Consider the following 140,206-nt stretch of genomic DNA (forward strand, 5'->3'; position numbering starts at 1 on the left):
ACGGGATGAACATTCTGCATTTCAGCGTGAGCTGTGCCCGGAGCAGAGCTGGGGGGCTGGCAGCGCCGCTGGCTCGGGTTTGGCAGGAGGACGTGCTGCTCCCTTCACCAAAACCACCACGGTTTGACCACCGGAGCAAGTCTGGGAAGGAAAGAGGCACATGGAGCTGACACCACGCCAAAGATGCGGGACGAAATACAAGCTCCAGGATGGTTTTAACGCTCTTCTCCTTTTTTCTAGAGAGAAGGTGTGATCACAGCCATATTTTAGCCCTAATTAAGCCAATCCCAACATATGCGGCGCCAAGCGAGTGACCGGTGAGGCAGGGCGGCGCGGCACACGCTGTTCCCCAGGAACAATGACATTCAGGATGGAGTGGGAAGCCCCCACGCTCGCACGGAGGCTGAAGCCGTGCGGCACAGACACCGCACGCCTGGCGGGGAGACAGCTGGGCCTCCTCCGGACTATTAAAAACCGAGGGGATGACTCAGCCTCCCCTCGAAGCGGCACGGGGAGGGCAAAACCGCGAGGCTCCTGCCCGCCGGCGGGCGATGTCCCCGTCCCCCCCGGGTCCTGGGGGGCTCCGCACAGCGTCCTGGGGTGCTGGTGCCCGCGGCGCGGGGATGCGCTTGGCAGGCAGCGCCTCGCCGACAGGCACTGCCGACTTGGCAAGGGCTGCTGCTTTCCAGACAAGAAGAGACACGAAGTTGTTGACACATTTCTTCCTGTTCCCATTCAAAACTACATTGCAAGCGGTGCTGCGAGAAAGTCACGTGCCGGATTTAACAGATTTCTTCCCAGAATGAGTCTTCAGCTCAGAAGGGTAGGACATGAGGGATTAAAAAATTAATACAAAATTCTGTTTGCCTGAGAGGACTGTCACAGCATGCTCAAAATAGGGTGCCAAATTCTTCACTGATTTCTGCCCTGTAGTAGCCTGAACTGCTGCCACTTGGAAAGCAAAAGACTTAAGTAGCGGTTTAGTTTATATAATTATTAATATGCACTCTACTGGGAAAGAATTACAAATAAAGTACAAGAAAATGTTGCCCATCTATCACAAGTGGGTGCCTTCAAGCTGCAGCGCTGCCCTCCGGGGCAGGGGAGCGCCGAGAGTTACCAAAACAGGGCGAAATCTAAAATGCCAGAAAAATCCACCAGGAAGCGGCGAGGCCAACATTTTAGCACTGAATATGAAATGACACAGAAGAGACATGTGAAAAAAACAAGAGTTTGGTTCTGGCAGTTTCTGACGCTGGGCGCTGCACATGGGACGTCGCCCTGTGCCGGCATGTTGGGGCATCTCGGGGCACGGGGCCAGCCTGTCCTGTCCCGGCCCATCCTGCCCTGTCCCCGCGGGACGGCGCTTGGCCCCGCAGCAGCCCCAGCTCACAGGGGGCTCACGGCCCCCAGCTGCAGCGATCGCCCTGGCAGAGATTTGGGGTTGGCAGGGCCCCAGGACGTGGCTCGGGCTGCAGGGAGGGAGCGCAGGGGAGCGGGTCACAGCCCTGCGGGGTCAGGCAGACGCGCGGCTGCTGGGGCACCAGGCACAGCCTCGCCTCACTTGTTGTGAAAAATCAGGGCTTTTGCCGGCATCTGTCGAGCAGGGAGAGAGATACATGTGTGAACTAGCAGCTGGATTAGGTTTTAGCTGTCCTGAAAGCAAACTGAAGACTGAATTCCTGAGAAAGAAAACAGATTGGGAAACAGAAGATTGCCCAATTTACCTACTGGTGAGTCAGAAAGCAGCAAACCTGGCACGCTCGCTCTGCGGCAGCGAGGGCTGCGTTTGAGGGGAGTACCCGAAGGCAGCCAGTAACGACCTGGGGGGGGGACAAAACGCCTCGCTGGCAGAGTATCTGCACGCCAGGCTCCGCACCGCGCTGAGCCGTGCTGCTGCCAAAGGCAGAGAGCTACGAGGGGGCTGAGCTCGGTTTGGTACCTGGGGCTGCAGCAGCCCTGGGCGAGTCTTCGCAGGGACCCGGGGCCAGAGGGCCATGGGGCTGCCCCAGCCAGCAGCATCCTCGCCCCATGGTCCCCGAGACACGGCCTGCCCTGGTGACACGGCCACTGTCCCCTCTGTGACGCTAACGAGAATTGAAACACCCCAATGTTTTCCTGGCCAGTTCTTGCAATGGTGGTAAACAACCTCCTTAAGCTTACGGGGTCGTTTAGTCACTGTCATTAACGTGTCTGTTACTGAGCGTGCAGAAGCTGGCCTCTGACAACAGGCCCGTGACCGTGTCTGCCAACACCTAGTTATATGAGGTTCCTCAAGAGAAAAATAATCTAAGCAGACTCGAGGGCATCATGTATGAAAGTTCAGTTACCGAAGCAGCACTGGACACAGAAGCTCCTTGAACCCGAGACAGGAGTAGGAGCCCCAGTGGCATTGCTCGAGCGTCACAGGCAAAGGCAGCGCAGCTTGGTGCTCGCCCTCATTTTTCTGTGATGTTTAAGGCTACTCACAGGCAGGGCCCCTGCTTAGGCAGCTCTTTGTGGGTGCCTAAACATGGGCCAGGCACAACCCTGAACTCAGCCTGTGTGGCTACGGACGGGCTTGTGCTCCCCGTGCTGGGCAGCGCGTGATCCCCGCAGCACGGGAGCGGAGAAACCGCGCCAGGGTCGGACTTTCTGCAGCTGAAATGATGGAGCTGCTTTGGTTTGTCTTTGCAAGTCCCCAGCTCTGTGATTTAACTCAAGGACAGAGCTGCTGATGCAGTTAAAAACCCTTTGGGTTCAGATTTTCTCTGTTCAGAGCCACTAAGAACTCCTGACCCTTCTCAGCGTGTAGTAGGTACAAGATGACAAACATCTTTTCAGCCAGTTTTGGTGAAGCCCCTAATGTACGCACTGACTCTCCCTGACATGCTCAAGGGATAAATTACCTCCTAAACTGCTTGGAGAAAGGCCAGCATTAAGTCAGCATCCTCAAGCCAAACTCCAGAATTTTCTGTAAAACTAGTGAAGATCAAAGTGATGCCCTACAAAATGCACCGGGTGCAGGCTGCGGGCCGGGGGGTTTCCAGGCGGCGGCTGGCGGGAAGGCTGCAGAGCTGCTCCCCAGCGCCCACCAGGAGGGCAAGAGAAAGCTTTGTGTTACGGACAGCACGAAATTAAAGAACAGAAAACAGCCTCAACCACACAGCGCCGACACGGGCATCGTCACCACCAGCGCGCGGCCTCTCCAGCCCTTCGGCTGCTTTATTCTGTGCCCAGGCTCGAGACTAAAGGTGAGCTGGACCACAGCTCTGCCGGGAGCACCGGGCCCCTGGAACGGGCTGCTCCAAGCTGCTCAAAAAGGTGAACAGACATAATTTAATTGCAGACTCAATTCCAGCTCCATTATAGCAACCACATCCCCAGGCACAGCGGAAGCGGCCGGTGGCGCTCAGGCGTGCGTTACCATCCCGGCTTCCCACGCTGCGCACGGGAATGCCAGCGGAACCAATAAACCCCCCAGTTTCCAGCGTGCCAGCCCCCCAGAAGGGCAGCGGCCGTCCCAGCTGTGGCAGCGAGGGCGCCAGATGCCTCTGGGGTGTGTGTATTTGTGTAACCCCCCCGCAGCCCCCCAGAGAGAACTGCCCCCCCCCGCTTTAACCCAGCAGCGGTGTCGGCGGCTCCGGCAGAGCCCTCTCAGCCGAATGCAAAGGGGCTTCCAAACCGAGGAGGGTTTTGCAAACAAACGGCAGCTTAACCAGGGCCGCAGCGTCACAGCGATGGAAACGGGGAAAGCTCTGTCCCCTGAGCAGCTTCGGCTGCAAGGCGGTTTGCGCCCAAGGAGCTGCCGGCCTCAGCGGACGCGGGGATCTCCTACCAACCGATTTGGTGTTACAGATAGAACAGGGGGACACAGCCCCAGGGTTTCACTGCGCGTCAGAGACACGCACCCTCCCAACAGCGTGGGGCTGCCGGAGAGAACCGACACAGTTAAAGCCACTAATACCCGGTATTGGGAGCAATGCCTACAGCAGTGAGTGGAGTGAGGAAGGAATGCTGACGGGTGCTCAGCTACCCCCAGAGCAATTTTATAGAGCAAGTTCGATTCTTGTTAATTCCCTCAAGCTCTCTTCCATAAGTTGCTCCTTTTCACTCTGTATCTGTGTGTCTATTTTAGGATGAAATTTTCAATTCAGCACAGATGTTCAGAACTGGGTTTCATGCAGCAACAATCTTTTCACATCGTTTTCCTTTTTGCAGTAGAAATTACTAACAGAGGAAGGAGCTGGAGCCAGCAGCAGCTGTTGGAGGCTGGGTAAAACAGCCCCCTGGATGCTTTTCCCCCCTCTGTTTATGGCTGCCCATGCCACAGGCCCAGTGGCCGCAGTCACAGGCCCCTTCACCATCAGGCGCCGGCATCTCCCACCTCCTTCCCATCCCAAACCCCGCGCTGGGTAACGCGCTGCGATCGCCGGCCTGGGAGCAGCCCATTCCTCGGGTGTGCCCCGTCATGTACCAGAGGGATGGAGCCACTTAGCACGTGCACTGATCGTGAAAATGGCATTTGAAACACGGGCGTTATTTCACCACCAGATGAGCTTTGCTGTGGGATGTGGGGTATGGCTGTGACAGCCCCGTGTGAAGCCCACGGTGCCGAATGCGGGGCACAGGTGGACCAGGCCACCCCAGGGCTGGGCCCCCCCTTGCCCAAGTGCCACAGAGCATCACTGGAACCATCCAAACCCGGTGCTCAGCCCCCGCCTGCCATGGCGATGGTGCTGGGGGGGGGACACAGCACGGGGGCCGCCGTGCCGCTGGGTGCTCGGCGTGACAACACAAACCCGCAGACCCCAGGGGGACGCACACCCCACGCAGGCTGTTGCCACACTTTGGCGGCAGAAATACCCCCTGAAACGAGGGGCAGCGCAGCGGCTCCCAGCACCTCACGCTGGTTTTCATCCACCACTACCGAGCGCACGCTAACTGAGCGCGCCTGTGCCAAGCCAGGCCCTTCCTCAGGCTGCTCGCTCAGGATTTCAGCGCACCCCAGGCTCCACCACGGCGTGTCCCACGCACGGGTGCCCAGGGAGCGCCTGGGGCCGGCGGCCACCGCTCCACGCCGAGCCACCCCAAAACTCACCCTGTGCTGGAACAGCCAGCGAGCGCCGGAGCGGCTCTGCCGCGGGACGGCGAAGCCATCGCTGCTCCCGGCTGCTCGGCAAGAGGCGGGTGCAGGAAGAGGAGGGAAGGGACAAGCAAAGCCCCTCCAAAGCTGCCTGGGCTCTGTGCCCAGACACAGCACCAAGTTGCGACCCGGGCAGGTCCACCTCAATTTGCCAAACACACACACAACCACTGAGAGACTCCGCACTCAAGCGAGCGCCCAGAGCAGCATTTTGTCTGTCATTAATGGCGAGACACGGTGCCAGCCCCGCGGTGAGCACGCTATCAGCCCGACACAGGACTCTGCTTTTAGCCTTACCAAGACAAGCAGCTCGGCTGAGACCTGCCCCCTCAGCGGAGGTCAGCTTGTCGCCACAGGAGTTTCCTCCGTGACACTGCACCCTGCTCATGCGAACAGTAAGATACACAGTTTGTTTTGTTTAAAGTGTGGTTTAAGGCTCTTAAAAACCAGCCGTACTTGAGAGGAAGGTTAGAGAGCAGCAGCTTCCACTACTGACCTTTTCCTGGACCAGAGGTTATGTGTTTAGAGGGGAAAACCGAGACGTGGGTGGAAAAGCCAATTAGCAACACTGCTTTGCAGAAGGGTTTGGTTTGTTTTCCTTAAGCAATGTTTGGCAACGTCCCTGCAGAGTGCCACGGCCAGGAGGCAGCCTCGGCTGCGCCAGCCCGGCTGCGAAGCTGCTCCCGGCCCACGCTGTGCTCCCCGCAGCCAGGACAGCCCGAGCACCACGTGCCCCGCGCACAGCCAGGGCTGGGTAACCAGCACAGCCAGGCGAGGATGGCTTGAGATTCACCCCAGCGCCGAAGGACGAGTGGAGACAAAACAGTTCCCTTCTAACTGGGTGTTTTCTCTGGTGCCGCTGCCGCTCTCCAGCACGAGCATCCCACCTCCTCCCCGGCCAAGCCCATCTGGGCATCTCACCAGCACCCCGCGGCTCAGCAGTTTTGTTCTCATCCCCCTGCACTCGGATACATCCCCCGTCCTTGGGAAGTGCCACGAGTGCCTCCCATCTTGTGCCTGAGGACACGTGAAAACCCACATTTGCTCTTTCCACCCCCAGAGCCGAGGGTCTGCACCGTGCCCGCGGCACCCCCAGCCCAGCCCTCACAGGGTGGCTGCCAGGGAGGGGCCCCGCTCCCGCCACCCCAGACCGTGCTCCGCTCTTTGCTCTCAGCAGAGGACAACCTGTCTTTTCCCATCCCATAATTGTCACTCTTCCTTTGCCACTATTTAACTGAACGTTTCCCCGCTGGGGCTGGGTAATTGCCAATCCGTGCCACCAGCAGCATGTTAAACTCCTGTGATGGGTAAAAGGCTCCAAACCGGCTATTCCCGGGTACCGAGGAGGCGTGTGCGAGGAAAGCCGTCGGGCCGTACCCTGCTGCGCTTCAGGGTGCTCAGGAGTAACTGCACTTTTATTTCCAGCGCATTCCTGAAATATCACTGTGATTCATTTCCTCCTGGGGTTTATTAGCACTGGGATAAGGCACCTTCTGACGTCTTCACCAACTCCCATGACAAACACAGCGCACAGACTCTCTGACCTGCTTTCAGCTTGTTCCTTAAGCCTGTATCAACGGGAAAAGCTTTTCCACGGCCTGGCCCCGGGGGGCTGCGGGCACTGGGGTCTCCGGCAGCACACGGCCCAGCTCCTGCACCAGACAGAGCTTTCACAGAAGCCCCACAAAGCACCATCGGGTCCTGTTGCTCTCACCAGCCATCCCACCCCCGCGGGGGCTTCCCTGCTCCACCAGCCAGCAACATACAGTGAGAAATAGCGGCTAAAGTAGCATCACATCAGCTGCTGCGGGGCCCTTCAGCCATGCCTTGCCAACACTCTGCACAGCCACAGGCTGGAAGCATTTGGAGCGGGTGCACCTATGCTGCAGGCAGGTCCCCCCCATGGGGAAGCCCCTCCACCTCGGGCAGGGCAGCTGCAGGAGGTCCATCTCCCTCTTAACACCTTAAAAGCAGCATCACAGACCCGTTACCATCCCACACTTTAATCACTCGCTCTCACGGCCACGACAGAGGCATAAACCCAAGGGGAACCCCACGGCACCCACCACCGCTCCGCACCATCACCCAGAAACGAGGCGAGTGGGGCTGGACCTTGGCCAGGCTCTGCAAGCACCAGGGCAAGGTCTGCCCCAGCACCGGGCTGTTCCCAAGTGCTTCCCCGAGCACCTCCCCCAGGGACCCCCAGCCGTGCCCACTCCAGCAACCAGCTCCTACCTGCACGCCCAGAGCTCCCCAGCCCATCCCGCTGCCTCCAGCCCGTGAGCCCCAGCTGAGCCCCCTTAATCCTGTCCCCACCTGCCCTCCCCGCCCGGAGGCCACTCAGCAACACCACCGGCACCTGCGAGATTCTCCAAACCTGCTTCTCTGCCAGCCTGGGGGCTGCGGGGGCTGACGCCCACCACGGGTCCCACGATGGGTCACTGAGGCCCACAGCCCAGCGCGAGGCAAGCAGTGCAATCGGCTCTGTTCAGGCAGGAAACTGTTAAATTAAAACTAATACACATGTGCAAAAAGACCATCAGAATTACTCTGTTTCGCTCCTCCTGACACCATTCCCTGCTCTCACAGACTCCCAGAACCATCCGGGTTGGAAAAGCCCTCGCAGCTCCTCCAGCCCAGCCATGACCCCCCCCCCTGACCGTTCCCAACTCCCCCAGATCCCTCAGCGCTGGCTCAGCCCGACTCTTCAACCCCTCCAGGGGTCCCGGGGACTCCCCCCTGCCCTGGGCAGCCCATTCCAACGCCCAACAGCCCCTTCTGCACAGAAATCCTTCCTAAGTAAGAAATAAATACAAATATTTCTGGAAATATTTAAACATATATTTAAATATATAAATAGAGATATATTTCTAATATATATTTAAAATATATAAATAAACATTTCTATGAAGAAATACTTCCTAGGTAAGAAATAAATATAAATATTTCTGGAAATATTAAAATATCTATATAAATAAATATTTATAATATAGGACCATATTATAAATATATAAATATTTATAATATAGGACTATATTGTATATTTGTACATATTTAAATAAGTATTTAAAATACATAAATAAGTATTTCTTTACAGAAATACTAAGTCCTAAGTAATAATTGGTAATACTAATTCCTAAGTAGGGAATACTCTCATCACAAACGGCACAAAGGCAACTCAAACTTCTGTTCAGGTTTGTGCTCCTCCTCCCCCAAGGGCTGAGAACCCTTCCCTCACTTCAGAAAGCCCCTCAGCTGCGGACACTCCTGGATCCCTTTGAACAAAACGTTTTTGTTTTGGCCCCGACAGGGGCGGCGGTGGCTGCTGCTCCCGCGCTGTGCCCCGGCTCTGGGTGCCCCGGCTCTGGGTGCCCCGGCTCTGGGTGCCCCGGGCTGGGTGCCCCGGCTCTGGGTGCCCCGGGCTGGGTGCCCCGGCTCTGGGTGCCCCGGCTCTGGGTGCCCGGGGCTGGGTGCCCCGGCTCTGGGTGTCCCGGCTCTGGGTGCCCCGGCTCTGGGTGCCCCGGGCTGGGTGCCCCGGCTCTGGGTGTCCCGGCTCTGGGTGCCCCGGCTCTGGGTGCCCCGGCTCTGGGTGCCCCGGCTCTGGGTGCCCCGGCTCTGGGTGTCCCGGCTCTGGGTGCCCCGGCTCTGGGTGCCCCGGCTCTGGGTGCCCCGGCTCTGGGTGCCCCGGCTCTGGGTGTCCCGGCTCTGGGTGCCCCGGCTCTGGGTGTCCCGGCTCTGGGTGCCCCGGCTCTGGGTGCCCCGGCTCTGGGTGTCCCGGCTCTGGGTGTCCCGGCTCTGGGTGCCCCGGCTCTGGGTGCCCCGGGCTGGGTGCCCCGGGCTGGGTGCCCCGGCTCTGGGCCGCGCAGGCACCGGCGCCGCTGTGGCTGTGGCTCCTTGTGGCTCCCCGCAGCATCCAGCGGTTTTATTCCTCTCGGCTCCCCAGCGAGAGCCCCAGCGCGGGCAGAGCGGCTGCTCAGCCCCCGGACAGACCGGCCCCGACCCCGAGCAGCCCCGTGAGCCGGGAACCGCCGGGGCCGCCCGCACCGCTTAGAGGAAAACGAACTCGTTATTCTCGCCGGCACACAGCATCCGTGCTGCCCGACACGATTTCTTCGCTCAGCAGCCGACTGCAACGGCAGGTGGAAACGCCGGGGTCACCGCAAGCGGCGGGGCGCACGCCGCGCAGGGGGGCCGGGGCGGGCCGGGGCGCCGAGCCCGACACGAGGAAATAAATAAATAAATAAATAAATAAACCCTCGGGGAGGCGGGGGCTCCCGGGGGGGCTCCCGGGCTCGCTGAGGGCTCAGCAGGCCCCCGAAATCCTCGCGGAAAACAAGCGCTGGGATGCGTTTCCTCCCCGACCGCAGCCCGAGGCTCCTCTGGCCGAGCTGCGTCCCGGAGGGTTTGCGGCGGGACCCGACGCCCGGGAACGGGCTCCCTCTAACGGCAGCTCTGCCGCGGCCCGGGCGGCGGCCGCGGGGCCCTTCCCCCGCACAGCCCCGCGCCTTCCCGGTGCCCTTCACCCGGGTTCAGCTCGGGTGTCGCCTGCGCCTGGCAGTCGTAAGACACAGCCCATGTCCTCGGCACACTACGCGCTGTGGGCGAAAACAGCGCGACACCGGCGCACTTTTCCCACAAACAAATGAAATCCCTTCAGTCAAACGCGCAGGTAAAATCAAAAACGCGTACAAGAGCAGGTGGTGCGGTTTTTTAACCCGATCTAGAAAAACGTAATGAAGAAAGAGAACTTTTATTAGGGCAATTTCACTTTATTTTTTCCATACAGCAAGGTCAACTATAGCAGTAATAATAAAATAAGCAGAAAAACAAATTGCAGCCCAGGACAGAGTACATAATTTGGAGCAACTACAAGCAAAAAGTAAGTCTGTGATTACATAATAGTAAAACCAAGCACATCTGTCCTTTCAGCAGATGAAAGTTGCGGGGTTGCAAATAAGTGCAACTTCATTAATTATTCAGTGTGAGTACTGGAGAGATCAGATACAGTAATGGCCTAATCACTTCTTCTTCCAGCTTTGGCATACATCATGACAAGGTTTCTTGAACGCTTTCCATTAAAACACTAAAATTTCCCAGGGCTTTTTTTTTTTTTTCACCTGCTAAAAGAACAGGACCACTACAGCAATAAAAAATAATCACATAACAACTACAGCTACGGTGTGCTGTTTGGTTTGCCTGTTCATGATTTAACTCTTTTGTGAAAGTCAGTATTTGTTTTGAAGAATCCTTTTTGTGAACAATAAACCACTGAAATTGTCAGAAACTGGTTTGAATAGCATATATCTTTAATATATTTTTTGATACTTTAAACATGCAGTAGTTTTTGAATAATGTACGGAATATTTGATCCATGGTTTCACCTTGATGGTCTGAAGTACCTGCTTTTTTTTTCTTTTTTTTTTCTGTTTTTTTCTTTTTTAATTAATGATTTTCAGGCAGATTTGAACCAGTGGAGCTTTTGTCAGTCATGAGATCTTGGAAGGATGGCATATCTTTCCAGCTGAAAAAATCCTGGCAAACTACAAGCTGTCCACAAAAAGCAAAGCAACTTTTTTGAAGGGGTATGGAGTGCTAACTCTGTGCCACTTTTGCAAGCAATTTTGTTCAGCCTGTCATTTTATTAGCCTTAACAAAACTCCTTGTAATTATAGACATTTTTATTCAAAATAAGATCTTACTATTATACAGGTTTCTCTCTTTTTTGACTATATACAGAAGTGCAAAAAGTCAACCTTCTCTCTATACGTTCCCACATGCTAAACTGCAGCATAATCAACCCTCAAGAGTTTGCACACACACACTATAATTCTTGTTACGTAAACTTTGAGTATTTGGATTATCAACAAAAAGTCCCTTGATCTATTGATTATGCAGCTTATTTATAACAAGGCCTGATATTCAGGGATTTCAAAAAATATTTAAACAATATTTTAACATTTGAAATGGATACAGTAGAAAATAAATTTTATTCTAATATCTAGGAACTAGATTTTCTCATAATAACTAATTACAAACAAAATAAATCATCAAAATATTACTCAATTGTCTGCCAGGATTGTTGCGATAGCAACAACTTAACTTCTTACTTAGCAATGATTATATAATTATAAGATATCCATATAAAAGATCTTTGTTCTTTTAATGAAAACTAGACAAGAACTAACAATGACTGACATTCTTACATTGTAATATTAAATCAGTAAAATATAAATCATTTAGTTAACAATAATACGAATACTCATATGACACTACATGTAAATTTAAAACTGAGTATGTTATGAAGAAAACTACTTTTTTTTTTTTGTATTTTGAAAAAGTCATCAGTAAACTCTAATAAAACAAAATTCTATAAACTGAAATGGTATTCAACTGGTAATAGAAAATGAAAACAATCTAATAAATGTAAGAAACAAAAACTACACTTTTAACAAGAAAAAAATAAGTAATATTCTATAATGTTAAGTAACTACAATAACATGTGAAGTCACCTATACTTTCTTAACACGATTGAAATTACATTGGTATGGGTTTTAACCCGTAATGTAATAATCTAAGGCTTTAATAGATGTACAGTACAATCAGTAAAATCAACACATCATTCTTATACTATAAAGCATCTCTCTCAAGCATAAAAACTCGCAGTAAACTTGGAAGTATGGAGAGTTCTACAACCGAACCCGCGCTTCTTCCACTCCACGCTACGCTACCAGTGACCTGGCCCCCACTTCAGCACTTTGCTGAACAGAGCAAAAATATCCTTTACTAGCTGCAACATCCAAACCACAAAAAGGAATTCCTTTGGATGAATCCATTCTTAAAACTTGAATGCACATCTATTTTTTTTTGTTTTTATTTCGTAAAGGCTTTCTAAGGCTATAAGCAGTTAATCTGAACAAAAAAATCACATATAAAACTCACCCAAGTATTTAACCCACCCAATTTCTACGCTAATTAACATGTCCGTTTTTCCATATTTTGGTTTGTCATGCATCTGGTGTCAGTGCTTCTTTCGTCTTTGTTTAGAGTCACCGTGTAAAGCGTGACTTTGATGAAGTGAAACCCATCTCTGCAAAACATTTATAGTCCTTTTGACTTTCGACAGAGGCTATAAATAGAAGCAAAAGAAGTTCCTCAAACATTTGTTACTGTGTCTCAGAAATGGCTTTTCCCTTTCATATATCGTTATACAGTAAAATATGCATAAATATTACACTACAATGCCTTAAAATAGTTTATATATATGTCCAGTAAGGGTTAATTTGTACGGCTAGAGTATCTTTCTTGTGCTGTCTACTGTTACTGTAAGGAATAGTTGGCCATTTCTGAGACAGCTTTGGTTTGAAACAGAATGGTGCCCTTTGACTGATTAGTACTAATAAAGTAAGTGAAAACGTGGTTCTGAAAATAACACTGCAGAAATAATACTCTAATCGGATGTACAGTCTATGGCACTTCATGAGAATCCTTAACAACATGGTACTTAAAGCCATTGATGTGCTTTAAAATATACACAGTTGTGGTTTTGCTTGGCACATTCATCTGTCAGATACCTCTCTTACCACTTCTTACAATCTATTACATTAAAAATATTACTCTTAAACAAAAATTACTGTGCATGCACGCTCTCATCTATAATGGCAATTTTAAATACAAGGTGCACCTTTGTTATTTGTAAACCTTGAAAGAAATAAACTTACTTTAAAAAATTATATCTTGGTCTACAGACGTACCAATACATAATAGATTTATGGTTACACCATTGTCTGTCTTTTCAAGGTGACGTACATGATTATGTAGGAAATAGACTACATATGCATATTCAAATCTATATGCATACTTCTGTGCCGGAAAAGATAGACAATGCTGTAGTTTTTAGACAATAAGATCACCTCAGCACAAATATCAATTAAATGTACAAAGTATATAGGCAACAGTGTGCAGTGGATTTCCAAGTTCTCGTTTCATCTCGTTAACATGCAATGTGTGATGTCTTACTGCTGAGGGAGTTTCCGAGTGTTGCTTGACGGTATATACATTATGGCTAATGAGCTTGTCCTCTTCTCAACCCAAACACACTGTCCGTTTCTCTTTAGTTATGATCTAGGAAGGAGAGAAGATCGAGCCTTTTCAACACAGCCGTTAAATTTTGCTTAGCCCTGCATCAGCCCAAGCTTTACACCTGCAACAGAGAAATCTGCCACCGAGCGCAGGGGAAGCCTGTGCCCCAGCCCCGGTGGGATCCCCCTCGGTGATGTTCCCCCCAGACACGTTCATTATGGCTGCCCAGAGAAGCTGTGGCTGCCCCCTCCCTGGGAGGGTTCAAGGCCAGGTTGGACGGGGCTTTGGGCAACCTGGGCTGGTGGGAGGTGGCCCTGCCCGGGGCAGGGGGTGGCACTGGGTGGGCTTTGAGGTCCCTTCCCACCCAAACCATTCCATGATTCTGTGGTTCACTTCACACCCGAGCTCTGCTGTGACACAAGCACACAGCACACCGGCCTCCCGCTCCTGCCGAGCCCCCCATGGTGGGATCAGAATCTGGGGGACGGTCTCCCCAACCCCAAAGCCCAGGCCCGAGGAGGCAGCTCCCCTCCAAGTGCTGCCCAGCAGCCCCGTGCCCCCCCTCTCTTCCCAGGCCCTGCTGCCCCTGAAACCTGGGAGCCCAACCACTGTTTCAGAGGCACCTCAACATCCTTAGAAATCTGGGCCCTCTGTTCCCAAGTCATTTTTCTTCCTCAGCTGCCCACCCAGTGTAGCTGCTTCTCCGGTCCCTGCTGCCTGTCACTGAAGAGATGCCCCTGGAGAGCGAGTCCTGCCCCACCCCGGGGCGGTCTCTGAACCGGGGAGGGCAGAGGGAAGCCTGGCAGCGAGTTCAGGCTGCAGGGAAGAGCCGTCCCACCTGAGCCACTCGAGCACTTTAACAGCCTTTATGCTCAGCGGAATAAGGAATAACTATTATTATAAACCCAGTATGGCAAATCAGTTAATCCTCCCTGTACGGAGTAATTCCGCTTTGGCAGGGCCACTGGGTAAGAACCACAGCAGAAATGAAGCACAAGGGAGAGAAAGGTGACACAAACCCCAGGCTATGCCAGGGGAGGTGACGTGCTGTGCAGGGTCTTAATGGCAACAGGCAATTTAGTGACAGGCTGGAAATGGCAGTTTACTCATGGGGAAAAAAAAATCAAGTTCAGGCACACAAACCCGGGTCTCGAGCTACGGGATAGAGGTTACAGCCCAAAAGCTGATGCAGGCCATCTGCCATCGCCACCGGCGCCTCGCCACAGCACCACCCACACCGGACAGTCCTGGGCACCCACTGCAGGCTGGCAACCCGCCGGCAAGGGCGTCAGGCTTCAGCTAGGCAGGTGACTAAACCTGTGTTCTCAGAGATGCTACCTTTCCAAACCTGGAGATCTAAAATCCGTTTTCTAAAGACAGCTTAACGTAACCGACTCCCCCCTAGACCTGCCCCTCGGCTCACGTCAGTGCTGGAGCCATCACCCTTTACAAACAGAAGGTGAAACTGGTTTTAGGCTCTCTGGTTTTGCTGTGTGGAGATGTACAAACTAATACCGACATCTGGTCCGACACGCTAGCTGGGGTGGTCACTAACTATGGGATCTCCACTCGGACAGGGATGGCACATCAGTGGGGTCAGAGCCTCTTCCCCCATATTAGTTTTCTTAGTAAGAAAATAAAAACATTCTGCCCCTGAAAAAGACTAATTATGCACACACAAACGTAAGAAAAACACAAGCAACAACACATTGGGAACTTACTGTTTGATGACAAAATGTCTACATCTGTGTAACATACTTGTGGCTAGTCAGATGTTCGGCAGATATTATGGGTATCTATAGGTAAAAAATTTAAACAATGAGTAACACGTGCAAGGAGCCAACCCAGAGACACAGCATTTTGCTATAGAACATGTTTGGAAAAGTGAGGATCAGCTGTGAGTTGGTGGATTTTATATTGTAACTATAAGTTAAAGTCAACTGGAGTGCTACAATAGCAACTTAAAACGGGAACACATTGTGTTAAGTACTACTTGGCAAATATAAATAAGTATTATTGGTTGTTTAGGAAATAAGAGAAGTTAAAATCTACCAAAGTCATGCAGTGCAGTAATTGAAAATAGCCCTTTTTGTTGGCCTACACAAAATTCTGTGCTTTCGGTGTATCATTTAAAATGATAAATTCTACAGCGGCCTTGTTTCAGTCTGATTTTGTGAAGTGTTCACTGCTTCCACCGTCTTGGTTTCTGAAAGTCAAACCTAAGATGCCCTGAGCTCGATTTTCACGGCTGGTGAAAATCCGCTGTCGGAGGAGCTGCCTGCTCTTCCCACGGCCGCTGCGGGCACCACAGCCGACCGGCCGCCAAGCCGAGACTCCCCGAAGCAGTGAAACAATTCTCAAAATGTTGGTCTGCGTAAACAGAATTTAGTACATGGCTCTCTTGAAGTGGCCCATCAATTCAGTTTCCCATTAAAAAAAAAAAAAGGAGGTATTAAAATCAGAGTAGATTACCAGCAGTACAAATGACAAACTTATATTGTGTGTCTGACCCATGGGTGAAGCCCTCGGTGTGCGGGAGCGAGCCCGAAGAGGCCTCGCAGGCCAGCACCCCCAGGAGGGCCAGCACCCCGAGGAGGGCCAGCACCCCCAGGAGGGCCAGTGCCAGGGTGGGCCAGCGCGGAGGAACCGCGAGTGGCCCCGCAGCACAGACAGCACCCCGCGTCCGGCTGGAGGGAGCCGGCAGATCGCCCACGTGCAGGGAGACGTGCTGGGGCATACGACACAAACCTGATTTGTGCAATCACAAAGGGCTGTTGCACTTGAAAAGACTCTTTTTCCTGATCTAAGGCCAACCTGTTAACCCGCACAAGAAAGGGAGTGGGGAGGATTCTTAACTAAATAATTTACGGGTCTTGGTGTCGGTTTTTCCACCCCTTGTGCCCTCTCCTCCCCTAGCAACTCCATACAACTCTACAACATTGCCAACTTGTACAGAAACGTGCTTCAAGCATAATGAAGCTTCTCATACCATTTTTTTCTACTGCTGCAGGACAGGCTGTTGCACCCAAGTGTGTAGAAGCATCAGGGATAGTGCTGTCGGAACATACCAAGGACCTTCAACACCAGTCAATGAAGATGAAGGGCCAGATCTTAAGACTTTTGGCATGCATGCACATTGCATCGTGTGGCATTAAATAATTCCAGCATTGCTCACATAGTATATACATATATTGGTCATATATGTATATATTGAGGTTTGGCTGCAGTACTGTACTAAGTGTGTTATGAGGCTCCAGGGAGGATATGCATGAAATGATCAGATTCTACAACAGAAAGTTTCCCCATTATCTATTTGGGAAAGCGCATGGTTATTTAGAGAGGATGATTTAAAAAAATAATAATGTTTTTCTGTGGCTTGGCTTGCCCTCACAACTGTCTGGGCTTATGGAGGATATAAAGACACACTTAAAGTAACTTATGGTGCAATAAATTACCGTATTAAGATACTCTGGGCATACAGGTGGTTGCTTGCTCAGGTGACACGTACGCAGAGGCAGCCCTACTGACAAACTAGCTTTTCAAAATACAAAGGAATTCTTATGTTCGTTTAAACCCGTGAGTGACATGGTCGTTCAGCAAACATTTCTCAAGAGCAGAAAGTGCTACCTGCTAAGCAGACTAACCTGAGTATTTATTTGGAATTGTAACATATCCAGGTCCCTTTTGAGACTCGGGAGGGTGCACACCTGCGTTATCACTGCAAGGGTGTAATTCTTGGAGGGAAGGCTGAAGGGCAGCAGCACCCACGCCGTGCTCAGGGGGGGCGGGTGGGCACCGGCACCGCTGCCCAGCCCCGGGCACAGCCCCCGCAGCTCCCCAGTGGGGCGGGAGCTCTGCAGGAGTTAGCTCTAACCACGCAGGGAGCTGACATTTATCTCCAGAATTCATTACACGTACAGAACCACACCTGCAAAATGCTGAAGAAAATGTTTCGTTCCCGTTTCTAAAAGGCACACGAGTGACTGCCGCGGAGTGGAGAGCATCGCCTGCACGTCCGGCCAGAGCTGAAGGCTTCATGGCACAGGCAATTCTAACTTCCTAGCAAATCTCAAAAAATATTTTTTTTGTTGTAAGAGGAACAAGAGGGTCTTTAAAAAGTGTTTACTGTTGCACTTACAGCCAGATGTACTACAGAAACCTGCATTTTTGACAACCCAGCTAGGTAAAGACACCAGCCACGCTCCGCTCTCAGGGGCAGCTCCAGCTGGCAGGTGTGGGGGCTGCAGCTCCTCTGGCCCATGGTACTCATCTCTAGAGCATCGTTTCTGCCTTTTCTGGGAGGACTTTTAATCACTTACTTAGCAAAACATTATTCTTCTATTCCTGAAACACATTCAACATGGCAACAACCGGGGCAGCTATTTACAACTAAACCCAGACTCTAATGGACATTTCCGTAACTGAAGTCTGTCTACGGCAACAAGTGATCGGCCATTTCCAAGCCGAAACAAAGGTTTAAAAGAAGCTTCTGTGTGGCCCATGCTCCAACGTTTTTGTTTTGCTCTTGGAAGAGGAGAGTCAGAACATGTTCAGACTGCTAAATTCAGACTTAAAACTGTGATCCTGCAACCCCTCTGCACAAGGTTTTACTGGCTTTCATTGGAGTTCTGCACTAAAAGGAACTGTCGGCTTCAAGGAAACAGAAATAAATAATGGGTTCCGTGTATTATCCCTTCCTCTATACACCTCTGAGAGCAGAAATAAGCAGCGTGGCCCATAAATGTTAAGACTGAGTCAGAAACTCTATTATCAATTATTTTTAGCATCAGAAATGGAACTGCAGCACCTTCTGAGCATGGATAAAGGCTTGTTAAACTGTGCTGCAGGTCTCAGAGAGAATGTGTAGGCCAACAAGAGGTAGAATCAAAACCCCCATGCTCATTAAAAGCACCAATTTCAAGTTGTCTGTAAGGAACAAAGCTGTAAATTAGCAAACCTGGTTGGCTGTGGCTGTTGCAGCGAAGGGAACACTTGTGGCAGATGTTGTTGCTGCAGACACAGTGGCTGGCGTAGCACCGTGCACCATGGGAACTTTCGGAAGGAAAATCATATAAGCAAACATACAGAAGAGTGTAGCAGTATGGGAACCAGAGCGACATGTGGTAGGAGAATTGAGCATGGTATTTATCACAGCAAAAAGCCCGAGACATCATTGCCAGCGCGTGACATGCAATCACAGTGCAAAGCAGGACAACATTCCAGGGAGAAAGAGGGGAGGGAAATGAAAGAGAAAAAAAGGGGAAAATGCTTGTTACCATCAAATCAAGAAAATTGACACAAACAAGCTTAACCATTTCAATACAAAAATCAACAGAAGAATTTTTAAATGCCCTTATATTTACAAATTTTTGTCTTTTAAAAATTCAATCCAAATATTTACTGCAAACAGAAATTAATCTTGTTGAAGGACAGTATACATCTATGTGGCTATGGTAAGATACAGTCTTTATTTAACACAAGATAGTTTCTAAACACTGGAACTCATAGTCCAATCAAAATCCACCAAGGAACAATGTGCAATTCAACAAAGTGCTATACAAAATTAACAACGTCTACGTGTCCATGTCAATTAAATAAAACAATCGCATTTAATTGACAGGTGTTAGTGCAGGAGGCTAAGGGAGATGGATTGGCACGAGAGCTATACGTTAAAATCTAGCAGTGGATTTTGAGGGTCCGTGAGCTGCACCACAGGTTTAAGATAATCAAGAAACAAAGCTGGCACCTACCAACACTTGTAGCGGGTGTCATGCACAATATTGAGCCTGCCCATCATGCATTGCAACAGGAAGGTGGATTTGGAAAGGGAAAAGAATTAAAACAACCCATCACACGTGTCATTAGAAATTTCATTTGAACAAAGAAGAAAAATTGTTATTATGGGAACAGTGGCATGTAACTGTCAGCACAATCAAACCATACAATAGCACAGTGATCCATCAGAACTCAGGGAAGGGGAAGGAGCTGACCCAACTGTGTGCTGGTGCACCCTGTTTGCCTTTCTGGCACTGTGGAATATTAGCACGGCTAGGAAAAGCTTCCTTAGCTTTATTTTAAAACTCTTTCAGTCTTAAATCTTTTTGCCTTTTGACACCTCTCCCCTCCCAGCCTCGTCAGCCGGGCCCTTCCCAGGCGGGCTGGGGCAGAGCGATGGCTTCACCTACGCTCCTTCACCAGCCACACCCGGTCTGCTCCCACATTTAGGTAACGTCTAGGCAAACCCGGGGCAATCTGGCACGCAGGACTTTATCTGCACGACCCCAGTGAGCTGCTGGTGGCGTGGAAGTGACCTGGCTGCCCTCCGCTCCGCCTGCTCAGCGCGCAGCCCAGCGGGGTGACCGCGCGGCTGCAGCCTCCCACACAGATCCGGCAGCACCCCAGAACACTTGTTCAGCATTTGCTTCTGCGTTAGGGGACGTATTTTAAGCTGCTGGTGTCTGGGCTCACAACCTGCAAATCTCTTTCAGCTACACAAAAATAATGACAGTGACAGCACCTGGGAATTTTGCCCTGCAACTAGAGAGCCAACAGCAGCGCGGTGTTTTTAGGAATATTATGGTATCATCTCTTAAATATCACTAAGCTGGTAATTCTGTTTGCTTTACAGAGCAAAATGCCTTCCACCAGGCTGAACTCAGAATCTTCTGGGTTTGCTTCCAATATGACAGATACATACATACGGATATTTCAGAATATCCATTTTTAATAAATGATTTACTTTTTTATTTAATGAGTAACATTTATGAACACCACTAATTATGCCTGACACAGCAGAAACTGAAATAAGCTGTGAAATCTGGGAACAGAGGTTGCAGTGAGATGGAAACACATTCTAGAAGGCTGGTGGCGGGAGCCACGGCAATGCTGCTCCCTTGACATTACGTGACCGTAACGGGGGACAGGAAATCGTTTCAGCCGGTGCCAAGCACTGTGGTGGCTTGCACAGCCTCAAGAGCATTTAACTAAGCGGGGACAAAGTCAGTCAGTGTAATTACTGCTGGGGACAAGGTTATTCTCTGTCATCACTGTATCTGTAACGCTACAAAGGAAAGGGCATAATCATGTTTCCTAATTACTCTTCTATTTCTGTGTCATGGAAGAGACTGAAAATATTCACACAGAAAGGTTAAAAGAAGGGCAGCTTTTCTGACTTCCCCACGTACACATCACGGCTGAAGCCAATGGGATCACTTGCAAGATTAAAAAATGGAGCAAAATTTGGCTATGAAGTACAAACAGTAAGTAAACCAGCTTTGTCAGTCCCTCTCATGGCATCGCTATGGTGCTGATGAGGTTACAGAGAAGAACCTCTGCGCTCTGTCTCTGTGCAGGCGTGCACTATTTATAAGGTTGCACATACTTCATTAGATGGGGAATATTATGTCACTCCATGCATAATTATGTCTACATGCTAAAGATGAGTTAAATATTCATAATGACTCTAAAATACCACTGTAAAGCTTTTCAGCTCAGAATTTGAGTCTGAGTTCTCATCATTACCATTACAACCAGTGCACACAGTTTTGAAAGGGAATTGAAGCAAATGAACATAAGGCAGAAATGAAAATACTAGCTAGGGTGCAATAACTTGCAAATATGAAGATATAATGCTGTATGACCCTCTTACCAGTAGTAAAAATCATTTTTGCTATGACCTTAATATTCATCCGGACTTCAGAAGCTTTGACTGACTAATGAGAATGCATGAATAATAAATGTGCAGTTTCCAATGTTCCCTAGCTTTTCAGCACAAGGCAGAATTTTAATTCAAGGATGTGCTCACTTAACTAGTCATAACTTTACAACCAGATTATTTCTAATTATTTTACAACCAGATTATTATTACAAAGGTATTTTTTATAAATATTCTAGGTTTACTGGCGGTTTTTGCATTTTTCTCTTCTCTCCTTCATAAGATTCCCCTCAGTCTATTTATTCTGCTCAATCTACTAAATCCTAATTAAAAGTATCACCACAGTCAGCACAAGCACTCCTGCCGAGGTGAACAGTGGTACCTGAGCTGCCCCTCCCTGACATTCTGGAGGAGAGCAGAGTTTTCACACAGACCCAGAAGCCCCGGGGAGGAAGGTGCTTACAGAGACACGGCTTTAGGGAAGCATCTGCGCGCTGGGCGCGTCCCCCCCACGGGCACAGGAGCTCCCCGGTGTTGGAGCTGCCGTAGCTCAATAAATCCGCGAGGTGTTAAGGGCAGAGGTGGCTGAAGCCTCTCCACGGCCGGTGCCGCGGCTCAGCTGCCCTGCTGCAGCTCTGCCCCTTGCAGGGGCATCAGGACAACAGCTCCTGGGGGCATCCTGCACCCCGAGCCCCTTCTTCGGAAGGATTACGCTGCCCAAAGACCGGCTGGTCACCCGCTGACAGGCACAGGCCGGGAACAGCTGAGGAGACAGCGACCCGCGGCACACGATGGTGACAAGCACCAGGGCAGGAATTTCACGTAGCTGCACGTAGGAGCTCTCTGTCCGCACGGACAGGCACCCCCCGGCCGGCTCATGGTTTCTGCGGCAGCGGTGGGCGCCGGTAACCGCCGCTCTGGGGTTCACAGCCCCGCAGCACAATGCTCGCCCGCACCTCGGGAGCTGGCAGCCAGGGCCAACGGACCAAAACAAGCCGGGAACAAGTCCTGCAGAGTCTCCTCCCTCGGCAGACTGACCCCACTGACTTCACCTAGCCAACACCACGAGTGCTCCCAGTTCTCTCTTGCAACAGCGTTTAGACTCCCCTGTCAGCCTGGGGACAGGTCCCAGCAGCCAGGGCTCGCAGGAGCCCTCAAGGGGGGAGCCCTGCGAAGAGGGAGCTTCACCCGAGAGCGGTGAGATGAGCTTCTCAGCACTTCATCGCTTAAAGTGCGCTGGAGTGCCAGTGTCCACCCCTGGCACCGACAATCCCTTCATCTGCTTTCACATGCCCTGGCATACAGGCAGCCAGAATTACCTTACAATTTAGAAGAGGTATCCAGGATTGTCTGGGACACGAGTGGAAAACTCTCCAGGGTGAAACATCAAGAGTGAAGCACCCTGCAGAGAGGAGGATGCTGCGAGCTCCAACGTGGGGGCACAGGCCGACCCCGTGGGGGCTCTGTGAGTGTCCTGCCCGCCAGACCTGCTGCGTTTTCCCACTCCACAGCTGAAGCAGCTGAGAACACGCCCCAGTAATTACACCTGGGGTGGCTGAACCTGAAAAATGTCACTTCATTTGGATGCCCCTGAATTATCCTGCCTCTGCTCCGTGGCAGTGCAGCTGAGGGCACCACGCTCTGCGCTCTCCCACTGGTCCTCTAGTCCCAGGTGGCTGTGCAGCAACGGGGCTGGCACTAGTTCATTTTAAGTGGGGAAAACTAAAAGGGCCAAAGTGGCAAATAAATTTTTCCAACTTTTGGAAAAGTACTGGATTACTGAAAAGCTCAAACTGCTGCTATCTGAAAAATATAAAAAAGAGAATCTGTTGTAGGTCATGCTAAAAAATCCTTTGCTTTCCTTGTTTAACATATGCTAAACTTCAGTGGTCAAGAAAGGTCAGACAAAGCATCAAGAGCCTCTGCACAAACTCCTGTAGGTCCCAGTACAGATGTGCCCGAGGAGGAGCCGAGTCAGGCTGTGTGCGAGTGCGGGTGTGAAAGCTCCCAGTCGGTGACAGAGGGCGAACCCGGGGTCTGGCACACGCAAACCATGACCCCTGCTTCTACGTTCAAAGGGCGTGACCCAAAGCAGCTCGAGTACCTCCAGGAACCATCCAGCCCCTCACTGATTTAATGGCAGCTGGGAGATTGTGCTTTACTAACTACCTCAGTTATGCTTTGCCAAAACAAATCTGTGGAATTGTTTAGTATCTACAGGAAGGACTGTGATTCCATAGGCATTTTTATATGGATTTTAGTATGAGGACCAGGGATCTGATTTAAAGCTTATTCTATCAGTCCTCCTATTGACTCCAACAAGCTTTGCAACACGGTTTTACCAAGATATTTCAGCGGCTGCAATGCCTTTTTGGGACTTAAGTAAGTTACTACAATGTATTACAACTAGCAACTGATTTCTGTGCCATTTACATTATACCTGTTGGTTGTATGCCAGATCAAGAAAGAATGGTAAAGGCATTATACCGAATTCCTGGGAACACACGTGCCAAAAATGTTTAGGATAAAGACTGACTAGCTGTATCTTCTTTCCTCCCCTCAACTCGTCTGCATTACTCACAGACTCCTTCCAATTTTCTGAGTACAGATCTACCAGACAGCCTCTGCATACCTCCCAGAACGACAGTACTGTTTTAAACTGGGTTCATATGTAAAAAACTAACTCAGCAGTGTTGATACAGGCATCAACTCACATGACATACTACATAGGAAATTTTTCATGAAGTGCTGTTTGTAGAACCAAAACAGATATTACGACTTGCAGTCCTATCGCTTGTCCTCTGAAGGGATTTTTGCTTAAGTTAATAGTGCAGGCACCAACTCTTCAGCAATTACACTAGGATGAGCGTAGATTTGATCACTCCTGTCTAAGAACAAGGGCACCATGGTGCTGCTTAGTTCAAAATCAGCCCTGAGGCTTCAGTGGTAGAGGCCTGGACCTTGATTTCTTGTGTAGGTTCCTGATTAGCCTATCTGCGAGACTGCCTGCCTGTGCCTTTTACGATCACTGCACCATAATTAAAATCAAAACCTTCAGTGTGTGACTCAGAACAACTGTTGCTAAGCACATGAAGGCAAAGGGGTCTTACAGCAAAGAGAAACAAATACGACAGCTTAAGAGATGCGTAAAGAAGAGAAGTTAATCGAGGGAAAGAGCGAGGAGAGAGAAGATTTCAAACTCTGATTTGGGATGACAGAGCATGACGCTGAGTTGTATGTTAGACCGGAAGAACACCCACCCAGCTTCCGAGCAGGAGAGAGAAGGCAGCCCCTGCTCTGCCCGTCCTCGCCCGGCTCCGCGGGGCGCAGGCTGAGGGAGCCTGCCCGCCCCCGGCCCCGCGCCCAGGCCTCTGTGCCTTTGCTGCCAGCAACAAACCGTTAGTTCCTAGTGGGCTTTTTCCAGAATTCCCCCTTCTCCCTCCCCAGAAAAAGGCAAACGAGAGGCACTTACCTGGTGGGAGAAAGGCTGTATGCTGCTGTAACTGCATGTTGGCAAGAGCTTGCTGGTACTGGAAAATACCAGTGTTAAAGACCGCAGTGGCACCATTGGTTTTTTCAAGCGCAGGCCTCTTTGGTAATGGGGGAAGTACAGCTTGAGGAATTCCCTGAATGGTGGATGGGTATAAAAATAAAGTCCAGTAAAAAAAAGAAAAGAGAAAAAAAAAAAAAAAGGGTGTGGGGTGTGGAGGAGGATATGGGAAGGAGGGAGAAGAAACGGAAAGAGAGAAAGGAAAAAAGAAAAATCAGTAGAAGGCAAAAAAACCAGGCAGCACCATGTTTATCCATGAGCAAGCAAGCAGCATAGCAGACTTAACTACCAAATAAAAGGCGAGGTCAAAGCTTTACGAGGGAGCACTACTTTAGGCTACACCATTACAGCGGCACAGGGGACGGGTCGGAGCCGTCCCTTCTAGGAACCGGCGTGAGCATTACGCTACTGTAAAGCTTCAGGGTTGGATCAGGAGCGAGGCTATGGGGTCGGGGAAGCAGCACTGCTAGCTCCATGAGGATCAACACGTAGAAGCGATGTTAATAGTCACCGTCCGGAGCGGGTGGCAGGGCCGCGGGCGCCAACCCACTCCCCGGGCCCCAGCGCCCGCCCGGGCATGCAGAGCGCGCCGCATGCCGGCACCCCGGGCCGCCTCCGCGCCGTGAAGCCATGCCAACGCACCCTGCGCCCGCCGCCGGCTGCCGGAACCCTCGCGGGGGGACGGGGAGGGCGGGGGGACGGGAGGGGAGGGGGCCGGCGGGGCGCGGGGGCCGCGGGGTCCCGCTCTGGAGCCCCGGCTTTGGGGGGCCTGGCCCAGCGCAGCCCGGCCCGGCCGCCCCCGCGCCCCGCGGGTGGGGTGGGAGGGTTGGGGGGAGGGAACCGGGGATGTTCCATTTCTACACGTTAACCCCAAACTCGACTCTACGATACAGCTACATGCCAAGCTAAAAGGTGAAAGGTCATAGTACCAGGTCAAAGGTTGCCTCGAGGGGTCGCTTCAGTGATTTGACAGCCGACTGAGTCTTAATTAGCAGGCAGCGAGCACATGATGGCAATGGCCAGTGGGGTCAAGCGCATTAACATAAACAGCAAGCAGAGGTGCATCATGGGGGCAGCAGTGCATTTGGGTAGGTGAGAAAAAACAAATAAAAACAAATCACCGGATGCCGTGTACAACGGTAACAAGACTAGGCATGCACGGGGGCCGGCGGGCGGCCCCGGGGCGGGCAGGGCAGGGCAGGGGCCCCCTCCCGCCCCGGCCCCCCCTGTCCCGCAGGAGGCACGGGGCGCTGGCGGCCCGGCAGGAGCGGGCGCGGGGCTCCCCTCACCGGCGGCCCGCGGCTCCCGCCTCGCCCCGCCGCCTCCCCGCCCCGCGGGGCTCTGCGGGGGGAGGTCGGGCTGCCACCACAGCCCCCTCCTGCCTCGGAAACCAGTCCCTGAGGAGTTCCAGATCAAAACCGCTGCGAGGTTTGCTCGAGCGCCTGCCCTCGGGCGGGGACGGGGAGCTGGGCTACGAGTAGCATGAACACAGTCAGATCGACTTCAGACTAAGTCTCTACAAACACAGACTTAATGGGAACTGAAATACGGGTTTATCTATCTGTGCAACTAGATAGATACACGTCTACCCACACACGAACACACAATAAACTATATATACATATATGCACACACACGTACCGACACGCACACACGGAGGCACACATATATGTACATATAGCTACTCTGTACATCAGCAGGCAAAATTAGTCAAACACCTTAACAGTCTGAGACTACTTAAGAGCAAATCTGGCACCACATGCTGAGAAAGCTCATTGCACCGTGTAGTGACCGGGGTCCCTGAGCACACACCCCCCCCTCCGGCGAGAACAGCTCCCGCATCAATCACTGCCTCTAACCAACACCTATTCCGGGGTTGTTCCCCACACTCACCATGGCAGCTGCAGTCGCTGCTGCCTGGGCAGCTGCAGCTTGGTTAACCTGGTACTGGGCAGCCTTGATCTTGGCTTGCAGGTGTGCGGGAGGGTGAAAATATTTGCACTTTTCCCGTGAGCATCTCCCTTTGATGTAATCCATGCAGACAGTGACCGTGTTGTCGTTGGTGTCGATCATGGCGCTATCGGCGGGGTGGGCGAACCGGCAGTCGTTCTCTCCCCGGTTGCAGTTGCCACGCTGGTACTCTCGACATACCTGTGACACCGGGACAAGGGAAGGCGTTTAGTTTGGGTGAGGGGTGCGGCGGGCACGGCTCGGAGAGGGGTCGGCATTTCCTGAGGTCTGTGGGAGCGCCGGGAGGAGGGTGCCCGGCCCCAGGCACAGGGGGACGCTGGGCTCGGCAACCTGGCAGCAGGGACCTGGCTTCTCAGAAGCCACTTCTGATGTCAAAGAGCACCCAAACCCCACCAGGATCAAGAGCCAAGCACACAGCTGGTTTTGTTTTGGCTTAGCCACCCACGGGGCTTTTTCTGTTTTGTGAAGAAAATCTCCGAGATCTCTGCAGGCACCACGGCGCAGGGACACGGTCGCTCCACCGCGCTCTGGCTGTGCCCCGACGCTCCACGCGTTCACTCCGGCGAGCGGCCGGAGCGGTGGGGAGGAGGAGAGCATGGGCACCCCCCAGCCACGCAACGAGCTGCACCCACGGCGTGTGCGGAGCCGCGCCGGCCCCCACGATCCAGGCGCCTGCCACGAGAGGGCAACCCAAAACCTGCGGCTGGCCCCGTGCAGCAGCAGACAGTGGCCCCCGGCAGGCAGAGCGGCTGGTCACCCGTCCCGCCGTGGCAGGGGAGGCTCAGGGAATCAGAAGTGGCGCAGAGCAGCTGCTGGGCTGGGGGCACCAGCCACGCGGGCACTAACTTCATCACCGGTGCGGCAAACACCGGCTCCCTCTTCTCAAAGCCTCTATTTAAAAAAACTAACGTGTGGTTTTTTCAGGGTCAGCTCTTCACAAACCTTAAACAAAAGCAGTGTTTGTCATTTTTGTCTTCCAAAGGCCATAGGAAACAGAAAGGGACGAAAGCAACCAAGTTTGTATAAAAATAAAACCACTTTAGTAGATGGAATTTCCTTTTAAAGGTGGGTGCCCATGAGCTTGGATCACCAGTATTTCCTCAAGGACCTTGGCTCTGATGCCTGCAACAAACCAAATTTGGTTGTTATTTGGTTTCCATCCATGCTAGAGCTCTAGCTGCTTTTTAACCCCTCTGCTGCTTCAAGTACCAGCTGCCCATCATCTAAGGCTTCTCAAATCACACCCCCGAAGGACAAGAGCAATGCCATTTGTGAACCTGCTCACAGGAAACACCCATTTGTCCAGGGTCATTCCAGCATGACCCTATTTATAGTCTTTTTCCATGCGGGGACAAGGGCTCCGGGTGTATTTGCAGCAGAGCCAAATGAGGCAGTTCAGGCACCTCCACTGCCCTCACTCATCCCCGTGGCCCCACCGCTCGCGGCTCGGTGCCTGCAGAACTGTTTCTGGGGCACACATGGCACAGACCGGGCAAATTCCTCAGCTGGAAAATAACCACTTGCCTTCCAGGTAATTCTGCAGCCAAATCCCTTCTCTGGTCTTGTCCCCACGCAGTGACACAGAATCACAGGATGGTTTGGGTGGGAGGGGACCTCAAAGCCCACCCAGTGCCACCCCCTGCCCCGGGCAGGGCCACCTTCCACCAGCCCGGGTTGCCCAAAGCCCCGTCCAACCTGGCCTTGAACCCTTCCAGGGAGGGGGCAGCCACAGCTGCTCTGGGCAGCCTGTGCCAGGGCCTCACCCCCCTCACAGGGGAGATTTTCATCCTTACAGCTAAGCCAAATCTGCCCTTTTTCAGTTGAAAACTGCGACCCCTAGTCCTATCACCACACAGACCACTCTGCCAGCTAGCGCGACGCAGGCAGTGACCAGGGGAGGAGGTGGCACCTGTTTAAGGCATCAAAACCCCCAAGTCTTCTGGCGTGCGCTGCGTGCTAGCTCCGACCCTGCTCGCAGCAGACCCCGCTCCCTTGGCCCCCTCACTCTGAGTGTGCCCCGAACAGAGCTGGCACGTCGCTGCTGCTCCGAAGCACTGCTGGGCTGCACAGCCCCACCGCCCGCGTCACCACTCGCCCTCCTGCATCGTCCAGGAATACTGTCTGGGTCACCAACCAGTGTCTTCTACCCAAACACAGGCCTCCCAAAGAGACAAAACTGGATAATTTCCTCAGATTATTTGTTTGCAGTCTAGATGTAAACTGAGGTCTTTTCCTCTGAAGATAAAGAAAAGGATGCAACCAATGTCAGTTGACTGTCTTTGCTCTCTGTCTTGTGTTGGTGATCCACTCCACACATAAGCAAGAACTACTCCATTAGTAACACAAAGATGATATATAGCAATTCATACATAAGTGTATATATAAAGTATCTATGTACAGAGAGAAGACGCATCCACAGATAAGCTGATTTTATCATAGTTAAAAACCAAAGAAGAACGACCAGAACACTGAAATAGTCAGGCAGATAGAGATAATCTTTGGCATGTCCAGAGGAAATTTTCCCCGCGCTGTCACGCAGTAGCTGAGATAAGGCAATGAATGGCTCTCAGTGCCCCTCAGGAGATCTCTGACCAGTGGTTTACAGCAGTCAGACTCTGGTCTGCATAGTGCTGCTCAGCAGCGTGACCAGCAACGGCTTTTCAACCACTGTGACGGCAACCAAGAACGTTTACAATTCTTGTTTATTTAAAAGCAAACATTGAAAATGGTGTTATTTTTTGCCATGGGCACACAGCAATATATCATTCCTCTGCTTGAGTGAAGAGAGGCACAGAAGCGTGGTATGTTGTCTGGTCTTTCAGATCTGGAGAGCTGTTGTTTAGCTATTTATTAATAGCCCTGTAATTAGTATCATAATTTTCAACTCAGCATGCTAAGAAACATAAACAAGAGAGGCACCTGTACGCCTCTAGCCTGTTTGCAAAACCACTGAGTGCTGCAGTTCCCTTAAACTTGTTCTAACTTTGGGCTGAGTTCATTCTGCTCGCCCTGCTGGGATTCCAGCTGCCCACCCAGTGCGGGGAACAACCGCCGTGTCACCTCGGCTATGGGAGCGCTGCCCCGCTGCCTGCCCCAGACCTGGGAGGTGTGGCTGGAGGGACACGGAGAGGAGCCGAGATCCTGCCCTCCACGAGCGGGTCACTCCTCCGGTCTCCTTCTCTGCATCGAGGGGAATTTATCAAATTGGGCATGTTGTTATCCAGTACCTTCTGAATGTTTAAAGAAACGGCACGAGTTGGTCAGATTTCCTGATTACCCAAGATCTGAAAATCTCCGAGAACTTCTAAGCTGCTTCTTTCTGGAAAAAAATGGTATATATGAAACAGTCAGGAAACAGCCGCTTGGTTGTGGTCACTCTTGACTCTTGAACACTTCTAATAGAAACTGATGGCATTCAAACCGAAACACATGAGTTTTAAATAAAATGGTTAGGCAACTCCTCTCTCTCTCACTTCCCTGTTGTCCTTGCTTCTCTTCTAGTTCACTGGAAGAGCCACACTTTTGTTCAAGACATTTCTGGCAGGAGAGGAGTGGGAGGAAAGCTGTAGGAAAAGCCCTAGCCCCTGAAGCTTCCACCCTCAGATCCAGGTTCCTTCCAGGAGTGGCTGAACACGCTGGACACCCAAACACCTGTGTGCTGTCTGTACAGGCACTGCCGTCCAAATACATACAAACCCAATCCAACCGCTAGTAAAGCCACCGACCTGATCTTACAAATAGTCCTATTAATTCAGGAGGCCAGGCACACTGCCTGACAGACCTGTGTTGTTTACCCGCTTCCCTTAAAATCCCAGGTATGTATCAAGAGCTTTTAGTTGTGGAACAGTCCCCCAGAACATGTGTGCTAACTTAATTAATGCCAGAGTACATCATTCTTGAAAGTAAGTATTTAAAATTCTAAGCAGAACAAATCATATTCCAAGATTAGACGCTAACATCACAGCGGTTATTTTTCTCAAGGACAGTTCATTCCAAGGGAGAGCGAGCTAAGCCTTATAAAGCTCTCTAATCATGTCATAACAAATGACAATACCGGCAGCAGTAAGCTCACTTAAAGAGCAGGTAGACACATGCTGCCTTCTCCGAGAGGCAACAACCAGACCATGTAAAAATCTTCCAAATCAGTTCTGCATTTCTGTAATCTATAAAGTACGTTCAGATGGTTTGGTGTTCACAAAAATTATGTGCTCATTTGGTACTTGTATAGTAAATTTGGATACTCCAGATTAAATGACCAATACGCTGGAAAGCACTAGCAAATTATCTTCTCACCTACATATTTCACTATTTAAACCGCATTTGCTGAAAGGAAAAAAGGAGAAGGAAAAGCCACCCCCTTCCCCAATAGATACTAATTTTGTAAGACAGCAGCGTGGTGTGGAATTGCAGTCGATGGGTCAACCTGGATGTGCTCCTGATCCCTGTCAAAATTAAAAGCAAAACCTAAACAGCTTAAAGGGTAGAAGAAGGTGGATCTACGTGTCACGACGGCCAGAGCAGAGCCAAGGGAAGGGCCCTGCAGGGAGGCAGGGCTGGGACAAGGATGAGAAGGGACAAGGAGGACCAGGACACCTCCTGGGAGCGGAGCCCACCCAGACAAAAGCAGTTACAGCAGAAAGGTGCTGGGTGCTGACGGGCTGGCCGAGAGCACGGCTGGGAAGCGCGTGCCCTGCCCCGGCTGGGAGGGCGGCCCCGCACCGCCAGCGTTCCCTGCTCCGCGGGGGCCGTGCCGAGCTGGTTCTCCGGGAGAGGGGACGGGAGAGACTCTCCTCGGAGCCTCAGCACTTGTCTTCAGGGGGTTCCAACCTAGCTATCATCTTCCTTTCCATACAAGTTCAAAGCAAACCCACTCGGCCTTTTTTTCAAAATTGTACTGATTTCAGATGGTTTTTTGCTGGCTTTTCCTAATTGATAAAAATGTTTTTTACTGCAGACTGTGCCCCTGGGTATTTTGTGCGAGTAACACTCTCACAACTCCCTCTCGCGCAGAGGAGGGTGGCTCAGCAGCGTATCACTTCTCTAAATAGCTACGTAAAGAGAATGCAAGCCTCTGCAGGACCAGACCCCGCGCACTGAAGTCCCAGATTTCACAAGCTCCCCGTGCGCTTTGGCCAGCACAAGCTCTGCCCTAGAGTCAGCACGTGAAGGGGTGCCCCCATGCAGCCCCCCCAGGGCTTCCCTGCCCACGGGCAGAGCTGGCGCTCGGGGCCTTCGGGTGCGCCCCGCTCCCCCTCACCAACAGAAAGGCTCTGACCCCCACACGCCCCCGCCACGCGCATGGAAGCACAACACCGCAGGCGACCTCGGCACTGCTCCCCGCCATCAGCATCCTCCTCTGGGTACTCGCTTCCGAATCTAGCGTGACTTGTTTATGAATTTGTCTGATTGAATTTTGGTTTTAATCCACCTCTGGCAGGTATCCATCATAAAATAGAGTCCTCAGAGAAAAAACATCCCTCGGTGATTCCAAACAGGCACCCGTGTGCCAGCTCTGGGCTCGGTGCGGCTGCCTCTCCTGTAACCTGAGCGTGCTTTGGGGAACGCTCTCCTCGGAGAAAACATGTCTAAAAAGGGAAATGATGTGATCCCGCAGAAGGGGAACCTGTGGTGATGTGAGCTCTGAGAATAGTGACAGCGGCAGCAGGAAACGCTCGCTGCCAGATGACCCTCCACACTCCTCCCAGCCCGCAGCCTTCCGAGCGGCAGCTCGTCAGCTAGAGACACAACTGGGAAAACGGAATTAATTTTCCTTGTAAGGTGAATTAATCCCCAGATGTGTGGGCAGAAAGAAAAACATTACAAGTACAGCTGGCTGTGTTTTAAAACAAGGGATCCTTCTTGCTCCTCCCGCTGCACTCCCTGAGGCCGGGGCCCATGCCCAAGAGCAGAACCAGCCATGCACCCCCGGCACGCCCTCCGCACGCAGAGATCTCGCAGCACCGGGCACCCCAAAGCCGCAGGGATGCTCCCGCTGCGCGCTGGCCGCGGGGCTGGGGGCCGGGGGCCGAGCAGGAGGGCTGAGGCTGCCGGCCGGGGCTGCGGCACAGCTCGGCTCCCCCCAGCGCCCAGCAGAGCTGCCGCGCAGCGCCGGATGGGGAAAGCAGCACCACGTGCAGGGAGAGCCGACACACCGCCATGTCCACCAGGGAAACGGGGGGACAGCGGATCACCCCGCCTGCTCAGCCTCTCCCATCACCACCTTCTAACCGCCGGACCCGAGCGGGGCTGCGAACACCCGCTCGAGGCCGCGCTCCAAGCGTCAGCAGCCGGCGGCACGGCACGGCAGTGGCTCGCTGCCCACGCTGCCGCAGCGCCGATAAGGTGCCGAAAACACTGTCAGGCCTTTCAGATAAGAAAGATTCAGGGCAAGGGAGAGTTACCAGCTCGAGAGCACCAACACTTGTCAGGGTTGTAGCGAGGCTGATAAGCCGGGCGCGGGAGCGCCGGCACCATCTGTGCGCAGCGACAGGAGGAGAGGCTGAGCGCCAGCTCCCACCCAGGCAGCCTGGCCCCTGCCCCTGGCCCGCTCCCGCTGCCCACGCACCCCTCAGCCGACACCCTCTGGGCACACACTGACACAGTTTCGAGGCGCTCTTGCTGCTGCCATGGTTGTTCCTAAAAGGGCTCCATATTTCTGTTTCTTTCTCCAACGGATTGTCAGCAGCAGAACCCCAAGCGCTAACTTACTGTATGATCACTCATCCTTACCGGTCACCCAGATACGACTCTATCAGCTGAAGTGAAACCTGAATTATTTTCTTTCTCAAGAAAAATATTTTATATCTTGGAGACATAATAAATAATACAACTCATGAGACTAAGTTACACATATTGGCTCCTACCTCCAGCCTGTCTGTCCTCATCAGCTTCTGGGCAGCGGCAGCGGCAGCGGCAGGAACCGGGACACCGGGGTTCCCTGTCACCAGCATGGGGGCGGTGGGCAGGATCTCCGCTGGGACCAGGCCCGGGGACACAGGCCCCAGGTAGGGGTTGAAGGCGGCTGATGCGTTGGTGGCTAAGCTCGGTGCGACAGAAAACATCGGCTGCAATCAGAGAAAAGAAGAACGGCACTTTAAATATTTATACTTGCTATGTCGTCAGCATAATAACTTTTTGGCTGTCACCTCGAAGCACGACGGCAGTGAGTTTCTGTTACTAGTGGGAAAGAAGCATTTGTCGTGTCTGTGGAAGAACACGAGAACACCCGCGCAAACGTCACACACGAGCGAGTCCGTGAGGGCAGGCGTCACCCGCCAGCCCCCCTGGTCCTCCTGCCCCAGCCTCCCCTGTGCCACCGCAGCTCTTGAGCAAACTCTCATCTGATCTGCCCTTGAGCAACGCCACCGTAACCTCACGGCCACAGGAGCAAGTCCACCGGGCACGTCCAAAACGTGTCTGAACACCCGCTCTTGGGGAAAAAGGCACCTGCATGAGAGCCCTGACAGACGGTCACACCACACTCAACTTCAGGCGCAGATAAAACACCTTTCTGACCCTGATGACAGCCAGCACTGGTTCAGAAATTACAGAGGATTAACACAGGAACAAAACCAGACAACCATAATCATTTATTTTTACAAAATTAAACAGGCTGTCCATGCAGATATTCAGAAAGAAATACACTGCATCAAGGATATGCTTTGTTTAGACTAAAACACTGAGCCAGAGAGAGAGTGAGCATGCAAATACCATTTTGTTTGTTTGTTTGCTTGTTTTAAAAAAAGAAAGAGTCAGATGCCCTTGTGGGCTTATCACATGTTGTGAAGATAATTGGATGTAGAAGAACAAATAATGCTGTAAGACCAAATGTGGAGCTGTTACACTGCAGTAAAGATTAAATAACTCCTTTGCCCCACTGAATGCAAAGGCACTGCGCGACCAGTGTAATTGCCAAATAAAATTAAGTCTGGAGTGTTTAGTATCTAAATAAAGCAGTTACTCAAGGCATTCAGATTTTTCTTCCAAACTATTTTTTAGAGGGAAAAACAACTACAAAGTTAACACGTCTCTTTTCTCTGTTTCATATCTATTTAAGCCAGACAGCATATAACCCCACATGTTTTTGTATTCCTGAGGAAATGACTGAACCTTTTGGAAGTGAGGAACAAGTCCATTTGAAACACTGGACAAAAACACATGCAGAGATTACTGAAGAAAAAAAGACTGAAAGTTGCTGAAAGTTGTGTAAATGGGAGTAATTTAACATCTCTGGTTTTTCATCCACGTGAATGAAGACCAGGAAGATTTTACAGGAAATAAAATATTACTCTTAAATACAGTACTAATTAACTGCACTTTTCATTACTGTGTTATCAGCTATGTAATAAAGAACATTAAAAATAAAACTACAAACCAGGCTGTTAGTGTGTAACTTAAGAGATAGCAATGTTTGATCTCAGCCCAATATACTCACTGTACAGTAAATAAAAGACTATCCCATTTATTTTCTGCTGAGATAATTTTGTACTAATATAAATATCCTGAGGCCTTTAGATCCCTGCAAAATACTAGCACATTTTGTCAAAGCCGCTTCATCCTATTCTGAAAGCGGATGTGCTGTACACATGTAACTGAGGAGACAAAAACCTGCCCTGCGGTGGTATTAGCCCAGGCTCTGAGCCGTGCTCCTGGGCAGCACACAGCAGGAGCAGGAGGCTGCCAGGGCACAAACCCCAACACTCCTGCACCCCAAAAAGATTCCTGGCAGCACGGAGGCCTCGGAGGACACGTGGCACAGCCTGGGGCTCGCAGGGACCGTCCCCAGCCACCCCAGCACTGCCCTGAGGGTCACCCCAAGCACACCCTGCCACCAGTGAGCATCAGCCCAGGCTCAGCCCAGGCTCCCCTGTAACTGCAAACTGGTCAGAACTGGGACCTCGATGCCACGCAGGAGGGACAGGTCAGCCTGAGCTGCTGGGCTCCTCTCTGCTGTTCACTGCCCACTTGTTTTCCAGCGAGCTTTCACTTCCCTGTCTCTAGAAGCAGAGGAAGTATTTCTCTATCACCAAGACCAAACCATACAACTACTGACTGGCCTTGCAGTTCGGGCCCTACCATGCTGTGCCTCATGCAGAACAGAAAAAAAAAATAAAATACACAGCTCCTGGAGATCAGCAGATCTACAGAGGTGAAGGAGGACACAGCCCTGGATGCAGCTCCCTGCTGCCAGATGCTCCCTAACCCATGTTGTCTCCTCTACTGAATAATTCTGCTCTAAAAACGCCTGTGCACCAGCAACGTGACCCTGAGCCGCAGGTCTGACCCCCGCGGGACTGCCTTTCCGGGGCACTGCTCGCTAACAGGCTCCATCGACTGGCAAGGAGGCACAGGGGCACCTTTGGAAACTGGTCTCTGCAACGCAGCGGGGCCACGGTTCCTCTCGGGACAGACAGACAGACTGACTGACAGGCGGGCTCTCTGCCAGTGCTCCAGCCCCAAAATATCAGCTGCCCACAGGGCAGGAGCTGGACCCATTGAACACATCTTTTCACAGTCACTGACCCAGCACCTGGACGCTGAGGGAAGCGCAGGTGGGTACCGCATCCACGGAGGGCCCGCAGCTGCTCCTGAACGACAAACACCCCGCAGGAAGGTCTGGGGCCTGGTTCTGCTGCAGGTTTGTACCCGCAGCGCCCAGCAGATCCCCTCTGTGGCACTGCCCACCCCACGAACGGCCCCGCGGCTCAGGCCTGAGCAGCACAGCAGCCTCGGGGCTCCCTGTGCTCCTGAGGAAGGCACCCCCAGGCTCCAGCCACCTTCACCATCCATCTCTGCTCTTCTGGTCTTGCATCTACAACTTCCCGCTTCTAATTAGTGCTTTTCATACAAAATGTGACTTGGAAAAGGCAAATCCAGGGTCTGACATTGCTATTGTGAAACAGCACAGCATCACCCACTGATGCCCGGGTACCAGCTGATGCCAACCAATGCCGTGGTCTAGCTGAGCCCAACTGCCCCACACTGGCTTAGAAGCAAGGAGGGCAGAGCTGACCTGAGCAGGCTGAGCTCTTCCTCAGGATCTCAGTGCTTGCAGGTAGCAGGACACACAGTCCCACTCACCATCTGAAATCAAGTGCCAGCTAAAGACAGATAGAAGAGTGGACTAGAAAGGGAAGATGGGAAAAGTCCATTACTTGCAACTAAGATAATTGAAATCTTTATCAAACAGAAATATGAGTGAAAGGATCCTACTGCTTTACTTACTAAATCAGAGTCTCTCATTAAGTTAGTTCACTTACTTTTATTAAAGCACAGGGTATTGATTTTTGTAAACCAAAACAAACTGACTGAAGCATCGCTAGATGGGATGATAAAAATCACTTGCTAGAACACCCTGAAATAACATCCATTTCAACTGGGCTAAAAAATGAAGTAATTTTAAGGCCAAATTAGTAGGATGAAATCCATTTGGAAACATTATTGCTGGGACAGCCACTGGGCCTTGCTGTGAATCCTCCTATTGAACGGAGCTGAATTCTGAAAATGCAGAGTCTGTGAGGTCTGAACTCAAGCGATGCACGCAGAAATGGCCCAGGCACGGGCAGGAGGTTTGTGCTGCACTTCAGAATATAATGACTTAAATTTTGCTCATTAGGGACAGTGGGAGTGTGGCATAAAGAAGAATTTAAATTTGATTTAAATGTTACCCTCACACTAGCCTCTCTTTATGTTAAAGAGGAACGTTAATCCAAAGGACTCCATTAGTATTTTTTTCATGTTTACCCAAATGTTGGTGTGTGCCTACACACTGCTTTGTATAAACCTGAGAGAGTATTTGGCTACAATTCATGAAACAAACAGACAAACAGGTTAACAGGGAAGAATATTTTAAGCAACGGTTCTTGCTGTTGGCTGCATTTTGATTTAAGCTTTCTCTTAGTCACAAATATGAATTTGCTGGCACTAATGCTGTACCACTGTACTCAAATCAGGAAATAAAAATAAAATTGTGGCCTGTGCACACGTCTGTTTTGAGCTGCTGAACTGAAAAATCCTTCTGAGGTGGCTCTGGAGTTACAGCACGTAAAATCCAGCCTGCCTGCGAGCCGCCGGGCTGCACAGACCCCCAGACCTGCTTGGGGTCCGAGCGCCACGCGGGAGCTGCGGCTGCGGGAGGGGAGCAGGGAGCTGTGGGGCGCAGCTCCGGGCCCCGAGGCCAGCACTGCCACTGCCTCAGCTCCTCGCCTTGCCTCCGTGCCACCGGGGATTTTATTTAAAGAAAAGCCAATCAAAAGGCAGAAAACAAAGTGCGGTATCTTGCTGTGCTAACAGGCACTGAAGTCAATTTACTGTGACAATCCGACCACAACGTTTTCTGCTTTTCTCCCCTACATACACTTTTTCTTGAAACAGCCGAGGCATAAAGCTCTGTGGGAGAGAAACAGTTGTATTAACTGAATCAAATAAGCTACAAAATATTTACTGGTATTCTGCAGACCCACAAAAGGTGGGGCCAAACAACCATTTGGACCAAGCACGAGAGTCCTTTCTGCTGAGATTACTTTTCCTAAGGATTCAGCTATATTTTGAAGAGTATTAACTGTCACTATGTTTTCTGAAATAAAAGCTGAAGAACTCATCTAACAGTGAATATAGCTTTCCTAATGGAAGATATCTAGAGGTAAATTAAACTCCCTAAATTCTACCCATGCCAGCAAGAAAGGAGTAAAAGAACTGTCAGAGAAGTGCGAATGCAGATATATTTATTTTATATATATTTTTCAACTTCTGTTCTCCTTTTCTGCCATTTTACCCATTGAAAGAGAGAGATTCAGCCAGGGAGCATTGTTTGCCTTTTTATGCAGAACGTATCAGCCATGCTCATACATTAAACAGCGCCAGTCTCACTCATACATTAATCAGTACCCTCTAATGTCTGAGCTAGAAATTTATATCAAAAGGGTTCTGAGCCAAATTTACCCAAAGGTCAGCTCAGCTCACCTCTCTGGATCTGGCACAGGGCATTCAGCTCCCAAATGCGTATGTGCACGGTGGGCTGGTGCCAATCCCTGTTACATTTGCCGAAACGGAGCAAGAAACTCAGCCACGGCATTCAACTCTGTGGAACGCGGTGCTGTGCCTGCTTACTACGGCACAGGAGGAACTGGTATGATGCAACACACGATCACACTTCACCACGACCAGATGAGAGGTTCTGACAGATTCTCCTTCTCTCACCCCTTGGCTTTCTGCAGAAAGTGTGATTATCTGTACTGCTTCCTGCCAAACCTGAGCTGTGGATCCTGCAGGTCTGGCTGACAGGAGCCATACATCACCCAGGGCAAGCTTTCTGCTCTGCCTGATGATGTGCTGTGAAAACCGAAGTCCAGTTCCAGCAAGTAATTCCCTGGGAAGCTTCCCCTGAGTGAACGGGAAACATCCAGTGGGAACCTTCTCAAACCCAGGAACTTCCTAGAGCGCAAGAAATTGCAAGGGAAACATCTATTTATAAAAATGCGATGGTAAAAGAGGTCATTCCCTTTCTTAATTTTAAGAAATATGTAGCAAAAAATGAATTACATTAACAAAAGATTAACCGGATTAATTAAATTAGCAGTATTACTGCAAGCAAGGGAGCATGAAGCAGTGTGAAGACATACAGACCAGCACTGATCGTGTTTGATTTCTCCAGCAGTTAGCGAGGTCTGGGGGCTTTTCCAGCGTGTGAGCCCCTGCTAACTCCTCCAGGCCCAAGTCCCTGTACTCACTGAGCCAAGCCCAGAAGCGCACGTACCACAGGCTGTAAGGGGGCTCCGGGCATCATGGCGTTGGCGAGCTGCATCTGCTGGGCCAGCATGGCCATATTCTTCTGCTGAATCAGGTTATTGCGTCCATTTATCTCCAGCTGCGTTTTTAAGTGCGGTGGCGGGTGAAGGTATTTGCAGTTTTCCCTTGAACATCGACCCTGAAGAAGAGAACCGGCACAACTGGGTTAGAAGCTGCAGGCGTCTCCTCGTTCCTCGCGTCATCGGCTAAAACAGAGACCTAGGAGGAACCCCCCAGCTGCTCCTCCAGGCCATCGGGCTGACCAGGGCAACCTGGCAGGCTGTATCAGCTGCTTGCTTTGGTTTTCTAAACTATGTATTTCTGCAGTATAACTCTAAACCCCACTCTTTCTTTTAAAAGTTTGCTGGAGGCAGCTTACACCAGTGGTTCCCAAAGCCCAGCCTGCCCATCCTCTTTGGACACACGTTTTTGCTCAGGGGAAGCTGCACCCACGGGGACTCGGCATGGCCCAGACCTGCCTCCGGGAAGCTGCAGAGCCCGAAAGCCAGCGAAAGGAACACGGTCTGGCTCCAGGGTGAGCCCATGAAGGCTCGAGGGCCACCCAGAAAATGCTGAAGGCTCAGTGGCACACGCAGCGCTGAGCGCACAGCAGGACGTGTGGCCCAAGTACTGTTAACGCCAGGAACCAGCACCAGCAGTTCTGCACTTTCACTGAGCTGGAGTACAGCCTCTTTGGAGGAAACCTCTCACGTATGATGCATTTTTACTGTAGTTGAGCAAAGCAAACAAGAAAATTGGGATTGACTCGTTACTGAATTTTTCATTAAATTCAGATGCGGTAAACAACAAATTTCATGCACTAATTTTATTTGGATGAAAGGGCATTCATCAATTTGACAACCATCCAGAGCAAGAAAGAATAAAAAGTAATTCTACGTATAACAATTCTAGATCCAGCCCCCACTGTACCTCCCCGTGACCAAGGGAACCAGCTCCACACGTACAACCACCCTCTTGGTGCACCCCCTCAGCACAGCCTCTTGCTCTGGGCGCCCCCACCCGTTGGGGTCCCAGCTGGGAGCGGGGTCCCAGGGCCATGGGCAGCTGGGTACGGTGGTCACTTCTGAAAACTAGCCCCAGGTCCCCCCAGCTGTGCCCCCGCTGTAAAAACCTCTAGAACATGAGGCCCAGGCAGAGCGATGGGCGCTGCGTGCGTGGCCGCCCAGACACACTGTGCAGCAGAGGAAGGTCGGGGAGGAGAACCCCCCCTTCTCATGAGCTGGGATTCGCATGCCAGGAGGCTCCAGGAAATGCAAATTCATTAATGGAGAAGTTTGACACACTAACTGCTCTTTAAAACTGTAACACTGGAGCCCGTACTTTCACTAAAGCGATGGTAACAATAAAAAAATCCCCAAACAACTAAAAAGAAAAATTGAATCCTTGTCTGGGAAAAAACAGATTCCTTAAATTACATTTTTTTTCCTTTACTCATTCATCTTTGAAATAAATCCAAACAGAAACAGTGACAAGGCGAAAGACAGCCTTAATTTATGTAAGAAACCTTTTTTATCGTGAAACGTTAATTCAATATAGTTTGACCTTATACTGCAATTTTGCTCAGAAATTCACGATGTATTCTTGTTATAAGATCTGCCAGAAGTCTAATTTGTGTGATGACTTTGGTCTCCCCTTAAGGCTGGGATAAACAGTTTGCTGGTGTCCCCCTCCCAACCCATCTCTCCTGCTGGCAGTCTGAAGTTCTTAAAACTCATTTTCACCATTATTCCACTGACATCTGAGCGATCCCTGCGCAGGAGACAGACCTGACGCACACACACACGCTCTGTGGGTCTCCTCAGGCTACACACCAAGACCACAGAAAGCCCTACGGGTGTGAGGACGGCTCCTGCGACCAACAGCAACGAAAGTTCACCTTCCCGAGCGCCCGTCCCCGATGCCCGCGCACGCTGCCCTGGCTGGAGCACACCTTCTGTCACACCACCCCGTCCAGCCCACGCAGCCACCGCCGCCGAGCCCGCGGCCGCCGCAGCCCCGCGGGAAGGCGCAGAGGAACGGTCCCCCCGGCTGCAGCCGCCGGCCTTCTGGGCCGTGGCAGGAGCCGGGGGGCTCCCCTGGGCCCTCTGCCCTCCCCCTCGGCAGCCCCGAGGACTGGGGGTGCCACGGGCCGTCCTCGGCAGAGCGGACACGCGGAAGGGAACGGCGAAGCCCCGCGAGCCAATCTCCCCAGCTCCGAATGCGACCCCGGCAGGGCCAGAGGATGCACAAAAGCCAGAAGCACAACTGTGCTACAGATAAGACGGGGGGAAAACATGTGCAGCCTGAGAAAATATTTTGACAGGGGAATGGAGTTTCCTACTGCAAATAAGGATCAGGATACCTCAGTAACAACCATTAACGATTCATAAAAAAAGACAAACTGATGGTGGCAACAGGAATTGGTGTTTACGGTGCACGAATTTTAGCCACTGTGCTTCTGAGAGTGTATTTCTATGTGTGTGTATGTACACATAGACATGTGAGCACATATATCCGTACCTATACGTGTATCTAGGCATGTGCAGGGTGCTGCTCCCCTCCAGCACCACCCGGCGTGGCTGCACCCGGCCGTGGCCGGGGGGACCCATGCCAGCACCCAGCACCAGGGCTGGGCCGGCGGGACCCCAGCGGGAGCTGTGCAGCCGCCCTCCGCCCGGGGACAGACACCCACCGCCCGGGACAGACACCCTCCGCCCGGGGACAGACACCCTCCGCCCGGGGACAGACACCCTCCGCCCGGGGACAGACACCCACTGCCCGGGGACAGACACCCTCCGTCTGGGACAGACACCCTCCATCCGGGGACAGACACCCTCCGTCCGGGGACAGACACCCACTGCCCGGGACATTCACCCACCGCCCCGCCATGCCCTCGGGCAGTGCCACCCTGACAACACAGGCCAGCCTTTAGGCCGTTTTACACAAATAAACCAACCTCATTTCAGCACCCCCCACCCCCCCGAAGCATTTTGCAGTGACATGACCTGGCAGGTAAAAGGCAAGCGCTTCCCAACAGCTTTATTTATGGCAATTTTTCTCTTGATACTAAAACCCATATTAACTGTTGCTACCACTAAGTAACACAGGGCAAAATTACACATTTACTAGCTGCCTGGAAGATGATATCTTACATTAGTGGAGTGTAAAAATCAGACTTAATTACTGCTAAATGAGTAACATGAAACTACAACATGTGTTGCTGGAATCAGAGAGGAGCAATTAACAAACCTGATTTCGAAAGGCAGATTAAAATCTATGTCCTTATTTCAGTGGTGGGGTTTAGGCTGCTCCAGACCGGATCCAAAGTCTGGCAGTACGTGTTGTACATCCCGAGCACTTAACGTACTTCGCAGACTCAAATGCTTCAAGGCCAGAAGAAACCACTCCAGTGACCTAAGGAGATGTCCTGGGGCTCCTGGGAAACAAGGAGCCCCCTCCGCTGCTTCCCCAGCAAGGTCATAATTTCCACTCGCTTAGCAGCTGATCTTTAAGACAGACAATTTACTCTGAGTTAAAGACTGAAAGAATATACCACGTTCCCAGCTAAACTGTGCTTATGCCTAGTTATCATCACCTGCTATCTGGAAGTTTACATCATGTTTGTATGCTGTCTTGGAGTCTAGTGCAGCATTTCAACCTTTCTGAATTTTCAGATTCTAGCAAATTGTCCAAAAGAAATGCAGACTTCTCTGACTGGGAACAGGGTTTCTTGTCTTTATAATATTCCATGGACCTTCAGAAACGGTCCACAGAGCGCCCAGGAATCAGAAACTGAAGGCTGAGAACCCTGTCAAAAGTCTCAAACAAGAATTCAGACTGCATTCATCTCCTTTACACTGCGAGCAAGGAGCTGCTTAATTACCTTTTCGCTAGAATCTGGTAACTTCAGCCAACAAAGTTTAAGCCAGATTTTCGTATCTCTGAACCTCTTCTGAATCCTTCGCTGTTTTTGCAGTCGTAAAAGAATGAATATGACAGGCAAGTAAACTTGCAGAAGTGGAAACTGAGCACGCTGGCAGCATCCTGAAATGCTGTACCAGCATGCTGGTAGGGTTTTACCAGAATCCTGCTAAAACTCATTAAAAACGCTCCTGAGGCCTGCTCTTCAGCCAGGCACGGACACGCTCCCCACCCGTGCCCCTGCTGCCACTAACCAGCACCCTCAGGGTAGCAGAGCCCGGAGCAGCGGCCCCGCGCGCTGCCGTCAGCCTCACGCGTGCCCGGCTGGCGAACGCGCCCGCAGAGCCGGGGGCAGGCGGGCGCCTCGGCCTCCTCCCAGCAGGAACGCCGGGGCGGGAGGAGGCGCGGGCTGCTCTCACATGATGTTTTTCTCCAGCCATCGTATCAACAAGGCTCAGGCAGAGCGCCCAGGCTGAAGGGAGCCGCCAGCCTGACCGTCATTCAATCAGGGCAGCAGGACGTCTGCAGTATTTCAAGCTGTCTAGCCCTGGCAAAAGTGGGCGGTGGGGTTTGGGACAGAGGAGCCGGTGGCACTCGCTCACCCAGGGACCTGTGTGGGGTCCCGGGAGGTGCCTCCACACCCGCCCAGTGCGAGTTGTGGGTCTGGCTCCTGTCAGGGCAGGGGCAGCAAGGGTGACGCCTCCTGCTCGGCCCCCAGCACCTCCCGTGCCCCTGTGAAATATCTACAGGTCACTGATCTGAGTGCATGGCAAGCACACGCTGACCTGGGGGGGAACTGTGGGGGGCCCAAGCCCAGCATCACCCCGGGGGCTCTGTCCATCTGTCCATCCCCACTGCCTGCTGGATCAGGCCCACCTCCCAGGACCTGCCTGATGTAAACACCATGCAACAGCGAGGGCTGGCAAGGGCAGCGCCAAAAGACATTTGTTTGCAAGCTGATCTACCTGTGCCTTGCCTTCTGCACTGCTCCTCCTCCCAGCAGCGTCTCCGAGAGCCCTTCTCACGCCTGCGTGCCACGCTCAGCGGCTGCAGCTTCCGCGCCCCGGGGCTGGCACGTGCTGCACCTCCACCCGAGAACACCCCGGGGTCCCCATCTGCCACCCGCCCCCCGCCACTCAGGGCTGAGTCCTGCACTCCCAGGGCACGGGCAGACTCGCCGCTGGCTCTGCCAGCAATGCTCCAGGGAGGCTGGGCTGGCATCCCAGCCAAAACCATGGCATCTGGGGAAGTGAAAATAAAAAGCCAAACTGGGAGCAGCTGCAAAGCCAGCAACTGCCCAAGAGCGGGAGCTGCCACTCTGCGTGAGGAGCCGGCGTGGGGTGGGCGACCCCGGAGGGCCAGGGACACCGGGATGCTATGTGGAGGCCATCAAACACGGCTTTTGGAGCCATGCACAGCTTCTAAGAAATAAAAAATAGATGCCAAAACATACCTTAAAAAAGTGGTTATTGCTAATCTCGAGTTTTTGTTCTAACCCACGCACCACGTGAATATGTGCAGGATTGTGGAAGAGGAAACATGCAAAACTCAGGCAAAAAAGAAACCACAGTCAATCCCGTCTTGGAAAAAAAACCCAAAAATTCTGCATTCTGAAAATACAGCATGAGTATTCTACAAAACTGGGATAATTTGACAAACATGTTGTATTTCAATGTTACACATAGATATTTAAAACTTCACACAGATGAGCGAGAAATGAATCCATTTCTGTGAGGTCACCACCATCATCTTCTCTACACCACCGTTTTCCCGTGAAGCGCACCCTGTTTTTCATATCCCACACTAAATGTTAGAAATACAACAGCAATTCTTGCTCTCTGAAAATAACTGCCTTCCAGAAAATTCCCTGACTGTATGTTTAATAATGAAAAAGTGTTCTTGGGATTCCCTTCTGAGATTACAAACTCCTTCACCCGCTGCAGTTACAGCTTAGATAATATGGGTACTAACAATTTTTACATTTTCCTGAGGGAATATTTAATGGAAATACCAGCAGACGTCGATAACTAATTAACAAGAAGATAATTTGAGCTGAGTGTGCTGCAGAGCCCTCCATGCAGCCACGCCGCTGCCCGGCAGAGAAGCGTGACCCCCCCGGCAGCCCCGGGGTGCTGTGACAGCCCCCACGCTTGCCACCGCCCCGGCCAAAACCCTCCGTGCCCGGCAAACGCTCTGTTCCCAGTAACGGAAGGTGTAACTGTCATCTGTACCCCTGGGGCATCCGGCTGGGTCCTGGGCTGCGAGGGGACCCGCGGCCGGGGGGAGCCTGCTTGCACAGCAGGAGAGGGCAGAGAGGTGACACCGCGTCCGCATTTCCGTCCGCAGGGTCAGCGGTGCGCAGACGGGCAGTGCTGGGTGCCTGCACCCTTGGAGAGGGGCCCCGCTGGCAGCAGAGCTGCTGTGGGAGCATCAGCAAACACCAGACTGGGCACAGCCGAGGCAGAAATGCAGAACTTTGAATGGACAGAGACTAAATGAAGATCACATTGCTGCTGTCGTCTGATAAACACTGGGGAGCGCACACTGAGCACAGCCATCCTGCCGGCGCTGGTTAAGGTTATCCTTCTGCAGCGGTAAAAACCCAGAGAAAACAGACCCAGCGAGCCGGTGTGCCACTGCCCCCGCTCCGGCACTGAGCCCTTCCTCCGGGCAGGGCGAGCCGCCTGCCTCCACACGGAGCTTTTCTTATGCTGCTGGCATTAGGCAGCACTGACCACCCTCCGCGGGTCTGAAGTAAATACGTCTGTATGGACTAGTTTCATAAATGCAGCTGGTCTGGGAAAGTCTTAAAACTAAGCTGCGCCAGCCTGCTGGGTCTGTTTATTTATGCTATTTTTATACCACTGCAGTAGCACAACCCCAGTCACTGAGCACTTCCACACCGCTCTGCGCGTGTTTATACAAGAACTACTGCTCGCAAAAGCAAACAGGGAAGCTGCTTGTTTTTCATCAAGCCCCCAACACCGGACCGTTAAAATATCACCCTAGAAGCCCAGGGGCAGAGGAGAACCGAGAGCACCAACGTGCCACTCGCTGCGTGTGGAGACGTTACTGGAATAAACCCTGGCTCTTCCCCCAGAGTCCTTGGAATAAGCCCCCTGCCCCTTCCCATGGCCGCCTGCGCTGTGGGCAGAGCTGCTGGCACGGCGCGAGGGGCAGCGCGGGGCTCTGCACCCCAGGGAGGGGGGCAACAGCACCGGCCACGGAGCCTGGGGGGCTTGCTCGCCCCGACCCGAGAGCCGAGACACTCACCTGCATCCCCGCAGCACTGCCCCGCCGGGAGAGCGGCCGCCCCCCCGACCCCCTTGGCTAACAGAGTCCACAAGAAGGGACCGTCACCTATCCACACAACCTAAGCACAGGACTGATGCATCCACCTTTTGACTGAAATTTTTAGCAGACGTTGCTGCTCGGGATGTCCTGGAGCCAAATTAATTCTCCGATTTAAAACTGTTGCTTAGCAACAGGGCTTGAGATGCAGAGAGGGAAGCGGGGTGCCCGTGCCGGCTGGGCAGGGTGGGCGCGAGGAGCTGCAGCCAGCGCCGGGCCCCCGCCTCGCTGGAGGGGGTGTGGGGGCACCTCATGGGCAACGGGTAAGAACAACCCCCCAGTGCCGCAGGGACACGCAAACTGCGGCCCAAACTCTCCTCTTGCTTATTCCAAAATAAAACCGAAGTGAGAGAAATACCAGTGGAGTAGCTCTGGGTTCTGAGCAGTTTCTCCTCAGGTGGTTTTGTGAAACACGTGATCCGCATGCAGCGCTGCTGTCGTCATCGCTCCCCTTAAATCAGCGAGACACACCAGAGGATGCCACGAACCCTGGTTTTACGCACAAAAGCCCCGAGCAGAAGCAGGCTGCAGTCACTGCTGACAGCCCTCGGCAGCTACCGCGGCCCTGAGCCACCTGCAACGTCACGGCGGACCCACCACAGCATTTCTGTGCCGTCAGTTACCGAGCTGCTTCTCAAGATCAGACCTATAACCCTCTAACATTTAACAGGGCTCCTCCTAAAACCAAAAGAAAAAGCTTCCCATGGCCAGCAGAGACTGCTCTGAGTGCTGCACATCCCAGCTGCACAAACACCGCCCTGCTACTACTTAACAATTATTAATGACTGATGTAATTAAGCCAACCACTTTTGGCTATTCTGAATGTGCCACGACACAGAAGGGCTGCAGCCGCCGCCGCCTCCGCTCAGCCGGGGGGCTCTGCCCCGGCGCAGCTGGTCCCCCCGTGCTGCGGGTCCCCGACCCGCCGGCACCCGCGTGAGCCAGCGCTGGCAAACCGGCAGCCACGCCAAACGGCACAGAGCGGCACAGCTGTAACAGATTAAATGGTTTTGATCCAAAACAAACATGCAAACACCTCCCTCTTTGAGGGAGTATAAATTCCTTCCGACAGCGGAGAGCGCGGTGTGCTAAAACCCAAGCAGGAAGATGGCTGTTATGTAAAATCCGAATATTGCCTGTAAATGGTAAAACTATTTATACTGATGCCCATGTGTTTTACGGGAAAACATTTAACTACACGTAAGCTACGGTTTGCTTTTTAAAAATAAACTGTTTGCACACGCTTTGTTGTAGTAGCTGGCCTGCCAAGCACACACTCAGACAAACTTTATAAAGAGTCACTGGACCTATTTTACTGACCCGAAGCACACAAACTGCCGTCCCGGTGAGTCAAGGGCTACGCTTGCGGCTCCGACGCCGGGCAGGGATCCAGAGGCAGGACCACGATCACTGAGGCAGTGCCCGACGTCGCTGCATGGCCCATTTGCAGACCCAGCCCAGCACACACCGGAGGAGAGTCGCTGCCCCTCGGCTCTGCCAGGTCCAGTGCTGCCCCGGCGCAGGGCCAACCGTCCCCCGTTGCTGTGGGACTGCAGGTGCCTCTCCCCAGCGCTGGTCCAACACCGTAACCTGGTTCAGTGCCAAACCCACCGGCTGGGAGCGATGCTCGCTAACAAACCCTCGGGCACTGTCCCTGCCCACAGGCCGACAGCCTGCCAAGGAGTTGGCCCGGGCTTGGAACCTCCCAAATAATTTTCACTTGTGACCAGACGCCTGCTGTTGGCAAATGCACGTCTTCTGAGGCAGGAGGGGAGGGCGCTGGCCCCATGAAGACCCCTCATATCTCTCCGGGCCTGGGCTGCAGCACGGGGATGCTGATGGCAGCACATGAGCTGGTGCTCGCACCCTCTGCAGACACACTTTTTCTCCTTAAGGTGAAGGCTGAAAATGAAATCAAGTTCTTTTTCAGGGGGAAACAGCCGTGATGGATTTCTTTTGTCCAAAACCGCACACTCCAGATGCATGAGGAGCTCAGTTTTCACTTCCCAAGGGCGGTCCAAGAGGGTGTGAGCATCTTTCACCCTGATGCAGCCCTGAGGTTCCTCGGGAGGCTGAGCTGGCCAAACCCGCCGCTCACTGAACACGTTGAGCTTCGTCGTGAGCCGCTCAGGAGCCATGTGAGCACAGGGACCAGACTGCCGCGGGAGGGGAGATCACACCCGTGAGCAGCGAGCGCTCCATCCCAGCGAGCGCACGGGCTTTCACGTGAGAAGTACACACGTATCCATCCCAGGATGGAAATACCCCATTTTATACTTGCACAAACCATCCTGAGGATCCATCCTTTAAACCAAATCTCTATTTTTTTCGATTAAGCTTTTCCAAATCTTATTAAAATCCAGGCCAACAGCCCTGTCACCAGTGCCCCCGATCCCTGTGCAGGCCCGGGCAGGGCTGGCCCTTGGCACACTCAGCTCTTGACTTCAAACCAGCGACTCTCCCAACCGCGGAGGGACGGGGGCACTCGGGGCTCCAGCCCAAAGTCCAGTTCAGCTGATCAAAACAGGAGCTGCCCTCAGCCTCGCTGGTCCGCACCTCCCGTCCCGTGGTGATGTTGCTCCGAGGGGACAACTCCGAGGGATGTAGCTGCAGTGTGGCTGCTCCTCTGCTGCTCCTCACAGCACTGGCACAACTGGCAAAGCCAACCAGCTCCAGAGCACCCGCAGAAGGGCAACTGCTGAGACAGGATAATCGATGCTTCATGCCGGAGTAAAAAAGAGGAAAGTCATCTGTGTATTTCTGGTTTTGTAAATGGTTTTCAGGCATAAGATGAGAATACACCACGGCATGGCAAAATGCAGCAGGCTCTTGTTTCTACGTGGAATAACCACATTCCTGGCACCACCGTGGTCGGGCTTCCCCGCGAGCAAGCACGCTGTCCCGGCTGCCTACGATGAACCCATAGAGGATCAGGAGACACAAATGCTCCCCCTTGAAATACCCATTTCCCCCTCGAGTGCAGCAAGCGACGCAGTGACAGGCGGAGTGCCGGAGGCTGCAGGTGCAGAGACCGGCAGTGATGGATGCGAGGGTTTATGTCTCCCCTCATTAGCAGCTTGAGCTGCCCTTCAGCCCTTATCTGTTTCCCCAGTTATCAGCGTCACGCTTTGACGTGCCCAAGCACACTTCTCTGGTCTGGAAAATCCTCCCTAAACATCCCGCTGAGCGACAGCCCAATTCCACCTCCCCGCCGGTCCCACCTCCTGCTTCCACTGGCCGTGCAGCTGAGAATGACACCGGCCCCGGATTTAGATACTAGCCCTCAAAAGAATTAAAGAAAGTTATGAGTAAGGCAGAACCCAACCAAGCACAGAGCTGCAGTGGTCGAGGTAAACCTCTCCCGCAGCCGCTGGGGTTGGTACAGCCACGCAGAAACCAGACGCCCACGGCAGAATCCCTGCTTGCAGAGGGAAATCAGCAGAAAATGTGCTAAGGGGTTGATTAAACAGCAGCTGATGAGAATAAATATCAACAACTGCTGATTTTCTATTAAACAATAATAAACGTGCTGAGCGGGATATCCCCGTTATCAAACACTGAGGCTGAGGAGTGTGGCACAGGGTGCACGGCCACAGCACCAAGTGACCCGCGAGAGGGGACACTCCACGCCGAGCCAGGGTTGTGGGGCACAGCCACCTGCACCCCCAGCCCCGGGCACCACAGCTGCCAGCCGGGGCAAACAACGTCCCCCTGCCCCCTCCTCACCCCAGTAACCCATCGGCCAAAACAACCGACATTAGTAAATTATGAGGTTTGTATTGCTTAAGGTAATCGCAAGCAGAAAAAAGAAACAACTGCAGGGAACCACAGGAAGGTGCCACTCACATGCCTGCTCCCCTTCCTAATAACTGCAGCAGTTTTGCTTCATTTATATTCCTACAAACTTCCATTTGTTTTTACATCTGTGTTATGTATCCAGTTAGATTACATTTCACCATTTAATAATAGTAATAGTAACAGTAGTAATAATAATAGTAATAATAATAATAATAATAACCAGGATGACTGCCTCAGCACTTACAGAAATCAACCTCTTCAAACTACCGGCGCATTCCAGACCACACATTTCTCTCTCATGTCACTGCCCCACACGAGCACGCCAGGAGGTGTCACAGGCACTGGTGGGAGCCAGGGTGGTGTCACTGCTGGAGTTCGGGCAGGCAGGAACAGAAAAATAAGCAATAAAAAAAATGTGTACCTCATCTCTCCCTCGTCATTTCACAACACTTACAAACCAGTGCCCGGCCCTCTGCCTGCTGATTTTTGGGAAGAGCCTCCAGCTGCCCCCAGCCCCCCGGGAGGTGCCGGACACTCACACACATTTTGCAGCACGGATGATGAAATAAAGCACAAGCAGCACCCAGCAGCCATGGCCCCACGCTGCCCAGCAGAGATTTCTGTCAGCACTGACATTAATGAAGTTCTCACAGAGAACACATTTTTAATGAATAGCAACAACAAAATTATAAAAATCATTGGGATAACTTTCCAGAGACTTCAGTTCAGCTTGAATTTGTCTCCCCATAAGGTTTTCTCCTGGACTGCAACAGCTGCCAAGTGTTAGCAAAGGAAAGCAGGAAATATTTTTAACAACAACAAAAGAACGCCCTGGGTTTTATTAGGTAGATGAAATATGCATTTATTCAGCCCTTAAATGCGAGCCTCGGGGAGTGGATTTGTAGCGGGGAGCGTGACACCACCAGGAGAGCAGAGGGACAAGGCGGCAGGCAGTGACACCGGCACGGGGAGGGCGCACACCCCGCGCCGCCGGCACCGACACCTTCCCCTGCTCCTGACCCGACCGCTCGCCTCTGCAAAGCCCCGGACCAGCCAGCTCACAGAGTCAACGAGACTCAGCGTACTTTTGCTTTTACTGGTCTTTGCCTTCCTCCATTTGCCAGTGGGCTTTAGCATTAACGTTCCTGCGGAGCAGGAGCTTCCCGGGCAGCCCCAGGGACCCCCGGGGGACCCCCCCATCCCCATCCCATCCCCATCCCATCCCATCCCATCCCCATCCCATCCCCATCCCCTCCCCATCCCCTCTCCATCCCATCCCCTCCCCATCCCCTCTCCATCCCCTCCCCATCCCATCCTCATCCCATCCCATCCCATCCCCTCCCCATCCCATCCCCACCCAGCTCTGCACAGTGCCTCAGCAAACCTGGTGCAAGGAAGTGCAGCTATTTCATTGCTGACTATAAACTTATTTATTAAACTTATTAAAGGGCCTGTAGTAGAAAGCAAGCGAATAATTTCTGCTTTTAAAGGAGTGTAAACACTGAGCAGATACACTGAGTACATGTGGGTAAGTTTCCAGGAATACCAATCAAAGCTCGGGCACGCTCTGGAACAGAGTTCAGCTTTGGCTGGGAGCTGTTTCAAGCTTGGTTTAAGCCTGTTGGTTCTCCAAGACCTCAATCCCAGGCCGTCCTGCCTCCCCCCACGCCCCTGGGGTGCAGGTGCCTGGCCAAAGCAGAGCCCCTCTTGGCCCAGAGCTGTCTCCCTCGGGGCTGGGGAGGAGGAGGGGGCCGGGGCAGCGTGCCTCCTCCCTGCCTCTGCCCCCTCACCCCTGGCTCAGGCGGCCGGGCGAGCCGGGGCTGCGGGACACGCTGCCTGCAGGCAGGTTCCCTCCAGCGTCAGGCTGCACCCTGGCCGCCAGGCCACGGGACCACCTCACCCCAGCTCTGATAAGCCCAGCTGGAACGTATACGCTGTGCGGCAGCTGTCGCAACGCATCGTTTTGATTTGTTCGGCTAAATGAAGTCATCAGTGGCTGAGCAGAATTATTTCCGAACACCTTTCACTGGTTTCTTTATCATGGATGTCTTTCTATGATTTTTATATTATTATATTTTATAATAATAGTCCTTTTTTCAGTTATTCCTGGTCACTTTGGGAGTGACCAAAATAGTACAAAACAAGTGTTTCCCAACTCAACCCCACAGACAGTGGCAGGGCCTAAGAGGAGCTGGTGGCACCATGGCTGCCGGGGACGCGGGCGCGTGCCCCCGCAGCAGCAGCCCCCACATCCCACCCCGGAGCACATCCCCCGGACAGCGTCGGCGATCCCTGCCCCTGGCAGGCACCTACCGTGCCTTGACAAAAGCAGAAATCTGACTCATTTGAATTTGCTAAGATGCTTTGTCTCACTTTTTTGGCATGATGTGATCTTGGTTATAATAATTCAATTGATTCAGCTACAAGTTTTATATTTTTTAATTACCTTTGTGCAACTTTTCATAGCCAGTGTAGCCATAAAACACACCGAAGTGACCACTTAATGACGTCTTTCTGTGTGTATCTTGTAGATAAAAGTCTCAAACCCCCTAATTTATCACTTTGGCTTACACCGCTAATGGCGCTTGTACGGGAAGAAACGCAGAGGAGCCGTCGCTGTACTGCCATGAAATTCAACAGGCTTAAAAAAAATAGTAAGAAAAAAGAAAATACGAGTAATCAGACTCCCAGCATGAAACCAGAAGGGAAGAAAAGCGTGCAGCGGTGAAACCCGCCCCGCTGTTCCCGAAGGCTGCGGGAGCTGCCCGGGCTGTGCAGGGAGGGCTCGGCACCCCGCCAGCCCCAGCTGGGGACACGGTGCCCCGGCCTCTGCCCCCGCCACCGCCCGGGCACCAGGGCACCTCCTGCTGCGGCCCAGGCAAGCCCTCGCCCCGCCGTCCCCCGCAGCTCAAACCGCACAACCCCGGCCCGGAGCGGAGGGAGGAAGGAGAGGAAGCGCAGAATGATCCCCAGCTCCAGGATCGGCGGCACGGGGCCGCCCAGGCCTGCAGCGCTCTCTGCACCCTCCTCCTGCGCAGCGCCCGCGCCCGGCGCCCGCCCGTGACGGGGCTGAGGCGGTGGCTGGGCAGCACCGACCCAGCCCGAACGCTTGCTGCACCACAGCTGCTGGCAAACGCATCGGTAGCTTAAGGAAATATTAATGTTTCTGATCCTTTATACAATTTGGGATTGATATTCACATTATTACAAATATTTGTATATCCACATGTGTCCATATATACACATTATATGTAGCTATTTATCAATATTTATATTTACACCTCCGCCACTCCCAAGTCACACAAACTCTGCAGACTGAGATAAACACCGGATTTCTGCCCAAGTGACCCTCCACCTGCCCCCCAGCCAGAGCAGGACTGCAGGACAAGAGGGAATTGCTTTTTTCCAGGCCTATACAGGCAAACCAAACGCCCTCCCCCAAGAGTGGCTTATCTCCCGGGGGTTGCACATGGTAACAACAGTACTAGAAACTACAAAACGTTTCTAGCAAGGACTTCAGAAACTGCTCTTCCTAAACTCCTAAAGCCATAAAATCCTGCTAGAACAACCTCTAGTAATCTGTGTGACCCTTACTCAAGCATATAACAACTAACATTTTAAGAGTAAAATAAATGACTTGATGTCAAGGTCAAGTAAAACACATGCAAGATTTAATCTATTTATCATTACAGCTTTGTGCAGCATCAACAAGCAAGTGGCTGCGAACAAAGCCGCAGGTACCCAGGATTACTTTTATCAACCTTTCTGCTCACAGGGTACAATCGCCCTACGCCTGACTCGGTCTGAACAACAGTCCCTTTGCCTCTGCACTCCCAAACTCAGCACTTCCAAGGAAATTATTAAAATGAGCAGTAAACTAAAGATCCATCGGGTTCCACTGCAACTGTTTAATGCATGTACTGCAGCATAATTAATATTTAATAACATTTTCAGGCTTCTGATTGGTTTTGGTGTGGTATGACAGAAAACGGGCAAGTTGTCAAAACGCTGCATCCAAACTGGTGGAACAAACAAAAAGGACACGGCCCTTGTTCAGCAGAGCTGCTGAAACGGGTCAGCGTTACTTACGGTAAATTTTAAAAGGGAATACCACAAGGCGGATGACACCACATATGTTATCACGGACTTTTTATGCAGTTGATGTATTTTAAAACTGTTTAGAAACCCGCCCTGGCTGTCTGCAGGGGTGTTTCCCTGAGTCCCAGCCCTGGCTCCGTGGCTGCCACCCAGGGCGACTGCTCTGTGCCTGCCCACACGCTGTCCCCTTGACTCAAGCATAGTCTTCTTATTAGATATCAAATGTAACGTTTAAGGTAGATACATGTAAAATACTAAAAAACCCCATATGTAACTATTTTCACTTGTTTCTGCAGCGCAGTGGCATTTTAAGTCTCTTCTACCTGGCGAGAAAGGGGAGGTGGTTGGCGTGGTGATCTAAATTGGATAATTAGCGTCCTCGCCCAAGTGTAAATATGCAGGAGAATTCTCCATTATAGGTGCTATACTTAAAACTGAATTGCTGCAGTTTAAAAATAAAACCTTGCTTTTGTGACTTTAAGGGAGAGACGCTGCCATCCCCTGCTGCTCGCACCTGCAGATGGAGAGTAAGCTGAGGCCAGACACGGCGAGCTCGAGCGCGCAGCGAGCGGGACACAGCGCTGGGGTGGCCCCGGCCATGCCGCTGCTCCAGAACAAGGAGCAGGAGGGGAGAGGGGGAAGGTCTCTCCTCTTCATACTAAATCCCTTACTTTCCCGAGGGGAAGGGCGCTTTTCCCTCCTTAAAGCTCCGAGGAGGCTTTAGGGCGTGGATAGCCCTCCTGTTAACAGATCACAGCTGCACACAGCCACGGCTCCTGCTGAGCGGGAGTGACGTGACAAACAATTCACAAGATATCCCCTGCAAAACCAAAAACACCCTTTAAAAAAAGATAGAAAATATTTTCAGACCACCTCACTTTAATTATACATGTGATTAATTCCCCTCTTTAAGCTCTGCATCTCGTTTCCAGCGCGGTGCTCCAACAGCTTTTGACAGCACTGTAGCTGCACTCACAGCTGTGCCTGCCTGCAATTCCACCGCTTCTGCAAAGAGCCTGTTTTTTAAAATAATAGTACTTCGAAGGCAGTCCCATACATAATGGGGAAGCAGCAGAAGCTGGGGAATCCTCGGCAATACTGCGGCACCTGGAGCTCCCCCCCCCCCGCCGCTGAAACGCAGCCCCAGTTTTTCACAGCACAAAATAGGCTGAGCGCTGTCAGCCTGTGGGGCTAATTTAAGACCAAAGCTAAAACCAGGAGCTGGTAACAGGCTGCCACAACACTCAACCGGGCACATTCGGAGAAGGGAAGGCTGCAGGCAGGCGCTCAGGCTGTAAGCATCACCACACTGCCCAGGGGAGCCAGCCTGAGAGCACCCGACAGGTACAGAAAGGCCCGTCCCCAGCCTCGCTCCCCTGCGCTGAAGGGATCTCACTGCGTTTGCTCGGATGGCCGAAACCCTCCCTGCTGTAAATCTCTTCTGTAGCATCCTACAACCACCAGACTTACTCTGAAAGCTCATCCTGCATTTACTCCCTTCAGAGAAGCGATTCCGATGAACTTTCACGCAGGATTACCCACTACAATGCAGGTCACTTTGGCCAGTGTAGCTCTGCAGTGCTGGTGTTTAACCCCTCCTAAAATCTCACGCTGGCTCCCTTGCAGGGTTGGGCCTTAAGCAAGTTGGCATACTGTATTAGACAGGTAGTGAAACTGGGGGGGGGGGTCTCATCAGCCTCCATCCTAATTAACAACTTGGCTGTTGAGGGATGAGGGCCCAGGTGAAGCGAGGACACAGGCTGCCAGCGCCGCGCAGCCTCTTCCACATTAGGTCATTGCTGAATAACAAAAAAATTAACGTCATATCAATAAATTGTTCTCTACTTTCCAACAGTAAGCGGCCCTGCTTTAGCAATATGAAGGTCAATTGCCGTCATTATTTTTTGTCTGGATTTTTACTGAAGAGAGGTTGATTTAAAAGCATTGGTGAACACTGGAAATCACTGCTGGAATCATAACCTGAAAATGCCAACACGTTGACGCACTTGGGGCTTTTTACTGACGTGGTTTACATAACAATCACACATTTCTCTACTTTTTCACCTTGCAAATGGAGTTTTTAGACCTTTTGTAGTGTTCTTTCTTGTTCTTAGCAAATACGGTATATTTCAACACCTTATTTTAAGTACAACTGGAATGAATTTGTCAGGTAAACAGTCAATTGAAAAATGACGACTGTGGATTGACTGAAGCAGTTTGTAAGTTCTACTGAAAATAACCTAACATCTGTTGGAAAAATAATTGATGAAGTACTATTCAAGTAAAGCTGAATGACACATTCCGATTGAAAGATGGAAAATTATTAATTTCAAAATGTCATTTGCCCTTGCAACATTAACTGCGCACAAGTGAAACAAAGCTTTCCCCGTCTGTATTCTGGGCGGTCACAGCGTCTGAGCAGAGCACCCCACTATTTGCTTTCTGGGGGTGAAACCCCCCACACCCTTTCCAGCGCAGCGGACAGTGCTGCTGCTCTCCCACCCACCCCACCCCGGTCCTGTCCGTGGGCCGGGCACCTCCATGCACCCTGGCCCGTCTGGGTGTCCGAGCCGTGCTGCCCTTCTCTGCTTTTGATTTCTCCTCCTGGCAAAGTCTGTCTCTCGACACAATTCTGTCCCCAGGCAAATCCAACCGTGGGATGTGCCTGCAGCAGCACTACCCTAACACGACCCGGGCTGCCTCACCGCCACATACCCTCTGCTTCCAGCTTGTGAAGTCAGAGGTGAACGGATCCAACAAAGGGTGAATTAGAGGCTGGAAATACCAGACCTGTGACCTCGACCCAAAACACAGGCGGCTCCAGGACCTGCTCCAACACAACTTTCATCACAGGACAGACCCACTGATTTGGGATTAATCAGAGGAGCCTGGGCAAGGCCAGCTCCCCTCCGGGGATGTTACCAGCCCCGAATGTTCCCCGAAGCCAGGGGAAGTGCAGGCTCTCAGTGCCTTGCAGGAGACAGCCAGTATCAGGCAGGACTTCCCTGTGTCACTCTTGCTGGTGTCCCTCTGCTGAAGGTACCCTACAGGCGAGTTTCAGCTGATTTTGGCATCTCAAAGCTGTGCTGAGAAATTATCTCACGTGACAGTCAAATGCTGAAAACTTGTACTTCAACTTTTAAACATCTAAACGTTCACTGCCACTACTAACAGGCAGGTGAGATCCCAGCGGGAGGAGCGGGGGTCCCCTGTGAGCAGGCGCTCGCGCAGAGGATGGAGGATACACCTGAGCACGCACCACCAGCAGAGAGCTAAACGACGCCTTCTCCCTGCCCACGGCTCAGTTTTGGGGGAGAGGAGCAGTTTCTGGGGAAGGGGAAAAGAGAGAACGTGAAATCTGCCAGGTATTGAGGTACTCACTAAAATGCAAAAATTATTTTCAGATAAATAAAACATTTCCCTGAAACCAAGGTCAATCAGTCAAATGGGAACTGTTCTGCAAATCAATACCAAAGCCTGGGGAAATTATTTCAAATGCATCCACTGAGCTCTGCTCCATCTGAACGTGGAAAGAAGACACTGAAGCTTCACCCACCAAACACCAAGCACCGGCTCTAACAATCTTTACACGAGTAACAAAGAGTGGGTTAGTGACACTATGGGGAGCAACTGCTATTTTTACCTGGAAAAGTGAACAGTTACTTTCAGAAGTGCTAAAAACTTTCTTCCCACATTTTGCAAAGGATAACAATTTTGAACCACCAGCATGAGAAATAATCCTGAATCCCTTTCAGTAATGCCACGCTGAAATCTCCGCTGAGCAACACGCTCTGCTGCTCTGCGCAGTTCTGTGAGAGCTGGCTGGCATTTTTAGTCAAACTAGAGAAAACAAACCCAGCACACTTCCCTTGCTGGGAAAACCCCCTAACTGCCCGGCGTGGCTGTCCACTGCGAGTGGCTGAAAGGAGGCACCCAGCAGTGACCTGATTTTCAGGAATGCAAACAGCTCTCCGGTCCCTAACCTCCACACGCACGAGGCATTTTACAGCACGGTTAACTTTCTTAGGTGGAAACATATTGCTTCAATAACATCCAAACCTTTCTACTTAATTACTGCCCGTAGCCTGTACTGCCAAAATAAACCGAGAGCAGCGGCCATGGATGGGGAGAGGTGTCAGGAGACCATGACAGAGGCGCTCTCAGGAATTACAGCAAATAACAGCACTTTTACAGCTGCGGGGACACCTCTGGGGCACGGAGCCGCTCGGGCAGAGGTGTGCGACAGCAGAGGACACCGAGTTCTGCCTTCAGCAACTGAAAACACTTCTGGCCCTTTTTGTACAGTTTGCTTATCCAGTAATCAAACTAGGGCCATTCAGTCTGCTCAGCAATAAAAAAGTGAGGGACTGAAAGAACACACGCAGCCACAGAAGAAAGGCCTCCGCAGGAGGGGTGGTTCCCATTTACCATATTTGCACCGGATTTCAAAACCAGCTTAGTCTAATGTCACTACACCACAAAACACGAAGCCTGGAGGTGTAATTTCCACAGGGCCTTCAGCTCTGAGGTACATGAGGATGCCGGGGCTGACGGACTACTCACATCCACCACAGCGGGCAAAAACTGGACATTGTGACCCTTTGAGTAATGGCGTGAGGCCCCATGAGCCCACCCGAGCTGGCCCACCAGTGCAGGGTGGCTCACAGGTTCCAGCAGTGACCGCTGGCTTTCGGTTCGCGATTGCCACCACCACGGTACTGCTGATGGGAGGTGTGCGGAGAACGGGACGGGTGCCACCAGCCTCACAAAGGCTGGCGGTGCCAGCCCGGCTCGCTGCTCCCCGGGGCCGGGCCTGAGTCCAGCAAGGCAGCGCAGGACAACGAAACGGCACGACGGAGACTGATCTTGTGGGGTTGTTTAAAAAGAGACACAAAAGAGAAAAGGGAAAGTTCACAATGCATAGAAAAGGAAGGAAAAACGCCTAGCACTTCCAGTAACAGGACACATCAGGCCCATGGACATCCCTCCTCCAGCCAGCATCACTGCTGAGACCCAGAGGACAAAACCACAGACGTACTTGCACAAAGCAGAAAATACTTTCCCTGTTCAACAAGAATTTTAGCAACTCACAAAAGCTGAACAGTTTCTGTTCTGAAAAAATACAAAAAATAATCAGGAAATCTTTAACAATTTTAAAGAAAAAATTCCAGCTGTTTTCCACAACAGGGAACTCAGTGAAGCCAATGGCTTCAGCTCTTGACAGCAGGGATTTCCAACGAAACACACTTTTAAAAACAACAGCCAGCAGCCCCCCTGCAGCCAGCACAGCCCTCCCGACACCGAGGGCAGGAACGAGCCCAGCGAGCAGCGGCTCAGGGCGCGGCCAGGCCCCCCGGCACACAGTCCTGCCGCCCGCAGCACGGCCACTCGCATGACCCCGGCCCTGGCACCCCCCTGCGCCCCACAGCCAGGCCCGGGCGGCCGGAGCCCACGGAAGCGCAGCGGGTACACGCACCCTGGCAGAACTGCGCCCCGTCACTCAGCTGCACCCCTGGGATGGGCGCGAGAGGAATCCAGAGCCGACAGTCCGCGTAGCCAACCAAGCCAAGAAGTGTCAGCATCTGATTATTATTTATCGCACTGATGGAGCTGGAGCTGACAGACTGCTGCAAGCAGAAGGGCACTAAACAAAGCGGTAATTAATGTGCAACCAGGCCCCAGCGCAGGCCAAGGCCAGCTGTCCGAGGGTCAGCGGGAAACGCGGCTCCTCGCATCTCACCACGCTGCCTGGGCTGCAATCAGACAACTGCAGGGCTTCCCGTAGCTTGACATCACTACGCTTAACAAGTTATCAATGGCGATGAAATTCTGCAAGAATTAATGAGAAGTTCAACAGGAAATTAAGGAAGGCAGCAACACCCACCTAGGAGCAAGGATGACACAGGGACCTCAAGCCTGGAAGCACCCCCAGGCCAGGAACAGCCCCTGAAGCCTGCAGTGCCACCCCCCAGGGCACGGCCGCCTCCCACACCCCTCCAGGTCAGCCCATCCCTTTGAAATTGTTCTTTTAAAGCTTAATTCTGCCTCTTTTTTAAGTGAAAATCAAAGAACTATCATTAAAAGAGAAAGATTAAGCTGAAAGAAAATTAGACTTGCATTTTTCCTTAGATGCACAGGACAGAACAAACACCGCTCTTGTTCCTCCCTACTGTATCACAATTACAATGGAAGTAAAACTGTAAAACTGCTAGCTTTGGCCCTTTATTTTTTGCACGTGGAGATGCACGTAAACACACTGCCTGAACTTTATACTCCAACAAACAGGGAAATCTTTCTCCTAGAGTTAAACTGATTCCTAGAAATCATAGGTAAGAACGAGTTTTCTGTAAAGGAACAGTAAATGCACTTCAAAAGGAAACAGGAAGGGCTGGCTACCTGGCACATAACTCCTGTGGACACCTCACAAAATAAAAGAAACTCAATAATTTAAAATTGCCCAGCTGCCACAGGGTAAGGCAGGGGATACTTTCTGCTGCTTTTCACAGCTCCTTCTTGCTCTCCTTGCTGGCTACTCGGTGTGGAAGGAAAGGAGGTGTTTGAGGAGCAGAAGATTTAGTGGAAAAGAGACATCACACCTGAAATCTGTCAGACAGCAGGTACCCAAAGGCAAAGGAGATGCAGTAAGTCGGGTTTTTAAGAGACCTGGAGGCCAGGTCTATGAAATGTGCCAGGAATAGCTGCTGACAGAAAGAGATGCCCTCAGGACAGGTAAGCAAAGCTCTGGAGAAGGATCAAAATCGGTGCCATTAGAGAAAAAAAGGAGAGGGAATAAAAAAGAAAATTGAACCAATTGATTTTGGTCGGTAAGACAAAAGAGTGTGAGGAAAAAGCACTGCAGAGAACACACCACAGGGCAAGCGAAGGAAAGGAGAGAGGGGAGGAGAAGGACTGGAGAGGAGGAGAACAAAAGGCTTGGCAAGAGGAAGCTGAGGCCGGGAACCTCTCCGCTCATTACCCCTGCTCCTGACCTTCAGCAGAGAGCAGAAGGCTCCTCCGGCTCTGGTGAAGGTCCAGATGTCGCCCGTAACGCGTGTCCCGGCGCCCGCCGAGCTGGGCGCTGCGGGGAACGCCGGGTCAGCGCCCGGCGGCCAGCGCCTGGGAGGGAGCCCAAGCCCGAGCCAGACACTCGCCACCGGGCACAGGCAGGCAGCTATTTATACAACTGCAAATGAACGACGAGGACTTGCACTGATGCCTTTTAGAGTCACAAAGAGGGGCTTCCTCCCACAGACACCTGACGGCTGCTCGGGCGGCCCCTTGGCCAACCCAGCCGGCCTGGCAACCAGCGTGGCACCCAGCAGGGCCCTTCCCCGGCCACGGGAGAGCGTGCCCACCGCAGGGGTGCATCTGTGCAAGTAAAACATCAAATCTAAATTACGGGCTCTGACACAAGTGCTGGTGGCATGCTCAGAACCTTGCCTGCTCTTGGAAAAAGCCCCTAGAAGTGAATAGGGAAAAACGACAGAAATGAGGAGTGCCCTGTTACACGGTCATTGCTCATCGCTGTAAAACCCGTGGAGCCTAACTGGGAATGGGTGCTGTTCCATGTAATTCAGTAATTGACAGAATTCAGCACATGCAAATTGAAACAATTAATATTATTTACAGTGGTACAGTGCCATCGAAAAAAAAAAGAAGAGATGCTCCTCCCCTCACAGCCAGGCCTGCTGTGGTCTGTGGGTGATGGGTGTTTTAATTCTACATAAGAGAAACTATTTTCCATTCTGTGCTCTATTTCATGCCCAATTTCTCCTGGGTACTCTTTGTTTTCTACCAGCTTTATCCCTATGCACTTTCAGAAAATGTTTCTCCGAAGGAAAGCAAAATTTTAAACTTGTCCAAAGAGAATGTATCGCCACAGCGTCCTGTGGCGCAGCCAGAGGAGCAGGCAGGGAGGCTGCACTCAGCCCCAACAACTTTGCAAACCGAGTTCTTTTCCTTCATTTAACGGTGCCAGCAGCATTTCAAGTATTATTAGTTTAAGAACTTAGGTATAGATTTCAGGTTTTTCATAAATCGGCTGATTTTCAGAAAGGCGAGTGCTTTGGATCCCTTGCAGGTTGTTGGAACGGCAGCGTAGCTAATGGTACCCTGGGCACAACCCCCCAGAACTGGCAGTGGCTCTGGGACCCGGCTCCCGCTGCTCGGAGCCGCAGCAGCATCGCCCCGCAGCCAGCAGCCCCTCCCGGGACACTGACAGCCCCCACACCCGCCTCAAGTTGTTTCTAAAGGGAAATGCCTCAAGTTGCTTCTAAACACTCAGGACGTCTGAGTAAGCCCTCGGTGGCAGAGCAAGACGAGGCCCTGAGTCAGTTACGTACGGCCACCCCTAATACACAAAAATAACTTGTTTACTCCTCCCAATGTGTTATTTTTACACCGCAGCTCCGGGTATCTGTGGCAGTTTGGTGCCGCTGGTCCCAGCAAAGGCACGGGGCGGGGGCCTGGCAGTGAGTTTGATTTCCAATCGTCTGGAGAAAAGCCTCTCTAAATCAAAACGTGCCCACAGTTTCCAACGAGGCAGAAACAATCCCTTCGTACACACGAGCAGCATTTATCAGCTCAGGATAGCTGAGCACCACTTAACAACGCCCACCCTGGCTGCACCCGTACTGCTGCTCAAAGGAAGAACCAGAGTGCAGCTCTCCCTTCTCCTGACTGGCCGTTGGTTCACTGTGCGTTCCTGGAGCAGCTGGTTAAAGCTCTTCTGGGGCTGGCTTCTCCACAAATACTGGTTTTGGAGGACACAAGCCCAGCTGAGCGAGAGCGAGCATCCACAAGGACTGCTCCTAACAAAGCGTGGCTGGCGAGAGGGACGTGGGAACAGCAGAGCCGGCGCGGGACAGCGGCAGAGGAAGCTGCTGGCAAGTAAATATTGCTCAACACGACACCAGTATTGGGGAAAAACTGACAGAGTGGAATAACAGGAAGCTTAGTCACTTCTGGACAAAAAAAGCAAAGCGATGAGAGGGGCGGGAGGGGGCTGAGCGGCAGGCCGAGCGGCTGGGCCGGGAGGGCGCGGCAAGCGGAGCTCCGCTCACGGGCAGGCAAGGCAGGCAAACCCTTCGGCTCCTCATCCCTGGGCGACTCCAGCTAATGACTCTGCTAAGGACTTAAGTTAAACTGTGACCTAGTTAAGCCACATCCCCAGCTTCTCCTCCACCTTGCTAAGCACGGAGAGCAGCAACTCCTCAGCTTGGGGGCAGGTAAGAAAATATTAGGGGAGGCCAAGGAGGGCTGAAGTACAGCAGTTAGAATTTAAGGACACATTTAACGTCGAGCAATTACTGTTATTGTTCGCACCCACCGCAGAACGGTGTCAGGAGGTGAGCCGAGCTCGACCGCCTCCGCTCGGGGCTCCCGCCGCCTTCCACAGCCAGCGGCCGCTCGCTCCCACGAGGAACGGCCACAGAGACGGCGCTGGAGGTGCCCAGCGCCCGCACCGGGGGGTGAGAACCGCGGCCGAGGGAAGGCCCTGGGCGGGCAGACCATGGACTGTCACCCCACAGCGGAACCCTGCACACGTCTGGCTGCTGTGCAGGATCTGCACATTCCTGGCAGCTCTCAAGCAATACGGTGTTCGTAGCATAAGGGTACTTTGCAGAAGCCTCAGAAGAGAGGAGAGCAGTTGAAAAGAAGATGAGATTTCCCTGATGTCAATCTTCCATGTTGAAAAGTACTCGTTACCCTTAAAATACGGTCTGTGCTGCTCACTGATGGAGGGGTAACAGCACTGGATGTAAAATACACGTAAAGTATGTGGATGTATATAAAGGGACTATGTTAGAAAAACACAAATCCCAAACGTCCCTACATCATCTGGAGGGGCATACACGGCAAGGGAGAAAGACAAATTTAAAATAATTAAGAGGCTAGATGAAGAAAGCAACCAAGCCATGCCAAAATGAAGACAAGCGTGATTAATCAAGTTTTTTCCCCGCTTAGGCAAATGAGGGAAGAAAAGGATGGAATGAATAAATGGTTCAGCAGCAGAAAAATTAAAAACCTTAACCAAGTTTACGGTTTAAGGATTACCACCGTGAAGATCTGTCTGTAAATAGATCAGATTTCAGTGGCAAAAAAAGAGAACCAGCTGATATGTTTGCTATCAGGTGGAAAAGGGAGAGTTAAACGTCTTTTAAAAAAGAACAAGTTTAAGCAAGCAAGGGGAGCAAAGGAAAAGTGGCGTGGGCAAATAAAGGCTGATACATCGGGTTTGTTTTACCTAGGAAGTGTGTGCTAAGGCACAATAAAAGCTTCCTCACCAAATAAACAACCTGCCAGTCCCTGCAGGCCAACCATGGCTGTGGCAAGATCAAGCAACGGGGCGTGCGCTGGAGCCTGGGCCAGTGAATCCCAGCGGCAGAGCAACACGGAGACCTGACACAAAGCACCGCTGCACTGTGCGCCTGCGGACACAGGTGCCGGGTTTATTGTAAAAGACCCAAAACCAAACACAAGCCTGAAGTGGTCTAACAGCGAGGTGGGAAAACAAAAGGAATGAGAGGAGGACCCCAAGAGTAGCTGGTGGGAAGGGAAGCGTTCGGCCAAGCACGTCAGGGACACAGCCCGCGTGTGGAGGTCACCGGGCAGCCAGCGCGTGGGCCGAGCCCGGCAGCGCCTTCCCAACCCTCACCCGCCGGACACGGCACGACGGGCACCACCGGCCCTCCGCAGACCAACGCACCGGGGGGGCTGCAGGCGCCCGCCTCTTCGGGTCTCGGGGTCACCCAGCAGCGCCGGGAAGCTCAGGCAGGGGCTCCATGGCCGGCGGCAGAGCCACGGAGGGGACGGAGCGGGATGGCTGAGCCAGGCCACAGCCACCAGCCCAGCCCGCTTCTGCCCGGCTCCGCAGGGGGTCACCCAATGCCACAAGCAAAGTTGTGCTGAATTTTTAATTTGCGGCGGCCGGCTGCGGCTTGCCTTCACCACGCACTAAAGAAAGAGCACAGGCACGGGCTCGGTCCAGCGTCCAGGCACCGTGCCCTCAGGCCAGCGTCCGGCTCCACCACTGACACGCCATGACATGATCCAATAATCGTTAACACGGGGAAACGGAAATGTTAATGAAAATTGAAAGTTTCAACCCCTACCGATGAAGAATTTCCTGCTCAAAGCTCTGTACTGCACCGCCTGAAGCGGGCGGAATGGCAGGACCCAGCTGCGAAGCTGGACTCCACAGGCCCTGTACTGGACACAGATTTTTATTTTTTTCATACAGCTCAGGAATAATTTCCTGCACTAAGTGCTTTCCAGGCCTCATAACACTGATATTGTAGATCAATATTTTACAAAGACAAAGCTGCATGACGGATGTGTGCACTAATTAAACCCTATCTAACAAGCAGCGCTGCCGTAATCACACACTCTGGATCCCTTTCAGCTTTTGCACCAGAGGTTTGGCCTTGCTCACTTTCTACATAAAACAAAATGACAATAAAACGACAGAACAAAAGACCCATTGTAAGTCAGAGTGTGCAAATACAGATAGTATCTGCGTTGTCCGTACCAGTGCAGTGCAAATATAATTAAGGTTATGAGAAAACATCACTTACTCACAGAGGCTCTCTATCTTCTCTATTAAAGCCCCTGCGTAGGTTTTACTTCTAAGAACGCAACTCTTTGTTAGAGCAAACACACAGCACAGATCTGTGCTGTCAGGACAAGCCTGAGAGTTCTGACACTCGAGGAGCTGGCACTCTGTAGGGCCCCAGACAGAGCTGGGACCACGCAGGGTGGAGTGGGCCGGGGGCTCTCGGCGCAGGCAGGGACGGTGCCGTCTGTCACAGCCCCCTGCCTCCCGCCAGCCCCGGGGGCAGGCTGCTCGCTGGCCAGGGTACAGCCCCGACACACGCGTGGCTCTCGTTGGAAAGGACCCAGGTAAAAGCCCGTGAGTGCTCAGAAACTGAGCTGCAGGATGAATATTCGGTCTCAAAGCCTTGAAAAGCCAAGCTCTGTCGAAGTCACATATTGGGGGAAAAACAGGCAGTGACAGCTCAGAAAAGCTTATGAAATATGTGACAATGATATCAGAGGAGCCGAGAGCACACAAACAGCAGAAATGTTTTTTCAGCATTTGTAAGGTCTTACAGAGCATCTGGGCACTGAAGGAATAAAGAGCTGAAGACTAATCTGCCCTCGCTGTTTTACTGGAGTTGTCAAACAGAGGAGGTCACTGGATGTGAACGGCTGGGAAACACAGATGGCAGGAGTTATTTTTTCCAAAGTGAAATAATCATGAAATAAGCCAAAATACCGCTCTGTGGTCAGAAGTCCCTTTAATTGCTTATTTTAACAGGGGCACTGACAATTGAAATGTCCTGTCACAAAACCAAACTGTGCAGACAGAGGCAGCAGCTTTGCCCGGGATGGCAGCTCAGCGCCCAGGTCCTGCCTGTGTCCTGGCTGCAGCCACGGACGGGGGTCCCCGCGCCCGGAGGAGGGTACAAAAACCCAAACACAGTGGTGAAAAGGGGGGAAACAATATTTGTTTTACAGAAGCAATCTTTCTGTAGGAAGTGGCATTTTTACTAATGACACGTTTAAGTAAGACATTTCAAGAGTTCCACTATCTTTCCTGTACACACCAAGAAAAAGAAAATAAAACGTCTGCAGATATTATCTGTGGTGCATATAAGCTCAAAAACATGCCTCAAAAACTGACCTGAAGACTTCAGCGCTCTCACTTGAAGTGTTCAGCCGCATAGCTGGTGGGAAATTAAAAATTTTCCATGTGTGGGAGCCAACTGAAGCGATGAAACAAAAAGTAACATTCAGAAGGAAGACCAGCGTATCATGATCTCACTTGAGAAGCACTTTTTCCCAAGTTCAGCATGTGTGAGGCAGAATCAAAGCCACAGCAAGGAGAGCATCGGCCTCGGGGCTGGGCTGGAGGGCTGAGTTACAGGTGTCTGCTCTTAAAAACCTGAATTCCCCTTTAATATATTTCACACAAATCCATGAGAGAGGGAGCAACTTGTTTCTAAGCATTAAAATGAAATAAAACCGCCATTAAATTCCCCTCTTTTCCCCGATTTTTTTTTTTTTTTTTTTTTTTACAGTGGGACCAGATTGACTCTAAAAGCAGTAAACCAAGAAAGAAGTGAAATAGCAAAAGAGAACTCTCTAGACTATAACCTCCCCCAATCAAACAAGTTCAAGCTGAAAGCTTTGCCCACTGCTACTGCCAAGCCCTCAAAGCCCCAGCAAGGGCCTTCACGGCCCCGCAGACGCGCGGCTGTCCCCGCGCTGCCCCCGCGGGTGGTGGCCAAGGACCACTGGGGAACACGGGGCCCAGCCCTCGGAGCACTCAGAGGGACACAGCAATGCCACCGCCACTGGAACCCCCCGCGTCCCTCAGCTCCCAAGGGCAAACACATCTTTTAAACAAAGTTAAGGAGCAGAAACGGTGTAATTTTTCAGGTGATCAAAACAGAATATAAGCAGTCCCTTAATAACATTTAAATTGCCATTTAAACAGAACAGAGGGACTAGAATAAAGTAGCTATGGATGGTACTGGTCAACTGACCTTTTGCCGTACTCCAGACAACAATAAAATTCAGCTTCCCAAATTTTAAAAATTAAATATGGGCGTATTTTTAGCAACTGCTATTTTCAGTTTGTTTAAGCACAAAGCAGAGTTTCTTAATGCACAAAAGGCCTTTCCAGCTGCCGAAGGCTCCTTTTTTACACACAAAACCAAAGTGAAGACACAAAATACAGCAGCCTGAAAAAAAACCTGGAGGAGCCACCTGGCACCAGTTGCTGCAGTCACTGGAATAATCCATAGCAAGGCCAAGAATTCCAGAGATATGGGGCAAAATTGCTGGTGTCCAAGGATGCCGCCCCGGCGACCCATGGCCACTTTATCTCCCTGCTGCAGACAGGGTCACGGGGTGTATCACGATGATCACAACTCTGCCGTCCCAAACTACCGAGCTCTTACTCCGAGGGAAATCCCCACTCGGGCCGCCGGCGAGTGCCAGCCCGCACCCTCCTGCCCAACGCCGCGCCGAGCAGCAGGGATACCTGGTATACATACAGCCCAAGGAAACCCACCACAGCCGGCCGTAATGTATCAGAGGACATAGAGAGAGACAGAAGAAAGTCTGACAGGAATGGGACGTTTCAGCTCCAGAGGCCTTCTGGATTCAGCAGCAGAGAAGGTGTAAAACCAAGAAAGTCATTCTGACAGTGTAAAGTTTAATTTTTAAAAACTGTCGTGTGAAATAAAACAGAATAATGCCAAGCTCAGCCATTTTTCAAAGCAATGCAGTTAAAAAGGGAGAAGACCATAAACAGAAATCAAAATCAAATTACTTTCAGGGTTTTCCCCCCCTTGAGTAACAGTAGGTGCATGTGATGGGCTGGGAGGTGAGACTGGCCTGACCCTGCGTCACCGCGGGGCGTGACTTGCAGCCCCGGGCAGGCTGGGCCACCGTGGCCACTGGAGCCTGTCCTGCTCACCACACACGGTGGCCACGGCTCCGGAGGGGGCGCACGGTGATGCGAGGCATCTGCCCCAGCCACGCACGACTGAGCGGGTACAAACCCTTCTCCCCATCAGCCTTCGGGAAGAAGGGGATGTCTTGTGGTGGGGTGTGAAAGGAAAACACTAAGCCTTAACTTTTGTGAATGTGTTCCTTGTCCTAAAATTTTTTTGTTCGTTTGTTTCAAATACTTCACTGTAAGTTCTATTTACAGACTTTGCCAATCTGAAGATGGATATCTTACAAAAATAATTAAACAGTTCATCTACTGCATTTCCTCCACTATACTAAGTCTTTAAGCTTTACCACTGAGAAAAAAATAGTCAGTGGGTGTCTAATCCTACTCAGGTCACTTGGTGTTTCCCTCATGTCTTTGGAGGGAACAAAACACTATCCTTACTCCAAAGCCCTGCTTCTGTTCAACGTAAGGAGAGAACCTCCCCTGCCTTTCACCCACAGGCTTGGGGGGAGCTCCCTTCTGGTTTCCTGCACGCTCGTCAACCGACGCCAAAGAGCAAACAAGTACAAAAGAATTCTGCAGAACAGCCTGACAGAAAAAACCATGCGTGATGTAGATAGATAGTAAAGTCAGAAGAAAGCAAGGCACTACGATTAGTAAAGCATGTAACAGCTGGAGTACCCCCTGCTGCTGCCTGCATTACGCCAACAGGCAGCACAGGTATTACCCACACCTACTGCTGCCACACGCGTGCGCCTGCTCCCACATACCGCGGGCCGTCTGCGAGCGACAACACCTCTCCGTGCCTGGGTGCCAAACGCTTTCATCAGAATCCAAACCCATCGCTGGAACCTCAGAGCGAATTTGATAACGGATCTACTTAAACTCGCGATCCTTTCAAGCACATTGGAAGCAGCCTGGATGCGAAGCCAGGCGCCCGGCACGCGAACCGCGAGGGCTGCGCTGGGTGAGCGGGGCCGGGAGGCACCTGCCAGCTCCATCCTCCTCGCAGGCAGCACTGGGAGCACTGGGAGCACCGGGGCACGCGCAGCTGCCCGGGGGAAAGGGAAACCGAGCATCTCCTGACACTGCTCCTGCTGTCGCCCAGGGCCTGCCCGCACCTCACGCTGCTGGGCCGGCAGCGAGCAGCCCCGACAAGCCCCCAAAAGCAGCACCTCCTGCCCCTCGCCTGACTTCAGTGAACCTTGCTTCGTGTTGTTTTCTGTCATCAACCTCCAGTGTTCTTATATAGACATATATATAACTTATATAGTATATACTGAGCATATATAAATAGTATACAGTGTGTATATACACATATACTTACAGCACAGAGTAAACACTTAGTTGAAAGCTTTGTAATGAGTAACTTTAAATTTCCACTTTAGCCATTTTTTCACTGTCTAACCACTTATTTACACATCTAAAATCACCAGAAACATCTAAGCAATAAATGGGTGACAAACACCGTGTAAAAACCTTTAACATTGTTACAGAGATTAAAAATATCTTCAGCTAATGGCCTGAAGCATTAAGAGGTGGCCTCTGCTCCCCTTCGTATTTCCAGCACCTTACTTCATTAAGCCAAATGTTAGAAGTTACAACGAGGCAAAATTAGGTGCACTTTCCTCCATATTCAAAAAGATCCATCAACAAGTATTAGCTTTCCCTTCTGATGTGTTTAAAATCACACCAGTAACCATGCTTGCAACTAGGTACAAAAAAACTGTCTTGCAAAGAGCTGGCAGAAACTGAGAACAAATGCATTTTGTCCGGGAATTTAAGAGTCTTTCTGTATGCCACATCCAACTGACACATTGCCCCGAACAGTCTAGTTCTTGACATCTCTTATGTTTTATGGTTTCTTTCTCCTCCCATTCTGTCTGCTCACACTTTTAAAACCCGACTCCTTTCTCCTTTGGCGTTGTTCAGGTGGTGTAACAGCATCTGACCTCCTCAAGCTCGTGCCTTTTTCTCTCTGATGTCTTTCCCTTTAATTTCTTTCTTCCTCATGCTTCGCCTTCTTTCCTAGTTAGAGATTTAATCACCTCCTTACACATATTATTTCTGTAAACTGGAGAACGCCCATGGTTGTCACCTCCTCTTCCCCTCTGACTACTTTCTTTTCTCACTTCCCTCTGAAGATCTCCATTTCTGTGCGTGCCAAACGTGCCCTCTCAGCGAGGGCCTGCACCATCTCCCCTCGGCCCAGCCCCGGGGTGAGGACGGGTGGCCAACCCCGGCCACCACTGGCCGTTCTCTGCCCAAGGCCTCAACCACGGTGCCACGGCCACAAGGAGCCTGGCGGCACGGGGGCCCGTTCCCCGGCAGCGCACGGAGCCCAGGGCCGCGCTTGTGGGACGGGGTGAAGCCGGGTAGCGCCAGCGCGGATTCAGCCCGGCACAGGGCAGGCCGGTGCTGAGCCCCGCGTGGGGAGGGGGCCGCGGTGACGCTCCCCTGGCCACGCCGGTGCCTTCTACGGTTTCAGCGAGGCGGCCGCGCTTCCTGCGATTCCTGCTGGCAGCTGCAGCTGGGCTCCCGCGCCCAGGGCCAACCGTCACGGCAGGAGCCCCGCCACGGACAAAACGGGGGGGCGAAGGCGTCTTGGGGGCAGGACCCGTCCCATCATGAGGAGGGGGTGCCCAGCACAGACCAGCCCCGTGCCCGGTGGAGAACAAACCTGCCGCTCCCTGCCGGAGCAGCCGCCCTTGGACGGCCGCGCCTTTCTGCCTCGATGGGGTGCCCCTGCCAAGGCGTGAAGGGAACACACAGGCAGGGGAAGGGGTGAGCTGAGCCAGCCAGCCCCACCGCGGCTCCTCCTCCTGTCCCCCAGCTCTCCTCCAAAACCCGAAACACGGGTGCGCTGTCTGTTTCCACTTACAGCTAAAAGCATTGTAAAAAACGAGGCAAAATGGCATTAACAACGTACCAGCTCCTTAGCTGCCTATGATAAGGCCATTTACATAAAAATGTTAGCACCGAAGTGTCTTTGTTCTTCCAGCCTTAAATTAAAACAAATGAACCAATCCCCTCCTTACAGAACTTCCTGCAAAAACATCTCTTTAGTGTACTAAAGCAATGAAAATAGACCTAAAAAACCGGGTTGAATTTCTTATATTTCAAATAGAAAGAGATTAAAAAAACCTTCTGATTTCAAGAAATACTTTAAAAAGGAAGGAGTAAGTGCAGTAGCTGCGTTCAAAATCATGCATACAGCAGCAAAACGGTACTCTTCCTCCTATACACAGCTGTACACATTTTTAAAGAAACTACTTGTAACACACTCTGTTCCTCTCAGTATTCGTGGCTCCCGTCCTGTCACCGTTCAGGTACTCGACAAACACTTCCCTGCGGGTTAGCCGGGAGTTAAGGGCGCTCCCCAGGCTCAGCCCCTCTCGCCAGAGTGTGGGCATTGCCCTGATGAACCCGTGTGAGGGGGGAAAACGAACCACCCTGCACCCATGCTTTGACCAGTCCCACACGGGGTCAGTAACACGATGATAGTTAAATGGATGTTAATTATAATTAACCACTTCATGGTGTATATCTGTTCCGGATCATCTGAGTATGAGACAGTTGAGTTTATACTGTTTCTACTCCTCCCTGCCCTTCTTTTTTCCTAAGTATAACACCAAGCCATCCATAGTTCAAATAGGAGATACAATACAAAAAAGCAGCCAGAAATTCTGGTGTTTTGAACCTTAACCAGCGCAAGTGGTACACCTCCTTAGCAAGAGCTGTTTACTTTGACATAAAGAAGCTGTACCAAACTGTAACTGCAGTGGATAATCAAAAAAAAAAAACCCCAAACCTCAAAACAAACCCAACAACTAGCACTTCAAGGAGGTTTTAAAACCAAATGAGAAATAATTCCCAAGTCAGTTTTTTCTGCATTTTTTACATCAGCATTTGAATTAATTATCTCCATGATTCAAAACTTTGAAAAGTAAAATGAGCAACACCGCACACAACTTGCACTTTGGAACACTCACCTCTATTCAGAGGAATCCGGCACATAAAAAACCTTAATCATTTACAGCTACATTAATTAATGCCCTTTAGCGGTCCCGACTATAGGGGCAGGCAGCTGTGGGCTCTGAGAAGGCCGGAGGGATTAGGGACGGCTCTCCCAGCCCCAGTGGCTACCAGCCTCCCCAGCCCCGCGCTGGCCCCCGAGCAGAGGGCTGCCAGGGCCTGCCCCACCGACACCGCACCGGGGAGGGCAGCGACACGGCCGCACCTTACCGGGACTCACTGTGACACCTCTGAAGAAGGCAGAGCACTTAAACCAACTCTGTGTACGATTTAAGCTTATTTCAGTCAATTTCCAGGCTTTAGGAAAGAAATGTTCCAGGAAAGCTTTAAACACAGTAATCCATGATCTAATAAACTGAACACAGTTGCCAAAAAGCTGGTATTTCTGCCTTCTCACAACGGCATTCCTACCTTTGCCAATTCATTTATTTTAATGATGCAAGTAGCTGTACCACAAACAAAAGTCAGCTGCATCTCACTGTGCAGGCATTTAAATTTTGGTTTATATATAATCACTGTGCCCTTCTCCCTCACAAATCTGTCTAGATATTTCTGAAAAATTATGCAAGCTATTTATGTGGCTGGTCTTACTTTCCAGTTTAGGTGATAGCACTCGTTCTTCTCTCGTTCGAGTCACTAGGAAAAGCACCGATTTAAAAAAGGAAGAATACTTGTCTCCCTTCGGTTCTACTGACGATGCTTCAGGCTGGGTCCTCTTGCCATGACAGCAAAGGGCCAGTTCCGTGTGCAGCATCTTACTGGGTTGCCACGGAAGTGTTTTTGAAGCCCGTTTACCTGGGCTGACTGAGGTCTGCCACAACTGCTCCCGAGAGCAAGGCAAGCCCTGGCCACCCTGGGAGCGGGGCTCGAGGTGGCAGCCGCAGCAGGGGCCAAGTCCAAGGCCAGAGGCCGGAGCACAGAGGGCTTGGGGAGCACAGAGGGCTTGGGGAGCACAGAGGGCTTGTGTCACCCAGGCCAGGTGACAGGTCCCACAGCCCAGGCTGCTGGCTCACTGGGGCACTGGGATCTGTCCTGCTCTCCCCCTCCCACTTTGTTTCAGGCCTCCAGTCACACCTTTTTCTACGTTTTGGAAAAGGTCCTTGCTCAGCACATCGATTTCCGTATATTGAACACATATTTTAGGTGACTTGTTGCCATTAGGCTTATTTAACAATTGCATCCAGGAAAGTTCATTTCTCACCAACGCGATCACATTTTTATATGCCTTTAGGTTTATTCTTCCTGAAGAGTTCAATAAGGTTCCTTGCAAATTGATCTCCTCAGCACAAACCCTGCTCCATAATATATTCCACACTCCCACAGGTGAGAGCGTGGAGATGGCACCCGTGTGCTCGCTGCTCCCTCTGCACAGTAATGAAAGTAACACCAGGAATGTTTTCTGAATACAAAACACAACTCGCAAAGAAGTTGTTACTATGAAGTTACCGGGGTAGAAAAAAAATTTCAAGACTTCTAAACACTTTTCCCAGCAATATTTTAAACTATTGTCCAATCCTACATTGATACCACCTTCGCCAGTACCGTTAGGGAAGTGCAGAGTTTTATTTTCAGTGCAATGAAAAGCTGAGTTGACTTTACTGTCTGCAGACTCTTTTAACTCGTGCTCTCCAGAGTTTATAACCCTTTCCAAAAAAGCCAGTTTTAACTGAAGCTGCATGGTGCTACTGTTCTAAAAATCCCTTCTTTCCTCCTGTTCAGTCCAACCACAGAAAAAGACCCAAATACTCAGTGCTGGTCACAGGGTGCTTACCCTTTTGCTGCGGGTGGATTTGTCAGGCTGCAGCTCCATGCACTCGCCTCTGTGCAACAAACGCTTGGCCAAGTGAGACATTCCCCTGCCCAACAAACCCCACCACAATCCCCCCAGTAGCAACTGGAAATATTTAAACTGCAAATCACTTTTTTGGCTATGAAACAGTTCCTCATGCTCCGCTATCAAAAAGAACTTTGCATTCTAAGGCACTTTACTTTGAAATAAAGCTGCCACGTATATCCACGTGTGTCCACCCATCCATCCATCACCCGCATGCTCTGTGCAAGGGCAGCATCTTACTCTGCTCCATAAAACACCAGGTGCAGCCTCAGCATTCAATAAACAACAGGAATAAATAACAACGTAATAAATACAGAGAACTGACTCCTCTGTTTCCTCTGAGGAGAATCTAGTTTGAGTGTGAAATCTTTAATCATTCAGTTTGCCCTACCAGGGTTTTTCCTAACTTGCCTGCATTTTTATTTGGTTAAATGCACAAATAAATCCGAGCTGTCTCTTAACTCACCTCCTTGCAGGGAAGATTTTACCAGGGTACCAGACAAGCAAGGATATGTTAACGCCAATGACCTTTTGAGCATGCCCTACCACCAGAAAGCTGAAGTACTGACAGAATTTACCATCAAAAGCTGGCTCTAAACCCCAATTCTAGCTGTACAACATGCTCCGAGCTGAGAGCTGCTGCACGCTGACAGCTGAATTCTGCCCAAAGAGCAGGACCAAGTGCTGAATTTGTTTTTCTCCAAGTATTTGCTTCACCATTGTTAGTTTATAGTGAGTCCTAAGGCCCCAGAAAACATTTCATTCTGTCTAGTGTTTTCAAAAGACTTCAGTTAAACGTGCGTACTCTTGTTCCGATATTAACAAACGAAGAAAAAATATGCACTGTTCTTGACGTTGGTATGCTAGCTACTACACACAGCTAAAAATGTGCCAGGGAAAGTGAAGTGAAAACCTCCCTGCGGGCCAGTCAAGGCTGGAGAGAGTTCCCTCAAAACAACCCATGCAGCCCCTCCCTCAGCCAGTACAGAAGACTAGCACCGAGATCACACAGTTTAGGCTGAATCCCCTCAGGATAAAAAAATTCACTTCTGCAATGGATTATCAGCTTGTGCTTGCAGAGTGTGACCACTGCTACAAATTCATCACAGAGCTCTGCTTGCTCACTTGCACACTTTTACACATGGTTATTCCTTCGATTTCTCTCCAGCACGTGTAAAGCCTGGACTGGCCAAATTTGTTGTAATTCACTTTTGCAATCTTCTTGCAGCCTCAACCTAGTAACCCTTCTAATCAGCTTGTATTTATGCTTTTAAGACAGGATGTTTTTAAAAGGACACACATCTCCAGAAAGGACAGGAAAAGGCAAAACAACCCTGGAAAAGCTGGAGATGGAAGCAGCAGTGATACTGCTAGGGGCTAAAACGGCACAGAGCTGCTGATGTTCCTGAAGTTCTGCACGTGGGTACTTCCCGCGGAGAGCACCTCAGCCCAGGACCAGGAGATGGGAAAGGCTGAGGAAGAGCAGAAAACAATGACCTTCACTCCTGCAAAGCGGTGGTCACCTACTCCACCAGCAGCTACCCTGGTCTGGGTGATGCTCCTGGCTGCGGGTTTTTAGCATGTCCGCAAAGGCCCCAGCTCCCCGGGCACACCGCAGCCCTCCCTGTGCCTCAGCCGACTCTCGCCCACGAGCTGCCCCAGCCTCGAGCTGCCGTGCTGCATCTCGGGTTCAACAGGGCAGCTGCTCCAACTGGTCCCACAGGCATCTCCCCCAACAGAGGTGGGCTCCGAGCCACCCGCGCCCCCATGGCCCCCTCTCTGCGTTGGCCGCTTCCCGGCCCCTTGGGCACGTTGGGACACGTGCGTTCCCACCAACCGGCGCGGCACGATGGACAGTGTGTGTGCACGTGAAGGACAGTTTCCATACTCTGCCATCCTCTTCTTCAAATTTAAACCTCAATCTCCCAACTACTTATATTTAAGCCTGGAAGCTATCCCATTTAAATGCCAATGAAAAGTAAAGGGCTTTGTTTCTTCAAAAAACTGTTCCTTTCTTCAAACAGCACTCTCTTCCTTTTTTGCTAACTCTCTACTATTTCGCCAAGTTAGGAATGGTCCAGAGGAATCTGGAGCCGAAGACAGTCTTTCCAGGAACTTGACAGGACTTGAAGTGCTCTCGAGATGCAAGCCCGATCCAAACCCGCTCCCCCAGCCGGCCCCTTCAAACCCTCCTGCTAAAGCACCGCCGCTCCTCAGCAGCCTCTGAGCAAACTTCTCAAGTATCAAGAGTTTTCCCACCCGAGCAGCACTCAGTGTGTGCCCCAGCATCCCGTCTCTGAAAAGCAAGAGAACTTTTCAGGATCTCCAGGGCTGAGAGCCGGCAGTCAGAGTGTGCTGGGGTACAAAAGGCTGCTGAGTTTACACTTTTATCAGCCGGGAAGTTTATGCAGTGACTGTGATGAAGAAAAATGCAATCTGAGGAAACAGATCCTGTTTATCGCACCAATATATCTGGTACTTTCAGGAATGCCTGTCGTCCCTCTGAAGCGGGGACAGCCCCTCTCCAGGCAATGCCAGCCCTGCTTCTCCGTAACAGAGCAGCTCCCGGCTCCGGGCTGGGCACACGGACACCCGGGGGCAATGCCCCCACGGCCCTCAGCATTCTGCCCGGTGCTGCCCGGCCACCCAACAGCTGTTCTGATTCAGTCAAAGAATTAGATGTTCCCTAACACAGGGCATAAATCCTAAGTATTGCAATAAATTCAAACGCAAACTCCACAAAGGTTTTCTTATTTGCATAATCCTGTGCTTTGGTACCTGACAGTCCAGTGTTAAATCTTATTCCAACAGCAGTAATCCTTCTAGTGGCACTGTGCAAATGAAGGAGAACGACAGAATTTTGGATCAGAATAAAAGCGTCTCTTTTGGTATTTTATACAGGGACCCATTTAAGCGCGGCGGTGCAGCCCTGGATGAAGCAACTAAAGGCCCGGATCCCCCCACCACGGCGTGGGGCTTGCAGAGGCGGGCGAGCGGGCAGATTGACCTGCAGGAGCCGGGTCCCTGGCGATGAAGGCCGCCAGCAAGCACGTCGGTGAGCTCCACCAGCCAGGCAGGGACGCGGTGAGCTGCCTTCAGATCCTTCACAGAGCAGAAAGATCACCCTCCTACCTCGCCCAAGCGCTGTAACGCAAGCCCAGTGCGAGGAAACACCCAGCGAGGCAACCGGTGGACAACATCACTGGAAGGGCGCGTTGTCTGGGACCCTGATCCTCGAGACGGGGGAGCTGACCCGAGGCCGCAGGCAGCGCTCCTGGCAGCACCGGACTCTGCTTTCTCCCTTTTGTTCCCTTTGAAAGCAACACAGAGCAGGGGAAAGCCACAGGAATACATTTTAACTGCTCTTCACCAAAGCCTGCTCTGCCCAAGCCTGTGCTCAAGCGCAGGGCACCGCTCCCCTCCCCGAGTCCAGACCCCGGCCAGTGGCGGGACGGGGCCAGGACGGTGCCTAGCTGGTTCCCAGGGGGAGAACGCCGCTGCCGGGGGGGAGAGCCAGCACCCAGCTCCCCACCGAGCCCGGCCCCACGCGTCCAGCACCCACCCACGGGGAAAAACAAGGCAGCGCACAAGGAAGCACAAGAAAACAGCGAGAGGATTAAGGAGGTGCCCATTACTAACCAACCCCAAAACAATGCTGGTTTTTCTCTCTCGGCAGGGTTTTCTGAACCTGACCCCATCGGTAGGAGGGCTGCAGACCTGCCTCGGCCCCGGCCGGTCTCCTGGAGAAGGGGGCTCATGCTCAGACGTCAGACACGGCTCCGACTCGGGAGCTACTCCTGGCCTGAAGCAGCACCCAGGGCAGCGCGTCCTAAACGGCATCCAGTTGGGGTAGCAAGGCCCCGCGGTCCCAATGCTTCTCCAAAGTCAAAAACCAGATGTGATCATTCTTGAATGTAATCTGTTGCTTCCAACAAGTTTAAGAATGAACCTTGGCAACAAGGCATCTGTATTTAGAAAAACAGAGACTTGGGGTCATCCCGGGAAGGAGAGAGGCCTCACAGGCTGCTTCTGACCGCTCACGGGAAGACTTGGGACAAACAACTGAATATTCCTGATGTGAGGTTTTCTTATTTTATGCCTCTTTAAATTTTCCCTGCAAATTAGTTCAGAATTTTACTGATTCTGCCTGTACCCAGCAGAGCCCCTGACTGCACATAACACAAACCCATGCTGGTTTCTATTATGTACAGCCTCTAAACAAATGACAGTGCAAATGCTGCAATGAAATGTTTTAATTTTTTTTAATTTCTTCCTGCAGATGTAGAGCTGAAACTGTAATATGAACTCTGAACACCGTAGTGAGCCATAACTCTTTTGTCTGAATATCTGATAACAATTCAAAATGCCATTTATATTCCCACAGAGGAACACGCATGGTTTCGACTGTTTGTTTTTTTAATGGACTATTTGCCACTCAGCCTAACAATTGCACCATTTTCCCAATCTATTTGCCACTTTGCTTCCTCTTCTGGAGCTCAGATTACTGGCAGACGCACAGGCTGAAGAGGAGAAAAATGGCAAATCAGATCTTAGGAATTTGAACACTGTTTATATTTTCATTTTTTTCCAAGGGTTACTGCTTTACGCGTTCCCTTGGAACCAGACGAGTGTCCATCTGTCTCCCAGCCCAGAGCCGAGCCCCTGCGCCCTGAACGCTGTTACTGCCTCCTGCTCGAGGGATGCCATATCCCACAAAGTTAAAATTACCAGAGTCACCTGCTGAAGTGTTTTGTAACTCCGCTTCTGGAATTTTTCTTCTGCCTTAATTAAGGGAGAGACAGAGCCAATAATCTGCCATTCTCACACTATTAGTGAAATACGCTTACCGTGACTTTGAATAAATAAGGTCCTTATTCTACACCCCTAAGTAGGTATAACACAAAGGGGAATGACAAGCCAAAATAAAACACTATTTTTTGAAGCAGTGACCAAGTAGAGAGATGTGAACAATTAACAATTACATCTCTGAGGTGGTAGAAATAAGGTGCTCACCAAGTTCATCTATAAAAATAATATGCCTTTATATTTTTTTAAGGCTTCTCAATAAAAAGTAGCATGTCACTTCTACAGAGTTCAGGAGTTTAATTTTTTAAAAGTAAGTACTTCTACAACAGAAGACAAAATACTAACACACTATGGATGGATCTTAGACACAAGACACCAGACCTTCAAACTCAGACGTCATCAATGAAAAGACTTGAACTTCTAGTCTCTAGAATTTCAAAAAAGCAAAGAAATGTGAAAGTTCTAGACTTTTCAGCTGCTAAAGGAAGAAGCTTTTACACTTCACTGGGGAAACCCAACTTGAGCATCAGGTAGCCACCTTAGCAGAAGCATAATTTAAGAGAGCTAAAACTTATTTGAAAGTTGCAGTGCCCGTAGCGAACACCAGCTCCGAAGGGATAAACTGCGATTCAGCCCAAATCCTGGCGACTGAAATCACGTGAAGTGCGGATCGGTTAGAACCGGCACGTTTTGGATCCCAAGAGTTCACCCCCATGGAAAGCCCCCGACTAACAGCAGCGCCAACCACAACCAGGCAGCACGACAGCAAAGGCAGTCTGAGTGCTCACCACCCTTTCCCCGCTTTCTTCCTCATTGTTTTTATACTTTCAAAAATCCATGGCTAGGAAAGCCCGTGCGGCAGCCAAAGGATGTGGCGCGCACAGACGAGCTGCAGGCTGCCTGACGGGGTGTCCTCAGCGCATCTGCAGCCTCCCACGAGATTTGCATTTGACATCCATCTCCCCATTGTTAAGACATCTTTCTATCCGTTTGCAGGAAACGTCAGATGACTCATCTATCGGAACATCTGATGAAACTAACGTAATTTCAAAATTGAAATCTACTTAGGCATATTTTTCCAAGAAAAAAAAAAAAAGAGAAATGTTTTAAAATTATGCTAAAAATCTGATTTCTGTTGCAAACTGGTTTCCTGATTTAGGAACTCGAGAGCTTATTTTTGCTGTAGACAGTTTAACAGGCTTTTAGGCATCCAAATTTAGGAAAAAAATCCTACGGCATTTGAACACCGCAGAGCCAGAGCTGGAGCTGACTCAGCCGCTCAAGTGCACAATTTGAATATACTACATAATCATTCTTGTTTTAAAATCATCCTCCTAACATCTAAGGGCTAGATTATCCCACCCGCATTTATCTTGATGAATGCACTACCCTAAGGACAGCCGTGCAGGTTTCATGAGGACTAATTACGAAGCCGGGTGTTCAACAGCAGGATGATAAAACCCTGCTCTGATGGACACAGCCCTGACCTCTTCCTTGCGCTACCTCGCCGAGGTCACAGACAAGCGTGTGTCCTCCTTTTTCTCCCCCACGCTCCTCATTAACACGCAGGAGCTGCTGCTTGTTCCCGACTCAGAGCTCGGGGCGAAGCCGCGAGGTGCGCGCTCAGGACGCGTTTCCCAGCAGCCCTGAGGGGACGCTTTGGGAGCAGATGCCCCTTGTTTTTTGCTCTAGACCTACATATAAAGTTCTCACTTTCATTTCACAGGCATGGAAAGATTTTTTTAAAATTAAAAAAAAAAACAAAAAACAGAAGATTATTTTACCCAAGCTGAAAGTTCCCCTTCTGAAATCTATTTTTACCTCCTACGAGCAGACTCGATGAGTCGCACTTGCTCGTGGGCGGCTGCGTGCTCCGTGCACGCCGTCCCTGCACAACACCCGCGGAGGACACCTGGGACGGAGGCCAAAGTCTGGCCGGGCAGCGCTGAAGGGTACTGCCATTTCACCGGGTCCCCTCTGCAAGTATTTGCTTTGCCTGTTTATGTTCTAAATATAGCAGAGCACACCGGCCATCTCCAGCTCCTCAGCCAGCACTGCTGGCGGGGCCGCGGCGCTCTGCAGGCTGACACACACCTGCCTGATGTCAGCTAATATCAGGCATTTTTTCTAAGCCACAGTAATTCTTGGGAGCACTATGGGTGCAAGAGGCATTTGTAGTTTGTAAAGAAAAATTCAGTGACTAAGTATCTGTCTTACGTCCAAGAGACAGTGCAAGAACAGCTGTTCAGTTAATGCTGATACTACATACATTTATAAGAAATCAAATATTTTAATATTAAGGTCAATTTTTAGGTGTACTGCCATTTTAGTAAAGAGCAAGGGCATTACATCCACTCTGAATTACTGAAATATTAAAGATTACTTTTGAATGCCCTGATCAAAATTATTTTTTTTTCCCTTTGGTAAATTTTTAACTGAGGGTCTAGACAAATCTGGTATAACACACCCCTAAATAGTTTTTGTATTACATCTAAAGTTTATGATACTGCAGAAAATATAACCAAGTGCTTGTTTAGCTCAGCACACACAAAAACTGACAGAGCTGAACCAAAATGAAAACTGAGCAACTGCTTCTCTGCTTTCTGGATTGGACGGGGAATTCACTGAAGAGATCTATTTCATTTTCTGTTTACCAAAGGTATTCTCACGCATTATACAAGCTCCTTAGCGAAAAATAAATAAATAAATAGAAAAAGCTCCGGAGCCCACTGCCACACCACCCCCCCACACACGTGCTGGGCCCGCGCTGCAGCACCACGCTCTGCAGCGAGCGGCTCTCCGGGTCCATCGGGCCCCCGGGAGCCTCTCCAGCACACAGCACCTCGGCCACAAGTAAACCTTTTAGCATGAACCCAAGTAAACAGAGCTCGGAAGCAGTGCATTTTTAAAGAGCAGATTCCTTCCCAGCTTACAACTTGGCTACTGCGCTGACTTGACGCGGGCAGCAGAAGACTCTTCCACAGGGGTTCTGAAGCAGTGCTGTGACGTTATTGTCCACGGACCTCGTCGCTCTTTACGAAGGTGGTCATTATCCCCTTCGTTAGAAAAGGAAATGGAAGAGCCCTGCTGATGGCAAGAGAAGAGCCAGCCGTGCCGCCAGGGCCGGAGCAGCGTGGCCGGTCCCCGCTCGGTCTCTCATCCAGACACAAGCCCACGCTGCCGCTCCGGCTCCAGCACCGCCGGCGCCTCGTCCAGCACCGAGATTTCAAGGCGCTTCCAATGACCCTGGAGATCAGAAATGTGTGCGGAGGACACTGATGCACAGAGCACTCAGGCGATGCCTCCTCTGAGGAAGGAGATTCATATCCAGTTAACTCCGGTGCCTTTTTTCAACCTTTCCGGTGGGGTCCTGGCTCTGGCGAGCGCCGGGCCACCACGGGCACTGCTGTACCTTCCCTCACCTGCTCTCCCGCCGTGGGAGGTTGGAATCTCGAGGCCAGGCCCGTCTCTGGCAGGTACGCCACCACGGTATGATGCCTTGCCTCGCCGCAAAGAGGAAACGCCAGGCGGGCTCGCGGCCGCCCGGGGCGGTGGCCACAGTGGCCACGGTGGGCAGAGGAGAGGCACCGGGCCACTCCTCCACCGGGGGCGATGCCTCGGGGCTGGGACTCCACATCCGTGTTGGCGGCCCCCCGGCACTGCTCCTAACTCCAGCACTTTTTTAAGGCACAGAAACATTTTATTTCCACATTTTAAAATGAGTTTTTCTTCCCCCCTGCGTGTGTTATAATTATTGTGATTTTAAAACAAGTTTAAACACAGAAACAAAACCATCCCCCTATCCATAAGTCAGAACATGGTTGGGAGTGGTGGGCTGGGTATTTCAGCCCTGAGAGCATTTTAAAGGTTCACCCCCTACGCTGATCTCAGACAAGACCCGTTTTTAAACTCAGGAACGTTGCAGGATTTATACAAAACCGCTATAAACCCTCTTCCTGCCCAGCTCCCGCTGCAAAAGGGGCCTGGCTGCACAAGCAACCTGCAGTAGCTGGTTACAGCTACAACTCCCTCCCCAGAGCACGTCCCTGCTGCGAGCCAACTCCACGCACTCGGGCTCTGCTCCACTTCCCGGGATTTGGTCCCAAGAAGAGAAAATTATATCGTAGAAAGTCTGACAGGCGTATTTTCTGTTTTCCAACTTTTGATTTTTGTATGACTCTACTGAATTAATTCTGCACCGTTTGCGGGATAAGCATTTTAACTGTTAAGCTTATTTAACTCATAAAAAATGAAGGGAATGGGCTGGGATTGACACATTTAACACCTATTACTGAAACTACAGCTACAGCAAAACAGCAGCCACACATTTACAGCACCTAACTCAGATACGTCTCCTAAAAACCACGGTGAGGCTGCACCCTCTCCGCTACAGCCCTGCCTGCACATCTAGAGGCACCTCGCTTTCTGCTAAGCATCGTCCTTCCCTCAAGCAAGTGCATTTGTGAAAAAGAGAGGCCAACCACAGCAGTCCCAAACACAGAAATACAAGCAGGGTGCTCACAGACACCCAAATAACCTAGGGAGGAAAACACTCTTCTAAGATTCACCATCAGCTGTCCAGAGACACCAACAACTCGCTGGTAAGTTACGAGATGGAAATAAATCCTCATATTGCTTACGTGGTTTGTGCTATTAAAAACAAAGAATCCTTACAGTGACTTTGCTGTTTCTACGTGAAGTGCCCTTTATTCCTGCTACAGGCAGAGAACAACTTGGAGGCAAAGAACCAATCACTGTAGCCATACCCGAGGATTTGAGCCCTGCCAGGCGTATTTTCCCTTCGTTCCCCCTTCCCTTCCCCCGAGGAAAACAGCAAAACAAATCAACAAGCATCAATAAAATAAAAGCAGCAAAACATCCCGCTGCTGGCAGCCAGCAAAGGCTCCCTTTCGGGCTGCAGGGTTTTTCTCTGGCTACAACTGCTTCTTTCATTAACTGTATATCCTTGAAAATAATGTAATATTTACTCACTTTCAATGAATCAAAGCAGGCGATTACGCGTCCGTTTTCAACTTGGCAGCTTTTCGATGGGTGTGCAAATTTACATTCCGTGTCTGGTCGTGAGCAAGTCCCCCTTTGGAACTCCCTACACACTTCCAGCGTTAGCCATTTTGTGTCCCGAATTGGTGTGACACTAACAGCCATCTTTAGATTTTACAGGTAGTTAAGATTTCCAATAGAACGGACAAACGAGTAGCTGAACTGATAAACTGGAAATGATGAAAGAGCCACCTCCAGAATACTCTTTTTTTTGTTTCCCCCGCTCCCTATTTTAAAAGTACGTGTAAAATTGGGTGGCTGCAATCTCAAGGAAGAGACGTGCCACCAGGAGTTCACAGCGTGACACTGTTAATCGGCAGAGGTTTCGTACTTAGAGAAACGCTAGGGTTACCAGCAAGGTGGACGTTAAAAAGTGGGGCCCGGGAGTAGCCTGGTGCGCTCAGTACCCCATCCTGAGTGCCAGCCGGAGCCCACACTGCAAGCATGAAAACGTGGCAGGACCCTCTGACAACAGGATTTCCAAACTGCTCTTGGTAAAGTTGTCTGCAAGGTAATCTCCACGCAGCTGGATTTGCAACGGGGTTTTGTGGTGCAATCGGGATCGATTAGTTTGGCATAGACAGATGCAGCAGTTTAGAGCAACGATTGAGACCGGATTTTTTTTTTTTTTTTTCCTCCTCTCCTTGATTTTCAGGCAGAAGATCTCTGACCTTCTCAGCAAACTTTTTTTTTTTTTTTTTTTTTTTAAATTTTTGCAGTAAAGCAGCCTACGGCAAGGCCCGATCGCGCCTTTCCCTCGGTTTTGGGTGGCAGTGGGGGTGTCTGGCTAGAGGTGGCGGGCGGATGCGCTGTCGTCGCAGTCTAGCTGGCAGCAAGCAAGGCAAAAAGCAGCGGCTGCTCTAGAAGCGGTCCCAAGCAGCAGAGACGTCAGGAAAGGCACTTCTTAGTACCAACCTGTAGAGAGAAGAGACACGTTACAATTCACCGGGCGGCATTTCGGGGTGTCCCGCGGAGCCGCCGCCGCCCCGCGCCGGGCAACTCACGCCAGCCGCCGCCGGGCTGCGGGGAGAGGGGCCGCTTCCCCGTGCGGAGCCAGCATGACCGGGAGCGGGCCAATGGCGGGGAGCGTTGCAGCGATACTCCGGGCAGGCAGCCAATGGCGGGGGCCGTCTTATGAAAGGTCGCGCCTGTCAGCCGCCTGGCCGCGCTGCCCCGAGCGCGCCCGGCGGGGCTGGCCCGGCCGCCGGAGGACGGAGCGTGCGGGCCCGGGCGCTACCCGACATGCAGCGCGGGGGGCGGCCGATGGCCCCGCCCCGCCCGCCCGCGCGGCGCCCCGCCCCGGCCGGCCCCGCCCCGCCCGCAGGTGGGGGCTCCCGGCACCCCCCGCCGGCACGCGGCCGAGGACGGCCCCGAAGCGCCGCCCCCCCACAGGCCCGGCGCCGCGGCCGAGCCCCGGCAGCGACCGCGCACCCTCGGAACCCGGCGGCCGCGGCCCCGCGCCCGCCTCCGCCAGCGGAGACCCGGCGCTCCGCCGCCTCCCGGGAACGCGCTGCAGGTGAACCGCCAGCGTCGTCCGAAACATCGCCCGCTAAACGCCCCCAAAGCGCATCACACCGCCCAGGGGTGAACAGCTGCGGCGAGCGGGCAAACCCGCCGCCCCGGGCCACGCGGGGTGTCTGTCCGGCGCTCTGCCCCGGGCGTCCGGGGCCGCGTGTGAACAGCCGGGGAACCGCGGCACCGCCGGGCCAGGCCGCGGCGGGGAGCAGCGCGGCCCCACGGCCCTGCCCGCCGCCAGCACCCACGGCGGGGCCGCCCCTGCCGGCGCCGCGGCCCCCGCCCGCCCGCAGGGGCAAGGCTGTCCCATCCCACTCTTCCTGAGGACCCTGCTCCCTCATCCTCTTCTCCCCACCGCCCCCAAAGGCAGCACCACCGACACCGGCCCCACGAACGGCCTGGGCGGTGACGCCGGTCAGCGCGGATGGGACCCGACAGGCGAGGAAAATCGGAAAGCCTTTCACCAGGGACTAAGCGGTTAGAAACGCGAACTACAGGAGGAGTAAAGCACACCTCATACAGATAATAAGATTATAACGGGCACCGCGGTTTCCTTGCCAGGACGCTTCTAATCATGCCCGCGTTTTTAACCCCTGCTAGCAGGAGACAAACAACTGTGTGTAATTACTTGCAAGCCCAAGTTAACAGCTAGGTGTCTTGGTAAATAAACACTGACACTTGTTCGCTTCAGCTGCCCGAAGCTCCAAGGTCAGAGTCATCCCGTGCCACCTGGGGATGCAGCAGCGACTCGGGTCTTGAAAAGCACGTGCCAAGTGCTCGGGCAGACAGACCTGGTTCTCCCGCCCGTGCCACGCTACCCAGCCGCCATGGGCTCGCACCGAGACTCTGGAAAGTGCAGAACAGCACGCCGGGACCTCACACCGCCAGCGGGCCCCCCCGGTGCCCCCGCAGGACGGCTTGGCGGGGGCTGCCCCTGGCAGCAGCCTTTTGGAAGCCTTAACCCTGTCACCCATCCTCCAGCCAAGGTGTACAGCACCCCGTCCTTGTCCTCCACAGACACGGGTAACAGACGCATCCGCCTCCTCCCGCCATCGCCCTGGCACAGCACAAAATGACCGCTTCTGAGTGTTACTTTGCTGTGAACGTTTATGCCCTGCGAGACCCTGAGGAGAGGGCGATGCCAATGAAGGCGTAAGAGCCCTCCAACGAAGCTGCGAAACAGCTCCAGGCGGGGATTTTCTCCCGTTCGTCAGTCTGGTATACGATCCATACCAAGCATTGATTTTTCCGAACACCAAGCAGAGTTAGAGCAGCAATTGATATATTTTACATGCTAAAGCCAAAGCAAGTTAAAGGCCACATTTTCAAAACAAGGTATCTGATTTCACTCTCATTACAAGAGTAGTCACCCCTAACGAGGAGAGATAGATAGCACGAAGTCAACATACAAAATGCAAACAGATGAAAACTATCTTTTGTGCTCACATGCTGTGAAAGGAATAATCTGCCTGGTAAAAAAAAATCACAAAACTATGTTTTATGCCTAGCTTTGTAATAAGTCTTCTGTTTGGAGTCAGACTAGCCACTTACTCGCACCAAAATCCTGCTCCTGTTGAGGTCAGGGACACATCTGTAGCGGCAGTAAACGAGGCTGAGTTTCACCCGTCATCCTTCGGGCTGCCAGCTACAAAAAGAAAAACATTACTCCGAGGAGCTGTGATGCCTCAGAGGTAAATCTTCTGAATATGAAGAAATGCTAGATGTATATTTTGTCTCTACGGTTACTTGACGAAAAATTGTTTTGTCAGAATTTGTTATCTATCTGAAAACACAGCCAAAACCATCAGATTTTAAAATAGCCTTCTAGCAAAAAGACTGACTTCAGACCAGAGGTATATCTTCAGTATCCCCACTGAATAAAGGTGTGAGCATAGAATTAGAATTTTTTTATCTGCATAAACTATTTTCCCCTCATTTTGAAATTCTCTTGTGATATTCCAAGTCAATGAGTCCCCAATAAGCCTCAGATACTAAAACCCCCAGCAGATACATGTGAGTCTCTCTCTGGGCTGTCCCTGATCAGCTAGGAAAGACTGCAGCAAATCCAGTGAGAGGACTGAAAGGGGTTGAGTTGATGTTTGTTTTTCTTTTAAATTCAATTAAAATTAATTTGGGGGCTGACAGTTACCAGGCTCCACCTATCAGGCCATTCAGTACTAAAGGCTGTTCTTAAGCCACAGCTTGTTTTTTGAAGTTCACCTTTTGAAAGTATTTGCTACTTGTCTTGGGACTGCTGCAACATTGGTTTGGACAAAGCACAACCTTGCCTTCACTGATTATTGGGAATATGAGGAAAATGAAGCTAAAAATATTGCAAGCGAGTTAAGAAGGGATTCTCAGAAAAGTCAAAAGAAATAACACTGAGAAGTCATTCCTTAAGAGGGCAAGAGAGATGGCTTAGTTGTCTGCTAAGCTGAGTCAATGAAAACGATTAAGCAGCAGCTTGACAAATCAATGGGAAGGTTATCTGGAAATGCCCAGAGACTGAAACTAACACAGAAAGGACCCTGTGATTAGGGTTTCCAAGTTTTGATTATATATGTTCAATTTTTATTACTTCCCATTACTGCTACGAGCGTTGTACCACCAGGTTAATGACAGGCTTTCCCCCCTCTCCTGGTTGTAGTCTGACACAAACCAGGGTATCCGACAGGAGTGTCCCACGGCCCTGGGAACTGTTCCCGAGGAGCCACTGTTTTCACTCCTCCTGTAACCGGGTTTGCTGGACGTTCCTGTTTTCTCTATCTCAATTCACAGGCGTCTCTCACAAGAAAGATGTACAAAGCTGGATGGGCAAAAAGCATGACACTGAAGAAGAACATGGCAGTGAACAATGCTATTTTTATGCTCAGAGAAAGTGGAAGCTGAAACGCCAATCTCAATGACATGAGAGAACTGTCAGGAAGAACAGATAATTACACAACATGAATCCATCCTCATGACAATGACTCTAATGAGATAGGAAATAGAATAAAATCAATATTCTATTTACATTGACGGTACAGTCTCAAAAGCTGGAAATTGCCAAATGGCTGTCTTTTAAAGAAAGAAATACAAAAATTACCAACTGCCTTACAGTATTTTCAAAACACCTCTGCCAAATTCAAAGATTACCAATAACATATCTCAACATAAAATTTGGAAAAGAGACAGCAATTACTTCATGGCACAATTGAGGGATATAATTATAGCGCTGTCGCAAAATTAACAGAAACAATGAACCAATTAACATCTTGGCCACATAACAGTGAAGGATTGGTTAAAGAAAAATATTCTTTAGTAAACTACTGCCAAACAAACCGACTCGGTCTCGTACTCCAGCCCTACAGCCGCACGACAGCGTGCAAAAGTGAAAAGACCCCCCTCGATTTTGTACTTTCGCATTATGGGGGAACAGGGTGCAAAGGCAGCAGCAGAGAGCAGCCGGCTCCAAGCGGGAATGCCGGGACACTGCGCCCTGCGAGACGGACGTCACAGCCCCCGCAGCCGGTGACTTAAGCAGAGCTTGGTAAAGCCACCAGCAAACATTAGCACTGAACTACTAGGCAAGTCCCACACCAGATTTGCAAAAAAGCTGCCAACACTACTTTTATGACCCAGATATTTTGCATAATATACATAGTTTTAGTAGTCGTAGTACTAGTAGTAGTATTTTAAAGGTTATTTCTGTACTGTTTTAGCTCTGACAGAGTTGCTTGGGAAGGCACTGCAACCTCCCACTGACTTCAGTGGGATTCTTAGGCAGATCCTCATCAGACCTGTTTTTATCTTGAGTGTATTTCACAGTTTCTGAAACCGTTTTAGCAGAAACACCTAACTGCGACGTTACATCTGAATCTAACGCATCCAAGTGCACTCAGTTCATGAAAACCGGATCGATGGAGAAAAGAGGCAACACGTCATAAAGTGCCCCCAGCTGCGCAGTGCAGAAATAAGGGACTTCCTCGAAATCAGTTCTCCAAGATTTACGTCCCTGATCAAACTGTGAACCCACTCCCAACAACAGTGTAATGGCACTGACGTACAAATCCCACAGCTCAATCCTTTCTTTAGATTAATTAATGCTATTTTCAAGTGAGAAAGTTATACTGCAAATTCCATACACCTTCTTTCCTTTAGAGAGTAGATGGTTAATTACAAAAATGGCGGTTACTTCATAAAGTCCAGAAATAGGCCTGTTGAGTTTGGGGTTTTTTAATAACCTATGGTATATATCAGTTTCCGTCTCAAAATCTGGGACTTCAGAGACATGCAGAATTCACATTATCTGACAGCATTAGATGGATGTGTATTTATAAACTAAACCAGGGAAAGGTCAGTGGCTGTCTCCAGACTGGGAAATGTCTATACCAGCTATTATTCTGCTCTTTCAACTTGTCAGCCAGAGACAAAATGGCAGGAAGGACTGCCCTGCATTTAATCCATTTTGCTGTTGATTTATGTATCACAAAGCAGTCACACATCCCTCCACACCACTGAAGTTGCAAATACTGTTTCTGGTATTAAAAACATATCCATACTGTAACTCCTTTACCATAACATTTACATAATATATTTTAGAAATAGGAAGTTCTGTATTATCCAGGCGTAGGGGAATTTCAACCATAAAAGAAGTGACATTTCCCACGCAAGTCTAAAAAGAAGTTGTTTATCTTTAAAAATAGCAGTAATCTGGTGATTTAACTTAAAACTCTGAGAAGTACTTTTTTTTAAAAAAAAGAAAACAAACTGAATTGAAATAACCAAACACTCTTTTATTAAAATCAATGTTATGTGCTTGTTCTAATTAATTTTAAATTTTGTGTTCCTATAGAAAGACATTTGAGAGGCCGTAACACAATAACTATGTGCTCTTCCAGAACATACAGAGCTCGCTCTTAATCAGACCCTTGCAGATTAAAGACATTTTGTTTCATTAACGGCTGACGTACCTAAGCCAAGTGATGCAGGAGAGGAGTGAGATGACCTGTGCCAACGGCATCGCACGGGACGGGTCTCCCACAAACCGGGATCCCCCCGGGGCAGCGCCGGGTGGGCACGCACGGCCGGTCACTCCCCATCGCCCGCCCCACGCTGTGCCCTGCCCCCAGAAAGGCACGGCTCACCCGTTAAAGGGTTCCTACTCTCTCCTCGCTGTGACTTTATAATTCTTGTCACTTTTCCTGCTTGTTTCAGCGGGAGCAGGCCAGAGGTGCCTGTCGATTATGCAGCAGAATGATGTCGATTATGCAGTTACCAAAACCCACCCTGCGTGCAGCAGGTTTGGGGTGTTTTCCTTAAGAATGGAGCCATGCAGCAAACTCGGGACGAGTCCCACAGCTGAGATCCAAAACCGGGAGGGACTTGCAACAGTGGCAAAAAGGACAGCTACACCTCACTGAACAACACTCCCCTACATGTGCGTATATATATAAATTGTTTCATGTATATAAAACATGAGTATTAGCATCATCCATGGTAACAACCACTACAGAAAAAAAGCCACATCCGTGACTCAGCAAGGGAAGCAACTGCTTCCCTCTGACACCAAATTCAGCTGATGCCAATGGTTTCAGGGAGGAGAAGTGACCCAGAGGAGCCCTCACTGGCGAGAGATGCAGCAGACACCCAGGCTAGCCTCTCACACGCCAGGTGCCTTAACACCCATCCACTGTACAGCAAGGGAAAAATACTGGCCGCTTATTACTGCGAAGGCTCTAAATTAAATCTACATGTCACCTCTAGAAAGGTTCCCACTTTTTACAATCAGCTTTACCGTTTTTCACTTCCCTTCCTAAAGCAGCTGCCACGTAGCCGTGGTTGCAAAGGGCGGCTTTTTCCTTCCCTGGAAATGGATCCCAGCAGTGGGTAAAATGAGTCTTGAGAGACCACCTTGGTGAGCATCTGATGGAGTACAGCATACATGTGGTCAGTACTGACATTATTATTAATTTATTAGGAATACTATTTGCTCCAGCCAATGAGCTCCTCCACTTCGCTAACCTGTCCCAGGCCAGGCATCCCCTCCCGCCTTTGCCCTGTCACCAAACTCTAGATTTCAAAGCCCTTGCCCGTTCACACGACGATCGCTTTGTTATGTGAATGATTATGAACGAGGAGCCTGGATGCAGCCGTCACACCTTAGCACAGGGGAAGGCGACCACCGCCGCGGGGCCTGCCGGGGAGGACCGCGGCATCTTCAGCAGAATTCGGTGTGCGGCACCTTCCCCCCAGCTGCCTGCGCCTCGGCGGGCGCGCTCCCAGCGAGGCGAATCAGAAGTTGTAATTATGGGGATTGCTTCATCTTGCATCTGACTTGAGGGCAAACAAAAAGGGACCTGAATACAGATAATGAGGAACAGGTTATACAGAGTTCTGCTTTCGACAGCAAGTCAGAGCTCGGGTTTCGATGGCCTGGTCACTTCAGCTCAGTAATGGTGAGCTGTGGCAGTGCCGTGACAATCACACGCTTCTCGCCAAGGATGAGAAAATTACGTGGGAAGGGGTGAAAATGGGTCGCTGATGCAGCAGGGGCGGAAGGAGAGCCACGGGCAGCGCTCAGCCATCGCCCCGGCACCGCAGCGCAGCAGAGCAGCACCCCGGCACAGCAACTCCAGGAAAGGCCTGGGGGACCCACACCTCTGATATCCACACCAGAGACCCCCAGAGCCGCGAGGCACGGCCAGCTCAGGGCGAGGATGCGACCGCCCGACTCCTGCTCATGTTAACAGGAATCACGAGGCAACGACAGTGCTGGAAAACTGCTCCAGCATCTGTTGCAAGACAGGAGATAAAGCCGGCTGCGTTCCAGTTCAAACCTTTCAGTTTCTCAAAGAATCTCAAATCCAAAATAGAACATTTGCTATGGCTTAATACATGCTGGCCTTACATTTAATTTATATTTATCGTTCATATCCTTCCAGCATAGTAAAAACTTCTAAAACTTATCAGAAAATACAATGAATCTGAAATAACTTCATTATTTATGTAATAAGAACCTAAATCCTAGAGAATGGGGTTTTCTAACTCTCTATGCTCTGCCACCATCCAAGGTATCCAAGATCATCACTATGCACTAATAGAAAAGCAAAATGACTCTTCAGTATACAGCAAAACTAATCAAGTTTAGGAGATACTTTCCTTGCCTTAAAAGAGATCACAGAGATACACATACAGGGCTCAGCAGCACTGAAACACTTATTGATGCCATTAATTCTGCACCGTGAGCAATCTCACCCAAGCTAAATAAATACATGTGTCTTCAGGTACCAAGGAAAAGCTCCCAATTAGTCACCGGTATTAAAAATAACAAAAACTGAATGATGGTGCTTTATTTTAGGAAAGAAATGAAAAATGTCTTTGAGGCCATTTTTTAATCAGTATTTGCTATAATTTATTGTTATGCTTCATCTTGAATCATGATATTTATGTAGCTAGCAATAATCATGAAAAACAGCCCACTAATGGCCCGATTGGAACAGCTTCTTCTGCACAAAGCCTCAGCCAGAAGCAACACCACGGCTGGCGGAGGTGAATTCCGAAGGGGCTTCTGAGCGGGGCCGTTCCCAGCGCGGCGGCTGAGGGGGAGGCCCTGCCGCTGCGCCGTGCCCTGGGTTCAAGGCCAGCCTTCCTCCCCTCCTCCCTCGGGAGCTGCGTTAGGTGATGACTTTCCCTAATGCTCATTTTGTTCACGGATTCCCCGATGTCTGAATGACCCAGCGAGTGTAACGCTGCTTCAGTGCATGCTCAATACACAACTTCTCTCTCATTTTTTGCCTTTTGCTGTGGGTAATACAGATGAACTTCCAGGAGGATGAAAAAGAGGTTTCTGGTTACTCCAGCGCCCAGAAGGCCCTTCCAGAAGGTCCGTGCTCGTACGGGAGGGAGCTGCAACGCGCTGCAGCAGAAACCCCAGCCGTGTCGGCACGGGGCCCTGGGGCACTCCCGCGGCCACGGAGCCAGCACGGCTTCAGGGACAGTCCTGGTGTAACACACAAAGGCACACGAGAGCACCCACAGGCTGTTAGCACCTGAGCTTGATCAACCTGTACTTTTAGAAAAAAAAGCAAGCAGCAGCCTGGCGTGGAAGGTGCAGTGAGTGCGGTGGCTCCTCCTGCATCACCGCAAACAGCAACTACAGGGGGTTTCCCAGCTCGGCCAGTCAGACCTTTAATAATTTTTGTTTCTGGGTTATGGAGTGGGTCATAACCCACTACTTCTTTATTTACGGCTGTTGTACAGCTGACCTATCTGAACTATTTCTGAGGTCCCACCTTCCACAGAACAATCAAGGAACATCTCTGAGGCAGAATGAAGGTGGACCCTTCGTTACCCCCTCGCAGCCCTGTACTCCTCGTGGTCTCACGATGCAATACGTGCCAGATCTCTCTTGTTCCACCAACACACGCCTGCGACTCGCGCCCTCAGCCCGCCCTGGTCTCCAAGGCAGTCTCCTTCCCCAGCAAGAAGTGAACTGTGTCCTTTTTGCTCACTCTGCAGGCAACCTTTTCTAGGCTCAACTGGTGCCAAATCACAGAACACATAACCTTCAAATTCCCATTAATTCTTCCTGCAGAAGAAATGGCCTCTATATATTCATGCAACGTAAAAATGGATCACTTTCTCCAAAATGCCTGCTACACTGAATAAAAACGTTAACGTCTCAAAGGACCACAGGTGTGGACCAAAAATTTGAGACAGTTATTTAAAATTCTCTCAAGCACTCAGGTTATGCCCCTGTCAGAGTTACTTTGAACATTCTTATTTTTTAAACAATCCAAAATAACAACTTGAAGAATGGTGCTATATGAAAACCCAATACAAAACAGGTCCATTTAATGGTGCCACTCATGCACCGAGCGCTCATTCTGCAGCTCCTTGTCTGTTTTCTATCTAGGGAAGAGCTGTGGCAGAGGCCCCCCGTTTCTCGATAAGTCCCTTTTGTCATTAATGCACCTGTGCAAGCTACCCAAACCGAACAACACAAAGAAGGAATTGCAGAAAAAGCTCAGAAGATTACAGTTTTCCTTGTATTCTCAGTCCTGCCTCTAAAAGCCAATTAAAAATACCGAATATGGAAGTTTAAAATTCTAGTCTGACACAAAAAACCATGGAATATTGGGAAAATAGCTTTTGAAAAGATTAAAGAAAAAGCATTTTTTATAAAAATGGTGAATAAAGACAGAACACTTAGAAGTTGTAGAAAACCAACCAAACAAACCCAAAGCAATAATTTTGTCAGTCAAGCAGAAAAATGAGTGAAAGAAGTTCAAATTCTTGTATTTTAGTTGCCACCGTTAGCTGTATTTAATTAGAAGAATTGAACAGAGCTGCATCTACTTTTCACAAAAAATCACATCATTAAAGATTTATTTGTGGAATATATTTGCACATAAATACAGGAGCTTAATAAAATGCTGATAAGCAGCAAGCAAGATATTTTCCCAGGGACTTTCTTCTAAGCAGTCTGCAAAGCTAAGTCATAGCAGCAAGTGCCTGCGCTCCCAGAAGAACATTTTTAACCGGTACACATCAAAAAGCTGAAAAGCACATAATTACATTATCAGTATCACAGACTCCCTACCTTTGATTTTTCACTGCTTGTTAAGGAAGTCTCAAAGTCAGTTTAAGTTTTGTCTGTGTATCGAGCACTGAAGGATTCCTGTGTAAAATTACATATGGAAAGGATTTCACTGAAAACCAAGAGTGATCATCCGGAGCCAAGAATGCTGCCCAGGCTCTAATAAAGTCTTCCAAACACGAGGAGAAACATTTTTTGTTTGGATTTTTTTTTTTTCCTCCAAGCTTCAGAGAGTCACAGAAAAAAACCACCAGCGTTTATTTCTCACACATAAATCATGCTGTGTTTATCAGTACGCGCAGCTGACAGGACCCCTCTCCCATGGAAACCAGATGGCACAAGCCACACCGAAATAGCCGGTGTTAGCTGGGGCGGCGAGCCCCGACCCCCGGGATCGGCGAGGAGGAGGAGGAGGAGGAGGAAGGGCGGCAGCTTGGCACAGCCAGCCCCCGAGGAGCAGCCGCCATCCCGCCCGCGCCTCCGCCAGCAGCCTCGGCAGATGTGGGAGCACCGGCTCCCGGCGCCTGCGCGCACAGAGACGCGTCTTTTCTACCGTGAATCCAGGCCTAATTGCCGCTGCCTCCAGCTTGGCAACCTGCTCGGAAAACTTGACACATCTGCCTGGTTCGGCGAGCTCCCGGAGCCCGCACGCTCCTCCACGGTGCTGCCGGGGAGCGCGGAGTTTAAAGGCTCGAGACCTCGGGTCCATCTAGACCCAATAAATGCGGCAAACTTCACTTTCTCCTACAGCAATTTACTTGGGTTTAACAGAAAAGCTTATCTCCTCGAACGCTGCGTATGTGTCCCTGCAGCCACGAGAACGTTCCCGTGACGCAGGGAGCAAGGGGCTGCTGAGGGGAGCGTGGAGGGCCCTGCTCTCCCTTTTTTAGAAGGAAAAATTCCCATTAACTTCTCTGGAAGCAGGATTGGGCCCAGCGCCCACACATGCTCCGGGTTCCCGAGCCCTTACTCACCGCTCGCAGTGGGACTCGCAGCGCGGCAGGAATGCGCCCGGGCTCCGGCCCCGCTCCGCTCCCCGCTCCGCGCCCCAGCCGGGCAGCACCTGGGCGCGTGGCGCTGGCTCCACGGCACACGGCGCCCGGGCCCCGCCGGGGAATGGGGGTCCCTGCAGCTCAGCTCCCGGGGCACGCTCTCCAGGCCAGCCTCAACCTACAGCCACCCAAGGCCGGAGGTGTTATTTGTAACGCTTTTGACATTTTGCTTTTCTCTCCCAAATAATACCTGCTCCGAGTTCAAGCCCAAGGCATATTTTGCCATGCCAGATGATCTGCGACCGTCTCATGACTTATTACATTGTTATCATCACTAAGCTTAGCAAACAGGGCTGCTAAGTCTATTAATCTTCTGAAACACGGAGTCTGAAACCGTAGAAACAAAACATCTCACTACAAGATACATAAAATGTGGTATAGCAAGATAAGGGGGAAATTCAGTGCACACTGGTAATTTTTTTCCTGAGCCACTGCAAGCAAGACTGACGCACTTTTGTAAGAACCAACCCTGAATGTAACATTACCGACAAGTACGTAAGTGAAAAAAAATCCCTTTTACAACAGCAGCCTCCCCCGGGGCAGACAGTAAGGTACGCTTCCAAGAGGAAAACCTGGACTGTATGCAGAAGTTTAAACTGCCACCTGTAAATTCAAGGAAAGAAGGGATAAATGGGCCAAATACAGCTGGGCTAGCAATGGAGGGCTGTGTGAAAGCTCACTTTTCAAATTGTCAAATGACTAGACATATTTTAACCTGGCTAGTCCTTATTTCTTTTTATTGTACTGAAATTCATTCCGATTCAGCCACCAACATACAGCCTGCATATTTATGTCCCAAAATATTTTTCTATGAAAACAAATATTTGGCATATTTGCCAAAAGCATAAGGTCCTAAGAGCAACACAGGCAGTTGCACACTTTCTGACAGCGCTCAAATAAGGGCTGGAAGTTGTTTCTCCCCGAGACGTCTTGCCAGCAGCTCCCGGCGGTAGCAGGGCTGCAGCAGGACAGATGGAGGCGGGGGGCTGAGCTGGCACCCGGGCTGGGGAGCACCGCCCGCACCCCCGCGCCGGGTTAACACTGATGAGACGCTTGGCTGATGGAAATGGTAATCTGGCTGCACAGAACTCACGGCCGATTGTGGTTTAGTCAGCCCTGGCTTCCTCAGCTTTCCTGTGCAATCTTTTTACCTTTTAAACTGCTGCTGCTATTTCTAATTAATACGAAATAGCAATTAACCCAGTGAAAATTCAAGCTGCATTTAGTGAGAACTTGTTAGACTTTAGTGAAGACAGATTTTAATTGACGGCAAACTCTGACTTCTTCTTTACAGTACATGAAAACAGAGTTTTCCCAGCTACCTAAAATATTTTGGATAAAAATATTCTTTTATAACAACACAGCATACGCACATAATTTGAAACAGGGACTATTTCACAGGGTAGTAGCTGAGAGCAAGTAGACATTTTAAAAAAATAATGGATCCCAGAAGAAAAGCAATTCTCCTGGAACATCGCTGGATTTCATCCTGAGGCCAGCCTGCATCAAACCCTCCCAGAGCCCTCGAACAGCCTCGTGTGCTCGACCCGCACCAGCTCAGTGCTGCTGCTCTCGCTCTCCTGTTGCTTCCAGAGGCTATGGAAGAAATTTCAGATCAGCCACAGAGCAGGGAAATTTACTGCTGGTTCAGAATGCACACAACATTGGTCACTGGCTTCAGTCTCCAAGCAAAGCAAGGACCGAGACGTTCACCCTGCACAAACTGCTGAAGGTGGAATGGGAAGGGGTCACACCGACTGCTCGTGTGACCGTCCTCACCGGGAGCCACGCTCCATTATAAAATGCCATATGCAAAACCTCCACCTCTCAACTCCATGTTAAATGTGTATTTTGTTACCTTGGGACGTATTCAAGTTCCATCACAACTGTGACACACCGTTTAAATGGTCCCTTCTCCTTCCTTGCTGCGAACTCTCATTGACACTAACGGGAATTACAACTGCACATATTCACGGCAGAACAGACTCCAAATGTCACCGAGGATAGCAATAAAAAAACATGCACATGTTTATCCTTTCGGTAAATAATTAGGGGGTAGTAGGAAGGAAATGTTGTTTACTTTGCTGCATTACTTGGGAAACTAAGTTTACAATATAGAATTGTTAATAGAATAAAATAAAAAATAATCATCCTAGGCAACTGCTCTAATCCCCAAGGAACACCAACGGCGGAGACCACCAGGCGTGCAGGCACGGGAAAGCCTGGAGGCTCTGCCCGCCCCGGCCGGGGACAGCAGCGCGGAGCTGAGGGCAGGAGTCCCTCAGGAAACCTTCCATCGAACCCAGTCAGGCCCCGCGCCTCACAGCTGCCCGGCTGCAAAGCACATTCACCAAAGCCCTGGACCTACCCACCCGAGCTCTGCTCGCGCTCCGACACAGCGCCGAGCTCTCTGGCAGCACCCGCACGTTTGGGTGCAGGATTATTCTGCCACCCCTTACAAACGAAGGACAGTACAAAACCGGATTATTTCAGGCAACACCTGACCACTGACATCAGTGCCCTTCCTTGTTCATACTGGAAAACGGTCATAAAAATATATAAAACACAACCACAGTAAAACTCCTTCTGGACAGGAGTAGTTGCAGGGATTTTTTGATAAATACTCAGTTACAGAAGTCATCCTCTGCATGGACAAACATCATAAAAATATGACAACAAAAGGGAAGAGAACTTTTTTTTGTAGTTTTATCTTAATGAGCTGATCTTTAACAGCAAAATCACCTCGTCATAGCATTTGCATTTAAACTGTGCATGAGGCAAAGCAAAACACATATTAAGCCTTTGAAAGTAATGAACAGTTACTGCAAGGCGTCTTTTATAATCCAACACGTGTGACTTCCTCAGTGTTAGCGCTGTTCAAAAAATGATGCTCACAGTTTATACACGCGGTTCCTAAGTAGCAATCATCCTCTATTCTGGACATCAAGAGGTGCTGAGGCTCATCCTTCTAATTACAGGCATTCCTCTGTCGTTACCACCTCCACATTAAATCTGAAGCAGCAGAATAAAACAAGTACTTAAAGGAAATAAAAGCAGAGAGGAAAGTCTATGTTTTAATCTGAACTGGCCGTGAGATCATCTACACCACAGGTATAAGGACCTCTGCTGCAGCCACTTAACCCGCCCCGGACAACACGGTGAAAACCACGCAGCTTTAACGGTCTGTCTCCCCCGGGCAAGCAAAATAAAGACCCTTTGGACTGAGGTTTGTTTTAGCTGTTCGGTGCGATGCATCCCCATCTCCAGGACTTCACGTTTATTTTCCAGTTTCCACTGTACATGGGCTCTAAGTTCAGGGAAGTCAGGTTTGGCCCCGATGCAGGGATGCAAAGCGATGCAGCTCGGACACTGCGCAAAGGCCACAGAACAGCACATTCACCTCTAAAAATCCCGTGGAGGACAGACTGCAGTGAATGACATTACAGATCCTTCCCAGTAGTATCTTCCCTGCTCATGGAATTTTGGAAAGTAGCATTTTCAGTGCTCCCAAGACATGCAAACTGGACAGGCACCAGAAAGCTCCATGCAAAACAGGTTTTAAAAGAAAGCAACAGCAGCACCTGCTACTTTCAGATGCTTGTCAGTGTGTGGTGTTTGTCATGGAGGTGTCTAAAAATGTTACTTCACTCAATGCTCGGCCTCACTATAGGAAGCTGAACAAACTCAGTAATTATTACCTGGTAATACTAGAAAAGGATGAGCAGCATCTGAGACTTAGTGAAGCAACAAAGTAGTAGAATTGAAAGGTGGAGTAATGCAAAACAAAACTGACCTTTCTCCAAAACTGGAAATGAATGTCTACATGTAAGGTCTGAAGCAGCTTGGTTCACACTTACTTATTTCTGATTATACTGTTGAACTTCCCAAAGGAGAGTGAGCCAAGAGCTAGTCTAAAGTAAAATCAGAAAAAAAACTCTGAAATTTTTACAAGCCACCACCAGCTGCAGCGGAGGGCTGTGTGCTCAGCGCGGGGCTGCAGCCTTCCCGAGGCGCCCGTGCCGCGGCTGCTGCCATGCCCAGGCACCCCAGGAGCCTGCACGGCACCCTACCCATCCCCCGTGCCAGTACCTTTCCTAGGATGATGCTTTCGCCATCTCCTAAATCTCACCGGAGGAACTGGGCTGAAGGCCCTCGCAGCACCCTACACCGAGTACTGTGTGGTACTTCACTTCAGCGGGTCAGTGAAAGAACAGCTTCAGGGCCCGGCCCGCCTCCGGAGCGACCTCTGCGGAAAGGCTGTTCGGAATTATGACTACTGCCACAAATAGACAATCACATCCCAGAGAAATTTTAAATGAAAATTCTCTGCTTCCACTAATTAAACTGTTTCGTTGATACTCCTGAAGACAGATACCATGCGTTGCCTTGTTAACCCACCAGATCTAAAACTCCACGTCGCCTGCCACGGGGTGAAGAACGTGGGGCGGCGTCTGCGCGGAGGGTGCGAGCCGCACGCAGGGCTCGGATCCGCGGCCGCTCTCCCGCGTCTGCAGGACGGCTTTCAGCCCAGAAAAACACGAAGCTCGTGCCTAGGCGGCACGTGGCACAGCTGTGCTTCACACCACTTCTGAGAGGACGAGCATAAAGGAGGATTTTGTGAGTAAATGAACAGAAATGACAAAGGCGGGCTGTTCCCACCGCGGGGAACGCCGGCGCCGGGCGGGGGATGTATGGAGACCATACCCTCCGCTGCAGCCGAGGGGAGTTCTCACGGGGCAGCTTTGACACTGCTTCCTCACTCAAGTGAATTACAAATTGCTCACATAATGCCCCAATTTTGCCTGTTGATTCAACTGCCTTGTAATACAACAAAGCATCCTTGGACTCAGACCCTTTCCTGCCATTCAAACTAAATTTAATCCACTGACGGCTTTAAGGAAATGCGACAACAAATATGCCCTGTCACTTTCTCATGTATCAGATTAAGAAATCTTGTTGCCTGTGTATCTTTGCTCAGTAGCCCGAGTAAATAACAACTGCACAATCCTGTACTTTTAGGTGTCACATAAACTAGGCAGACTCCACAATTTCTGTTAAATCATACGTACAACGTACAGAGTAGTAACTTTTCAAAATTTTCAAGTCTGGAAGCTAACTGGTTATGAAACTTAGAATGCTCGGTCATCACCATCGCTTTTATTTAAATACCTTTTGTTTCAACTACGCCTGGAGAGGTTTTGTAGCTCGGAAGCCCAGCCTGTAAATCCAGGAAAGTCCAAATCCATTTTACAATGCTCTAGTCTACAGGGGCTGAGGAAAGTAGTGACACAGGCCTCACAAAATTTAAATTGCAGAAGCACATGCTGCGACCGCAGAGCTCAGCTCGGCGCGCACCCAGCATCCCCGTCCCCCAAAGACGGGCTGTCGGGGTGCCCCGCTCCCCAAACACCCCGCGGGCAGCGCCCAGCTCGGCCCGCACCGCCCGCGAGCACAGACCCCCGACACCCAGCCCTGCTCCGTCTCAGCCTTCCACACACAGCAGTTCAGTCACCCGCTTCAGTGAACCCAAGGACGCCAAGCCTTTAATTTCTTTTTTACCTACTTTAAGTTGTCATAATATTGTTTTACGTCAGGGTCGGCACCAGGCGGGAGCAGACAGCCCGGCGGCAGCCAGGATCCACCGCAGCCTCCGAGTGCCGACCTCAGGCTTTCGCCCTCCAACCTCCCCTGCAGCGGCAAGTGCCATCAGCTAATTAGTCACGATGCAAATTATTTCCTTGTTGTCACTTTGGATCGCGTTGTCATTCCATCAGAACCTTTTTTCCGTACTTAGAGAAGATATAGTCCATTTTTTCAATTTTGTTATTCATTACTCACAGCCCTCTCTCCTGTCCATTACGTCCCTTCGTTAAACCCACTCTCACACCTTCACCATCTCTACTTTGTCACCTGTGTCCTTGTGGCAGTGCCACGTTTTGCAGCATGTATTCCCCTCCAAAGAAAATGAGCAAAATCGATAATTACTTTCTAAACGAACCATGCGTTTTTCTAAAATAACCATTTTATGCAGATGACATCCCTGCGTTTTTCTCTTCCGCTATACTAAGATCTTAACAAACTGACTTGCTCGCAGTAACAAGGTGCAAAACAAAGTTCTGAATCGAAGAACTTCCTCTAAAAAAAAAAAAACAAAACCCAAAACAAACAAAAAAAAAAAGAAAAAAGAAAAAAGAGAAAGCTCCATTTCCACGCAGTTAATCTAGAAACTCCCGAGGGGCCGGGCAGCACGGCGAGTGCGCATCAGGCAGGATTTCTGCTCGGCACCGCGATGGGCGCGCACCCGGCTGGCGAGTCCCTCTGAAGTTACCGTCTTCTCCAAACAAAAATTAAAAAAAAGAAAAATTCTCACCTCAACCACTACGCTTTTTTTTTTTTTTCCGGCGCACCCCCATCTCCCGGCCCCCGGGGCGGGCAGCCCCGGCACAGCGGCCCGAGCCCCGCCCGGCCCCGGGGCGGCCTCAGCCCCCGGCCCCGGGCCGGGCCCCCCCGGCCCCGTTCCCCCTTAGGCCGCCGCCCGGGGGAGGCCGCGGGGCCGGGCCGGGCCGGGGGAGGCCGCGGGGCCGGGCAGCGGCCCCCCGGGCACCTGCAGCCGCCCCCCCGGCACTCACCTCTGGCCGGCCCGCGGGGCGGGCGGGCGGCCCTGCCCGGGCACGGCGGTGGCGGCCCGGCCCGGTCAGCGGCTCATGCTGACAGCGCGGCGGGCGGGAGGCGGCGGCAGCGGCCCGGGCTCCCCGCGCCGGCCCCGGCTTCCGCCGCCGCCTCCCGCCCCGCCCGGAAGCGCGGCCCCGCCGGCGGCCCCGGGCCCAGGCCCCAGGCCCCGCTTACCTAAGCCAGGCGCAGGCTCCGCGGTGCGGGCGACACAAAACCGAGGGAAAGGTGACGAGCGGAGGCGTCGCGGGCTGCCCTCCCCCGGGGACTCGCCTCCCTCATCCTCCCCGCGGCGGCGCGGCCCGGCGCCTCATGAGTCACGGTGCCCGAGCCCCAGCACACGTGCCCGGCCCCGCCGCCGCCTCCGGTTTCGGAGGAAAGGAGGAAAAAAAAAAAAAAAAAAAAAGCAAAGCCAAGCGCGGGGGGGGAGGGAAGCGAGTGGAAAATGTCTCTGGCGAAACAGCTCAGCCGGGGCCCGCGCCGCGAGGCCCTGAGCGCGGGCGTCCTCAAACCGTGTTATCCATCCTAATGCGATTTTCCAGTCCCTCCCCCCCTAAAAAAATGCTTTTCCTCTAACGAGGCAACAGCTCTGATCTTCCTTCCAGAGCGGGCACAAAGACCGCCTTTCCTCCCGGTTCCCGCTCACTCTCTGTGTGGCGACTCGAGCGTCTCCCGAACGGGGGGGGGTTTAACCCGCGTGGTCCCCACGAGGCCGGCCCGGAGCCCGACGGGGACCGGGGGGCTGCGCTGGCTGTCGGGGCTCCCCGGGGCACCCGCACCAGGGCGAGGGGCCAGCACCCACTCCCGCGGTGGCCGGGCACGGCCCGAGCCCACGAGAGGGTGCCCATCCCCACGGCGCCCATCCCCGAGGCGTCGGTACGGCCGCAGCGGTGACGCCGACGGGAGCCACGAGGCAAAGGGAGCTGCCACGGCACAGAGGGGTCAGACGTCGCCTCAGCGCCGCCCCGTGCGGGACCCTCGCGTCTGGGGCCGCGCAAAGGGATCTTGACAACGTGGCACTAACCTGCGGGAGAGAAAAGGAGAAGGACGTATGCGTAAAAATGCCTAAATACACCTAAATACACCTAAATAGGCCAGGGGCTGCGGGGGGACACGCAGGGTCCGGCCCCACTGGGATGTGGGAAGCAGGATGGGAGCTCCAGGAACAGTGTGGGGGGTGAAATGATGGAAAGAACTGGAAGGACCCTGCCAACGCCAAGACCGGAGGAAGCACAGCAATGATCGTCCAAAATTTAAGGAGACTATAAAGAGCAGGGAACAATCTTGTCTCTGTATTTATGTGGTGAGGACAAGAAGATGGGCTTAAACTGCAGGGAGAGAGATTCAGGCTGGACTTAGAGGAAAAAAAAGGACGGACAAGGGTACTAAATCAAGGTTAGATACTTGTCTGGAGGAGTGATTTAGGTACACTCCATCCTGCCTGGGGCAAAGGAATGGATTAAGTGACCTTTTGTGGTCCCTTTTCTAGCTCTTTCTTCCTCTGACCCTGCCGAGGTTTACTCTTTTTGATCTATACTTCTTTTTTAGTGTGCAGTCTGTTCCATCCCTGAGGCTCACAATATACCTCTTACATTGTTAATTCTTTTTTTTTTTTTTTCTGCCATTTGCCGTGAAAGAGTCCTGTGCCTTTGAAAACTATGTTTTTCAGTTCTCTATATTTTACCATTTCAATAAAACCAGTGGCAGGGTTCTCTGGCTTCGTCTTTTGATATCAAAGCAGCAGTTGTGTCTTAGCCAAGCTCACACCCAAACCCTACAAATATTTGCACTGATTCCAGGAGACATTTTACTTAGTATTTTTTCCATGTCGTATGAAGCAACGGTTTGTTGATAAGGCTGAGTATATTTCAATACATATACACATACGTTTTAAAAAAAAAAATCAATTATTCCCTTTTCCCTTAAACTTTTATTTTCTGTTTTCTCCCATAGGGAACAATTCAGAGAACTGTCACCTTATGTCTAGGGCACCAACAGTTTCTGTTCCGCCTTGGTCCCTGTTACCAAGCGTAACGGCAGGCCAGTTACTCAAGACAAGGAAATCCCTCCTTCCCCCTCGGCGCAGGCTCTGCCCCAGCAGCTCCCGCGGGCGCCAAAGCCCGGGCTGATGCCCGGCCCCCAGCTCGTGGGCATCTCGGCGGCAGGTTGCCGGATGACCAGCACAGCTAGCCACGGCCGCCAGCACCGTGCCCCCGCTGCTCGGCAGGAACGACGAGAGCAGAGGGAGCCCCCACAGAGGCTTTAATGGCCCTTCGGGCTGGAGACAGTTATAAAATGGATGTCAGACACTCACAGCTCCGCCCTCATAGAGCTTCCTCGCTTTGGTTAAGAAAATTAAGAACCATCGAATAAATGAGTTATGTATCTCCAGTATCAGGAGCGTAACTTACTCGTGTTAAACATCTCTACCAACACAGACACCTTGTTGCAACTTTATTTTTTCTATCAAACACACTGGAGGGTATAGGCCTGCTAGAACTTTCTCTTTCCATCTTCTCCCTCTTGTGCCTCTCTCTTCCCCCCAGATCTTGTAACTGTGTTTATAACTCTGAGCATCACTTGTTACCCATACCCAGTTGTTTGGAATACATTTATTTTTACTTTATAAATAAATATTAAAAAAAGAGTGCTAAAATGGCATCTCCACTGCAATTGAATGCTACTTTTATTCATTTATAGATACTGAGCTTCTGTGGACTTCTGAAATTTCAAACAATCACTCAGAATTACATCTGTCACATCCTTCAGTCTGTAACAGAATAAGCCAAACCAATTTGCTGTTTGCTTTGAAATTTATTAGGCTTGGAGACTAGAATAAACTTGCCTTTAAATTTGCCTTTTCCCCTGATCTGTACTCGGGGCTGAACTAAGCAGAGTTATGTTTTGTGAAATGAGGTGATAACTGCTTTTCAGCTTTAATGAATAATTCCTCACTTTACTTTGGGAGACAAATAACGTTACTTGCTCAAGAGATCTGAACTCCAGCTGTTTCCTTCTTAAGGCGTTTTGTTCTATTATATTAGCCTGGCATGAATATAATTAACTTTTCTTTCTGTGTGCTCTAATCACACCCTGCAACAGACCCTGCAGCACTTCTGAACCCGCAGCGAGAGGTGGGAGGCCTTGAGCATCCCCCCTCGAGAGCTGCCCAGACCGAGCAGCCTCAGGGAGCACCCGAGCGCCTGAGGAAGCTTTCTGATATTTTCTGCTTATCTTTTTTGGCATTTTATAGAAACTAGAGACTGAAAGGACATAAAGAAACATTCATTTTTCTTTCAGAAAAACATGCCATGAATTTACACTTCTGTTTCAAAGAAGCTTAATTCAGATCAGTAAAAAATTCATGACGATTGGTATCCCATCGTATCTGTATATTTGCCTGACTTACATGGCTTTGCCTGTCATTATGTAAAGCAGCAGCGGTACAGATGCACTGCTCAGATAACTTCAGCATTGGTTGCACACGCCTTGATAGTCTCTGGGAATGAACATTGTAATGGATCATTTGTTGCTCTTCCTGTTTCTGTTCTATCACAAAGAAATACGTGAGGCCGTTTCCTCTCCCTTTGCTTACATCAGCACGCTGGGTATTTTCAAGGCAGTTGTTCTGCTCACAACATTTTGTGCACAAACTCCTCACTGCCCAGATTTCTTCTAGTTTCAGTAGGACAGTGTCCGCACTGATCTTTTCTACACGCAGAGCTAACTTTAAAAAATAACTGGTATCTGCACTGTGCCCTCGTCCTGCCTCGGCAGCAGCCGCAGAGCGGGTACGTGGGTGCCGAGACGCCCGCGGGCGCACCGCTGGAGTGGCGGCTCCCTCCCCAGCCCCCTGCCCCTGGTTGAGAGGCCTTGCTCCGCAGCCCTTATCTGGTGGCACTGGTAATTAGGTTTATTTAGTTTCCTTTTCCCGGCGTCTTTTTTCACATGTCAGCACACCTGATGGGCTGCCTGCTGGGCTTGGTGCTTGCTGCCTGTGCTGACAGCAGCCCTGCCAACCTCCCTTGCCAGCCTCCCCTGCCAGCCCTGCCAGCCTCCCCTGCCAGCCCCGCTGGGCGTTTCTTCTGGTGCCAGCTTCCCTTATCGCTGGGTTTGTGCCCTTTCACCTGCGATGTCATGTCTCACTACATCCTAAAAGGGAATGTGTTCTATTTCACGTAGGTTTATGGAGGCTACGGGGATAAACCCCAGAGCACAGATGCCAAGCACAAGATCTGCAGTAACAAGCTGTCCAGGCAGGGCACGGTAAAGAGGAAACGATAAGGAAGTCTCAGATCCAGAGTCTTCCAGATTCTCATCTGATAGCGAGAACAATTACCATCTGGGATACCAAACAAGGCAATGGACTAATTACCTTTCAGCAGAGCAAGATAAAGAAATATGTCATTGTACATTTATCTTCATATGCCATTCAAACAAAAAAGACATAAATTAGAGAAAAGAGAAACAAGTTGTGTACAGAGAAGGTACCTGGAGAGACATTTTATGTTTTAGAGTCACCGTGTGTTATTACAATTGGAGCAAAAAAAGAGGAACTCTCTTGGCTGAGCTAACACAGCCCTGGCTCAAGTGGAGCAAGAGCCTGACCTCTGAAATTTGTGCAAGGGTTGCCTGCCCTTCCCTCCGAAACCCAGCGAGGAAGGCTGCGGGGCCAGCCCCGGCCCAGCCCCGGCTGGCAGAGCCCCACAAGCACAGCAGGGACACACTGACATGTCCTGGGCGCCCGATGTCACCGTGGCTGTGGGCATTCACAGCTACACCTCAGGGAGAATAAAAAGCACTTCCCACCTCAGCTCCTGCTTCAAAATGATCTGGAGGGAAAAGTTTGAAAGGAAAACTCTAGTGATAGGTCATGCTGTAACAGGTGTGGCATTAGGGATATAGGTGAAAATATATTTAAATTTTCTCTTTGTCATTACAAATGTGGTGAGTACTCTGCAAGATGACTGAAGTCTGCAGGGTTAAGAAGCCTATATCGTGGAAGCCTTATAAATCATTTCTAGCCCTCCCTCAGAGCTGGGTTTCTTAAGCCGTTCGGTATGGGCAGGGGAAGGTAACCCGTGATGCATGAACCAACTCAGCAACCATCTTTCAATCATTACTGCACGGAAGCAGCCACCCTGGCTGCCTGCGGCTCCCCACGCGGCCGCAGGGGCCCTATAGCGTCCTGGTGCCTATAGAGGGGCAGGGGCACGCGGCTGGCGGGTGCAAACTGATGCCCACAGAGCCCTGAGCGCTCTACTTCAGACCCCAGCTCCTGCTCGAGTGAGGTGCAGATCAAACAGGAATCTTTTGCTGAAGAATAACCACCAAAAAAAGTCAGCTAAGAACCTGATTGGATTCAGAATGAGCTGAAAATGTCCGCAGACTCCGGCCAGCTGCGCGGCTGGTGTGGGTGAGGGCAGCTGGGGCCAACGCCCGGCACCTTCCCCACCAGCACCCGCAGCCCCCAGGGCTGGCACGGCTGTGTTCAGCTGTGCACCCGAGAGCAAAGCTTCTCCCCTTAGTAACCCAGCAAATAAAGGGTAAGTAGGGCAGCAGGCCGTGCTCTCCTCAGCAGTCTGTTCCCCACCGACTGCCCATCTCTCCCCTCGAGGGGTGCCGGGCGCTGCCGTACCCCGCCCTGCTGAGCAGGCGAGTAGAACCCACGGCGCAGCCCCCCAGCCCGAGCGGTGTCCTACTGACGGCAGATACACGAGTTGCTGCACACACAGGCACAACGCTCCTGGAGGAGCCCTTCGCTTCCTGAGGCTCTTACTCGTTCAGCGCTCCTGAAACTCAAGTTCCCCAGGAAGGCCTGACGTTAAATTTCAGTCTCGCCGACAAAGCAAGCGACCGTTCCGCTCCCCCAGCGCGGCACAACTGCTGCAGCAACGGCCTCCCGCTCCCCCTCGCCGCGACGCGGGGGCCACCGCTGCCGCGCTGCGGTGCTAAAAGAGATTTTCTTTCTGTTTTAATGATATTATCCACACGTGCATTTCAGAAAAGAGAAAGTACACATTTCAGACTTGGTCCTTCCCCTGGTTTGCCCTTTTATTTTAAAGCCCCCTGCAACTATTAAGGGATGTTAAGTAATAAAATACTTAAAATATTTACTAGTCTACAAGCAAAATCCACACTGCTAATTTCACAGGAAATAATCATTACATATGCTACATTTTTTGCACTTTCTGTAGAGATTTGTTATTATTGTATTTATCTGCACAGGTCTGATCTTTCTTGTCCTCCATTTTGGGCTGGAGCCCAGCCGGCAGTGCCGGGATCCACTCAAACCTCTGCAGGGAGCAGCGTGGCCGCTGAGGCCAGGTGGACCCTGCCTGTGATCCAACATCGTATTTAATCACAGAAAAATGGAGGGATGTTCGCTGGCAGCAACGTATTTCATGGCTGGAAGCTGAGGCATCACTCTCGGGGGATTAATGTCATTTTAATTTCTCGTGGGCTTCACCAACGGTTCCTGGGGAGCCGGAGCAGGTCCAGGGAGCGATGCTCTGGGGACAGGCACCCACCCACCTCTCCCGGGCTGGAGGGGACCCCCAAGCTCGGCCCCCCTTGAGGAACACACCCAAGTTGCAGCACAGCTACGGCGCTGGTGCCACAGTGCCAGCCCCGGCCCCACTCCACCAACAGCACAAACTGCTAAACCGACTCGTGGGGCTCTCCTAAGCATGAGAAAATCTTTCTCTCAACTTTTCCAGCGGAGAAAGCACCATGGAAGATTAACTGACAAAACAATAGTAAAATCAGAAGAAAAAAAGAAAAAATCCCCCACTAGTGCCAGGGGGGCTGACTCCCGTGCGGGGTTTGGGCCGCGTGTTCCTGGGAGGGGGTCGGGGCTCGCCCAGGGTCCCGGAGCAGCTTCACGCCATGAGCACGCCACGGAGGCTCTGCTTTGAGATCTGACTGCTGCGTTCAGAATTGCTGAGTTTTGTGACTTAAACTTTGCGTAACAAAACCTTACATTTAGTGCTCGTTTCTTTAATGTATTATTTAAATCTTCCCTAACTTATCTCAAGATAGCAAGACCTATACGCCAAAGCAGGCGCGATGAAACGCAGACACAATAAAACAGTTTAGCTTCCTGAACAATTTATCGTAACCCACCAAACAACTCTACGCTACTCTGCTGCAAATTTGCATGGCCGGCACAGGCCACAAAGTGGGGTAAAAAGCGTAATTCTTACCTGGGGGCCTCCCGCGCGGGTGCGTGGAGCGTGCTGCAGCGCTCTGGCAGCGCAGCCACCGCCTCCTCCGGCAGCGCGCGGGGCTGAGTTACAACATGCTTTTTTTGCAACAGCGGGCTGGTGGCCTAGCGAGGGGGGAAATGGTGAAAGGCCAGAAGAATTATGCTTTCCAAACCCTATAGGTCTAAGGATGTGAAATTAAGCTATTTGCAGTAGCATACAGCAGTAACCATGGCGACGGGCTGTGGTTTGCATATATATTTTCTTAAAGCAGCAAAATTTACTTTCAGCTAATAAAAAAAGAGACGCAAGGGGAAGTGCTTTTGCATCGCAGCCACATCTCGAGTTGCAGCGTGGCTCGCTGAGGGGGAAGTTTGCCTCTCGAACGGCCGTTTTGAAATGCACCGGCTGAAGACATCGCCGCTGCGACCCGCTAATCTGCCCCTGGGCATCTGGCGGAGGGCCGGGCTCAGGCCATCACCCACCATCCCTGGAGTGGGGGCGACGGCTGGGGCGGTGCCCCCGGGGCTCCCTTCTTGCTGCGAGGCGCAGATAACGGCTGCCGGGCCGGCGCTGCCAGCGGCAGCACCCGCAGCACGGCCGGCTTCTCCGACCAGAGACATTTAGACTCATTTTGTTACTTCTGCTGCGGCCGCCGCCATCTCCGGGCCTCCTGGGTGAGCAACAGCCCTTCCGCCCGAGGGCCGCAGAGCCAGAGCTCGCTGGACACATCCCTTGCTCAACCCAGGGAGGGAACCACTATCCCCCAGCTTCCACTGCCGGCCTTGGTAAAGCCCCAGCGCAGCTCGCGGGCTGCGGCAGAGCCTCGGCAGGAGCCGGCTGCCGGGGGCAGGAGCAGGGTGTGGGCGGCAGCGGAAACGCTCTCTGCCTTCCTCTCCGCTCGCTTAAGCCTCTTCTCGCGCGCTTGCCGGGCTCCGTGCACGAGGGCTGAGCTCGCCCAGCGGCCTGGCTCTGGGGAGCAGTGTCCCCGGGCTGCCCGTGCTTCCAGGGCGCGTGGAGGTGCGACCTCCGGGTGAAAGCAACCCTGGGGTTCACAACCATCACGGCCAAGGGTGCCGCGGGCGACACCCGCAGCAACTACGGGTGGGATGTCATGGGAATTCTTGCCACTCCTCTCCCAGTGTCCCGCTCCGCTGCCACCGCGCTGGGGAAGCCCCTCTCAAGGCGCGGAGCTTCGCCACCTCACCCCCCGGGCTGAGTTACCAGCTTCCGAGTCGCTCAGCGCATCGCGGCCGGCCCAGGGCTGGGTGCTGGAAGCACGGGCACAGCCCCGCGGCTCGGCGGTGGGGTGGCCTCTCCCGCACGGCTCCCTCGCTGAGGTCACCGCGATCGCTGCCCTGTAACGAAACAGTTTCTCCAGATCCGGGCGTTGTACCGGATCGCCGCAGCCCGGGGTGGGGCGGGAAGGCCAAGGCTGGTGAGGACGGGCAGGACTGGTGCTGGGCGCTGGCTCTCCCGGCGGCAGCGGCACAGCCCCGCACCCCGGGCTCCCTTTGTAGCCTCTCCAGAGCTCTGCCCCGTGAAGGCTCCCTGTGGACGGGAGAGGCAGGGAGCGCCCCCATCCCTCGGCAGCAGCCCCCGGCTCCCCCTTGTCCGAAGGGTTTTAAGCTCTTGTGCTGGCCTGACTCTTTCAAAGAGCCAAGGCACTGCAGATGGCAGCTCTCAGGGATCTGTTGCTGGGAAATAACAGAAATATGTAGAGGGCTTAGCACAATATATTTTCTGTACTGTGCTTACCTTTCTTTTGCAGGCGGAGGGTCTTAACGACTAATTCCTGCAGGATGAAGCACCAAAAGCTGTTTTTCAGGAAGCAGGATGCTCCAAGTTTGATGCACCTTTTATAACACCACACTTCCCCTTTATACCTGGAAATTAGGAGAGGATTTACAAACAACTTTTTCCATACTAAGAGCCCAAACAACAGCTATTAACAAAACACACCTTCACCTGGACAACCCTGGGAAATGCTTTTTAACGATTCACAGGGAGGTGTTTTGCAGGGTGGCTGTGGTTCTGTTGTGTCTCACAGGGGTGGCATCCCCTCAAGCCACTGCCAGACTCTCCTCCCGGCCGGTCGGCGTGGGACAGGGACACCCACCTGGAAAAATGGGCTCTCATGCTGTTTAACCAGGTTGGCAAAACCCCTTTCAAGGACACTGTTAAATTGGGTTGTTTAAGCTGAGGATTGAGCAAGATCAGATACTGCTACCCAAACCATCCATGTGCAAGTCCTTGATCCACAGCAGCTGCAGTGGGCAACACATTTAATCTTCAAGAGCAATTAACACTTAAATATATAGTACATTAAAATGCATGAACTATTTAAGGGAATTCATACCACAGATGTCCACCAAACAGTGAATTTTTAAATGATGTATTTATATAGCTACCGCTTGTCTGGGGGGATGAAGTCCAAGCCCACAAACTTCACATGTATTCCTAGATTTTACAGTGAAAGATTAAGGAAATTCACACTCTGTAGGTTGTATTTTATTTCTGAAAATTACTGGTGTAAAAGATGCAAACTGCTGAACACGACTGCTGGAGCAGGAGGAGGCAGGGCGAGGGAAGGTGCCGCTGAGGAGGCGACAGGGAAACGCCGTCTGCCCGCACGTGGGAGCCCAGGGGGATAAACAGCTTCTGTGTTCTGACCCACTGTGCTCCTCGAACCGCGGGGAGACGCGACTTGGAGCAGCTCGGCCTCCCCTGCCCCTCGGGACCCACCCGGCACGTCCTGCGCCGCGGTACCGCCGGGCGAGGTTGCTTACTGCACGTGTCCGAGCGGCGCGCGACGGGACCGGCGGCTGTCTGAGGCACGAGAAGGCGGCGTGTGCCCTCTCTGGACGTCTATTCAGCACCAAAGTGCTTCCCATGAGATAAAAGTCCCGTAAATATTATTGCTCCCAAGCCACCAGACACAGGTAAGCAACCGAGGGAGTTGAAAACAGCCTGGTGTGCCTGAATGATTTTATGCAATTTTTCAGCAACGTAAGGCTTTTTAATCAAACATCTATCCCACTTAAAATCTTGGTATTCTTCTCTCTACAAAAGCGGCACAGTTACTCCAAAATCTATCAAGACCATGTAGCGTAAGAGCATATTCTGTCTTGCTGCATGTCCTGTGAGGTACAGGGTAAATTATTTTTGTCAATTCCAAGAGTATTACCCTTCCAGCGGTTGCATCATTAATCAACTGATATAATTAACACAGTAAATAGAGCAGTAAAAATGGAATTACCTTCTCCAGAAAAAAGTACTTCTTTGCTTTTAGTAACCAGCAATCTTTCTCAAATGGAGAGTTCAACCATAAAGCCAGATCCAGGACATTGCAAAGACACAAATATCGAGTCTTGATTTCAATTGCTAATAAATAACAAAAATACACATAAATCGCAGAATGTAAATAAGCTGATTTGATTTTACTAAGATTTTGGAACAGACTGCTAAGAAATACCTATTCCTGGTGTGGAATTTGGTGCATTTTTGCAAGGCCATGGACACCATGCAGGAGGGAGCGCTGCTTTTCCTATCCAGAAGGCTTTTCCCAGGCAAAGCATGGGCACATTGGTCACTTCTCTGGGCTCTTCAGAGGTTCAGCAGCCCGGTCAGAGTAAAACCTCTGATGAGAGTGAAAGGTACCCAGAAATTTCAGCCACAGAGATACAACAGGTAACATTTTCCATGGGTGTCAGCCACCTGTGCAGAAGTCCAACATATCCTCGGCGTGGAGGCGTCCCTGGAGAGGGGCCCTGTTCTGCTCTGAAGAACCACGGCTAAAATGGCAAAGAGATTGTCTCATCTGCTGTACAGTCCTTGCACTGCTGGGCACAGCACATCAGCAAACATCACCCCTTCCTGGCTCTCCAGGCAATTCACTTTAATGTGGTATTAATACACGGGCTTGTAAGATGTTTAGAGCAGGGCCAGTACACTTTCCCTGCAGAGTCAGATATGCGGCTGGGGAAGTCTCCACGCTCTGATGAATGAGCAAAACTGTTCATTAATTACTGATTAAAGATGAACTTGTTGGCACGTTTTTGCTCAGACTGTCATTTGCTTTGCTGTGTTTCTTTTGCATCGAGCTCAAGTTTCATCAACACCAGGCTGCTTAGGGAGATTGGTGCCGGTAGGTCAGATGACAACGCTTTCTGTCTAGCTTTTTAGGATTAATAATAATAAAAAAGGAAAAGAGTTGTCCAAAGCCTGAAGCCTTTCTTAGGCTTTATTTGGCAGATATTAAAATAATGAGTTCCTTCAGAAAGGCTTTCTTCTCTCTTAAACCAAAACCTCCGGCAGGAGCTCAGTGGAGGGACGATAGCCAGAGAGCAGCCACCGTGTCACTGTCTGCTTCTGACATCCGCACTGGAACAACATCTGCGCTGCTCGACAGCTCGTCGACGCCTTCTGCATGTTCCCGGGCTGAAGTCATAGCCCTGCCTGTGACTTGTTGCTGTGGAGATGCCTGTATCGCAAACGGGAGCGCGATGCCAAGCCAGCAAAGCAGGACACAAAAGCAGAAGAGCTGAGCAAAATACTTTCTTTCTCTGCAAATGTCATTAGCAATCACTAACCCCGCGGAGGCAGGCTCTTCTGAGAGGGCTGCGAATGCGTCTGGGGCTGTGCGGGGCCACGTGTGCCTCCCGAGGACAGGTGTCTGCACCCAGGGCTGGTGCCGCGTGCCGCGTGGCGGCAGCGAGGCCACCGCTGTCACCGCGCCTGGCACGCCGGGGGTCTGCCCTGGCTCCGGCTTTTCGCTTGAAAATGTAAATGTGTCGAGACGTGCCGTTAGCAATTCGCGTGACAAAGCTCTGAAGAGCCCCTCGCGTGGCCTGGCAGCCGCTTGGCAGCCGCAGGAGGAGCAGGCGGTGCCGAGGGCTGTGCGGGACTGGGGGAGGGATGGGGGGGGTATCGCTCCCCGGGCGAGCTTCAGCCCCTTCCCCCCCCAGCAATCTTTTTGGGGTGGGGGGGGCACCCTCGAGGGCCATAAACTGACCCTGCCATTACAGGGCTGAACATGTGGCATAGTTTTGGGGGATGTTCTGGTATTTTTTTGTTATTATAGATCATTATTGTATTTTTAATTCTTTGGGATGCCACTTCATAGAGAGAATCCGGGTGCTGGAAGGGTGGGCAAACATGACCTGAAGATTCATATTTTGAATTCCGAGAGACTGGGAGACCAGTGGGTCTTGGGTCAAAGCCTGACAGAGAAACCTCTGGCTCTGCTGAACCTCCCGGCGCCGGGCAGCGGTGCTGGGCAGCTCCACGCTGCTCTCCAGCCCCCGGCGAGCCCGTCCCAGCATCAGCACCCGCTGCCAAAGCAAAGACTCAAACAAACGTCCAGTTCAACAGCTGTCAGGGTAACTGCTGGCACAACCAGGGTGGACGATTGGTCACAGGCTGTAAACAACTCTGCTTCATTGAGTCAATAACACAGTTTCAAAATTACTCAAAGTAAACTAGCTGCAGAACATATGAAAAATTCATACAGCAAACTGCTCTTCTGAACCCAAATATCCCCCATAATGCTGAAAGGCTAAACCTTTAAAATCAGTATTTTTCCACAGAGAACTTCAGCTTTTTTGAGGCAAGTAACTCTCATTAAGGTTCAAACTCTTAAAAGAGTTTGAACAAGAAGCAGAATGTAAGAAATACCATCTATGTACTTCATAGCGTTCATGTGTTGTGAGGGACGTAACTGGCACATACACTCGCCCATCACTCGCATGTACGGTATTTCCCGATTAGGGCATCCAGTATTCAACAGAACGGGACCTGCGAGAGAACAGCGTAGCCAAGAAGTAACAAGAGCTGAAGTCAGCAGGGATGCAGCCAGTTCCTAAGAGTCTCAGGTAGCTCAGTGCAGAAGCCCCACTGACACAGAAAAAAAAAAAAAAAAAAAAAAGTTTAAAAAAAAATCTTTGTAAACCCCATGGAAAAATCATGAGAAATGCTGACAGGGAAAAGCCACTTTGTGCAGCAAAGCACCTACAGCCTGGCAGTGCCCTACAGCCACTTTGTTCCCGGGGTCTCACAAAGTCACACCAGCCACTGCTGTCACAAACCTCATCTATAAACCTCCCAACTTCAGTGAAAGCTCTACAATTTTCTTGACTAAAAGGAGCCAGAAAGGCACGCAGACCATTGTGCTATATATAACCCCCTAAAAATACCAGTGCTCTCATATGAGGGAATTTATAAAACTGGTCAACATCTTCCCAAACTAGTTTGCTCTTCGATAAACAAACGGGGCATCCCCTGGACTTCTGCTTCAATGGTGGCGGACGTGGGGCTGAGCAGAAACAAGCCATACAGAGTTCTCTCTCTTACCAATATTCTGAAATACGGCCCCCCAGCATACATCTGACCAAGCGGCATTTCCATCACTGGTATCATCCATAGTTAAAAATATCAGGATTGCACAGTACAAAGATGTTTACTGACTACGTGATCCCGTGCATTTTCCAACACTTGTGCCTGTGCTTTTGACGAGATGGTGAGGCCTTAATAAACGTTTTGCCAAAGGGAACAAACTTGGGAGCACACCTGGGAACCACAAAACGCCCAAATTAGTCTGTTTCTAGAAAAAGAAAATGGGATCATGATTAAAATACTCTGTACTGTAAAAATGAGATTTCTAATACGATTTTCATACAGCAATCACTAAAAATTAAGGAGACTGTTAACAGTTTCACTTCCAAAAGACACGGGGCAGACCTGGCCGCTGCTGGGAGCGTGAGCACTGACCCGCGTGGCGTGCTCTCTCCAAAGTTTAGTGATGGCAGGGGTCGAGGCTGCTCATCCCCACCTGGGAGTCTTTAAAGCCAGCACCCTTCAGGGCGTTCAATTCCTCCACTAGAGTTTTTCACCAAGCTGGGAGCAAAGGGCAGAAAGCCCCCGGGGGTGGGCACACATCCCGGGGCTGGGGGGCTGCCCTGCTCTGAGGTCCCACAGGACGGGCTCGGTCCAGGCCTGAAGCTGGCGCCGGCAGCTCCTGGGAGCCTTGGCCTCACGTTCTCAGGGACCCCCAGTGCTCCCGGGGACCCCCAATGCTCCCCAGCTCCCTTGTCCCTGCAGCCAACCCCCCCTCTGTCACCCGGCCCCCGAACCGAGGGGCAGAGGCACGCACAGCACAGCCAGCGGCGGGGACCCGGGCTGCTGGTGCCACGGGCAGGGGAGAGAAAAGCCTGGCTTTAAATATGGGAGAAAATTGCTAGCCCCCACTGAGGACTAACTAGAGGATAAAAGGCTTTATCTGCTCAGAGAAGGAGCAGCTGAAGCCACCTGGAAAGCACATGTGCTGGCAGCATGCGATGCAAGGGAAGGAGAGGATCATCCCTGACACCGGGACAAAAGCCGTGCAATTAAATGGGTTTTTCATCTGTGGGATAAGAATGATGATGAATGACAATGGGGGGGGGGGGGAAGGAAGCTAATATATTAAGCTGAAGCTACATGTTCAAATGATGATCTAGTAACATATAAAACAGAGGGGAAAAAAAAAAAAATCCATCTGCAACTTCCTGAATTCTACTTTTTTTTTTTTTCCAGTGAAAAGGGAAAAATCCAGGCCATTTCCATCAGAACAGAACTGATCCTACAGTGCTGTTTTCTTTTATTGAATGGTTTTCTGTTCCAAATATATCAGCAACTTTAATACTTTCTTATTAAAGCTGACGTTTGTCTGACCAGACACCTGATGCTGTTCTTTTCATTATTTTCCTGAAGTTTGGTCAGATCTTTGGCTTCATTTTGAAAAATATTGATTTTTAAAACTTTTCAGAGGCAGGAGCGTTGTGTTTTGTTTGAAAAGAATGAGGACACTTTGATTAATCTGCAAAGGGTTATCTGAATTGGAGGAAATGTGGGAAACATATGGACAATCTCTCCCCTCCCTAGTTCAGAGATAAAGTATCCTCTCTCTTCGTTTTCACCCCAGTGTCTGGAGAGAACAGCTTTGCCTTCCTGCTGTATACCGTGGCGAACAGATCCAGACTGGAAACTGGAAAAAAAGGTCTCTTCCCTCATAGGGGAATGAGTAGCAGGATCCTAGTATTTTTATATTAAAAAACAGTGTAATTTGTAATAATAAACGGGCTGAGAAAGAGCCTCTTGTACCTTCTGTGTTGTTCAGGCACCTCTCCTGCCTGCCAGCAGGAAGGGTGTAACTGGGGCGCAGACCTGGGGGCCGGGGGTTGTGCCGTGGGTGCAGCAGCTCCGGTGTCGAGGGCAGCGGCCGGAGCTCCTCAGTTTCTGACAGAGGATCCTCGAACCATTTACCTTGGGAAAGATCTAAAAGGATCATCCAGCCCAACCATAAGGAGGAGGAGGAGGAGGTTAGGTCAAGGAATGTAACTCCTGAGCACGGGAGACGGGCAGGGTATAAATGCAAAGTGCACCAGGTAAAGTGACGGGTGCTTCTGTGTTTTATGTTTTTTGCTTTCAGAAGTTAAATCCCAAAAAATGTTGATAACTATTAAAGGCCTTTCTGCTGTTGGGTTTTTTTTGTTTGTTTTTTGTTTTGTTTTTTTAATACTAAATTTATCCAGGCATAAAATAACAGCTAGTTTTGAAGTGAGGCAGCGAGTGCTCTGGAGAGCGGGCTGACGAATCCTCCAAACAGCTGATTCTTACAGTCTGTTTATGCTCAAGACTACTTTGCTCCTTGGACACGTGCCAGCATAAGCATGGCATTTAAAACAGGCAAGCCAGCCGTGCTCCCATGCATTTCTTTCTTAATACAGGATAATATCTTTATCTCACCTTCTAATTAACTTGATTTGTGAATCTGGAACCAGAAACACTCTCATTCCTACTAGGAGCAGCATACAGTGCTCCATTAACACTGTTACGGGACTGGTGAGGTTACCAGTTCAGACCCCACCCTGCCCTTCTGTTTACCAAAATAGCTTTTCTTCAGTATCAAATACTGGTATAAGACCTGTGACACAGTTAATTGTCACTAACAGCTTTGCTTTCAGAATCTCATTCCGCACCATGGCAATAATGAAGATCTTCAGTCCGAGTACGCTACAGCCCTTCAAAATGCCATTTTCCCCCCGAGATTCATGACTAATTTCATTTCTCCTAAGTCCCAAGGACTTTAAGAAGCAGATCAGCAGACTGAAGTATTTATTATTTCCTGAGGAATATGGGCTTGTTATTGCAACAATTCTGCCAGTGCCGACCTCTCAAAGGGCAGACTTGACAAAGCCGTGATTTAAGCCTCGTTCACGAGACAAATGCAGATGCCTAATATAGCAGAGTCATAGGTTTTTAGGAATGAAAAAAGTTTATCTCCATTTGCTAAAAGGAAGCGTGTGCTGCCACTTCCCAACACGTTTTCTGGAGCTTTGCGCAGCCTCATGTCAGCAGGCCCCAGGCGATGGGATCACCCTCCTCCCCCGGGCAGTCCTTCCGCAGCCCAGCACGCCACCACGGACCTTCTCTGCAGGTTTTCAGGCCCAGGGCTTTATTTAATTTTCTTTTTCAGGTCTACCTGTTACCATCCCACTGCCTGGCCAACAGCCAGCACAATTCCTCTGCTTCCCTGCTTTTCACAACCCTGTACTTTCAGAGCAATATCACATTCCTGCCCGCACCGACTCCGCCAAATTAAATATTAATTCCTGGAAACCTTCCCCATTTGTCTCTCTCACTTATCTTCTGAGCAAGGCTCCCTGGGAGCTCTGAAGTTTGCCGGTACCGCGGTGCTGACGGCACATCCCGGCGCCGTGCAGCACTGTCCCAGGAAGGCTTTCCCCGCCAGAAATCCCCGCGTTGTTCTACACGCCGATGCCTCCATCTCACCCCTCCATCGCTCCCGCCAGGCCTGGTGGGCACAGCTGGGGTGTTTCAGAGCAGCCTGGCAGCTCCCTGCCCCGCTCACAGACTTGTCTGGGGTTTGTGGGATCCCGCTGAGCCGTGTCATCCGACAGTGTAACTAGCTTTCCCTTCCACACCCTTAATGATATTAAAGGTGGTTTGACTTAACCTCACCCCTCTGACATCCTACTGGAGAAATATTTTACTGATCTCCTCCAATAATCCTTCACCCCTTCTATAAATCCACGCAGAACTGTCTCTTTGATACCACTTTATGAGGCAGATTATCAAACGGTCCCTCAGTCTATGAGGGTAACTTCACCACAAACCCTCCCTGGTTATAACTTCCATCAGGAGGCTCATTCTCTCTTCCTTATTTTTTCCCCTCACTCCAGCAGGGAGACTAGAACTGAATTTACTACAGAAGGGAATTATTTTTCTTCTCCAAGGTGGGGTATACACCCCCCTGCAGTAAGGCTTCTGGAAGAGACCGAAACCACTGCTAATGCTTTCAAAAGTCCCTAATCCTTAATAAATTGAGATACACATCACCCAGCCAGAAGTTTCACATGGATTGTCCCCTTGTCCTTCTTCAGTGCCAGTGGCTTATTTTGGGAGGTGTTCTGTGCATTAGTTTTCAAACTAATATCAAATCCATAACAATTTTAAATGTTTACTAGGATTAGAAATACTTGGTGTTAGAAGCCAAATAGAGGCAACTCTGACGCCTTCATCTAAGAAAGGAATGCCTTCAAAAAGAATGAAAATAGCTAACTGTTGATTTTTTAAGATATAGACGTCCATTAATCTAACTCTTTACATTTTATGACCCTGTATTTCCAGACAAGACACAGCTCCCCAAGCCTTGGCATAAACAATGATTTGACAGCCACTGAACCACTCCTGTGTGTCTAGTAAAAACAGAGAGAGCCTAGCAAATATCACAAATATCTCTTTACTTACCCACAACCAGCCATCAGTTCCCTGGGCCAAACTTATCCCTTCAGTATCATAATTTGGCCTTCACAAGCCAAATCCCAGCACTCTTTTTAACTAAATACAAAGTATTAAGCTTTTATGCTATTCCACAGCTGAAGACCCACAAGGGTTTGCACAAGTGGCCTTTCACCTAATGATAAAAACCTGACATGTTATTGTGGAAACCTTCCCTTGGACCTTACTTCCCTCTCCCCAAAGAGCTCAGGTGCCCAGTGCATACACCAGGAGCACACAACGGCATTACTGTAACAGCAGGAAGCACCCTGTAGCCACTTGAGCGAAAAACAAAAGAGGATTTGGAAGCAGCACCAGTAACAATCTCTTCCCTAAGCACGCTGTGGCACAGACACAGCAGATGAGGTTTGCCCTTGCCCCCTGGCACGTCCAGCCACCCGCCCTCCTCCCGAGCCTGGGACATCAGGGGCAATTTGGGGCTCACCCCAGTGCCCAGCTGACTGCCCCGTGCTCAGGGACCCACACTGAGCCTGGGCACAGGCACTTTTCTGCCCCCCTGCCACAGCTCTTTCACCTTTTGTTCCCCAGCAAAAATACTATTTATGCCAAAAGATCACAACAACACAGCAGCTTCAACTTCTTATTTGCCTGAAGTGTCACACTTCAAGTTATCCAGCTTGTTAGTTTGAAATGAAGGAGACTGAATTAAGCAGGAACCCTGCAGGAATTCAAATCCTGGACACGCATCCTTCTGAAAACCCACAGTGGGCAATAAGGCACAAATTCAGAGGAAAACAACAAAACCAAACCTCCCCATCTCTTACCTCTCTGGCTGCCCAGCAGGGCCCGTGGCACTGCTCTGCATTTCACACCCGCAGCCAAGGATGCACGGCAGCAGAATAGCGATCAGCTGGGACAAATAAAGGATCACACCTGAGGAAAGGGTCCCTAACCTTTGTTATCGTTCTGTGAAATAAGGAAGATGCTGTTGCATGCTTCAGCAATAAAATGACATTTTGAACTGCACTTGGAGTAGAAGCATCAAATACATTACCAGCCACATTTAGAAATGAAGAAACTCTTCATGGAAAGACTGTAGCAAACTACTTATTATTTGCTTTTAATATTTAATAAAAAGTATGCATGCTGCTGTGCTAACAGAAGCAGTAAACTCTGGTCTGTCTGAGAGCTCTGGCATTTTGGCAGTTTTTCAAGGCATTTCCTTTGCTTCACAAGAGGGTTTGATATATGTGTGATCCAAAGCAATCTCATTTTCAAGGTATTTTGTTGCAAAACTGCCAGGTTGCACAAGTGGAAGCACACGGCAACTCTCCCTTTACACAGAACACAGCAATTTCAGGAATGGAGATGTTTTTAAAGGATCACAGTCTAAAGGACAACTATTATTTCTTTCTGACGTTCGTTACAGCAACATCAGCTGATTAACATTAGCTCGCCAGAGTGGTATTGGCTGGATTTGCCACTGAAATGCTGAGACCTATTAATATTGCTGGCTCGCCTTAGCACTGCGAGTTGCAGAATGGCTCCAAAATAATACACAGCCTTTCATGTATAGTAAAATAACACCCAGCCTTTCATGCATATTAAGGCAGAAATTCTCCCCTGTGAGGGGGGTGAGGCCCTGGCACAGGCTGCCCAGAGAAGCTGTGGCTGCCCCCTCCCTGGAAGGGTTCAAGGCCAGGTTGGACGGGGCTTTGGGCAACCTGGCAGGGCTCGGGGTGCCCAGGGGCTTGGAGTCACAGCGGGGACCCAAGCGGGGCAGCCTGAGCTTGCCCTTCCTCCCCGCTCGTCCTTGGCCCGCGGGCTCCTCGGCTCTGGTTCTCATCAGCAGGAGAGCGAGCGCTGCCGTGCTGAAGTTGGCGTCATCTCAGGGCTGTGCAAACGCCACGGCTCTCCCCGTTCCCCTCGCTCCATGTGCCCGCGTCGCTCCCCTCCCGCTGGATCCGGGGACGCTGGGTGAGCCGCCCACCCCCTCCGCCAGCGCGGTCATGTCACATCTTCTGTTGTTCAGATAACCACGGGAGGGGACAGCTTTATGGCTTCAGACATTGCTCCTCTCCTTTATTTCTTTACGTGACAGTTACTTAATGGCTGTTTGTCTATTTTAGTCATTAGCCACTTGGCTGTTGGGTTTGTTTGGTTGGGTTTTTTTAAGTATCATTCTTCAGTGTCGCAGTAGGAAAGTAGACAGGCTTGCTGAGTGAGTGGACATTAGGATATGGTGAGAACATAGCTTTGAAAAGAGAAAAATGTTTTCTATACAAATGAGACAAATCTATATCCAGTTGAGAAACCCCAAAGTTTATTTTGCGTACTTACGGGAAATGCGATAGCACACTCCTCCATCCCTAAATGACCAGGATGAAGAGCTGACAGAAATCAGGGGAAATCCTGTCGTTTTGTTAATGTAGGAGTAGCAAAATCAAGAAACAGGGCCTCAGGAGTACACATCACCCCACCATCAGTCCTTGGGATTTTCAAATTTTTGAAGTATTTAGTAATGGGAAATAATCTGAGTCGAGGTCTGCAGCCACGTCATCCCCGACTGTCCGCCCCATGGATCCTCACGTCGGGATTTTAGTCGTGCTGGGGCTCATCCTCACTCCCGGGGACCTCGAGGGGCCGTGGATGTGCCAGAAGTGGGATGGATGGATCCTGAACACACCAGTTTGCTCGTGCAGCCCCCGGAGCTGCGCAACCCTGGGAAGTGAAGCCGTGCGGGTGTCCCGCCTGCCGTCAGCGCGGGACCGTCCCTCGCTCCGCGCTCACCCTGAGCGGCGGAACCTCCATGCCAGGGTGTGCCCGCGCTTCCCCCTCGGGCTGCAGGACCCGCGGAGGACCACGGGTGACACCAGATCTGACACCAGAGGCTCAGGACCACTCGGCTCCAGATCTTTCTGTAAACTCACTATTAGGGCAGTTTTCATGAAAAGGAAAACGTAAAGCTGTGGCAGATAAGGTACATGTTGCATAAGAGCCCTGCTTGGCTTCAGACGTCTCTGCCCTCTTCATGGCCTCCTGCTCTGACGCGTGAGTCGAGGTAGAAAACACAATGAATTGAACAGGACTTCCCAGCCCGGCCACAAGGCGAAGCAGCGTGACCCCGGCTGTGGTGGGGGAGACCCCGCTGCCGGCCACTGGCCCCCAACACGGTGCAAGGCTTCAGGAACGGCTCGAAAAGCAGAGGAACTCCTACATCCCCAGCTCTCAGGCCTGGTACGTTTTTGTATTTTGAAAATTACTTCAATGATGAGAGTTCTTGAAAACGGACATTTCTCTCATCATTGAATAATTTAATATTTTTTAAATTAATATTTGTTGGGAATATGTTAAGATGAATGATACTCTTAAATATTCTAAATGAAAGAAGTGACCTGATTTAGGCAGTACTCTAAATAACATGCTTCTTGAGTGACTTTTTTTTCCAGCAGTTGACCAAATGATTGATAGAACGTTGTCCTGATCATATATATGGCTCATCAATCCCCAAATCTTTATTAAAACTACTAGAAAACTTGATATTTAGGAAGAGGGCTTTGTGCTCTTTGACTATGGCTGGGGCAGCGCAGCCAGCGGAGCTTTGGTTTGGCTTCCGCAGGTCTGGTCGTTACAGTAGAGCCTTACACCGCAGAGCTCACGCAGAAAGTGGGACACGGCGACCCCAGCCAAGCCCGCAGACGTTACCCAAGCGCTGCTCCGGGGCCGAGGGGAAGTGCTGCAGCGTGGTGTTGGCGCTCACACCCCTCGTCCCAGAGATGCCGGGGCTCGCCTGCAGCAAAAGTTGAACCAAAATCTGGTGGCTGTAGGAAATTTCTCAGTCACTGCTGATTGCAAATTCAAATTCCAAGGTATTCTAGCTGACAGATCACTATTGCCTCCTCCTTCGGTAACGCCCTCTCTCCAGTGAACTCCAGTCCTTAGACTTCCTTAGAGGACGCTGCTAATTCTCCCGGGTCTAGTAGAGACCTATTTTCAAACACATCATCTGCTATGAAACACCCTCCAAACCACCATTTTTATAGCACATATTTTCCCAGTCTGAGGAACTAACCAGCATAGATAAAGTATTTTTGGGTTGGCATTGGGTTCACAGTGTCTCAAGAGGCCACATTGCTTCGTTATGACAACTTCCCCTGCCCACAGCCCTTGTCCATCCACACCCAGACCCAACCTTTCGTGCCCTAATTAAACAGGAAAGCAACAGTTACTTCTGTTTTCCTCTCACATAAGATCTGAGTCTGGCCATGTCAAAAAAAAAAAGATTGAGGGATTTTTTTTGTAATCACACATTGCTCGAGAACTACACACAGGCTGAGGCACCCACCATTAACCCAAACGCAGTGTCAAACACAAACCCCAGCAGACGGGCAGCAAACAGAAAACAGGTCATTCACTTCACTTTAGCACAACCCAAAAAATTCCACAGTCTGATTTTCTGGAAACCCTTGCTTGGGAGCACAGCCTCTGCCCAGGCGGCCATCCCCCTGAATAGACCCTGAGCAGAGCCCACTCAGGCTCAGCTGGTGCAGCCGCTGCAAGCCCCGGGCACAGCAGGGCATAGGGCGATCTCGTTAGAGCCTTGGCTTAATGATTAGCTTAGTCCGTAAACATAAGCTGGATTTTCTAACTCAATATTTAAAGTTGTACTCCTCATTAAGTAGCAAGCATAGATGCGTGTCATAAAAATCAGATTTTAGGTAAATGAAAATTAGGCCAATTTTTTTTTAATTTTTTTTTTTTTAGTGAAAAAGGCCTCTGGGGATACACAGACCTGCACGAGCTGTAAGGCTCCACGCAGCACCAGCAGGGATGGGGCTAGAGCTTTGCCTTGGTCATTCACTGGCTGAGCTGTTACTCAGTGTGGGGCACGGGGCTGGAGGGGGTAACTTCAGGTGCTGCTAAAAAAAAAGGAAGGTCAAATTCAACAGCTGCTTTTAACAATCACTTTAACCCAAGAATCATACCTGGTAGATGCCATATCTGGGATCAACCGAGTAACAGTAATCTGGGGGAACAGGCTGCTGACGGAGAACTGAGAAGCCAACAGCGGGAACAACTTCAGGGTGACGAAGGCTGCTGCCTGTGGGTCCTGCCAGAAGCTCATCTGGAGCTGGAAGGGCAGGGTGTGAGCCCCGGCGGTTCCTGGGGGCTGTGTCCCTGCAGACACGCAGCCGTCTCGCTGCAGCTCATCCGCAGTTGCGCTTGGCAGAGCTCTCCAGCCCTCTCCAGCCGTGTCCTTTTGCTCCCTGGTGTCTTCTAGGTGTCTGCAGCCCGGCAGCCTCACTCCAGACTGAACTGAACACACCATCATGTGTAAATGGTGATAAGATCCCGAACCTCTGCAGGGATCCTGCGGATCCCTCCAGCCCTGACCTGTCCCGGGTGGAGGGCACTGCAGCCCCGGGCTCTCGGCACTCGTGCTCGTGCTCCAGACCCACGTGCCAGCACAGATCTTACTGTCCCAAATCCACGAGCTGTTGCTGAATCGCTGCCTCTGGCAGAGGCCACTGTGGATTTGGGGTGGATTCACCCATCTCTTTCCAAGGTCAGAAATGACACAAAGGTGGAAACTCTGACTTAATGAAATTAAAAGCATCCTTTCCGACTTCCTCATTCTCACAGCAACCTCACATTAGTAGATCACACCAAAAGCAGAGCTATTTGGTCCAACGGTCAATTCCCGTTTCAGAAGTGTTGGGTCCTCCACTGCAGAGGGAGTGACGTTACTGACGGTTTGCCAGATTCTCCTCCTGCCCCAGAGAGGTGCGTCCAAAGCTGCTGTATGCTGGCAAATGACCTGACCGCTGGATTGATCAGCTCTCTTGCCAGGCTCAAAAACTTTTTCAAGCTGAAAATAAATTCTCATCTTGCGTGTGGCTCTGGAGGGTACTTGTGCCTTGGTCTGGCCCTGCCCCAGAACTGCAGCGATGCCGGGGGTCACCCAGAGCAGTCACGGAGCCGTCAGCAGGGTGGGAAGGGGGAGAGCAGAGCAGGGCTGCAAAGTTGTCCTTTCAGAATCCTCTGTTTTGAAAGATTTTGACCTTTCAGGAAAAAAAACCCAACACAAACTTCTAATGAATCTACTGCTAGCCTGTCGTTATGCTAATCCTATCCCGGCAGGGTCTCATAGGACAGTCTTTGCACTGAGGCCAGATCTAGACCCAGGGATATGCAAGTGCCGGGCTCCTCTGTTGGCAGCCCTGGGTTGGGGTCGCAGGGCAGAGGGAGGGGGTGGCACCGCCCGTGGGGTGAGGGACAGCAGGACCCGGTCACCAGCCGTTGAGAAGAATTCACTGGGGGCAGGCACAGCATAAAGTGAGAGGAAGTACTAGTGTCCTGCCACTAACCACCGGCAGAAAGAATGCGCGAAGCACAATTCCAACACGGGTCAGCCAATGGGAAATGTTATGCACCCCCGTCTCTGTGCTGGGCTGAAAACCCCCATCTGCCCTAAGTCAGCCGGGGACACAAATGGGGAAACTGGACTGAAACAACTACGGGTTCCCAAGGGCTGCTAGGGGACAAGACAGAAAATTTCCACACCAGAATCAAAACTTGGAGCCTTAGTAATAACGTAAAGTTCATCTTTTTGAAGTGAACATATTGCTTTTGCTCGAGAGAACTGTGAGTGCTTCAGAAAGTCCCCTGAGGAGGCGGCGATGCCGCAGCCGAGCTCAGGGTGGGGGCAGGCGGGCACGGCCACGGGGCCTGGATACGGCAGGGGTGTGTAAAGAGCAGGGATGAAAGAGCATTTTGAAAAGTAACAGCCAGGTTTTGAGCTGTGGGTGCACCCGTGGCATGAAATGGTGCCGTCGACATTATTTGAAAATTGGCTGCACGAGAGCATCTCGGCCAGCCCTCGGCGGGAGCCGTGGTGCGGAGTGGCGGGGGGACGGTGCTGGTGCCCGGATTTTCCATCTCTTGCTCATCATCAGCCGAGCAGGAGGGATTCCCAGTTCACAATGACCACTCAGTAGAAGAAAAGGTATGATGAAAAAAATATCCCTTAGAAAACTCAAAGCAGATAAGATATGGCTGCATGCCAACAGAGGGGAGCATTGAACTGGTCAGTCCTCGTTAGAGATTAAGTATTAATGACCACATGAAGTCAGAACTACCTGAAAGATGAACATTTGAGTGGTATGAACAATAAATACCAAACTGCAGCCAAATGGTCCTGTCGTTGTATGGCAGAATACCCACAGACAGCGGGTAAAGAGCAAAGGTATATGCTGAGATTTATGTTTCCACATTTTCACTCTCCCACTCTGACAGCTACATTAAAAAATTACAGGCTTTGGATGCTAATGTCTTGCTCATATGTAAGTAGTTTTAAATATTATTTATGTTGGGATTTTATCCAATGCTGCAAGAAACAACAAAATTCATGGCAGGGTTACAGAAAAGCAAACCCTTTGCTCCTAAGCACATGAAACTGCTGAACTTTACATCTTGTATTCAACACCCGTCGGTGGCAGAGAGATTTAATCTCTCTGTTTAATCTCCCGGCCCCTGTGTTTCTGCAGCCGCTCCGGCCCACACTTCCAGCTGAAGCCAAGTAGTGAATATGGATGAAGAATAGGGGGAAGTCACAACCACGGAACATTTCTTGCCTGTGTGTGAAGTCAGGCCTCTGAAAACTGCATTTTCAGCCGAGTTGTGTTTTCTCTGTGCCAGGCTGCTTGTCCTGGGCCGTGGCAGATGGGACTCCTGGAGCAGAGCAAGAGCGCAGAGTGCTCTGCAGGAGAATCGTGGGGCATCATTACTTGTGCCTTACGTTTGAGAAACGGATATGAAGAAAAAAAATAGGAAAGATCAAATTACAGAAAGACACAAAGATAAATAAGAAGTACACATCTAGACAGCAAGTCCATTAAGAGATTGATAGGTTGCCTGTTAAAGGTATAAAGCGGAAACCTTCTTTAAAATAAGATTTAAGTTCAGCACAAGGAATCAAATCGGAGTACTTCATGCTAAGAAACACTGAGAAAATGACGTTCGGTTGTATCAGTACATTATACAACAGGTTGAATCATTGTAATGATATGCAGCAGCTTTCATAAAAACGCTGATTTCTCTGATATATTTCAAAATAGGAATAAAGTAGCTAAGGGGAAGCATTTAAGTCTGTTTATTTTGATCACTGTCTTGTGCAAAGCAATACTGAGTGTTACATAGCACAGTCTGAAAACCATTTTTACTAGTATGCAAGCTTATTCCTTGCACACAGGACAGGTCTTGAAAAACTACCTTCATAAACACCACAAAAGTCACAGAACTCCTTGGAACCTCGTACACTTTACAGCAAGCAGAGGCACTGTTAATGAGAACAGGATAATCATAACTAAACTTCAATTCCTCTCTATTTATTTCGGTACCAAGGTCAATTCTGATGTTATTTCTTCCCTTGCCAAGCTGTACCAAATACTGTGCCCAAAGGTATTGCAGCCAGGAGTAAACAAAGGCTGTATTAACCTTTGATGGTGACTGGAAAATTAATTTCTGCCTTCTTTGAGAATGCTACTGAAATCACTCTAGGAAATAATAAAAATCAAAACAAGGAAGAGAGCTTGTGCCCACCAAACTCCGGCTCCGTGCACAGAATGAAGAGGAGGATGGGAGATGCAAGGACGAGGGCTGGGACGGGCATTCAGGGGTCACAGCGCTCACCCTAAAACCCAAACAAAACCAGAATTCAAAGTGATTTTATAGAAATCAAACCATCTGAACGGTCACATGACCCTTCTCTCAGTGACACGAACGGAGCAGCGAGAAGCCCCGAGCTGGCAGCCCAGTGCCCGGAGCAGGGTCACCCCGGGACGTCCCCGCGCGTCCCCCCGCTGCGCCCACAGCCTCGCCGTGCCAGCGCCGCAGGCCCGGGGGTGCTGCCCCTCAAAGAGCCACCTGTTAGTGAAGTTACACCCGCTGATGTCTTGCCTTGAGTACACAGAATTTCAATTAGAAATCCAGGCAGGTGCCTGCCGCCCCCCAGCCCCGCTGCCTGGGCGCTGCCGTGTGCTCGGGGCTGGGCAGGCGGCTCCGCGTCCCCGCGGGATTTATTTCCGACAGAGCAGGACGCTGCTTCGGGCAGCTGCCAAAGCCAGACGCTGTCTGCAGCACAAACGCTCCCGCACATCTTCTTCCCAAATGGCCTGAAGATCACGTTTGATGGAGCTTTATCATATCGAAACAGCGAATTTCACCACATGCAGGAAAGCAGAATTAGGAAAAATGTCATTACCACCATACTTTTATGCTTTAAAAACTTTAAAACTGCTGAAACAGGTTTCCTATTTGATTAAAGCAGCTCTCTGCCTTGCACTGATGCTTGAAATGGGATAAATCTGCTGAGGTCCTGTAGCGTGCTGGTGTTCAGGCTCCTGATTTCAGTTCAGGCCGTGGCTCGGTTACCAGTGAGGTTCCCTGGCCAGCCGTGCCCCGGTGTTGGTGGTCCAGGCTGCAGCTCCAGCTTCAAACAGCCCAAACTCTGTGCTTAAGAAAGGACCCAGTGACCAGCTCAGCTCTGTTTTTAAGAAAACTGAAAAAAAAAAATCTGTCCAGAGAGGCTGATGAAGGAGAAGAAAACCCCAACTCATTCTCATTATCCTGTTTCATTTTTCAGAACAATGATCCATCAGATCACTCTCCTCAGCAAACAGACTCACAGACTGCCTGGGGTTGGAGGGGACCATAAAGGTCACCCAGTGCCAATCCCCTGCCACGGCCAGGGACACCTCCCACTGGCCTGGGGCACATACGTGTTGGCCAGAGCTATAGTGGGGAGAGGGGCTGCCGGACCCCGAACCCCCCACCCTGGGACCAGCTCTGCCAGAGCAGCACCCACGAACTCAGGGGGGTTTAGATGCCTTAAGGACCGTGTCTGTGCTCACTAAATCCCAGAAGGGCTGCGAGCTGATGTATTTTCTGGGCGTTTCAGTGCAGATTTGCTGCCCTCTCGCCGGCCGCAGGACTCACCAGGCAGACACGGGGGCAGCGAGGCTTCGGCACAGCCTGTTGGTGTTTTCTGAGGGCACCGGCCTTCAGCCCTCCCGCACCTCTGCTTTCCCCGCGCAGAAGGCGTTCAAGTTTTCCAGGAGAACTCCCTGCAGAAGGGCTCCGCTCGCCTCCCCTCTCGCCGAGCTGGGCCAGGAATGAAGTTCCTCTGCAGGGAGGCTCCAGCCTGCGGGTCCCAGCAGGGCACCGAGCGCCCGGCTGCGGGGGGACCTGCCCCGGGAGGGAAAGCGCCTGCGCTCCCTCGGCCGCCCGCTCAACCGCTACGGGAGACCTCAGAAGAACAAGGCGCCGTCAAACACGGGGTGAGTGCGCAGGCTGATGTTGATGCTACAGCCGGTGTAAGAGCAAGAGCTGGTGTTTTCGTGTCAGCTCCATTTTCACAGGGAATTATTTCCCATCCCCTTTACATCCGTGTCTGAAAGCCCCCTGGAACTGGAGACACCTTTACTGAAGTTCACATGCAGAAAGTTTAAAGTCACCAAAAATATCTTTGGGAATAACATGCAAATCATACTCAGCAGGGAGTGTGGCTATTATACAGCCTACATTATAGATCTCCCTTTTGACCTCACAGCACAACCTCTCAAATGTTTAAGCACCCAAGAGCATCCCGTACAAAGGCATCCACGTGTCTGATGACACACCTTCAAGTTACTACAGCAAACAGTTGCACTTTTCATGCCGCTTGTGCCCCTGTTCCAGGCCTAGCCCCCAGGTCATGGGGGGTGTTATCGGCCCCAAAGAGAAGAAAGCCCTGAAAGAACAAAACTAAGTTCTTTTGAAGATATATTGAAACTTGCCACAGGGCAACTAAATGTGTTGTTTGTAATTTCACAATGACCTCCCTAAATGCATAAAAATTAATTAAAAGGAGGTAAGAAAAAACAATCCGAAAACCAAACAGGCACTGAAAATAATTGCTCTCATATCAGGAAAAGGTTATTTCCCTGAGATGAAACTATATACACAAGCCTCGGGCAAACCAGCATTCCTTAGGCTAGTCAATACCTAAATCATTCTCTCCTGCAGATGTACCAGTTTTGAAATATTCAACAGAAACCAGAATTTCTTCACATACCATAAAGAAAAAAATTTTTAGGATGATAAAGTACTTCCCCTCCACTCAAACATATATTATTAGATCCAAAATTATGGTAATTGAACCTCATACATAAGCTTTTTAATTCAGGCCTTTGTAGAAATGTACTATAACAGGATAATGTTTGTTTTTACTGGCTGCTACTCACCCCGGAGAAATCACCAGCCATTGTGCTCCTTCAGGAGGAGGATTTCCTCTAGTAAACCTGCCAGTAAAAAAACAATCAGGCATCCTGATAGCTTTATTTGGTTAGAAGAATGGTAAACTTGCAAAGTGCCAGGAGCTATTCAATAGAAAAAGAGAAGTGAGCAGCCCCAGGTTCATCGTTCAGAGTAATGTCACTTCGAGGCTCTCCACTAGCTGATTAGAGGAAACAAGGCACAGGCTTGGTTTGTTTGTTAGTTTAAGGGAAAAAAAGAGAAAGTCCCGTTTTTTCGTTAATGCTAGCTTGCAGCTACCATTCCAAGGATGGAAAAAGCACATGGGAATGATTCACACGTTTTGAGCCGTTTTCCTGCCCGCAGAGCCGGAGGAGCAGCGGGGCTCAGGCCCAGCGCATCCATCCCGGCGTCGGCTCCTGGCTGCCAACGGGTTAACTTCGCTCTTCGTCCTTTCATTTACACGGGATGTTTCTGAGTGGCTTTACTTGTAAACCAGCTCTGGGGAAGAGCACTTTTGCTCATTACCTCCCATTTGCTACCTCTGCAGAAATGTACGTTACGAGGAAAGCGGGACCTCAGAGAAGTTTATTGATCAGAATAAACATCTGAGGTACACACCAGGGACCTGCTGCTGGAAAAGCAGAAGGAAGGAATACACCCTGTCAAAGTACTCTTATTGCTAATTCTCTACTAAATTTAATACCAATATGCTTATTAAAGCAGTATTTTCCACTGCAAGACATACAGTGCAGGATTTTGTACCAAAAAAATTCTACACTTCGCTAAAAAACCTTTATTAGCTTCCCAATGCTGAGCATGCAGCCACGTGTTTTGTAATGTAGAATCCTGCTAAATCCCTCTGAAAATACCTCAGCGAATCACTATTAATCATACATGAGATGACTAAGTAGTGATCTGATGAGTCGGACCCAGTGCCATTACATGTTAATATACGTTATTAAAAAAAATCCATCTGAGCAGAAACCAGTGCTCTTGCTGGGCAGCGTAGTGACCCCGTGAGGAGGGCGTGAAGCAGCAGCCCGGGGGGACACTGCTTCGAGCACAGAGCTGTAATTCATTCGATGCAAACTCAGGCCCCATCACAGATTTCACCTGCTGCGTTACGACGAGAAACGCGGCGTCGGTTTCGGTTAAAACCCCGTTCCCCAGCGCCCTGGCCCCTGCCTGCACTTCCCACCAACAGTCCTTAACCTGCTCCCATGGGACCCCCTGTCCCCCCTGGGCGGGAGAGAAGACAGGGACCCCTTTTTCTGTCAGGCAGGGGGTTTGTTAAACCAGGGGTTCTCCTTCTCGCCCACTTTGTACCTCCCACAGCGCCCCAGAGCCGTATCCTCTGCTGGGGCGGCGCCGTGTGTCAGGAGCCTTTATTGCATGTTCGAGTCATTCATTATAATGATCAAAAGAGTAGCCTCATTAATTGATGTTTTCAGCTATACAAGTGTAAAAATTTACCCAGAATATTGAGTATAATGACCATGAAGCACTTACTCATTTAGAGAGTTTCCCACTTCTCTGCAACCTGATCACAGCTCTTCCTCATACAGCTCATTCTTCACAGCATCCTCATGCAGGATTCTGAAACAGCATTTTTTTTTTAACCTTATCCTCTAATATCGTGACTTCAAAGGTACTAAAACCTACTATTTATGTCAATGGATATTTTGGCACTCTGTAAAATTTGGGTTATAGGCCAGATAAAGTTTAACACACTATGGTGTGAGTATGAATGCTGCACACACGCGCTGCATTTGGCTTAAAAATTCACGTCTTTTTTCAAAACATAATTTTCCACAGCTGAGTTAGACAATGATTTAAGATAAATAATTGGAATTAGTGCTGTTGAAGCACATACAGAACTTACAGTCTACAGGAATAAAAGGAAAGCTAAATGTAACTGGCAAGCTTGAGCTTGGGGCAGTATTTTTTTTCCAGCTAATTCAGAAACCCATAAATATAAAGATTTTTGTTATAGGAAGAGTTGCTGCTTTCACCACCAGCTTTACTGCTGTTGGGTTTCGCTCTTAATAAAGCTCCACTCCAAGCTTTACATTGCGCCGTCTCACAGGGTGGTGGTGACACCGGCTCAGGCTATAAGGGTCACAGATAACACGTCCTGTATTGTAACTCACACAGAGAGGAGGATCCTCAGGGTGGAGATCTGGGGTCACGATCCCGGTGGCTGCATCTCGCTCCAGGCACCGCTCGGGGCACGGCAAAGGCTGCGGGAGCCTCTGCGGTGACGGCCGCGGTGCCCGGCCGGGGACCCGTCCTGCAGCGGCATCGGGACCCTGCGGGCAGGCACGGGGGCAGGAGGGCAGCCGGGCCCTGGCAGGAGGGAAAACAACTGCAAGGGCATGGAGACAATGCACATATAACTATAATATATATTTTATTATGTATGTATACCTATAATAGAGATTTTATATTATATATAGCTATAATATATTTATTATATTTTTGTATATATTAGATTTTAAATATGTCATAATATTATATTTATATATTTTATATGTATTCTATATATTATATATTATAGTATTTTATACTGATATACTTTTACAAAAGAAGGTGGTAGAAAACAGTCGTATGTTGATACTTGAGTTGTCTGCACGCGGGTACCAGACTTTGCCATCAGCACCCCGGGTGCAGGCAGACAGGGCAGCACCCCCAGCGGTCCCCCCGCTGTCCCTGAGCCCAGACCCCGAGCTGCCAGCGCGGCCCGTCCCAGGGCAGGTCACACCGTCAGGTCACACCGTCACGTCCCAGGGCTTCCCCAACACTGCTGCACCAAACCACTGCGGGATGGTCCCGCACTGGGTGCAGGCAGGGACAGGGTGCAGGCAGGGACAGGGTGCAGGCAGGACTGGGGACCAGCCAGCACTCAGCTCACACACACACACAAAGCCTAAGGGGGAGGAAAACCTCTCCAATTATTACCACCGGATACTTAACCCAACAGAACGGAAGGATGAGAGCGGTGAGGAGCTGTTGAGTGACCTGGTTAACCAACACTTGGTGGGTCATTTAATTTTCCTGTCTCATAACCATCTCTCCTGTAATGCTGCTGGTCATAACAGGTGGTATTAAAGGCCACATTGCCACCGAGAGGTTTTTAAATCGTGTTTTAGTCCAGTCCCCCAGTTACGGCACGGCGCTGTGGCCTGCGCTCCCCTGGGACACACCAGCGTACCAGCTTTCACTTCGTTACAGCACAGTGAACATCCACAGTTTACTTCCAATGCCAACAAAAGGGCTGATGTAAAAATACAGTAACATGTTCCCAAGTTTCAGGTATGAATATTAGCAAATTCCTTCAATAATTTCAAAATAAAAGATGCTTCACACATACGTATGTTACCACTCACCTAACCCAACCACAGCTGACGCTCTTTGACCCCAGTTGTTTTTAAAGGCTTTCAAATTCAACCAAAACTTCATTATCTCTACAAATAACAGATAAACTGCTAACTTTAAAAAAAAAATTCAGATGTCTTTGCAAATTTGGCCTAAGCTGTGATGTCATGGGGAAGGATGAGGTGTGTCAGCAGCTCAAGTGGGGCACAAACGCCCCAGAAATGCCGGTCAGCACCAACGTCACCTGACAGCCCCTGGACCATGGGGCGATGCTCTGAGCGTCCTGTAACACCCTGAAACAACGATCTGAACCCTCACCAGCATTTCCACTACATGGCATGGATATTTTTCTTATCCCATACTATTCCCTTGCCATCTGCTCAGGGATCTCCTCTGCTTCATTGCTGTCCTGCCGTGTTTTCAAGGCCACACGTAGCCCTGATGGAGCATGGACAAGCGTACGCCGACTGCCAGAGCCTGCCAGCAGCCTTTAAAATGTTTGATTTACTCAATCTCAGCTACTCACACAAACAGGAATATTGCTCATGCTCATATGCTCACAAGTGTATTTTCAGTCAACAGTTTCTAGCCTGATATGATTTCTCAGTTTCGCTTTAGAATTTCATCATCTGCACATTCAGTTTATTGAAGATGATGAATTTTCCCACTTCCTGACCTCCATGTCAGACAAGCCCAGCAAACCCGATTTGTGTGCCACAATGACTTCTCCCATTTGAAACAGGCTCAGAAGAAAGTTGCGTGGGTTGGTGTAGGTAGGAGGCAAATTAAAGGGGTGCTAACCCCACACTTCCCTGCTAGCTGCCACCTGACACCCCGCAAGTTTCACATCACTGAAAAGAAATGTGAATAGCCAAGGATGTTCTTCTATGACATTTACATCTTTGGAGGAATAAATTTGTAAAATCTTAGCTTATATTAAATACTACAATAAAATGCTACATAAAGAAACAGCAGATTTCAGCATCTTATTCTGCACGGGGGAAAAGCCCCGACTCTTCAGTGAGCACCCAAATTAAACATTCTTTTCTTCCTAAATTGAGTGGAGAAATCTGTACTGAACAAAACCTTACAAGATTAAGTCATCCTTGCTCCTATTCTAAAGAGTTATAATTTTCAAAGAAAAAAGTACTTCAGGTGCCCTTTCAGCATCACTCAGCACCGCACCCCTTGCACGGCCACTTCAGCTTCTCCGTAGCCCAGCAGAAGCCAAGTAATCAGCACATAATCCATCTCTTTGCTGAACCTCAGTAGTTTTTTATTGTCAACCCCCATAACTCAAATCTGGTTCCTAAGAATTACTGTTGTTTTCAGCTTTGGCTTGTTCAGTTCTCAGCATCTCAGGTAGGCAGCATATTCCAGTCAGCGGGTTAACAACGTACGTGTGTCATTAGAGAACATCAGAGTGGTTTCCATCCTGTTGATGTGAAATAACAACACAGGAGATCACAAGATTTAGATTACCTTGTTATATCAAGCTTGGTCAGGGAGGAACGCAGGCAAAGGCCAAGCACCCCTTCCAGGGGCTGGTGCTTCACGTCTCCCATTTGCAGCCGGGACGTTTCCGTGCGTGGTTGAACGGCCCCTCCTGCTCAGCAGAAACACCAACCGCTGCCATCGCAACACCGCTTCCTCCAGCTCCGCTTCTGAGCCCAAGGTGCTCTCAGCCTGATCAAAGATGTACGCAAGGCAAGCATATGTAGATAAAATCAAGAGCCCAAAAGCAGACACCACCACACGGCCAGCTTAGGGAGAAGTGTTCGCATCTGCGTATTTCTCCACCAGCAGAGACGTTAACAGCGACCAAGGATGGGAAGGCTGCAAAGCCGCTACTAGGAGCGACACCTTCCTGTCAGCCAGCTCACAGTCATCAGGCACTCCGACAGCTTTGTGGATCAATAGAGCGACAGAAAATACAGCGTTTGAACTGCTGCTGCTGCCTCTGACCAGTAAAATCGTTCCTCAGACACCGCTCCTCTTGCCACCCCAGTGGGAGCGCATCCCGGTGGGAGCATCCCGGCGCCCCGCTCTGCGCCAGGCTCCTCCGCCCGGAGCATGCGAGGGCAGGGAGAGGGGCAGAGCCGAAGGCCCAGCCCAGGGTGGGACAGGCGGCCCGGGTGCAGGAAGGGTATTTCTGATGTTCCTCACTGGAGTTCAGCTGCTGGAAGGCTTGGGCTGCCCACCAGGGACCGCCAGCCTCCAGCCCCTTCCAGCCACTGCAAGGCTGTTTCATTCAGCGTTGGTTAATGTTTTGGTGTAGCATTGGATGGCCAACAGTTTCCATCCCATCTGCCATCAAGGAGAGGATGCCTCTGGGGGAGCAGCCTGAGCTCCCGCACAGGCCCGGGCAGCCCCGGCCGGCAGCGTGTGTCTGCGGGAGCGCAGGGCCCCGTGTGCCAACCCCGCGCTCCCTGCCACGTGCCCCTTTTCGCAATCCCCCCGCCTGCGCCACACAGAGCATCTTACCAAAGGCCGGTTCCCCTTCGCATCGCAGCATGAACATCAAATATATGTTTCCGTTGCTAGATAAACCAAACTGGGTCACTTTGTTTCTCTACAGTAACTCCCATTTCCATCCGATGGTTCACACCACAACCTGGCCCCACACAAAACACTCACACGAGCCCTTGTCCCTGCTGCAGAACCTCTCACAAGGCTTTCCAAGAAACGCCACATGCAGCAGCAAAACCTTCTGCTGCAGTTTGTTAGTTTGAAAGAGACGTTTGAGAGACGCAATCCCACTCTCACCTTTTCGGCTGGCTCTTTCTTCAGGTGCCCTTGGCAGGGCCCTCCCCCAGCAGCATCGGCCTGGGGGGTCCGGGTGGGAGCAGGCAGCCAGCACCACTGTTCCCATTTAACCCCTGCCGTGCCCTGACCGATGGGGGGCCCGTGGCTGCCGGGGCGGGTGGGATTCATCCCCCCTCCAGCCCGGCCCGGCCCCCCAGCCCCTCACCCGGGTGGTGGGGGCTCCCCAAGCCCCTGCCCCGGCCCTTCCTTACAAAAAAGAATTCTTAAGACCAAGCCTTACAGTAGCTGAGAGTACAGAATTTATTTTAGCAGTCAGCATGCAGCTGTTGAATTGCTTTTATTTATCAAATGACTTAATTATTTCAGGTAGAAGGTTATTCATAAGACTTTCCATCCTGCGATTCTTACATGACTACGTGAGGAAGTGAAGTAAGAGTGCAGGAATGGACAGCATGAGTCAAAAAGCTGTTAAAAGTTTGTTTTCATTTATGTGGATCAGAATAAGATCAGATCAGGCATGGAAAGCATCAGATAAGACATGTACAAGTAAAAAGAATTAAGACGAGTCTAACACCCACCTTGCCCATGACATCAGCCTCTGGCAGCGTGCTGTCCTCGGGGTGTTTATGCATTTAGGTCAGACCCCGTGTTGCTGATCCCTTTGCCATAAAGCTGCTCTGAACATGTAAAAATGTCCACGCTCACTGCGCACTTCGGGCGCTGTCCAGAGCCCCTGGGGTAGCGTTGAGGCGATAACATTTCAACAACAGAGTGCGTTTGGCTTCCTCCTGGGCTTCAGGGAGACTGTTTAGCTTCAATATTTTTAAAAAAGTGGAAACCAGATTGAGAACAAGCAGAAGCTAACTGAATTAATGTCACTATCAGCAGCAGCAGTTAGAAGTCTGAGGTTGTCCAGCGGGCAGCCAGCCTTCACTCAGCGTGGCACTAACTCCACGGCCACTGCGGTGGCCTGTGGGCAGCCCTGTTCTTCTGGAAAGATATTCCTATAAAGAATTATTAAAATAATCCCAAACGGAAGCTGCTTTGGCATAGAGCACTGAGGGAGAGCTGGTGGGGGAAGGAGCAGGGTTCCTGTCCCTGGTGCAGGTGCAGCGATGAGCCAGAGGCAACAGGCACACAGGGAAATCCTGGAAACATAAGGAAAAAACTTTGTAGGACGTTTTACGTATTCTGAGCTGTGGAGGAGCTGAGGTCTGCCTGGGTTTTGAATGAACAAAAAGTAAGTTCATGCATTTTTCAGCCCGCCGCTCTGAGGGGTGGGTTTGGAGCCGAGCTGTGATTTCCCTCCAAAGGTGGGTCCTGCTCCTGCAGCTCCTTCCCCTAAAGCCAGGCCTATCCTGGGAAGCAACACTTCCTCTTTCAGACTGACTCGTCAGGAGCCTAAAACCA

At 50.7% G+C, this 140,206-nt stretch overlaps 1 protein-coding gene across 8 annotated transcripts; it reads right to left on the bottom strand.

Annotated features, from left to right (window-relative positions):
* Nucleotides 1-10,191: 10,191 nt before the first annotated feature.
* MBNL1 (muscleblind like splicing regulator 1) lies at nt 10,192-103,729 on the bottom strand. 8 transcript variants are annotated; one of them, XM_074912013.1, is made up of 11 exons: nt 103,316-103,443; nt 84,471-85,454; nt 39,134-39,304; nt 33,243-33,443; nt 26,302-26,559; nt 25,338-25,391; nt 24,331-24,484; nt 18,955-18,990; nt 18,162-18,256; nt 14,926-15,000; nt 10,192-13,246 (listed from the first exon to the last, which is right to left on the bottom strand). In XM_074912013.1, exons 2-10 carry the CDS (start codon nt 84,642-84,644, stop codon nt 14,944-14,946), a joined length of 1,200 nt encoding a protein of 399 aa, XP_074768114.1. In that variant the 5' UTR covers nt 84,645-85,454; nt 103,316-103,443; the 3' UTR covers nt 10,192-13,246; nt 14,926-14,943. The 8 variants fall into 8 exon arrangements, with proteins under 8 accessions (XP_074768114.1, XP_074768120.1, XP_074768116.1 ...); XM_074912019.1 differs by lacking the exons at nt 84,471-85,454; nt 103,316-103,443 and adding an exon at nt 103,533-103,729; XM_074912015.1 differs by lacking the exon at nt 25,338-25,391.
* Nucleotides 103,730-140,206: the final 36,477 nt, after the last annotated feature.

Source organism: Athene noctua, chromosome 8, assembly GCF_965140245.1.
Source record: "Athene noctua chromosome 8, bAthNoc1.hap1.1, whole genome shotgun sequence".
Lineage (NCBI taxonomy): Eukaryota > Metazoa > Chordata > Aves > Strigiformes > Strigidae > Athene > Athene noctua.

What these genes read in the sequence shown, in the direction of transcription:
- MBNL1 (XM_074912013.1), bottom strand. Translation starts at nt 84,644, where the DNA reads ATGGCTGTTAGTGTCACACCAATTCGGGACACAAAATGGCTAACGCTG. An exon ending in TCGAGGCAACCTTTGACCTG is followed by an intron (nt 24,485 to 25,337) that starts GTACTATGACCT and finishes TCCACCATTCAG; the next exon opens with GGAATTCCTCAAGCTGTACT. An exon ending in TACAGCCTTTCTCCCACCAG is followed by an intron (nt 18,991 to 24,330) that starts GTAAGTGCCTCT and finishes CATGATGGGCAG; the next exon opens with GCTCAATATTGTGCATGACA.